A 114,911-nucleotide genomic window follows, 5' to 3' on the forward strand; every position below is an offset into this window, starting at 1 on the left:
AAGAGCTGAGGATGGCAAAGTTCAGCTAAAGTTACTTATTCTACTGGTGTTACTTGGAATGTCAAGTAGACTAAAAAGACAAGGAGGTAGAAAATAAAGCAGGATTGTGTGAATGGGTTTGGGCATCATTTATTAATCTCAGCCAAGAATTTTATTTAACAAACACCACAGTAAAAAATGCAGAATGCTTCAAGACACAGACAAATTTAAAAAATACACACTTTCAAATTACAAAGGAATATGTGAGGGAGCAGCATCTATATTTAAATATTCAAGCATCACCGCTGAAAGGGATTCACCTGTGTTACCAACAGCGGTTAGAATGTACAAGCTTCATTTTCAACCTTTTTAAAACCTAACCCCAGTCTAAAAATAGGAAAAGGTTTCAGGCCCCCCAATCTAGCCATCAAAAGAAAGAGGTTGGGCGTGACACCCTAAGATCTGATTATGACCCCTAAGTTGTGAGTCCATCATGATCAGTGCTCAGTACAACAGGACCCTACCTGAGGCCTCCAAGGCAGAACCAAGATATAAAATTTTAGGTGGCTCAAAAGAAGAGCTGCTCCCGGCCTCTGCATCCCCCACAACTTCTCTTTGTGCTGAGGGGGCTGTGCATCTCCTGAGTAGTTCATACCCCATGAAGTACCATTCTGGCTAGGGCCTGGGAACCCCATGAGGGCTTCTTCCTCTCAGCTCCTAGAGCAACTGCCAAGATTTCCACAAGTGATTTTGGGTGCCTGGTTTGTATGAAAAGGGCTGGACTTGCAGGGGTTGGGGAGGGATGTTGAGCCCTTGCTTTAACAACAGGCCCCTTGCAGGGGGTGTCACATTGGGGCTCCAAAACTGAGGCATCATAACTCACTCATCACTGCTGAAGGCCTTGGCCACTTGCTCTAGGTTCACTGAGGCTGGAGCAGTCACCTTCCCCTCCTGTTATTCTGGGTCTCTGCCTTCCCAACCAATTCATCCACCCCCAACATCATTTTCACCTTGCAGCGCCCTGACCTAGGCTGGGAGTCAGGAGATGGGGTGCTCCTGCATTGCCTGGATAGGCTACAGGCTGTGGCTGCTGCTGGGCTCAAGGAGCTGCCCTCGCCCCCTTGGAGCCCGGTCTAGGCTACTGCTGTCTGGCTCCAGTCTGGCCTCACCTCTCCCACTTGCTGGTCCACAGCTGCTGTGGCCAGCTTGGCCATACAACGTACTAGTGACCATGAAGCAACACTGTTGTGCAGCTGCAGCCACACAGAACACATGGGCTGGGCAGGATAGGACAGGAGCAACTAGCCCAGCAGGGCAGAGGAGAAGTGAATGATCAAAATTAATCTCACTTGTTATGGCTCAGACTAGATTTTTGACTGTTTCAATAGGTTTCTGTAGTTACAGCTCTCGAGATGGGGGGGTGAGTAATACTGTCCAAGGAGGGCAGTTTGGCATTTGCTTTCAAGTAGAGGGCCCTTAGTTCAGGCTGTGGTCAGTTATGCCCAAGTAATGCCCCACTGTTGGGGACTGTTGGTTAAATAGTTATTAGACAGCAGACTGTAGGGTTTTCTGAGCCCCAAAACTTTATTTTTTAATAGCCCTAACACTAAACAAACAAGCCTCAGGTGAATGCAGTAGCAGGGGAAGTGCATGTAACTTCCAATTTGTGTCAGTATACCTAATGTTCCAATTAACTAAGTAGCAATGCTTCAGCAGTGATAAAAAGGTCCAGCAAAAGACTCATGGCACCTCTGAAAAGCCCTGTAGGAAAAGAAGGCACATTGCTGCAGCTGAGTAGTCAGTATGCTAGAAATGTTATTTCTAGTGCAGTATATAACAGTTCCCCCTGCTTTATCTTTCTTCAAAGCCCATCACAGATATGTCTGTCAATTACCTCAGGCACTTGCTGGAAGCACATGTAATAAAATAAGATTATATACCTACCTTAGGTGATCAGTCACTGTGACACTAAATGTTTTTAGTAAGCCGTGTCAATCAAAGCCTGTCTACAGATACATGTAAGGCAACTTGTTTAGACAGAAGCTGTTTTGTTTCTAAACAAAACTATTTTTGACATTGAAATGGCACAAGCAAGTTCAATCCACACTACTGAAAGAGCTACATTTTAGAGTATACAAACCCAGCATGTTGCAGTTTAGTAGATATGACTTGTCTTTTGCATATCTATTTCTCTGGAAGGATAATCTTTTCAGTTCCAAAGCATATTTCTAGCAGATTTCATTATAACAAAAAACAGTACAACAGCATGGTGGCAAAGCCTCCATCACCATATTAAAATTCTAAATCAGATGTGGTGCTCTTCCTTGCAGTCTTTAAAACAAAGAGATGAACATCTGAAGGGACAGAGAGAATCATTTGCAAGTGGCAACATACTATCTAGCAAGTTGTGTTTGGAAAGTATTCCCATTACCATTTACGGACTGCGTTTCAAAACACCAATTTGAAAGGAAATAACTGTATAATGAAAACAAAAGAGCACTGTTGATCAAAGTGTGGAAAATAACCGTATCAAGATGGCTCTGGAGAAGTAATTAGTTCTGCGTTTTGCATATTTAATCAAAATCAACAAAATGATCTTGCCCCATGTTGTCACGGATGAAGGTCAAGCCTAGTTTTCATCATGTTTTTATACAAATGCAATAGTGTCTTCATGGCAAATAGATGGCTCATAATTTCAAGGATTAAAGGCAAACAGTTCAACTACCAATTTCACACAACCAAAAGAGCACTTCTGATCTTTCAGCATATTAGACATATTAGTGTTATGTTGGGAACTAGATTGCTTTTTGGGAAGCAACGGGGGGGGCGGGGGAGCAGCTTTTATTCTGTTTCATAAACAGGAAATATTTCATAGTATTAATGCTTTGTTAGTGACTGTAATACATCAGCCTCTATGAGACACGCCCAGCTTCTCACAGTGTACTCAGTTTCTTTTCCCTGAGCCAAAAAGCAAATCATCAGATTACAGGTGCTTAAGTACTATACTGGGGATGAATTTTGTGAAGCCATCAGCGTGATCTTTTCTAGGTAATAAATCCTCCAAAAGATCCTTCTGCACATTTACATCTTTGAAATGTAGCATGTTTTTATCTAGTGATTTAAAAACAAAACAAAAAACCCCACATCATCCTGCTGCTTAGAGCCATATTCTATCTCAGGCTTTGAAGCTCTAGAAGTATTGCTGACTTTTTCAAAGAATAATTTTAAACCAAGCGCAGTTTTCAGCCTAAATTTAGCAAAAAGTATTTTTTCAACCAATTATAATTTTGAGTCACAGCAACATGAATGGCTTTTGGGGGTTGATGTGAGTTTACAGACCCTTTAAGGTGTTGGCTTAATAATCCATTTGCCACACAAGAGGTTCACAGTTGGGCAACATTCCCTGCACTGTCCATTGAATACCTGATCGTAGTAACCTCCATGGAAGTGAGGCAATAGTTTAGTCTCCATGAACAGTCACACTTTTCTATATATTCAGTGGCTAGTAGCTTTTGTGATGGGAACGCCTATCTCTACCGGGAACTCGACAGAGCAAAGAGCTATCTGATAATTTACTTTTAGCACCCTGAATAGGATTTGAAATGCAACTTGCAGGTGAAATGCTCCATATTAGTTACAAATAATCAGCAATTCTAATGAGAAAAACTGCCAGAAATAATTGGTATGCATCTTATTTACAGTGGGTATCAATAAAATTAAGTGCACAATTTAGATTTACAATTCTGAAATCCATTAACTGTCCAGACAGATGACACTTGTATTTAAATGAAGTGGGTTCCGTTTTTTCTTTAAATGATGAGGAACACTTAGAGTCGGTCAGATTTTTCGATCCCATTTTCTCCCCCAATCCTATCTATTCTATGTATTTCACACTATTTTGAACAAACACTGAATTTCATACTAGTCTACATCATATGTACTGGCAAATGTCCTTTTAAAATGCAGAGATGCCAGCATTAAATAACACCAGACTATTGAAGGCATTTCATTAATGTGGCGCAGCGTTTTACCAAAGTCTATAAATAACACATCAAAAATACTTGCATTACAGAGATTTACAATTATAATATGCATAATTTCTAACTTTCCAGCTGCATATTTTAGCATTTTTTCATATTCCTTTCATCATTCCTAGGGTGTGCACCAAATAATGCTAAATATTTTATGTACATCTTTTTCTCAAGAATGTCACCTGATTTTCATGAAGTCTAGCTCAAAATCAATAGGCCTAAAAATTCATGTCCAACTGTGCACCACGTCTGTTTGCGCTGTTACCATGATTGCCTGGAGAAAGAGGACGTTGGTTGGATTTCAGGCACACTTAGAGTGCAAGAAATTAAACCAAAAGCATTTGTAGGATTTATAAATTTTATTTACACATGGGCCAAGGCTTTTAGGGCCCCCATACGGCAGGACCCATGGATTGGTACGCAACCTTTATCCTCCACAAACAGCCTACCAGCATGCAGATCACACCCTGAGTGTCTGCGTATAGCTGCAGCCTGCCAGCCACACATCGGTCACACTGTGGTTTCCCCCAGCCTTAGTCACCACTTGCAGGGTGACCCCAACACATTCCCAGTCCTGGATTTCCCCCACAAATGTGTGTTCTGCACTGTCCACCCCTCTCCTGGGCAGTCCAGATATATTAGGTCTATTGTCCCTCTAAGGGGATCAATATACAACAGTCTGCTACCCCAAATGGAGTTACCCACACACAGTTCACAACACTGGATTACTTCTGATTAAAGAATAAAACAATTGAACTACAAGAAGATCATTTTTTCTCCTGACTTTCTCAAGCTGGCTTGTTTTTTAAAAGGGAGAGAAAAAACACTTGAGACATACACTATAAATGAGTAACATTAAAAAGATGATGAAACCTCAGGTTAAGATTTTGTAGCCAATTTATTTTACTTAAAGGTGCCAGCTTATAGCTTATCTTGTTTTAGGAGTCCAACAACAGCTTATTATTTTTTATTTAACCCTGTTTTCCTCTCAAATGTAAGTATTGTTTGCACTATGGCAACCCTAGAAACATCAGTTATAGTCCACTAAATCTAGGGTTTCTCAAACAGGGGTCGCCGCTTCTGTAGGAAAAGCCCCCGGTGGGCCGGGCCGGTGTGTTTACCTGCCCCATCCGCAGGTCCGGTTGATCACGGCTCCCACTGGCCGCGGATCGCTGCTCCGGGCCAATAGGAGTTGCTGGAAGCAGCGGCCAGTACGTCCCTCGGCCCGCGCCGCTTCCAACAACTCCCATTGGCCAGTGGGAGCTGTGATTGGCCAGACCTGTGGACGGGGCAGGTAAACACACTGGCCCGGCCCGCCAGGGGCTTTCCCTACAGAAGCAGTGACCCCTGTTTGAGAAACCCTGACTAAATCTCTCGCCAAACAATTAAAGTATCTTGTCAGCAATAAGTGTAAACTTCAGAAATTTTTATTACAAACATTAGCAGCTGAGTAAATAGCATTTTATATCCAAGTGCATAGAAGACAAAACAAGAGATGTTCCTTCAGCTTTCAGCCAAATGTCCATATGATGTATAGCTGTCCAGCTGCAACATAGCTCAGCTCTCAGAGTGTTTTGAAGCATTAATGAGCCTCTGACGCATCTCTTCAGCATGTGCCCGGCTCTTGGCTCGGTTTTCTTGGTACTGGAAGACAAGGAAATAAATGAATAATAGATAAATTATGTCACTAAATTTAAAATGCAGCACAGGTTTATCACTTGGGAAGAAAACAAGTGTTTTTGCTTGACAAATTATTAAGTTTGTCAAGCGATTAAAAAAATTGAGTGATTAATCGCACTGTTAAACAATAATAGAATACCATTTATTTAAATATTTTTGGGTGTTTTCTACATTTTCAAATATATTTATTTCAATTACAACACAATACAAAGTGTAAAGTGCTCGCTTTATATTTATTTTTGATTGCAAGTATTTGCACTGTAAAAAAAGAAATAGTATTTTTCAATTCATCTAAAACAAGTACTGTAGTGCAATCTCTTTATCATGAAAGTTGAACAAATGTAGAATTATGTACAAAAAACTGCATTCAAAAATAAAACAATGTGAAATTTTAGAGCCTGCAAGTCCACTTAGACCAACTTCTTGTTCAGCCAATTGCTCAAACAAGTTGCAGCAGATAATGTTGTCCGCTTTTTGTTTACAACGTCACCTGCAAGTGAGAACAGACTTTCGCATGGCACTGTTGTAGCCAGCGTTGCAAGATATTTACATGCCAGATGCAGTAAAGAGAGTCATATGTCCCATCACACTTCAAGCACCATTCCAGGGGGGACATGCGTCCATGCTGATGACAGGTTCTGATCAATAACCATCCAAAGCAGTGCAGACTGACGCACATTCATTTCATTATCTGAGTCAGATGTCACCAGCTGAAGGTTGATTTTCTTTTTTGGTGGTTCAGGTTCTGTAGTTTCTGCATCTGAGTGTTGCTTTTTTAAAACTTCTGAAAGCATGCGCCACATCTCGTCCCTCTCAGATTTTGGAAGGCACTTCAGATGCTTAAACCTTGAGTTGAGTGCTGTAGCTATCTTTAGAAATCTCACATTGGTACCTTCTTTGCATTTTGTAAAATCAGCAGGGAATGTTCTTAAAATGAACAACATGTGCTGGGTCACTATCTGAGACTGCAAAACATTAAATATATGACAGAATGCGGGTAAAACAGAACAGGGGACATATTATTCTCCTCCAAGGAATTCAGTCACAAATTTAATTAATTTTTGTTTTGTTTTGTTTTGTTTTTAAACAAAGTCATCAACATGGAAGCATGTCCTCTGGAATGGTGGCTGAAGCATGAAGGGGCATACGAATGTTTAGCATATCTGGTACATAAATACCTTGCAATGCCAGCTACAAAACTGCCATATAAAAATGCCTGTTCTCACTTTCTGGTGACGTAAATAGGAAGAGGGCAGCATTATCTCCAGTAAGTGCAAACAAACTTGTTTGTCTTAGCGATTGGCTTAACAAGAAGTAGGACAGTGGACTTGTAGGCTCTGAAGTTTTACGTCGTTTTGTTCTTTTAGTGCAGTTATGGAACAAAAAAATCTACATCTGCAAGCTGCACTTTCACAACAAAGATTGCACTACAGTACTTGTATAAGTTGAATTGAAAAATACTATTTCTTTTGTTCATCATTTTTACAGTGCAAATATTTGTAATAAAAATATACTTTGATTTCAATTGCAACACAGAATACAATATATATGAAAATGTAGAAAACATCCAAAATATTTAATACATTTCAATTGGTATTCTACTGTTTAATAGTGCGGTTAAAACTGCGATTGAGATTATTTTTAATTGCGATCAATTTTTTTTAGTTAATTGCGTGAGTTAATTGCGATTAATCGAAAGCCCTACAAATTATGCTTGCACTGACAATGTTATTTTCTTTATTTCATGTTTGTATTGACTCAGTTTACTTTAAAATTAACAAAGGGTCTGTTTCATAATAAAGAGCATTTTTCTCAGTCTGAAATGAGTACAAAAACTGAATAACAATTCTAGTAAGAGTACAGCATACATGCTTATGGAGGAAACTTATCTACCAAGCCATCTCACGGATGAGAAATATAGCTATCTTTGGATCACGAAGATACTTAAAGAGGTGCACTTGTGTAGAATGTAAGCACCATGCCAAGGCACTGCTCCAGACAATTCCTCCCTAATGATAAGATGTAGATGCAGAAAGTAGAGGAGCCATCCTGGACATGAAGTTGTCCTCCTTGTAACTTAAGTATCTGTGATCCACACATATGCATTTCTAAGCCAAAAAGATAAGACAGCTTTATGCTCCTGCTGGTATATTTTGTCAGGCAGATGATGGTTATAAATTAGGCTTTGAAGGATTAGATTTTATTGGTAAGTGTCGGGAAACATCGATTTCACCACACACATGGGTTGACGAAAAAATTATTTTCATTGATGACTGAAATTTTCAGATAGGCAAGGTAACAAAAATACTGTTGGAGCACTTAGTCTGATTTTAAAATATTTACTTTGTATATCTGGACATGTGATGATGACAATTTGTGTTCTGTTATAAAGCTTTAACTTGTTTAATCTCAAAGAATATTGTCATTAAATAATTACTGTCTGACCCTACCCTCAATTTCCTGCAACTGTGAAAATTTAAGTCGAATAGAAAAAAATGCTTAAAAACAAACATCGCTATTATCTGCCAAAATTATAAAAAAACAATCTAATTCTGCCTAGCCTAGTTATAATATTCCTTTAGCAGCCCAATGGCTGAGCAACACATTCCCTCACAGCATTCTGGACGTTAAGAGGAGCCAGCCTGCTAAGACACGCCATATTAACAGAACCTCCCTGCAATGACATCTAAAGCCTTGTTTTCAGCTTAAAGGATCCAATGATCATGACCGGATGCCTGACCATGTCCCATTCCAAAAATTCATCTCTCAAGTGTTACTGTTGATCTCAGCTGAGCCAGAAACAAATTGGAATAACCCCATGAAGTTCATGCAGTCTGGAACAAATGCACAAGAGATTTGGCCATCTTCAGTGTCTTGGATAACCACAACAGACAGTCTTGGTGACTAACAACAGAACTGGCAAGAGCTCAGTAAGCTCATGTAGGAAATTGTAGCCTACACAATTCAATTCTCAAATTCATTTTATTCCAGGACATTCATTCATATTTAAATAAATTCCAGACATGTCTGATGATATGGCACAAGTAAGACCCCACCTAGAACACTGTGTACATTTCTGGGTACCCCAGTGCACAAAGACTTGATACATTTCAGGAAAGAAGAACAACAACAAAATCAAAAGACTGGGGGGTTGGGGCAGGAGTGGCAAGGCATTAGATATAATTTCTCCATAAATCAAAACAGCATGATTTAGCACAATTACAAAACCAAGTAAAGTGATAGTTCTCTGAATATCTGAAAAGTATGAAGACCAAAAAGGGGGAAATCGATTAGGATGACTAAAGGAGCATAGTGGAAAGAAAGTGAACAAAGGAAACTTTCCCTTATTCAGCCCTCACTTTCCTAATAAGTCCTCAAAGGTCTCAATAGAGAAAGACTCAACTGTGCAATAGTCTGCCAAAGAAGTGATGAAAATCCTTTCACTTGAGGAATTTCATACTAGACTAGACAATGTACTTACAAGAATACTTTTGGGGATAATCTTTAGCATTAACAGGAGTCTGGACAACTTGAGTTAGGTCTTTTCCATCACTGTTTTCTACAATTGGGCCCAAACTATTTTTATTTTCGTGTTAAAATTTAGAAAAATGCAGTCTGTGTTAAGCAATTGCCTGCATCTGCAATGTTTTTCTAAACTTTCAAAGAGCAACAAACTGTTTACTGCTACAATAGACTTACAGCTGTATGGAAGCTAAGTATTGCCAGTTTAGTGATATACATTTTAAAAGCAGATCCACAGACTACCAATACCTAATTAGAAAGTGCTTAGAGGCAAATATTTTTTATATTTCTTAAACTCAGTCCTGGTCTACACTAGACAATTAGGTCATTCTAGCAACATTGGTCATGGCTGTGAAAAATCCACACCTTCCTGAGCAGTGTATTTAAGCTGACCTACAGCCTGGTCTACACTGGGGGGGGGTTGTGAGGGGGCGTCGATGTAAGATATGCAACTTCAGCTATGGGAATAGCATAGCTGAAGCCGACGTATCTTATTTCGACTTACCTCCTGTCCTCACGGCGCGGGATCAACAGCCGCGGCTCCCCCATCGACTCCGCTTCCACCTCTCGCCCTGGTGGAGTTCCGGAGTTGACGGGAGCGTGTTCAGGGATCGATTTATCGCATCTTCCAATATAAACACACAATGGGTTTCAAGGGTGTATTCAAGGCCAATAAAAAATATCCAGATTTTCTTTGGATGCTGTCCTCAGGAAGAAGGATCCTCCCAGAATTTGCCTCCACAACTAGTACTGCGGCAATAGGTCTTAACAACAAAAGCATTTTGGTTTGCCCCAAAATAAGATTTTGATTGAAGTGAAGTGCATTTATAACCACGCAAAACGTCACACTGACTGAGATAATATTACATGCAAGTGATATTTGAACAGTTTCAAACCACTTTGTACATGATTTCTCCTTGTGTAAGATGTATATTTCCACTCACAAACATCAAGGGACTAACACAGCTTCCTAAATGAACAAAGACTCGTACTAGAAGAGTTACATTTTAAAAAGCCAACACCGTTTGAGTAAATTTCAAAGATTTTGAAAATAGAAAACTGGGCCTACTTTATGACAGAACATTGCTCACATTTACACCTGGCTACCACCTAAGAAATCATGGACCCGGACCTCATTTGAAATCAACAAAACTCCAACCCTGAAGTAAACTATGGCAAATAGTATTCCCCCACCTCAAGTACATATTTCTTTATAGCATATGGTTTATATTTAGCTTCCCATCATTGTATGCTATTTGTATTTTTGCTTAAGAAGAGAAGCTTTGTTCCTGATACTATATGCTTATCATTCATGTTGATAAGACACAAGAAAAAAAAGTAGTATTTTCTGGTGTGGTACTTAGTTTCTGCTGTTTCTAAAGTACATACTAATTCACAGATGGGCTTTTTTCTGTTTTTTTCCACCCATGTATATTCATTACAGTAATTTCAAATAAGATATTTTGAAATTGCTAACTAATTACACCAACAAGCTTTTGACCCTTTCAGGAAGTTGCAGTTACACTATTATATCACTGTAGCCATAATTTAAGGGAGCAGATACTTCACAGCCTTTTTTCTTTCAATGGAAAAAAATTAGAATTGTACTGGAAGATTGGTAAATTATATATCTCAGTTCACCTGTGTGTAACCTTTACATTGCAATGCCTCTTGACATGCCTTTACTGATGTTGATAAGAAATCAAGGAAAATATTGTTTGCATGTTTACATCTGTCTATATCCTATACTCAATTAGCCTTAAGGTCAAAGATGTGTATACACTGCATGGAACGAATCAATATTTCCTGTATTATCCTCACTTATCTGTCCATGTTTTGATGAATGGCCAGCAATTGCCTAATGTAAATCGGTGTAACTGAACTATTTGTGTATGCATGAGAAGTCGGTAGTTAACTTCAAAGCAAAGGTTGTTGGTTTAACAATGGAGATTCACAAACTGTCTGCATTACCTATTCTTCGTCAGGGAAAAACCCATGCTGTGATAGTAACCCTCATTGAGTTACTTTCAACTACAAATACTGGACCATGGGAACAATCCTGCTATCTCTGATTCATTTCTGGACTGCTTGAACTCCGGCAGGGAGAGTTCTAAGCATATGGATTCCTAGAATTGATTTTTGGGAAGCCCTCAGGACTTATGAAAAGGATTCTAACAGACTCTGAATCTGTTTTAATCTCTTTAATAACTCATATCTTTTCTTAGTCAATTAATCTTTGGTTAGTTTACTAAGGAGTGGCTAACAGCTGTTTTTGGTGAGACTTGGGGTGAGTGACTGGTCCTTTAGGACTAGAAGAACCTAATGTGTGGTGTTTTTTGCATTTAATAACCTTACATCATACAATCCAGGTTGTCTGGGTGATTATAAGGGACTGAAATGCTAAGGAGGCTGTATGTGACTCCTTGGTAAAACTAATATAGTGATCCAGGGGTACACTTTTGTTACTGGCTTGGTAAAATCTAACTGCAGAATATACCACCAGTTTGGGTGTGTCTGTCCTGTTTTCTGACAGCTTGTCCTGAGTTTGGCATTCTTAGCTGTGACCCACTCTAGGCACCATGACAATATCTATTCTTATTTTTTCATAGTTTTATTTCGCTGAGTTTGTATTATAGTTTGAGAAGGTTTTTAAGGCATGCCATTAGAGTTCAAGCAGATGAAGTGGCATTCTCACAGATTGATAATGCAGGGCAAGCTATTCTGGCTGTTCAGTATTTGGCTTTTCAAAGCCACATTTTCAGAACATGGCCACTAACTTAGCACATATAACTCTGCATATGCACAATTCTGCATTCTATCATTTGACACACACAAATTCTGAATATACCAGTTCTCTCATCCAGGCATGATATTACAAGTGTAAAGATCAAAGTGGATCCTGTTGTCAGGGGTGGCTCCAGGCCCCAGCACGCCAAGCACGTGCTTGGGGGGGCATGCCGCGGGGGCGCTCTGCCGGTCGCCAGGAGGGCGGCAGGTGGCTCCGGTGGACCTCCCACAGACGTGCCTGCGGATGCTCCACCGGAGCCGCGGGACCATCCGAAGGCACGTCTGCAGGAGGTCTACCGGAGCCGCGGGACCAGCGACCAGCAGAGCGCCCCCCCCGTGGCATGCCGCCGTGCTTGGGGCGGCGAAATGGCTAGAGCCGCCCCTGCCTGTTGTGATAACTGGGCCTACAAATTTACCCTAATTCTAACCTCAACTGTAAACTGTAAATGTTACAATAACTTATAACAACAAATGTTAATAGAAAGTAAATCAAGTAGCTTTCAATAATGAATGTTATAAACAGATGCAAGGGAACCAGACAAAGACTAAATTAATCTAAACAAAAAAATGACCCCAAATTTGGATCATAAGCCTACCCTGCATCTCCATGAGGTATGCCAAGTTTCAAAGCTAGCCGAGTAACCATGCAGATTTTGGAGCACTTAGACTCATCCTTGAAACACAAAGGGCTTCTCAACCCTAGCTACAGGAGAGTTGGTGCTCCACTATGATTATTAACTAAACTTTTTCATTTTTCTTTTATCTGCAGTACAGTATTGTAATGAGCAGAGTCCTGAGCAGGAATGTTATATCTATAGGAATCACTTAAGGCCCAATTCTGCGACTCACTGAATAGTTCACTGAAGCCAATAACTCAAGTAGTGCTCGACAGACAGAACTTAGTCATTCTGTTTCATGTTGTATAATGCACACATAGGTATCCTATGAAAAGCAAATACCAAGGAAATTTGCTTTATTTTTTTAAGCAGGAACAATCTGTGAAATGTTAATCAGTTTCTGTTTGGAAGCATTTTATTTTGTTAGAGATGCATGGGGGGTGGATTAAATATCTGCCTACTTTTGGATCTCTAGAAAAGGCTCCTGCCTTTGGTATAAAAAATAAACAACACTGGAGTGGAAGAGGCACTATTTCTTTTGAACATGATGTCACAATGAGTTCTGTTTTCATGTGCACTAGAGCTGAATTAATATTTCTGCTGAAGAGGGACCAATACATTGTCAAGCTTAAAAACACTTACAAAGCAAGCAACTAACAGTGTAATTGCCAAACAAGAGTGTTAATGAAAGAGACCTTTCTGGGTGATATACAGAATGGAAAAAATACTATAATTATTTGTGAATCAAAAAGTACATAATGTACTTCTGAGCTATTTAACAGTGCTGCTAACCCAAAGTAAGGGTAGCAAGATAGAAAACAGATAATTACTGATTCAATTTTATGGAAGAATGAGTAATATTCTAAACTTTACTCAATGGTTATTTAACTAGTGCTTTATACAATATCAGAGTCTACATTTAACTGAAAAAGTATCAAAAAGTTAGGCCACTATCCTGCAACTGGATCCACAAAGGAGGACATCTATGCCCTTATGGCACTCTGTTGGCGTTAGCAGTGTTCTGCGCGAGCTCAGAGGTCTGTCCACAGGGATCCATTTTCAGGATTGAAGCCTACTACTGATTACAGAAATAAGACTGCTGACAGAGGGCTTTGATTCTGTATCCTTGCAAAGATGGGTCACAACCTGGTCTTTCATTTTGCACATACAATTTTCCATGCACAGACCTTTTTCACAACAAATACTAGATAAAAGACACAACTGCATTGTTGCTGTCCACTTTAAGTGTTTCAGTTACATTTGAAGTTAGAACCTTACCTCCTTCTTTAAGCATTTCCGCATCTCACGGTCAAGGTCATTGCAGTGGCCAAAAAATCTCAAAAAGGTGTGCTAAATAGTTATGGGAGAGAAAACACAATTTGCCACGTTATATAATTCAAAGTTTCTGCTTGAAAAGCATTACAGCATCTTAGAAATTTATTTGTAGCATATATTGTGTTCTATTCTTCCTTTCACTTCCTGTCTTGTAGAAGTGTGCTGAGTTTCAAGAGAATTTATTCTATCTAAAAATCAGAGCTACTTCTATGGAAGCGTTGTTACTCAGTTACGGCCCAAACTTTGATGGTGCTTACCCTTCTGTTTACTTTACTGGGAGTTGTTCAACATGTGTTAGGAGGCACTCAACAGATTGCAGGATCAGACTCTTAAATAAGATATACAAACTGAAGTCAAACGCGTGGCTTATTGACAACATATTTAAAGCATGTACTTATTAACTTTAAGGCCAATTCTGTAACCTTTACTCACCAAACAGTATAGCTAGTTTCAGTGGAACTGCTCGTGTGTGTAAAAGTCTCTGGAACAGATTCTTCCGACTAGAGAGCTTTGCAACCATTGTGGAGGGGATGTGCTCAATCCCCAGGATAAGGCATAGTGTACACTGCTTTTCCTTCACAGCTCTAAGAGGTAAATCCAGAACTACAGTTTCAGATTAAACTGCATACCATCCCAGCCACATAAGAGTGTGCTGCTTGTCCAAAATATTTGAAGCTGCTATACAGAGGGAGACTGGTACTACAGAAGTGGACATAGCCCAAAATAGAAGAGAAGGTAAGCCCCTCCAACCTACCGTTCAGATCAGCCCTAATTTCCCATTTCACCAAGCCCATGACTTGAGACTGCATTCACTCTGGTTAAGAGTCAAATCATGGCAATTTCTGGGGCTTCATATATATTTAAATCTTATCCTATTTTTAAGATACTGATGGGGAAACTATGGCCATTGTTCTGATTGATTCTCTATAGCTATCTTCCCCAAATAAGTCAAGTGTCTGCCATGAAAGTATAGCATCTAAAGTAAAAACTTTTTGAAGCAATGTCACATCAGCCAAAGTACATTGTCCAAAAATATGCCTGCACCCCCTAAAAGTATCATTTTCACAGAATGATAATCAAGATGACAGTACCAAGTGGTTTGGCAGTAGAATGCTATACAAGGCCTTGGCTACACTTGCAAGTTACAGCGCAATAAAGCAGCCCCGGGCGCCCTAGCTCACTCCCCATCCACACTGGCAAGGCACGTAGAGCACTCTGACTCCGCAGCCACAGCGCTGCTGGTACTCCATCTTGGCGAGCGGAATAACATTTGCGGCGCTCCCACTGGAGCGCCGTGGGGGCAGTGTGAATGAGGTGTTGCATTACTGCGCTGTGATCAGCCTCCATAATCCCCTTAAGTCAAGTGGCCATTCTTGTCATTGTTGTGAAATCGGCTGCAGGAATGAGGAAATGCCCTTTCAAGCTCCATTTCGGAGAAGTCAGCTGCTTATCAGCTCGGAGAAAAAGCAAACATTTACTGTTTGCTTTGAGTGTGTGTGTGTGGGGGGGGGGGGTCTGAACTTACAAGACAGCATGCTGACACACTCTCAGCACCCCAAAAACCCACTCTCTCTCCCGCCACATACACACAACACACTCCCTGTCACACTCCACCCCACCCGAAAAGTACGTTGCAGTCACTTTCATGCTGGGATAGCTTCCCATAATGCATCGCTCCCAATGCTGCTGCAAGTGCCACAAATGTGGCCACACCAGTGCGCTTGAAGCTGTCAGTGTGGGCAGACTGCAGCGCTTTCCCTACTGCGCTCTACGAAGGTGGGTTTAACTCACAGCGTTCTACATCTGCAAGTGTAGCCATGCCCTAAGACACCCAAATTACTCAAAAACCTACAAAAACTCAGATTCAGTAATACTTGCAACTATAGGCTAGACTGAGTCTGCTTAGTCCACCTTGTGCAGAACACATCCGTAGCAAAATAGAATGTGAAACAAAAAACAGTACAAAGAGGGTTTGGTACACAGAGATGGCTCTAAAAAAGACTGGCCTTTAGTGTAAATCCCTTTATACCACAACTTGCTTATCCACGCCATTCAATATGGAGGTGCCATAAGGAGCACAGAAACTGAAAAAGTATGGTGACGTCCACAGTATTTTAATGAAGAGCAATACATCTCTGCTGAAGTATGCATATATTAGCCTGTATGTGTGGTATACAGAGACCATGTTAAATGTTGTTTTCAATAAATCAGGCTAGTAATTAGTTTTACAAAAATCAACTTCTATGAAGAAAAAGTGTTGACTGTTGAACTCTAAGCTATTTACAATAGAAACCAGACACTTACTTCTCATTTAAATTGTAGTAAATACTTTTATTTGCATTCCTGTGACTTATAAGCAAACATATGATTTACACATATGTGGGGTGGGATACCATTAATGTGTGTGTGAAATTTCAGCCAAAGTTACAAATTTCAGAGTTACAGACTCCTGGGAATAGGAAGGGGTTAATGAAGATGCTGACAGACACTTCACTGTAGCAGTGCTATAATTAATTAGTTTATACCTCTCTGTACTTAATAGGAGGACATCAGATGGCACCACACACAGCAATTGCATGTGATAAGCCCTCACTCTCCCCAGTTTGTACTCTACTACAAGCAAATTCTGTTTAAAAAGAACATTTTCATTTTAACTAGTACAGACTTTGTTTAATTCTTAACAGAACATACCCTATATCTGCACTTCAATTTTTGTGTGAGCTCTCATGCTAGCCTTACTCCATTCTTCCCAAGGTGCAATGCTGCAAGCTATCTACTCAACATGAATATTCTGCAGAGCATTTAAGATGCTGTAGTTTACTCACACCATCACCTAAAGTCTCTTCCTTACATATAAACATATGGTTCATGGGGTTTCTAACTAAGAAATTTAGTTGACAGACAGAACTAATTCAATAAATTTGGAATGGTAGGCTTTCCACAGAGCCCTATTTAGGAGGAGGGAAGAAATTTGAAAATAAGTGTGTTATGCTACAATACCCCCCACCCCATATAGCCATAACATAATCCCTTTAGCAAAATGAGTTATCTTTATTGTGAATCACGTGAACATACCAATAGCCAACCCTCCCTGACTCCGTCCTGCAGATTAAGTAAAATATGAATGAGGACTGACTATCACAAGTGAACACTTCCACACACACATGGTAAGAAAATTCATAGGTCATGACTGCAATTGTTACCCTTAACTCAGCCCCTTTATGTTTAGAACTGGACATTACAGCTTACCTCACCATTATAAAATACCACAACAGCAAACAACTCATCACACAGTATAAAAGGGCCAATATTTAGCACATAAATTAAGCCTTCACAGGGATGTAAATTTGTTTTTGCGTGGTAGTGCATTATTATAGCACTAGATAGTTGTTTACAGTATTTCAAAATATACAATATTTTACAAGTACAAAAATGTTATAGATTTACAATTATATTTAGATACAGTGCATCATCCAAGTGCAAATGTGCTTACTGTATATATGTACATACATGGACACTGATTATCTTCCAGAGGCTTTAGTCTTCCTGAATTAGAAGAATTCAAAATTCATTTTTTAAAAGTAAATATTACACTCCTCTTGCTAAAGTCTTTTAGTGTTAGCAACCATTTTTTCCAGTATGAGAAAGAGCTAAATTACTTCTAATGAAGTAGCACAGAAATATTGCCATGCAGACACACTGATTGTCAAAGTTTCAGCCCAAATGTTTTACAACTTCTGTACAACCATACCTGCCCATTTAGAAATCCAAGCATTATTTTGCAGTTAGTACATTTTAAGTATGAAACAAAAGAAGGCTTTGAAAAAAACAAAACAAATACACCACTACCCTGATATAACACAAATTCGGCTATAACACAGTAAAGCAGTGCTCCGGGGGGGGGGGGCTGCGCACTCCGGCAGACCAAAGCAAGTTCGATATAACATGGTTTCACCTAGAACACAATAAAAAATTTTGGCTCCCGAGGACAGCGTTATATCGGGACAGAGGTTCAACTATTAACCAATGTAGATTTTTTGACATGGTACAAAACATATTACAAAACTTCAGCACAGATTCATATTTTTGTATGTCTGTATATATTTTTGATTGAAACACATTAATACAGTAACTCCTCACTTAAAGTCATCCCGGTTAACGTTGTTTCATTGTTACGTCGCTGATCAATTAGAGAACACGATCGTTTAAAGTTGCGCAATGCTCCCTTACGTTGTTTGGCAGCCACCTGCTTTGTCCCCTGCTTGCAGAAAGAGCAGCCTGTTGCAGCTAGCTGGTGGGGGCCTGGAACCAGGGTGGACCGGCAGCCTCCCATCAGCTCCCCTAAGTTCCCTGTGCGGCAGCTGCCCAGCAGGCTATCAATTGCCAGGAAGTTCAGGTGTCCCTCCCCCAAACTGTCATGTGCTGCTCCTGCCCTCTGCCTTGGAGCTGCTTCCAGGAGCCTCCTGTTTGTTCTGCAGGAGGAGGGGGCGGGGCGGGAGAAGAAGGGTGCTAATGTCAGAGTGTCCCCACCTGGCTCTTGTACCTCATCTCCACAGAGCCGGGGGCGGGAAGGAGGGGGACACGACAGGGCTCAGGATGGAGGGAGCTTGCTGGCAACAGCTGCTGTCTCAACTTGATGATCTACTTAAAAAGGCAGTGTACTTAGAGTGGGGTCAAAGTACTTAAAGGGGCAATACACGCCACTCTCTCACACACATAGTGTGTATCTCTGCCTCTCTCTGCCATGCTGTCTCCCCTCCCTCCATTCCTGCTGCCTTGTAGAGCATGAGGCTACATTAACAACAATGTGTTAACCCTCGAGGGCTCAGCCGAGTGCTAGTTCATCATTTAGCAGCAAGGCATTCCCTGGGAAATATCCCACCCTCTTCCACCCTCTCAATCAAGCTTCAGAATCATCATTGCTGGTACAGTATTAAATTGTTTTTTTAAAACTTATACTGTGTGTGTATATATATATATATATATATGATGTCTTCTGTCTGGTGAAAAAAATTTCCCTGGAACCTAATCCCCCATATTTACATTAATGCGTATGGGGAAACTGGATTTGCTTAACATCATCTCGCTTAAAGTAGCATATTTCAGGAACATAACTACAACGTTAAGCGAGGAGTTACTGTATTAAAGGTAATCTCAGAATGTAGTAGTAGCACTATATATTCTCAGCCTTATTTAATTAAAGCATGTAAGTGTGTGCTAGATGCCTCACAACATAGATAAAGATTGCATGATCCCTGCCCGAAGGTGCTTACTAATTTCAGACCCAGTGCAACAAGGGGAGTTACAAGGCAGAGAAAAAAGAACAGGGGTAACATCAATAAGATGATGTGCTTACTCAGTGAAGGCTAGTGTATAGCATGAAGGAATAACAAAGCGATTTTTAAACATATAACTAAGATACGGGATTTATTTTATTTCTTGTAGGCATCATACAAGGATTGAGTCTTCAGGAGGGATTTTGTGGAAAAAGGGTAACGGCCTCATGGACTGGCTTGGAAAGGTCATTCTATTTGTGACTCCTGGGGGAATTCAAGTCAAACAAAATTAAAATTGTGCAAAATTCTACATATTTTATTTGTCAAAACAGCACAATATAATCACTCCAGTTTCAATTTTGGTAATTTATTTCAAAATACCTGTCAGCAAGTATGTCAACAATACAGACAACAGCAAAAAAGATTCCCCCAGAAGTAGAGAGTTAAAGAAACACCTACAACAAGTCATTTCTAGTGGTGGGGTGCTGGAGAGGGCTGTGTGGGGCCCCCAGACCCCTGCACTCCCATCCCCCTAGAGCCCAGCTGCAGGGCACCCCCTGGCCCAGACACCCACAGCCCCTTCCCCCGGAGCCGAGCCACGTGGCACCCTCCAGCCCAGAAACCACCACCTCCCCTCCACAGAGCCCAACTATGGGGCAGCCCCCAGCCCAGACACCAGCACTCCCAGAGCCTTTACTCCCCCCAACTTCTTTACCATCTCTCCAGGGGACATGGTATGCTGCAGCCCTGCCCTTCCTCACCCTTTGCCAGAGCTGGCTGGGTCTCCCAGGCCCTCTCCCATCCCAGGAGAATGAGGATCAAAGAGCTCAAAGAGCATACAGCCCCCAGCACCACCATGCTGGGTGCTCCATTCACTGCAAGCTGCGTTCTGCAGAATCCAGCAGTCCCTAGTGGCGGCCAGAAATTCTGCGGGGAAAACAGGGAATTCTGCAACATTCTGCAGTGGTGCGGAATACTACCAGGAGTAAAAATTTGTGTAGAAGAGCTTCAAGAAAGTATGGAGACAGCTGTGTGAGAGAAGTGGACAAAATGGGCCCCAAAGCTGGCAACACTGGCAGAACAGAGTGACAGCAGTACGTGAAGGCTGCAGTAGCTGAATCTAGTGCCTATCTAGATAAAGGCAGAGCAACATGGGGGGAAATATTCAGAAAGAAAGGGATAAACCAAAGAACCTAAGAAAGAAAGAAAGCCATCTCAGCAAAAATATATTATTTTAATGGGAAAAATAAATAAAGCCAAAAAAAGATTAGAGGATGACTATTGTCAGTCCTCTATGGGGAACACAATGAAAAAGTGACCAGAAAAAGTGAAACCAGTGAAGAAGAAACTGCATGCCACAAGATGTCTGGACATGTTCTCTCCTCAACAAACTTCATGCTCTTTCAGATTCATCTCCCCTAGTATGAAATATCAATGGGGAGCAGGACATTGATAGGAAATTATACTCTGTCTGCTTCTGGATACTGCAAATAAAGAGGGGGGGAAATGAGTAACATGAAGCTAGGATAAGAAAAATGTTTCATATGGAACGTCACAGTTTCTCTTTAAGACTGCTTGCCTAAATTATTCTTGTTTCACAAGTGAACCTTTTCAGGTAATGTGCACCTCACTTCAGTTTGAAAGATGCTATTGTACACCCACAGTATTATTTTATAATATATGTTCGCTATATGCTCTGGAAACTTAGGAGTGAGAGCAAGCTAAAAAAACAGAATTATTCTTTCCCCTCTCTTCCACAAGCAATCAAATTTACTTGTCAAATAAGACTGATCATAGAACATATCTTGTTAACTTCTAAATGTGTAACATTTCAGCTTCACTGTAATATGAAAAGGCTGTAGTCATAAATGACTAACTGTTAATTCAAAGAAAAGGAACGGTTCTATTAGAGCTGCAAGAAAGAGCTGGATGTAAGTGTGTATGTATTCTACCAAATTAAAGCCAAGTTTGTTAGCCATCTGCAGCATAATTAGAAGGAAGTGTCATGCTTCTTGCTGCAAAGGCAAAAAGAGATCAAACAGTTGCCCAAAGGGTGCAAGAGAGGCAACACCTCAGCTCTCAAAAGTGAGACTATGCCTGCTGTATGTGTGCACTTGAGATATTTCTTTTCTGGTTCAGCATCCTGCCAGGGACTTCATTTGGACAAACAGTAATGAATCCTGCTCTTAAGACTTATAAGAATACCATCCGCATGCCCAGCTGAGACACAGAAAAGCAAAGGAAAGCTACAAAAATAGCAAGAGTGACAGGATGACGGACCTGAAGTTAATGTAAAGAAACTCCCCTCAAAGTATATTATTTCACTTGGAGCCAACCCTTTATGGAAAGTTAGAGGAGAATTTAGAAGGTCTCAGACGACATGAAATTGATGAGAACAGATGAGGTAACTAGGAAGACATCAGATTTAGTCAGCAAGTATAAAGATTTTGAAATCAACTTGTTTTTATAGATTCAGAGAATGATTGAGGTAAATCTGAAATCCTGGCTTCATAGCATGGAGTTAAACAGCTTATCGGACCAAGCATATATCACCAAATTAATGGATATTGCTGACGAAGACGTGCAATAGAAAAGTAGGGTATATTCTTTAGTCATAGCTTGGCATGGAATTTGACTTACACCTGTTTGAGACTTTCGTCTTGGTCTCTCTTACAATTATTTATCAAATTTCAAGAAACATTCAGAAGAAATGCATTGTTATGATAAGCTGAGATGGCTCTCAACTAGACCTTTACATGATCTTCTTTCATATCCCATGGAGTCTTGTATTCGCACTAGAGACTGATTACGTTCATGACAACTTCTTGAATTCTGAGATTTTCCTTACATTTTAAAGTATACTTTGTTGAGATGTTTTGGGATCCACTATCTATATAATATCAGTGGATTTCAAGTTTAGTGAGAGCTATTATATTTAAACTCCTTGAAGCTAAAGCACAGCAATGGACATTGTGTCAGTGAAATTAAATTCCAGCTTGAAAAGAAATGTTACTGCTTTAAATCTAGTTAACATGGAGTCTGCAAAGAGAGTAAAATGTCAGCTTTTTTATGGGTCAACTTATGGAAATTCAGTTTTTCCAGGATGGGTGTCACTCACTCTCCTAATAGTGAAGTGCTTGTAAAACCATATGTTCTATAGCTGACAGCTGCAAGAAATACAGGCCTTTTTAAAACTCTCACTTGGCACAACAATAGTTTACCTTTCAAAAGTGTCTAAGGTAACACTGTACAAATAGCATGCTTGACAGCTTCTATTCAATAAATATGAACTTAGTACAGTAGACATGTTTCAGGTCAGCAATGAAATGCATTTAAGTGAGTTCTGTGCAGATGTTTTCCCACACTGCCCAATTCAAGTTATCACTTTTAAGAGTATTGAATTCAGCTACATAGAAGCTTACACTCATGGCGATTTAGTTAAGTATTGGCCAGAGTTTTCAGTGACTCAGTCACTGAGGGTAAAGTCAGTGAAATCTGACATTCCAAAGTAAGATATTTCAATGAATTATTTTAAAGTTTAGATAAAAAACATCATTTCCTTATGACTGAACTGTCTGTGATAGACATTTTCTCTTCATAGCGGAAACTCTAGAGTGTGCAAACACCTCTCTTTTCATAGTTATGCACAAAGCTGAATGAACCAATTAAGTCCTCCTTCACCCAAGGAGAAATTTCAGAGAGGTAGCCGTGTTAGTCTGGTTCTGTAAAAGCAGCAATTTCCACTCTTGCATCCGACGAAGTGGGCATTCACCCACGAAAGCTCATGCTGCAAAACGTCTGTTAGTCTATAAGGTGCCACAGGATTCTTTGCTGCTTTTTCAAGGAGAAATTGTTTTTCAATCAAACCAAGAACACATTCTGAAAAAAATATAATCCTTTGCATCAATTTATTACCATTACTCTTAGTCCTTTAGTAGCTTAAATAGGCAATGAACCCATTCAAATCACTGTTGCCAAGGAGTTCAAGTAGAAGAGCATATTCAAATCAAGTCCTTTCTAAAGTTCATGGACAGTTTTATTAGGCATACTGTGCCAACCTATACAACGTAAAATTATAAGAGGAAAGCAGGTTAACAATAATTCCAACAATGAAAGGAATACAACAGGATTCTCTGGTCAAAGCTTATTAGCCAAATCAGTTTACACACCACTAGGCAGAACAAACCAAACTCATTTTCTTCTCCCTCACCCCTTTCACCTGCATGCTATTTACAGTATTTTATTTAGGTGATTACAAAATCCAGACATTAGGATTCTGCAGTGTCTAAATAAAAATGTGTTTTGGTTTTACTTCTACTTTCCTATTAAATGTGAGCAGCTATCATTTTATTGGCACCCTCCTTTGATATTGCTGACGCTGATATGGAGAGGAACTCCCTACCCTGGTTTTAGTTATTAGGAACCTGGTTAGAATCCTACTTGCTTTTAATTAACTTGGATGAGGAAAACTGTATGCCCATGTACTACCCCTAGATCATTTAAACTGCACAGACAAATGAGGCTGCAGAATTTGGAGGAAATGCAGAGAAGATACCCTGGACATTCCATTCCAATTTAAGAACTTGCAGCTATTCTAGGCAATGCTCCCTCATGATAATTCAAGAGTTTAGAGAGAGCACAGGAACAGAAGATTTAAAGAGAGCATACTGTGGTCAAATAGTACTATGTGAGAACTTGAGTAACAGATTCCAGTGGACTAGGGCTTTAAATTGATGAGCAGGGACACAAATGAAATGAAGTTGGGGCATCTTACATACAGTATAAAGGTAAAACTTGTATGGATATTAATGAAGTGTGCCCTTTAGTACTGGAAGTTATCCTCTAAAGGGCTGCTAGAGAAATTTGGCTGACTATCTAGATTGTGAATGAAAACTAATCTCTTGTGTTTAATGAGCTAAATTATGGCGGACATGAGTCACATTACTTAATACGTAGTTTGGGATGACATTGCCCATGGCATTGTTCATGTTCCCATGAGGGCAGAGTTAGAATTATGATAGTGTCAAAGAGTTTACTATACAATCCCCACTCATCATATGAAACAGCACAGTGCACATTTGGGCACCAACAGAAAGTTTTCAGCACAAGTAAATTTCAGATTATCTCTATTTTAAAACGCAGATTGAAGCAATAATCCAAAAAAGGAAAAGTTACCAATTTTTGTAGTTTTAGAGTGTATAGTTGCCACAACATTGTTTACAGAGACTCTACAGCCTGTTAACCTATTCCCAAAGGTGAAGATTCTGATCTCATTCATGGTGAGTAATACCTTTATTATCATGTGAGCAGTCCCACTGAACGCAAAGAAGCTATTTGTGAGGTAAAATACCCTGAATACGGCTATTATCAGAAGGAATTTATCAGAATCTGGCCCAAAATGCTTGAGTCAGACGTCCGTGTCATCACAAAGAAGGCCATTCCTTAGTTTATTTTCATAGTGGAGAGATATGACAATCTTATCTGTCCTCATTTTGGTGCAATTAAAACATGTGCAAATTATGTACAGTGTATTAATCTGTAAAATATTCCTGTCCATTTTGCTTAATCTTTGTGTGATTGATTTATAGGTAAACCAAGACACACCACCAAACAGGAGAATGGTTGCACAAACCTACAAAAAAAAATCCCTATATACACTATATCCCAAAATACATTAAAACAAAATTGCTTGCATTGGACAGTATGTATTGTTTACTGCAAACAAGGCCAAAGAACCTGCCTGGAGTAGCTGTTGTCCCCTCACTAAACCTCTGACAGCAAGGAAGGAGGAAATCCACATACGGATGAGTCCAGATCTCACCAGATTTCCTAGCTCAAACTCATTTTCAGGAGGAGATCACACTTTTTTATTAGCTTTAATTAAAATATGTACTTATAAACTAAAAGTTTGAAGTACTGGTGCCTTTATTGTGAACTAGTGTCTTACTATTTTAAAACATGAGAATGAAATTAAATGAGCAGGGTTTTTAAGGTAACCACAAATTATATATGGTATGTACAGCTGAAACAGAGTAACCAAAAGTTCTTTCTATATTTTAAACTTTCAGTACTATTGTAATGATTTCACATAATTTATAGCATCTTAAAGACATATGAAGCCAAAAAAATGTCAATGGAATAGTCCCACACTCATCTATTGACAATGTATCATGAATTAAAACTATTCCACTAATACTTCATATCTGAAGGACTTCAAGACCCAATAGGATTGTTATATAAAGGCTCAGATCTTTCATTCTCAATTACAGGTCTACCAACACCACTTTACAGAAGTGGCCCTTGACCATTTAAATACAAATGGCTATTTATCAGTTCTTAAATGGGAGTGCCTATTATGCCTCTTCACATCTTAATACAAGTGCTGACATGATGCAAACATTATTTTTTGTCCATCAGAACATCAAGTTCTGACATGGCATTATACTCACACTGCTAGTAAAAAACACTTAAAACTAAGTCTGTACTTAAGATATTTTGTTGTGATTTATAAATCACAGCCATTTAAAAAAAATTCTGTTGATTAAATGATCAAATTGAAAATCAGATTTATCCAAATATTTTGCACGTACTAGAAATATAAGTAACATCTAGGGATTACAACTAAAACTAGTTGAACAACAACAAAAAAAGCTAGCAGTTTGCTTTCCATACTCGATTAATTGCTTAGTCAATTTCACCATTTCCCTTCAGTGTTCTTTCAGAGTAGATTAAGGTTCTTATCAGCCTTAACTGTGATCCCAATACCTTCTATGTTACTAGTCCAATTCAAGTTTATGCAGTTTTAAATTTAACATTTTTATTTCTGAAGCTATTTAAAAATTCTAGTAGAAACATTAAAGGAAAGGAGATGAATGAATTTAGTAGTTTCAATAAATTCTAAAGCAACAGATTCCATGAAACATCACATTTGAATCTTTGCAACAACCCGAGATGAAGATATTTCATTCAATGTGTAATAGGGCAAGCCAATGTTTTGCTCATTAAGATTCAATATTTAAAATTACTCTTTGTCTTGTGAAAACAACTGAAATTAAATTGACTTTTTATGTCTTGATATAGAAATACTTCTGCATGCAACACTGATTTAGAGTAAAAACCAACAACTGGGAAAATAATTTAGCAATGATATACCATACAGACGACACATTATTTAGTTTTTGAATATAGATAACCCTTCTACATTTAAGATTTACAGCACAGCCAATGAAAATGTAAAGAGTTTTTTCCAAGTAGGTGATCTCAACTTTCTACTTGCTTGAAAAAATGAAAGACCTCTGAGCCACTTCACAGAAATGTGCTAGATTATATATTTAGATGGTGCTGGTTGATCCATATTAAAAATATAGAAGTCTAACAGCAGGTCTCATTGAAATCCCAGAAACTGTTTAAATTTTCAACTCTCCACACAGTGGGTGTCAGGCACTCTGCATTTTCTTATCACTTTCAATACGCCTAGAGCACCTACTTTCAAACAGACTGAACCATCTGCCTCCTGGATGGCCGGAATATGGTAGGTTTAGTGCATGTGTGACAGATGGGAGGAAGAACAGCTCGTGGTTGTTCTGCCTGAAGGGGAGATGTCACTCTATGACGAAATAATATTCTCACTAATATACTGACACTCAATTCCCACACACAACTTGTTTTACTTTTCAAAACTCTTACCTCTTTGTGACACTCTTTGAGCAGATTGATAACTAGGTTACATTCTTCACTGTGCAGGTGAGGAGACAAGTCTGGATGCATCTTGAGTTAAGGGTAGCTTGTGCAGTTCATGGACTACAATTTGAAAAATGTTCCACCTGCAAATATTAACACATGAAAGTTCATCTTAAAGTCTAACACATCTCCACTTAGGAAGTCCTTGCAGTTCACTAATAGAAATAACTTAATTTTAATCAAAACCAGAACATAGTGACAGCCCAATTTGTTTATTTAGGTTATAATTTGATTTAACAAAGTAGGTAGTTAAAAATGAAAATGCAGCATATGCCTCTGCCTTTCTGTTATTCATTTACGGACTGCCTACATGATTAAAGTTAAGCACACACTTAAGAGCTTTGTGGGATCAAGACCCCCTATGTGTTGCATGGCATTTGGGAGTTGAAGATGAAATAATCTTTCTCCTTGCTGCTGTCCGTTCCTCCTCCATTTTCTAGCTTCTTTAGTAGAAGGTAAAAAATAAAACTATGGTCTATTTTCACTACACGTCCACTACCCATGTGGGTATAAGGCAGTATACGTCACCTGGTATTCTGGTATTTCTATAGTACTTGGAATCACTGGCTTTTTTATTTGTGCCTACGTATCTGAGTTAAAATGCAAAATTTAATTAACTGATCTTGACTGACTGGAGATGGTGGTGGCAAAAAGGGTCAAATTTCGAGTAGCTAAATTACACTGATATGCTTTGGAAGCATGTTCCTGTACTTCACTCAGAATTTTGGCTATGCAACACCCACTGCTTTAACAGGAATCACAAAATAAAGCCTTTTGCAATACTTTTAAAATTTATCCCAAGGGGTTAACAAACACACAACAGCAGAAAAATTAAGGCCGAACAGTCATCTTTAATAACTATTGTATCTGGAAGTTTTGCAGTGCATATGGTATTTCAGACAGTAGTGTCCTTCAGAAAGCAACATCGTCTTTGTTTTGATCCAGCAGGGAAGTCCATAATCCCCTGTTTCGATTACACTGGGTCCAGTCCTACATTGTGCTGAGCACCTTCAACTTCAATGAAATCACTGGATGTTAACCAAGTAAAAATACTATCCCTTTAGAGATATTAGAGGAAGAGAGTGGTGGGATATATTGGGGTGCAGGAGGAAATCACTGCATAATACTAGAGAATGGCACACAGCAAGACTGGGGGGGTGGGCATAAATGGGAGAAGAAAAGATAAAGAAACTGAAGAAGAGGTAGAGAACATAACATGAGAAAAGAGAAAAAGCCAGTTATGGTGGTATCAATCCAGCACCTTTTAATCATTTCATAGATAGACTTTTATCTATTTTATTCAAAGATTTAAAAGTATCTGAAGAAAAATTAGTGAGCAAAACCACACACATCCAGAAGGGTGCTAGCATATCAAAATAGAAATGAGCTTTACCCTTTGGTGGACACAGACACATTCTGATTTTGTTTAGCAACTACAGTACTACAAAAATGTACTTGGTGATTAAGAAAAAAAAAATCACATCAAAAATAAAATACTGTGTATTCAATTTAAAATTTCTTGTTAATTATAAAATAGTTAAAGGAATCTTATTAAGGCCTTTAGGTTTTGTTAAAGTGCTGTAACAAAATCTAATATTAATACACGTGCTCAGTGATTAAATTAATGTAATGAACAGTTTTGGGAAGGGGATTTAAATATTACCTCAAACTGCTTGCAATCCAAATGAACAGTGTCATGCTAACAAAAATAACAGTAACAATCAGCTTTTTTGTCTAGAGTGCAAACTAAATAGCAAAATTATTAACACAAGTTGTATTTGTAAGCTTTTCAGCTCTAACCATTCCCGTTAACATAGCTACCGCCTCTCACACTAACTATGTCAGCGTAGCAATGTCTTCTCTAAAGCGCTACAATAGCACATCGTTTTAAGTATAGACCTGTCCTAATAAAAGGGTTGCTCTAAAATATTTATCATATCTTAGCTAAAAGTGTCTTCTCTATTAGTTACTAAAATTACAGAGAGAGTTAATATATTACATTTGACTACAGTTATGTTTATAACTTGGCACTTAGCAGCACTTTTTTACTTACATCAAAAAACTTCAATTTTTAGAGGCTAAAGTTTGCAGCAAGTAGTAAATATCAAGATCATATTTGCTACATAAATGTGTATAATAGGAAAAAAGATAAGACTTCTAGAGAGGTTACATGAAAGGATACTAGCTCCACTCCAAGACATGTAATCATCTGAGTTCATCTTTGACAAATCCCCCAAACAACAGGGAAACTAAAAATAGAAACACATAGTGAATTAGCAGGTAGCAAGTGTTATTCAAGTGGTAACTAAGGGCTTGTCTACACCACGCAGCTTTTAACGACAAGGCTGTGTCACACAGCCTTGTCACTAGAAGTCAGTATGTGTAAACGTTCTTTGTCAGCACTTCGTCGGCAGGAGCATTCCGCGTTCACACTGCCACTTGCATCGGCAAAACTTTTGTCTTTCGCCGGGGGGGGGGGGGGGCTTTTTTAAGTACCTGTGAAAGACAAAAGTTTTGTCAACAATTTTGCAGTGTAGACATATCCTAAGCCTCATTATCATCTACCGTATTTGCACAACACACTTTGATTAAAGGTGATCTAAACAGTTGACATACTGAATTCAAACACATAATCCACTGACTGAAGTTCTCTATTTAAAAAAATAGTTCATTGCTTATTAGAACGATCTGGCCCGCAGAATGCTACAAGGAAATACAAATTAGATCATCCCCATTCTAGAAAGAGGCTTTCATGTCACTTCACACCTTAAGAAATAAATGTTGATAACTGCTGTTCCTACTGCACACTATTCAACAGCCAGAAATTTGGCAAAGCACATGAAGTTAAACTAAACTTATGTCTACACTACAAACATCTGCTGGCATAGTTACATTGATTGGGGATGTGAAGAGGTTTTGATCCCTGACATAGCTGTGCTGGCAGAAGCCCCTAGTGTAGACACAGTTATACTGGCAAAACTATACTTGTACTGGTATAGCTTCTTTTGTTTGGGGATAACAATATAAACTATGCCAGTGAAAGTGCAGCTTTGCAAATACAATTGCGTCTACACTAGGAGGGCTGTGCTATATAGCATATCAGTATAGCTACACCACTGACCTGCTCCATGAAGAGACATGACCTAACACCGAAGATAAATAATCTGTTATGAGAGGGGCCCTCTGTGACCCTAAGAGCAACCCAATGCCACAGGGCAAGGGGCTTCCTGGTATGTAGCAATGTGTCTCAACTGGCCTGCCCACCTTTGTGTGCACCCCACACACTGCTGTCATGATATTATTTAGAAGGTGTCTTGTATCAAAAACTAGTAACTCACTAATCATTAGTATTCTCGCATGCTGGAAAATATGCCCCTCAAATGTATTTGGTAGACAGTGCCTAATCCCAGTGGGTCCTAGACAAAGCAATGTTGTTTTGCAGGCTTGACTACAGTCTCCAATGTAAATGAAGGTATGACCTCAGACAATGAAAAGCACATTCATATGCAAGGTAAAAAAAAGCCATCAGGCAAGCAAGTGTGGGAAGATGATCACTTAATCTCAATGGGGTTGGTGACTGCACTCACAAGAAGCCTTCCTGCCTTGTGGAACAGGGTCAGTAAACTCTGGGAAGATATAACCAACGCAAAAGTCATTTTAGCCTTCACCTTTCAGACAAAGTAACCAAGTGCTTTGGTCTCTGCGTTGGATCCTGGCTAAAGACTGGTCAGCCATGCTAGAAGAATGAATGCTACCACGAGAGGGAGCTGAGCACAACAGAGAAATGCTTTTGGGGACAATTCTGAGATCCCTCTGCAAAGAGTAATTGAGCAGTGGAAGCCAGAGTGAGACTTTCTTGCTTTTATGGTGGCTGTTGGTGACATGGCTGTGAGCTGTCAGCCACAGCTGTATAGCATTTAAGGCACCCAGAGCTGCAAGACTGAACCCCTTACTGGCCTGGGTGAATCCCAAAGCATCACACCTTCCACATCATGGTTAGATTTGCTGAGTAAGTGCCTGACCCCGCAATCAGTTCTTCGAAGAACTCCACATAGGAATAAACATATATACAAGAGTAACCGTTGACAACAGTTGGGATTGAAGGGAATATTGCAAGCTATCAGGGCTTGACTACACTTGCAAGTTGCAGCGCTGGTAGAGGCTTTCCAGCGCTGCAATTAGTAACCATCCACACCTGCAAGACACATCCAGCGCTGCAACTCCCTGGCTGCAGCGCTAGCTGTACACCTGGCCAGGTTGGGGTGTAGCGATTGCAGCGCTGGTGATCCAGCGCTGCTCATCAAGTGTGGACACACACCAGCGCTTTTATTGGCCTCCAGGGAATAAGGAGATATCCCAGAAAGCTTTTAACTAAATTACTCTCTTTGTTTTGTTATGCAGCCTCTCTTTGTTTTGTTGTGAACTCCCATCGGAGCTCCGTTGAACTGCTTATCTAAAAAACAAACACTGATCACAGCAAACAGGAGCTATCTGTACCTGGCTGTGAACGATCAAATGAGAGGCAGGGAGTGAATGTTTGCTTGACAGAGAAACAGCGTTGGATGCAGGCTGTTTGCAATTAAGACCAAGGGTTTGTGAACATTTTGTGATTTTTCAATCCAGGAAGCTAAACTGTTGGCTCCAAAAATCCACTCTCTCTCTCTTCCCCGCTCCCTGTCACAGTACACCACCCTCCACCCCCCTCTTTTGAAAAGCACGTTGTTGCCACTTGAATGCTGGGATAGCTGCCCATAATGCAGCACTCCCAACAGCGCTGCAAATGTTGCAAATGTGGCCACACACCAGCGCTGGTAGCTGTGAGTGTGGCCACACACCAGCGCTGCTCCTACACAGCTGGATGACCAGCGCTGCAAACTACCAGCGCTGCAAACCGTAAGTGTAGCCAAGCCCTGGCAACGCTAAAGTGCTGCCGTGGCAGCGCTTTAACGTGGCTTCTGTAGTCGCGACAGAGTGCTGGGAGAGAGGTCTCCCAGCACTCTAAAAAAGCCACCTCCACAAGGGGCTTAGCTACCAGCGCTAATGCACTGACTACACTGGTGCTTTACAGGGCTGAAACTTGCTACGCTCAGAGGGGTGTTTTTTCACAACCCTGAGCGCTGTAAATTGCCAGTGTAGACAAGCTCTCAGTGTAGTTAGAATAGCTACTTCAGTGTTACCTCAGAGCTTTGGCATCTGATGCTGTTACTAACCTTCCCTTCACAAGCAATTACTCAGAACAAAAACTTGTTAACTTGTCTTTAATGCAAGAGGCTGTGCTTAACTAAGGAGGCAACTTCATTGGGACATCTCCCAGAGAAACAGTACTGCCTAATGAAATAAATAGCAATGACTTCTGCCAGAAGCAAAATCTCTACTTAATAAGGAGTTAATATCTGGTGAACCACCCTTTAATAGAAATCCTAAAATCCAGTCCCTATTAGAAATTGTCATAAAAATGGAGGGACATGAGGTCAAAAGTCATTTTTCAACATCTCCATCCTTAGCTATGTCACTACCATTGCCTTTGATTAAAACTAAAAGGATCTTCAAATATCAAATACTGTTAATCATATGTGTTTTGTTTATTTTTGGTAATTCACTCCCTTGGACATTGAAAACAGAATAGCACTGCCACATTTGGGGCACAAACAACTCATTTTTATGTTTAAAGCCAACCCCTTCCGTCACTATAAAACAAAACATTTATATTGAAGTTCTCTTCATTCAAGTTTTTGAAATTTTCTTTTTGAAAGCCACACAGAAAAGCTGAATGTTGGTCCCAAAAGTATCTAGCAGTGTCCCTTTAAGGAGGAAGGAAAGAGTCAGTATTTTATACAATGTGGTATTTTATTTAATTTTTAGTTGTCATTTTAAGAAATAATCTCTCCTCTCACAGAGGCCAGTCACTTAGACCTTGTTTAAACTAAGCTCTCCCCCGCCGCCCCCAAGGAATGGCAGAGAATTCTACAACTTTTCAGCCCCAGTAGGTATCCTGAGTGAGAATGCTAGTCTAAACCATGCTCCAGGCAACCACTGCTGTTCTAACCACTGTATCATCAGAGCTGACATTTTAAGCATCATTAGATGAGAGTTAGAGTTTCAGGTTAAACAACAGTGCTTAAAATGATTATGTTCAGCTAAAGTCTTGTCTGCACTAGCGCTTCCACTATTTCTACCAACTGTGCAACTGAACTAGTGATGGGAAGTTTGGGGCCAGAAAGATTAGACACTCTCAATCAAGCAAATACACTGCCCAGCAGGGACTCTAAGCTTTAAGGGCGTGTCTACACCGCAAAGAAAAATCCACCAGCTGACTCAGGATCCAGCGACTCAGGCTGCAGCACTGTTTCACTGCTGTGTAAACTTCCAAGCTGGAGCGGGAGCTTGGGCCTTTCACTCCGCAGGGTCCTAGAGCCCAGAAGTTTGTGCAGCAATAAAACTGCCCCACACAGCCCAACCCTCAGGAGCCCGAGTCAGCTAGCATGGGTCAGCCATGGGTGTCTCATTGGTGTGTAGACATACCCTAATAGTCTATAATGCTCACAAAATAAATTTACACAAATCCAAGCAACATGGAAGCCTCTTAATTTTCCAGCCTCTGAAATAGTCTCCCTCTTGCCACAATGAGAAAAAAACCCTGTTACCTACCTTTCTTAACTGTCCATTCCATGTTAGGCGTGTGCACGCTGCATGTACCACTGATGGAAATTTTTCCCCTAGTGCAGGGGTTGGCAACCTTTCAGAAGTGGTGTGCCGAGTCTTCATTTATTCACTCTAATTTAAGGTTTTGCGTGCCAGTAATACATTTTAACGTTTTTAGAAGGTCTCTTTCTATAAGTCTATAATATATAACTAAACTATTGTTGTATGTAAAGTAAATAAGGTTTTTAAAATGTTTAAGAAGCTTCATTTAAAATTAAATTAAATTAAAATGCAGAGCCCCTCGGACTAGTGGCCAGGACCCAGGCAGTATGAGTGCCACTGAAAATCAGCTCGCATGCCGCCTTCGGCACCCGTGCCATAGGTTGCCTACCCCTGCCCTAGTGGTATCCATAGGGTCGGCTCTGGTGCCCTCTGGAGTGCTGTGCTCATGCGCCAATATATGAAGCGCCACCAGCCCTACACCCTCTCAGTTCCTTCTTGCTGTCAGCTCCAATGACAGGTAGGAGGGTGGATCATGGAATGGACATGAGCAACATATCTCAAAGAACAACAGTTACAAAAAGTAGGTAACCACTTTTTCCTCTTCGAGCGCTTGCTCATGTCGATTCCATGTTAGGTGACTCACAAGTGGTTTCCCTGGAGGTGGGCTTGGAGTTCATGGTCTTGCAGCACTTCTCTATCGAAGCTTGAGTCATCCTGTGCCTGCTGGGTAATGGCATAATGGGACGCAAATGGACGTGGTGCACACACACCTAACATGGAATCAACATGAGCAAGCACTTGAAGAATATTTACATTCTTTGCAGTGTTTTAAACAGTCCTCCACATTAATATAATTGTTGTGGTATTTTCTTTCAAGCCCCTCCTCCACACTACTATGTGGAAGTCTACTACTACACTATACTCTTAACACAGCAAAATTTGAACTGCACAAATTGCTAAATGTTCTTTTCAGCAAATTAACAAGTGAACCTAAAACTGCAGATGACAGACCCAGTACTGCATCCAACTAAGGCCAGGTCTACACTATAAACTTACAATGGTATCACTACAGTATAACAGTATGAAAAATCCACACCCTGGAGTGTCGTAGTTATACCAACCTAACCCCCTGTGTAGACAACTGAGTTGACAGGATGGCTTCTCCCACTGACATAGCTACCACCTCTCGTGGAAGTGGAGTACCTACACCAAAGAGAGAAGTCCTCCTGTCAGTGTAGGTATCATCTTCACTGAAACGCTGCACCCATGCAGCTGTTCCACTGCAGCCTTTACGCGTAGACATGCGCTAAGTGATTCAAGTAAGAACTCTGCCGTGCCACTACCAATTTTTGGTTGCACACCATAGTAAGTCAGTGTTTCTAATTTGTAGAGCCCTGTGTGGATATATATAGAGTGGATATTTGTGGATTTGCAAGGCTCTACTAACTTGTCCACAGAATTTCCTAATAGCATTAGCTAACATTTCTGAGTGCTCATCAGTGATTTTGTATTACTGTAATAGGTGTAAGATTGACTGGTGGTGTGTGTCAGCGATTTGATAATCAGCTTGCAGTCTCAGTCAGTCTTCTGCCAGTGGGGTCATCTTGATCAGTTCTCTCAGGTCTTGTCTACACTACGAAGTTTTGTCATGAGGTGTACACACTACAAAGCTATTTTTGGTGGAAAAATCCTGCTGTTTTGCCGACAAACTAAAACCACCTCAACCAGAGACATAAAGCCTTTTGCAGCAAAGTTAAGGCAACAAAGCGTCGTTGTAGACACTGGTTGGTTGACAGAACTGGCTTCCGCCAGTATCCCACAATGCTGTGACCGCTCTGCTCACTGTTTTGATCTCTGCTGCCCTGCAGGAATGCACCCCACCCCTTTCAAAGTTCCAGGAAGCATCTGACAGCTGAGCGTGCTGCTCCCTTTGTGGAACAAAGAACAAATCATTGGAATGCTCTTGTTCTGCCCAGCCCTAGGAACACAGTGGCAGGCATACTGCTGCTAGGGGGGCGGAAAGGAACTGCTGTGCTGCTTTGACATTCCTCAGCAGGGAGAGCTCGCAGGGCTCCGGCAGCTGAGGCGGCTGCGGGGAGGGAATCACAGAACCATAGGCAGGCAGGCAGAGCGACTGCTTCGGGAGAGACTGCTGTGTGGAACAGAGCCGGGGACTGATGTTGGGGGGGTGTCCCCCTCCTCCTTCCTCAGAATAGGTCGGTCAGCCTGCTGTCTCCCTCAACCTAGACACACCACTCTCCTCTCCCCACCACCCCACCCCACTTCAGTTGAAAAAGCAGCTGATAATCTACTAGGATGCCCCTGGAAGAATGAGATTGAGAAACCTGCATCATGTGACACTGTTCCTGCCTCACCAAGGCATTACAAACCCTTCCCAAGCGCCCTGTGGCCAGTTGCATAGTGGGATAGCTACCACAGCGCACTGCTCTCTGTGTCGATGCAAGAGCTGTTAGTGTGGATGCACTCTGTCAACACAAGGAGCTAGTGTGGACATGCAACAGCGGTTTAATTAAAGCACTTTTATTAAAGCAGCATAACTTTTGCTGACAAAACTTTGTAGTGCAGACAAGGCCTCAGAAATAGAAAGCACTGACTAACACTCCAATGAAGTAAACAGAACAACGGAAGGGAGGGAAGCATGACAATAGAAAGGTCAGTCCCATTCTTCATTTAGAATGGATTAGTGGTGTAATTCATATAAAGAAACTATTTTCATATGAAGTGAGAAAAGGCACTGATAGCATAAACAGATGTCTGTTTAAAGCTACATTTCCCAAGTAAGTCTTTTAGTGGCCAGATCTTATTCACAAGTTGCTCCATTTGACTTCACCTAGGATTTACAGAATACATAATCACTCAGCTTTGTAACATTAGTCCTATTTAAATTATATCTGATCAGATAATGTTCAGTCATTAACTTACCAAATAAAGTCGTGTTCAGCCAAAGTAAGAAAACTTTAGATTAGATTAATCATTCCTGAAAAACATTTTGATAGCCCTGACACAATGAACTCTTTGGAGGAGACTAACCAGATACCCTCATTGTAACATATTTCATGATAGGCCACAACATGAGTACGCTTGCAGTTCATCATTACATTCTTCAAAGCTTAGTCAGCAATCTCAAATTGCATTGTTGAGTATGTGTACCAAGTTAACATATTTATAAAATGGGTAAAATAAGCCACCTCAAATGATGGATGGAAGATTTAATTAGCATCTGTTAAATGCTTTGAGATCCTTGAATGAGTGGTGCTTTAAATGCTAAGTATTATTTATGTTCACGAGTAAGCCTAAATAGTTGTCAGTAGTGAACAAATCAATGTAGGTAGAATTTTAACACAGGTGAAAACTTACTAAGATATTAAGAATAGAGTGATGCTGAACGAAATTTTAGCAGTAAATGTTTGGAAAGAACTTTTTTTATATGTATAAATTGCTCTGAGAGATCTATTAACAGAAATGATGGATAAAGAATATCAAGGGAAACAAGCAATTGCTCTGAAAGAAATATTAGCAGAAAAGCACACGGATAATATTAGGAAAGTAGAGCAATTGCTCTGGGAGAAAAATGGGCTTTAGAATGCTAGGCAAACACCATTAAGATCTGAAGTGATTATTTGGAGAGATGTATAAAAGATGAAGTCTGTGCATTTATTTAGAGATGTTAGTATATTTCATCATGGGGCAGCACTAGCTGCTGAGACAGGACACAAATTGGTAAGCTCCTAGGATTTCTCTTTACGAATCTTGCTAATCTTGTTAATTTTCCATATTTCTCTCTCCATATCTGGCAATCACAATACAGATAATAGTTGTGTAATAAGTTTGGTGGAGAATGCCAAAGGAGCTAAAGATAAACACTGACAGGTCAGTTTCCTCCCAACTTTCTGAACAAGCTTTTAATGGAACAGACAATCAAAAATGACCATGCAGGTATCAGTGCTTTTTACTATATGCTCGCTTAGATAACATGAGGGAGATGGGAAAAGAAGAGGTCATATTTGGGAATCTGAAAGCTAAGGCGGGTACTCTGAGAAGCTATCATTCTTGATGGATGACTATACTATCTGGCCTCAAAGATATAGCCCATGGTCAAAAAATCTGAATCACTCTTAAGGTCCACAATTTTCTTTGCCATAATTTAGCAATGCTGGGTATTATTTGCTCTAAGTAAATTGTCCCTACATAGGCCTACCAGAGGGAACCAAGTGGAAGGCTATAACCTGCTTTATGGAAATATGTTTTGTTAAAATTTAATATCTCAGATACCCACATTATCCAATATGTCCAGGAGGTATTCAAAATCCCAATGAGAAGCAAGCAGGGAGGGGGGGAGGTAAAATAAGGACATCTTTGGGTACGTCCAGACTACCCACCGTATCGGCGGGTAGCGATCGATTTATCGGGGATCAATATATCGTGTCTCGTTTAGTTTTAAACTAGACAGAAAACTACTAGAAATAGACTATTTACAGAGAAAGACTGAGATGTATTAATTTTTAAAAATTAGTTGTACTGTAGTAGCACCGAGGAATCCCAAACAAGCGTCTCGGTGCCATTGTGCTAGATACAAAGGCACATCCTGCCTTCAATGGCTTTTAAATCTTGAAATCAAGGGGACACGACAGTTGAACTAAACAGAAACAGGGTGGGAATAGGAGGATGAGATAACAAAATTAACAGTTTAGAAAACTGGAACTTTCAGTTTGCCACTTGCCCAACCAATGCGAAACAGCAGTGATTTGCAGGCATCACGGCAGAGGTAGACTTAAAGTAAGGGTTTAGAAAAAGGTGATAACTTAATTAGTTTTGAATGGAAGTTCTTCCCATGCATAGAGATCTGCAGGGGAGAAAAACAGGTGGGCAATCAAAAATGCCTTTGCTGGCAAAGCAAAAATGGAGGCTAATGGCACAATAAATTAGTAATCTGGTAGATAGGGCCGGGGTAAATGGTGAAGGGCCTTATATGAAAAGACCAGGAGCTATTCTTTGATGCAATGGAGAGAAGGCAATGGTTAGAACAACAAGTTAGAAAGATGATCCTAGCAGTATTCTGAAGGGAGTTCAGTGAAGCCAGTATTAAAGCCAGCTGGACAGAGAGAAAATGCCAAGTCTTTTAAATGCTGTATAATTACAAGTAGCAAGACATAGTCACACTAAATTGTTTCCTTCTTGGAAGTTTCCAAACAAGATAGCAATCTTTAATTAAGAGCAAGAAGCTATTTGAAACTTGATTCAAAACACAGTGCATGGACAGTAAGCATAGCTTATTAACAGTTCTAACAGGGAATTTCTCGTTCTTCAATGGATTATATTTTAATTATTAATTGTCAAATTACGATGGCATGAGTGTCAGTGCTTTTGCCTTTTTTCAAGCTGTAAATTGTTAGGGTTTGGAATTAAATGATGAGGTAGTAATACTGACAAAACATGTGAGATAATAAAAATTAAAGAAACCTGTGTATAACTGAACACTAAGAGAAAAAATGCATAGTGTTCTTCCCTAGTTGGCATATCCTAGAGAGTGATTAAGTAGTCAGAGATGGAGAAAGATGCCAAATAAATAATAAATAATAATAATAATCTATTTAGGTTTCTATAAAGCACCCATCACTATAGTGTTTGAGAGCCTTGGAGCTTAATGCACTAGGGCCTTTTCTGAGGGAAAATAGGATTCCATTAATGTATTTACTCGGGGGATAGCAGGGTGCCACTCCCCTTCCAGTCTTGGTGTGCCACCATGCCTCAGTTTCCCATCCTTCTGGGCTCTAGAAATATTCATATCCCAACCACAGGTGATTCATTTAACATTGTTCCCCTTTTCAATGTTTGTTTTATTAAGCTACAACAAGAAAACAGTTTGCTTGACTCACCTACATCATAATCAGTTCCTACCCTTGTCAGCTTGGTTTCACAAGTCAGTCCATTTATCTTGCCCAGACACCCCACAGTCCTTCCACCCCTATCGGTAAGATTTCCCTGAGCTGAAGAATCTTACAGCCCTCTCCTTGAGGCTTCACTAGACATTGGAGAACTTGCCAAGAGAGTAACTCCTTCCTCTCTGCTGTCTTCCAGCAACTGACATCTTATATGAAGTGAGAAAGGAAACCTTCCTTTTCTCTAAACTGTTTCCACCCTCCTCCCAAGTGCCTTTGCAATCACTGCAAACACCTATGTCCCTTCTTAAACAGTCCTTCCCTGCTAGCCCAGAGAGGAGGTCTATATATTCGGTCACTAGAAGTTAACCATGACCAGCTAAACATTTCAGGACTTGTCCCTGCCATCACTAGGTACTAAAGATATGTGTAACATCATATTAGTTGAAATTGGTTAGTTAACATTTTCTAACAATGTATTTTCACCGTATAGACTTGGTCTCAGAGTATAAGGATGCAACAGGAGAGAGTATGCAATAAGGGGAAGATAGCCTAATTGCAATTCTGTTGTGGGAGGGCTTTCACCTATCACAGCTCTCTATCTACCATAGCCAGAAAGAATGGCTATTTTGTTTTTTTCTGGGCCTGCTGTGCTGCTATATGCAATACTGACAGTATACCTACAGCTAACTAACTATCCCCCTCTGATGTACATTTATAGCATCCATACCACGCAACCAATGGTGGACATTAGTCAATATTAACTGAAGAGAAGGAGAAAGACTGGATGGCTTAGGGAACTACTAAGACACAAGACAGTCTTTCACCTGAAAGTCACAGGATCAAATATAGTAGCAACCAAAAGTCATTAACATATGGCATCTCTTCATTTCCCCCACAAAGAGGTTAACAATTGAAGCATATTGACTTCTAGACAATGTGGGGAAGTTGCTGCTGATGCCTATGCTGTACCTGTTCTTTTGATAGTTTCATATATTCAATTATCTCAGTTTGGCACCCCTAATGAGCACAAACATTTATTTTAAAATAACTGCAGAGGGACAGGAGAATTCCACCCTCTATTTTTACACACTGTTAAGACAAATAGATATGATAAGGGAAACTGTTTTATTCGCTGATATGCAGCTGGGACTAGATGAAATCTTTCCAGGAATCCCCTATATGTTAAAAATAGAAGAGACCTACTAAATTATCTCGCACTGGCAGAGAGGGTAGACAATGCATACTCTGTGGATCAGACTGGACCAAGTACTTGTTCTTATTTCTAATGCATTACAAAAGCAAAAAGCTGGAAAATGTTTATGTTCCAACACGACAGCAATTAAATAACTTTAGAAATTCTTTTTGCCCATAAATCTGCATGAAAGATGAAAACCTGTACATCAAGATGCAGCCCAATGTGAATTAGAAAAAATAAGATTTATCTTCTCACTACCTCCCCATGCACAAAAAACCCCACTGAGTTGAAAGTGAAACACCAATAGAGAAGTTTACCTAGATTAGTGCTGCAATACATCACTCCAAGCAATTTCTCACCGCTCCATAGCTGTTGGAATCTGATTTGTTCTAAGTTAACGATCAGCAGTCAATATGAGTAACTGGAGTCTAGTCCAGTCCCCTGAACTCATGGCAGGGATAAGTATTATCTAGACCATCCCTGACCGGTGTTTGTCTAACTCGCTCTTAAAAATCTCCAAGGATGGAGATTCCACAATCTCCCTGAGCAATTTATTCCAGTGCTTAACCACCCTGCGAGGAAGTTTTTCCTAATGTCCAACTTTAACCACCCTTGCTGCAATTTAAGCCCATTGCTTCTTGGCCTATCCACAGAGACTAAGGAGAACAATTTTTCTCCCTCCTCTTTGTAACAACCTTTTATGTACTTGAAAATTGTTACCATGTCCCCTCTCATTCTTCTCTTCTCCAGACTAAACAAACCCAATGTTTTCAATCTTCCCTCACAGGTCATGTTCTCTAGAACTTTAATCACTTTTGTTGCTCTTCTCTGGACTTTCTCCAATTTGTCCAGCTCTTTTCTAAAATGTGGCACCCATAACTGGATACAATACTCCAGTTGAGGCCTAATCAGCACAGAGTACAGCAGAATAATTGCTTCTTGTATTTTGCTTACAACACTCCTGCTAATGCATCCAAGAATGATACCTAAAAACTCGCTCTCATTAGCACTGACCAGAAAACTCTACCTCTCCTCTGACAGAAAAATTCAATAAGAGTACAACTCTACCAATTTTGCTGATACTGTACTTCACTCACTCAACCCAGAGTGGAGCTTTTTCTTTTAGTTACTGTTTTATTCGCCTCCACTTATATGTCCACAGAGAACTTGAGCAAGACTGTTCCCTGACCTTCAAGAGGAGATTTAAAATGGTGTCAAGCTTGTATCTTCAACTTCAAGATATTCAAGAACACTACATAAATTTTACTCCTGACTTACTTGAGAAAGGGAAAAGTTTTATAATACAGCATTATTATTAAATTTGTCTTTACCGCCTTACAGGAAAAATTGAGTAGTCTTCAGCTCCTCTGGGACTGTCCATTAACCCTTTTTTGCCAAAGAAAAATCTAATTCAGAAATCCCTCTGAATATTTTTTTTTCAAAATTCCAATTATTAATGTCTTCATTTAAAGTTGTAAGAGAAAAATAGAGACAATCCCCTATAGCAACAATCTTGAAACATAGTTATATTAAGCTCATAAAGACCTCCCCATAAAAAGTTTTCTTGATTCTCCCAGGTTGCCAAGAAATGAATATCTATTCTTTGTATTCAGTTAAAAAAAACCCACACAAATATTGAAACGATGTTGTGTTAATAAGAAACCTGCGAGTGTAAGGAAGTTCATGATAAGATACTAAATGTCCAAAAAATAGACAAAAAACATAACATAAATAGGCAGATTTGTAGTCCCCAAATACTGGACCAAGTAACTGAGCATGCTGCCATCTGCTACACTCTCCCTGCTAGGGCAGAGGGCAAGAAACCAGGAACTACGTTGAATCAGAATTTCCATCTGGTCCCCACCTAGACCCCAACCACGAGCCAGAAGCAATCCGAGCCAGGTGTTAGGGGGGAGAAGACCAGGAGATCTGGTTCCTTCACTTTCCAGACCCAAGCATGGGTTTGAGGAAGAACAGGAATGTAGAGAACTCCTTCCCTCCCTCCCCAAACACCTTCATAAGACCAGACACAGCTACATAGGATGAAAGCAGAGGCTCCAACTTTCTAATTTCCCCAGGGATGCTGGACCTCTACTCTAAACCAGGCCCTGTCCCCACTCCATCCCTTCTCCCAAGGCCCCACCCCCACCTTGCCTCTTCCCACCTCCACTCCACCCCCACCCCACCTCTTCCTGCCCCCACTCGTCCCCCTCCTCCCCGCAGTGCCTCCTGCACACCACTGAACAGCTGATCACAGCAAGCGAGAGATGCTAGGAGGGGGGAGGAAGAGCTGACTGGCAGGACTACCGGTGCGTGCTGAGCACCCACTATTTTTTTCCTGAGGCTGCTCCAGCCCTGGAGTTCTCACAGAGTCAGCGCCTATGGATGGAAGTTCCTTAATCACAGAGATTCTTCTGCAGTTCTCAACAAGCAGCTTAGAAATTAGCAGGTCTTATTTCAGTACTGCCGCTGTTAGGCAGACATGCACCCAGAGGGAGATGACCACAAGTATGCTTGATATTGCTGCTCATGGGCCACCTATCTGCCCTTGCTGACCCTTATAACATCAGCAGGGAAACAGAAAAAAACCCTATGTGAATTGTTAAAAAAAAATCAATTGAGGACATGCTGTTTAAAAGGATACCCTAAAAAACTTGCATTTAAAAAAAAATCAATTTTGAAAATTCAGGTTGACAGTGTCCTTTAACCTTTAATCAAAGGGATAAAAAATGCCCTATGACACCTAAATAAAATGTTTACTATTCCTGCATAATAGGTAATTCCCATTAATATTTAAAGGGAAGCTCTCAGGTTAAAATATATTTTTTAAAAGCATTACTGTTAAAAACACTTACATTTTAAGTAGTATTTTTAGTATCGCTGACACTGTTTGTTCAGCTATTTTCCATTGACTAATCTATTTTGATTGTCCAACCTCAGCAAGTTTCACTTTGTTCTAATGCATGAGAAACATGTTTCCATATTTGGATGGAAGGCACTGAAGAAGAATGTTCAAATCCAGATAAAACTGCTTTCCTTGATTCCCCTGCCACCCACACACACTTCATGAAAATATTTGTTAATAGTAGGCATTGTGATGCCTTTTTCACTAAACTTTCTGACACAGTCTGTATAAATATGTTGCACACACATATTAAGGAAACAAAGGGCCCTTATGATATTCCTCAGTTTTGGAGATAGAGGAAAGCTAGGGGGTTTAATTCTACACCTGATTTATTTTCACCTCAGGGAAACCCTTGCATTTATATAGATTCTACCTTAAACCCTGCCTCCATGTTTTTCATCCACCATAACACAAAAACCAGCAACAAGTTTAAACATCTCAGCTGACCCATAGTATGTTTTTATTATATTTGAGCTCCATGTGTTATTAGACTATTTGATCATCAATCCTGCTTTTAAAGCATTTGCAAAATATTTTACAAAAAGGATAAGGATGTCCACATGGTGGTGTAGTAGCCATGAAAAGTAAGAACTAATGACGACTCTAGAAAGAGTGTAGCTAACCAAATTGCCTATGGTAATTTATTTTTCACCACTGATAGTTTATTTTATCATTGTTCAATAGAAGAGCAAAACAGATTGGTCAGGGTTTGTTTTTTGAGTTTTCACTAATTATACTGTTTGGCTTTCTAGCACTGTTTTTATTAACTTGAATTAATATGTTCATTATGTTATACACAACTTTAAAGACAAAAAAAATATTTTTTGGACTTAAACTACTTGTTAGTTACTTTAAAACACCTATCATGTCAAGGATGCAAAGTTGTAGATGATATTAACTGTTAATTTTCATACAAATTACTAAAAAAAATATAAAGGATATGTGCTTGAAAACTTCATAAAAGCAGCTAGTAATTAAGTTTCAATTCAAGTAACATTAACTCATTTCCCAGGGAACTCAAAGTTAAGGACAATCTGCCCTTAATTTTCAGCGATATGGGCATGCTCTGCTATGTCAGAATATATAAACATCACACTATTCTATTATACCTAGACACCATATTAGGCAACTTAAAAATAACCCCTACGTTTTCCAGTAAATGCACTATATTACAGTTAATTTGTGTGTTGTATTGGGATATATCTGTGAAAGCTGGGATGCATACATCTTATACAGTAGGCTAGGGCAGGGGTGGGCAAACCCCTGGGATCCGGCCCGTGGGATTGCCACCCCGTGGGGCTAAGGCAGGCTCCCTGGCCCCACACCACTCCCAGAATTGGCCACCACCATGCCCCTGCGGCCCCTGGGAGGGTGGGGAACAGAGGGCTCCACGCACAGCCCTCGCTTGCGGGTACCTCTTCCGCAGCTCCCATTGGCCGGGAACAGGGAACCAGGGCCAATGGGAGCTTCAGGGGAGGAACCCACAGGCAAGGGCTGCACACAGAGCCCTCTGCTCCCGCCCACACACTCTCCCCCAGAGGCCACAGGGGCATGGTGGTGGCCGCTTCCAGGAGCCCGCACCCCGACCTCTCCTGCACCTCAAGCCCCTGCCCCACCCCTCCTGCACCCCAAACCCTTGCTCTGAGCCCTCCTGCACCCCAACCCCCTGTCCTGAGCCCCCATGTACACCTCACACCCCTCCTGTGCCCCAACCCCCTTCCTGCACACCACACCCCTTCCCACACCCCCTACTACCTCCTGCATCCCAACTGATGGCCCCAACCCTAGATTCATGGCCCTGGATGCAATTTCCCCACCCAGATGTGGCCCTTGGACCAAAAAGTTTGCCCACCCCTGCACTAGGACATCCTAAGGACTTACTGTTTCTACTGAACACTGTAAGTTTTAAACAAACCAACAAATGTTCGCTGCTTTATTTACTACGATAGTAGATTATCAAATTAAACTGCAAGGGTGTATTTTCATCAATTCTGCTGACAGGTGTTTTGCCAGGCCATTCTCTACTTGTCAAGATGCATTCATTAGATAAGAACCACAGAAAGATGACAGTTCATGTAATGGATTTTTTTTTCCTTGAATGCTTTCAACATTTTATTGCCACATACAGTGAATCATGCTTTGGAAATCAATGTTGTATAACAAAAGTTTATTGCAGCTAGCTCTCACTCTCTCTTTGCAGTCACTCTTATAGACATTCTTTTATAAGACTATTTTTTCCTCTAATTGTTAAGTAATCCTTAGAGACAGACAATGGTTTGTTAAATTTGTTGACACCCATATTGGTGACATACCATGCCCCAATAGGAATGCAAGCCACTCTAGAATGAAGAGACCCCAGGGGTGGGCTCCGCACAGGAACATAAACAGAAGAAAAGGTACACAGAGGAGGGGGCTGGACAGTTTGGATAACCTGCTCCCATATTTTAAGGCTTAAGCTGTACGGTGGTAAACCAGGGTAGACAACAGGTGGACAGTGAGCCAAAGCCGAGCCACCAGATGCTTTTGAACAGTCTGCAACATCTTTTTTATTTACTTATTATCATTATTGGTATTGCTGTGTGAAAAATGTTTCTCTTGGAGTCTGGACCTTGCCTATATCTTGACCAAGAAATTCGGACAGTGACAAAAAAGAGTTGATTATTCCTAATCTATACTGTGCTTCACCTCACTGCCATGTCACTCGTTCCAGCGTGCGGCAGATAAACCTGCAGCCTGACTGTACCCATAGCTACAGAAGAAAGGATGGTTTGTTTGTTTTGCGGCAGGGGCCGGCCCCCTTTTCTCCTGTGGTAGGGGCCTGGGGAGAGTCATTCTCCCCTCTTCGGGGGAATCAACCCTCTTTTCTTGCGTGTGCCTGGGAACATGGGGGCGTCTATCCCGCTCAGATGGGGGCGTGAGGCCCTTCTCCTCCCTGTGAGAGGATGGAAGGGGTTAGTCCCCCTCCAAGCCCCCCATGCTCTGACCGGTGCGCATGCAGAGGGGAGGGGCCACCCACTTCTCCCGTGTCTGTGAAAGTCGAACTGGAGAGGGGTGAACACCTGGGGGCGGGGGAGAAGAGGAGTCAGAGGGGAAGGGGAGTTAACAGGCGGGAGTCAGGGCGGCTGGCCCCTCCCCGCTCAGCCGCCTTTCACTTACTCCAATCCCGGGGAGAAGAAAACTCCGTCAAGAGAAAAAGCCGGGCCCCGGCGGCAGCCGCGCCTCACCTCAGGACTGACAAGTGCAACCCAGCTAGGGCAGAGGCAGAGCGGTCATGACCCGGAAATAGATAGGACCTCGGCAGTGAAGGCCCTTCGACGTAGCGGTCACAGGGGGCGGAGCCTACGGCCGGACGCAACTCTCACAACGCGCATGTCCCAACCGGGGGAGGAGGAAAGAGCGCTCGTGATTGGGCCATTCAAATGCAGGAAGCTGGATGATTGGGTGCGTCGAAGGCGTGGGCGTGGCCGGCGGGAAATAGCGGGCAGTTTGGTGAGCCCGAAAAACGCTGCTCTGTCGACATGTCCGCGAGCGGCCGTCGCCGTCGCGGTGCCCTTGACAGGTAAGCGGGGTGGTGCCCGGGCCCTGAGGAAATGCTCTTGGGGCGTCACGTGCCCTGCCCGGGTCTGTGACTGACCCCCGTTTCCCGCGGGAGGGGCTTCCCCGCCCCCGGGCCTGCAGCACCTCCCCGCCCGCGTAGCTGGAAGGGGCCCCAGCGGCGGGTATTCACGGGGCCTTCCCACTACGGCTCTGCCGTGGGAGTCGCCTTCCCTCGTGTGGAGCGAGCGCCTTCGGGGGCCCAGCTCCCCCACACCTCGGCCTTCGCCGCTCCGAGGCAGGCGCGCCTCCCTCCCCCCGCTGACGGACACCCCGCAGCCTGTCCGTGTCACACACACACACCGCTTCCCTAGAGCCAGCCCCAGGGCGGAAATTGCTGCGGGGACTCAGGCGTGTCCTTCGCCCAGTCTCGGAGCAGCGTGGGCGGTGACTCCCCGAGGCTAGAACAGGGGCATTTTCTCTCTGCCAGGGTAGGGTTCAGGTGCCGCTGATGTGCAGTGCCAACTTTTCCCAACCTAGCGCTAAAAGTTTCCCAAATCTGGTGAAAAATTCCCAACGTTTTTTACGGTGCTTCTGTATTCTAGGAAATTTTCCCCAAACCTGGAAGTGTGTGAGTAAAATGTTTCAACTTGGGAAATTGGGAATTTTCATTCAAAACGATTTACTCAAAAATTCCCAGATTTTGGGAAATTTCACAGGCTATAGAAGCACTGCTGATGTGATACTCCCTCAAAGGAGCAGGTGTCCTAAGCCTCGGAAACGCGCCGATTCTTTGCAGTGTGTACATTAGAACTGCCAATCAGACCAATGATCTGTCTCCAGCAGTGGCCAGTACCAGAGCTTCAGCGCGGGAGTGTACAGCACAGACCAGTCGGAGTAATCCACACCCCACCTTCCCTTGTCATTGGCTTATATCTCTTTAATATTGCTTTTTAAAGTGGCTTCACAATGGATGAGACAGTTGCTGAGTATATCAGAAGGACTGTGCTGAAAATCCCACGCCATGAAATCATGGAAATGCTAACGATGTGGGAATTCCTCTCCAAGACGCAGCTGCAAACCATTAACGTGCATCAGATAAAGGAAAGAATTTCCCAAGAAGTGGTGGAGCTTTGTGAGGTGATAACATCCATTGTGAATGGTCTGTCTGTCTGTTTGAAACATTTTCATTATACTTGCATAATGGCAGGATGGTATACTAGAAACATGTGTCTTTGTAATGTGTGACAGCATTTAAGAAGGAAAATGTTCTCATTCTCAAATTAACTGTATTTTCCTTAATCCAGGCACAGGTTAATAGTTTCCAATCTGAGAAATATAGTGTATGAATACTGAGTTGGTCTAACTAATTTCAGTGGGTACACAACTAGCCTATAGGAAGGCACAGTTGGACTCCATTCTTCCTTGCTCTTTAATCGAATCATAGATTAGAGCCTGCTATTGTTAACAGTTACTCAAAGATTTATGTATTGGCACTAGGTAGATTCCAGCCATTCAGTAGGGATGGAGCTTTCTGAAGTTCTGTATTTGTGAATCGGAATGTTAAACATATTCTATCTGGACATCTAGAAGGCTAAGACATACCTATGTTACTCCTAAAATGCTGTCTCTCTCTTAAGGAGTAGAATGCCTATAGTTTTTTATTCTTCTGGAATTCTGTAGTGTGGTTTCTGAGGTTTGCGGTTTCTGTTTTGACAAACAAGCACATTAGATGGAATAATTTCCTCTGCAAGATTTGTTTTCACTTTACCTGGTGTAAAACAAAATTTCCTCATATGACACTGCTTGTGATAATATTCCACAGTTGAGGCCTAATCCTACAATTGCGTTTGCATGGGGAGACCCCTGGGCTGGCCTCTGGAGTCTCAGTTATCACAAATAAATTTGTTAGTCTCTAAGGTGCCACACGTACTCCTGTTCTTTTTGCGGATACAGACTAACACAGCTGCTACACTGAAATCAGTTATCATATATTCCCTTAAATTCTACTTTTTGTTACACAGTTTTAAAGGCATTGGAATCTCGTGATTCCACAGATCTCTTATCTATAGTATTAATATGCAAGCTTCAGGTGCAAGCCAAAAAGACTTGCTAAACACCATAAATAGTATTGTTAAACTACTTTTAGTGGGATAACAAATGCCAGGTTAAAAATAGTGAGGGTGTTTGTAGAAACTTCTTTACTCTATTATCCTAAGAGTATCTGAGATTATTCAGATGGCATGAATTTTTAAAAACTAAATAAAATTGATGAGAAGAAAATGATAGTTCACCTTTTACTTGTTTTGCATAATGAAATGCTAGTCATTTTCTCTTCTGTTTATAATCAAGTTTAGTTAATTTCACTTACTGGGTCTTGTGTATTGGTTCAGAACAGCAATGTTTAAATTGCAGCCTCTGCAGAGGGAGTGCATAAGTCCTCAAATATTATGATTATTTTTTTTGTTTGTTTGTTTAAGAAAACTATGACTAATTTTGGGTTGGCAAAAGCTTTTTCTGACTGTATGCTCTTTGTGACAGGGAGTTTGTTGTCTTGTGTTTAGAAACTGCCTAGCATTCTGTGGCCATTAATGCAATCTAAGTAATTTTAACAGTATCTGCATTCTGGGGCTAAAATTCCAGACAGTGTTTTTTTTAAGCTGCAATTTTAATGAAGTGCTATAAAGAATTCTGGCTCTATGGTTCACCATACACTCTGAATATTTTCTTGCAGGAAAACTCTGCAAGTATCAAGCAAGCAGCCATCCTAGACATGATTTGTAAGTTAAAAATACCTTTTTCTTTATATTTTGTCTGACATTATCAAATAACTTCTAATTCAGAGAATTGCCCTTATGAGATATTGGTATGTTAACAATGGTCTGACACAGTATGCCCAATAGTCCATCTAGCCCAGGATCCTGTCTTCTGACAGTGGCCCGTGCCAGATGCTTCAGAGGAAATGAACAGAACAGACAACTTAGTAGGTGATTCATCCCCTGTTGTCCAGTCCCAGCTTCTGGCAGGTAGAGGTTTAGGGGACACCTAGATCATGGGGTTGCATCCCAGACATTCTTGGCTGATAGCCACTGATGGACCTATCCTTCACGAAGTTATCTAATTCTTTTTTGAATTTAAAAAAAGGGGCTGCCCTGTGGCTGGGCTCGGGGACCAGGGGGCCACCCCATAGCTGGGTTTGGGGAGGCTGGAGGGTGCCCCATGGCTCAGCTCTGGGTTTGGGGTATCTGGGCTGGGGGGTGCCTTGCAGCTTAGCTCTAGGGGGATGGGAGTCCGGGGGAATGGGCTCTGGGGGCCACACAGCGCACTCTACTCCTGGGGGAATCTTTTTTTGCTGTTGTCTGTATTGTTGACATCCTTGTTGACAGGTATTTTGAAATAAATTACCAAAATAATTGAAACTGGAGTGATTTATATTGTGTTATTTTGACAAAATATGCAGAATTTTGCAAAATTTTTAATTTTTTGGTGCAGAATTCCCCCAGGAGTAATATGAGTGTTAGGCCTGGTCTACACTAAGGGGGGGGAGGGGTCGAACTAGGGTACGCAAGTTCAGCTACGCTATTCGCGTAGCTGAACTCGAAGTACCCTAGTTCGACTGACTTACCCGTCCAGACGCGGCGGGGTCGAACTCCGCCACCGCCATTCGCGGTGGTGGAGTTCCGGAGTCGACCAGAGCACGCGGGGAGTTCGAACTATCGCATCTTGATTAGACGCGATAGTTCGAACTCCAAGAAGTCGAACTCACCGCGTCGACCCAGACGGTGAGTATAGACCTACCCTTAGTTTAATTCAGCGTATGGCACATCAGCTTCTAATAATCAAGGTGGATCTCTAAATTCAACATAATTATAAATATATTTAAAAAATATAACTTTTGTTTATGTGGAAAACTGAAGTATAAGTGATTCCAAAATTGCTATCTTGTTATTTTTTTTGTTGCATGTTGCTCTAGCTGTTTCTTATACATTGATAACTATGTACTTACAGGTTTTCTCCAACTTGTAAGTACATAGTTATCAATGTAAGTCCTTTTTTTCCCTCTAATTGCCCTAAACAGTTTTAAAGAGTGAATTGGGAGGAGGTTACCTCTTCATTAATTAATTAACCAAAATACAACAAATTTTAATGTCTCCCGTATAAAGATGCCTATTTTACTTGTAGACTAGAAGCTACCTGCAGCTTAGGACAATCTTGATCACTAGGACTTTTTTTGAATATGAGGACAGTTGTTTGAAAGTGATCTGATCACAAATAATGTATGTCAGTAGTTTACTCAAAACAGTTATGTTCCATGTTGACTGCATCATTGGACAACTCTTATCTCCACAGACAACCACACCTATCGGAACAAGAAAGTTTGGACTGTTTACCAAATGACCAAAGCAGCGGGTAGGTAAACATCTTTCTCTAAAGAGACCACCTCTACAGGATTCTCACTTATAGGAAAGGTCTTTCATTTTTGGTTTTTACATACCCCACCCCTACCCAACCCCAGGAAAATTCCTCAGTTTTATAAATTCCATTATTCGGTTTGTACAGATTTCTCCTACGCCCTCAATTTTGGACTACTCAGGTGTATGAAAATACTGATTGTTAGGAAAATCCAATGCATTATATTAAGTAGATGTATTTGTTATTAATAAATTAGTCTATTTGTTAAGGTGAGACAGTATAAGGGAAGAGACATGTGTGCGTGTGTGGTATGTCAGTGCTCACAATCTAAAAAAAGAAGTGCCGAAACTCCCCGGAGAGATTAAACTGACACTATTTTATATATTTAATGGTTACAATAAATGTTTAAATTCTTGGGTTGATGCTACATCACTGTAATACCATTTTGCTGTAACAGACCAAATTATGTCTAACAGTCATAATTTTGTGTTTACAATAAGTGGTATCTTTTCTTGTATAACAGGTGAAGAAACTGACTCTTTTAACTTGGCAGATTTCAAATATAAATTTAAGAGAAGTCTTCGGTCAGCTCTGAAAAATGTAAGAATAAAACCATTCTAAATGAGTTGCAACTCTGCAATATAAAGGGTGGTTATTATATCGTCTTTAGGAAGATAATTATTGATTTGTCCCTGCTTTTTAACCAAAACTTGAAGTAAATCTGTAAATTGCTGGAGTCGTGGGGGATTGTATTTGAAATACCAAGGAGAAACTATATATACTGCCCCAGTAGTGGTGTTTACCTTCAGATTTGCTTTATTCTGGTTGAGGGAAGTGAAAAGTGGCAGAGTTCTGTCTTAAAATGTAGCGTTATCTGTTTCAGGCTCCAGAGAAATACAGTTGTATTTCCAATTTTGTATGTTTTCAGTACACCTCTACCCCGATATAACGCTGTCCGTGGGAGCCAAAAAATCTTACCACGTTGTAGGTGAAATCGCGTTATATCGAACTTGCTTTGATCTGTCAGAGTGCGCAGCTCCGCCCCCCCCTCCCCCCCCCGGAGCGCTGCTTTACCGCGTAATATCGGGTCGTGTTGTATCGGGGTAGAGGTGTACTAAGTAACACTCTATCTACTGGCAAATAATGGAAAACAAGTTTGAGCCTGTACTTCAGAAAATACACAAACTAGATAAATATAGCTTCAAAAAGCATTGCTAGATACAAAAATGGAATGTTGCTCATTATAGTCCAGAAGAGTGCAGTGTTTTGGGACAGATACATCTGAGACTTTAAAGCTAGTGTGTTCATGTAGCCTAGATATAATTGATACTGTTCTAATCTGTCAATCAATAAAACAACTCTGTTAACTAATATATAAATAAACATCTCTCGCCAAACAATCTGAGTGGAATTTGAAGTAGCCATGTAATTTAATTTTTTTATCAATAAGCAGAAAACAGAGGTGGAAGTGGGGAGGGTGTATACATGATTCTGAAGTTAGCACCAGTAGTAAAAATGGAGTCAGAATAGTAAACTGCTCTTGCATATGGTCTCTAGCTTATTCTTCAATTTATTATCCCTAGTGAGCATATTTTCTTTGTCTTGGAGTTTTGGCCCTGATATTGTTATATTTTGGAAAAATTTTACATTGTCTAGTAGACGGTGGTGTTCTTGGGTCACATACTTTATGAAGTAATGTCCAACATATGACCTAGGGAGCTACTCATGGCTATCAAGAGTGAATGTGTATGAACATTTTGTTTGATCTGATTATCAGTTTAATGTGTTTCTTTCATCAGTATATGAAACACTTGTCACTATTGGAGGGGGACACTGCTTCCTTAGCAGACTCTGGAGCATTGTCAGCAGCTGTTTTCTTTCTTGATTCAACTGCTGAGCAGTTTGCCTGCATTGCAAGGGAAGGAGAAAAAAATGACTGTGACTGACCAATTGCCTCCTTCCCTCCCCCATTAGAAGCAGTATAGGAGCTTTACTGGCTCTGCCTGAACCTACGAGAGCACCTAGCAAAGGGTGGCTTCCCTTCCCCGCACAGTCACTCAGGGTAACTTGGTATGGGTGGGTGAAGCTGAAAACCAATAACCAGTTGAACTGCGACCCGAGTGGTAAAAGGAAATGGAACAGGGCAGAGAAACTACCCCAAAGCATTGACTGTGGACATTGACCTCTTTGAAATATATTCAGTCCTAAGGCTGAAAAGCTACTACTGTAATGTAACCTCACACCTGTAAAATGGGTAGTGAAATAGGCTCATTAGAATGGAAGCACTTGGGTTACTGTCACTAGTGCTCCACATACACTACAAATGTATTGCTGCTATCTACCTTTGCTTCCAATAAGGGTGCTTGCATTTATTTAAAAAAAAAATGACTTCTTCTAACGTAAAGATATTTTCTAAATACTACAGGCTAAATTCCATCTGTTGAAAGAATGCCGTGGAAGTCAATGGGATATGTTTCTTTTTCATCAGCAGTGGCATATCACATGTTCACATATAGTACCTAAATGTAATGCATAAACACAGGGGAACAGTTAATCCACACAACCTTAATTTTGGTGTCTCCTGATCTGAGTGCCTAACTAAATTGTAGCTTTTGATTTTTCTAATCAGGTGACTATCAACTTCAGAGAATATGAGGATAATGCAATATGGATCCGAATTGCTTGGGGAACACAGTATACAAAACCAAACCAGTACAAAGCTACTTATGTCGTGTATCACTCGCAAACTCCCTATGTCTTCATTTCCAGTCTTAGGAGCAGCCTACCTCTGCTTTGTCAGGTATAGAGAAAACTTGACTGTTATAGATCTCCATAATGTTGTTTCTAGTTATCAAAAGAGGGTTGTTGAAAGTGTGAGGAAACATCGCACTAGAAAATCTGTAATGTAGTTGTTTGGTCTGGAAACATAACACAATCTTTAGATTAGATCCCTAAATGGAGTTCACTAGGGGCGTTCAGAGGCACAAGTGCATATGTGTATTCAGAGATACCTTCTCAGTATTAGTGCCCTCTCATATACCACTTTAAAGACCGTACCAAAACTCCTTAAATACAAACCACGTAGAATAACTGCCTTTAAGATTTTTCTCTTTATAGAAATTTTATTTAATAACGTGAGTTTGTGCTTTTACTAGACTATAATTTTAAATCTCTGAACCGGATGTGCTTGTGTTGAGGACCTGTTACCTTGCAAGGTATCTTTACGTCATATCCTCTTGGGTGATGGTGACAGAACCTACAACTTAATAGCTGAATAAAAATGTTGCATTAGCCAGGAATGTGTTACATTTTATTGTAAACATAAGGGTGACTTAAGAAGTAATGATAAAAATAATTTCAATTTTTATTTAAAGGCACTGGTTCATGCTTCCAATTACCATGACATCCATGAAATGGAGCTCCGAAGCCGTTGTATAGACTCCCTTAAAGATATTGTGTTCAAGAGGTATAGCCAGGTAAGTCACTTTTCAAGTTTATTCTAAGATAAGTCTTGGTTTTTTGTTTCAGGCCTGGCTCTAGACTTCCTAGCAGGTGGGGGAAACCTCTTCCAAGAATTCATCATGTTACAGTAATACTGAACTACTGAGGTGGACAGCTTTTCAGTGAGGTAACATAAAATGGTGATCTAAAACCTAGTTTCCCACCTACTGCTTTTTAGAGGCATTCCTGAATTACCAATTAAACTAAGACATAGAATTGGATAAAATTATTTAATCTTAAGGGTTTGTATTATTACTGCCTCATTGGTCTTAATAAAGTACTGACTTGGCAACTATTAGAATAGGTATTTACTCTGCTTGTCTAAAGAACACTTCCAAATAGAGAAATGTTTTCTGAGTATAGTCAGGGAAAACATCACTTTCCAAAACTAGGATTTTGGATACTTAACTTCCCATAATTGGTAAAAGCAAGGAGAGCACTCTGTTTCAGAAGGTTTTTTAAGGAAATCTGGAAACTATTTATAGCGAGAGCTCCTAGAACTGGAAATAAACTGATTGTAAAGACCTTATTGTTCCTCCTCCCTCCCACACTTTTGTATTTTGTTTTTAGACTTTCCAAACATATCACCCAAGACCTCTACAAGAAAGAAATGTTCTTCCAGAAAAGGGTATATGCTTTTTTTTTTTAAATATATGGCCTTTTAAAATAAGCTGTGTTCTGAAATATCATTACTTTTCAGGCTTGCGTTCTCAGGTCTTTCTAAATGTTTCTTGTTATAAAGTGCCAAGTAATTCTTATATAACATTCATAGTATAGTACATACACTGTAGTGATTGCTGCTTGCCAGACTACACCTCCACTCTTTCCAAGCCAGGCTGAGTTCTGTTTATTAAGTCACCGAACATCATTTGAATGCTCATGTTGTGGTTCTGATTCTTGTACTAGCTTGGCGGGTCAGATAGACTCCACTATCTTACAATAACTGTTTTCTTTGAAATGTTTTGTCCACCTGGCTCCTCTGACCTGCCCTCTATTCCCACTCAATCTCAGCACAGATTGATTCTGAAGACAAATTAGCAAATGGTTGGGGTCACACTGTCCTAATTGTCCTTGTGTGGGAGAACATGTAGAGCACAAGCACAGCCCCAGTGAATGCTACTGGTCAAGAGTTTGGTGTTCATGATAAGTAGAATCCATGCGAACAAAACATTCAAGGTAGACCTTTTATACAGCTGCTGTAAAGTTTCTTCCCTTTGAGATAACATGCTTGTTTGATTTCTGGCTGGCTTCTGCAGGGTTGCCTTAACTAAGAAATCCAACATGCAGTTCTGAAGCTGTTACCTTTGCTTAGTGAGAACTTTTGTCGAATTATAACTTTTTTGTCAAGAAATAACTTATTTTTCCTAAGCTTGTTTTTTAGGTCAGGAAATAATATCTTCACTTATTTATGACTTACCTAGCACTCTTTTGGCTGTTTGAAAAACAGCTGATGAAATCTAGGTAATTCTTAGAAAGGAATCTTAATAGACGAATTACTTTTTAAATGTCAAACTTCTAAAAGCCTGGATGGATTGATGCTCCTAAAATTAAGCTGCTTATAGCATTTGCTTAGAGTTAGGCCAAGGGTAGGCAACCTGCAGCACGCAAGCTGATTTTCAGTGGCACTCTCACTGCCTGGGTCCTGGCCACCAGTCTGGGGAGCTCTGCATTTTAATTTAATTTTAAATGAAGCTTCTTAAACATTTTAAAAACCTTATTTACTTTACATACAACAATAGTTTAGTTATATGTTCTAGACTTATGGAAAGAGACCTTTTAAAAACCTTACAATGTACTACTGGCATGCGAAACCTTAAATTAGAGTGAATATATGAAGACTCGGCACACCACTTCTGAAAGGTTGCCGACCCCCGAGTTAGGCACATTGTTAGTGTGTGACTTTACTCCCCCACCCACAAAGTACACAATGCTAAACTTTTTTTCCCTTTTTGGTCTGGCTGTTTTATTAGTTTGGAGTTGGTTTAAGTGATGAATCATTTTGTGCATTCTCTAAAAATTTGTATTCTATTCTGGGTGTGTCACATCTAAAAATAATTCGCAAAGAAATGGTATGTGTACATAATAGCTAAACAATGACATATGAGAGTTAACAATGTGTGTTGGTTTTTTCCCCTCCAGTGGATCCGAGAATAATTCAAGAAAATAAAAGGGAAAAAGAGAGAATTCAGAGTGTGAATCAGGAGGTCTTTGGTGAGGGTCTCCAACCAAAAATAGAATTTGCACAATATAAGGTGATAAACACATTTAATTCTTCTAATTTGGTTAAAACGACTAATTGGTAGATGTGTTAAAGCACAATTGGAAGAAAAACTAGAGAATTTTTTTTTTACAACTTTTTGCAGAAAACGTTACTAGGTTTTTTTCATAAACTAATTGCATTAGAAATCTATAATTGTAGAGCTCTTGCTGCATTCGTGGGATCTAGTGCCCAAAGAAGCTACATTTAAAATTCTGGATCATATCTCGGTCTTGCACGATCCATACTAATTGAGTAATAGTTACTTTAATTTGATCATACTCTTGGGACCAAAGTATTTTGGATGTCGTACTAAAATAAAATGAGATTTTTAGGTACTGGTGAAATAGAAGTCCAGATTATACAGAGTACAGGTAACACTCAATAGATATGTTAAAAAATATCTGTTCATAACTACGGGTATGTTTTAGTCGTGTATTTTTAGTAAAAGTCATGGACAGGTCACAAGCAGTAAATAAAAATTCACAGCCTCATGAACAATCCATGACTTATACTATATACCCCGGACTAAATTTGGGAGTGGGGAGGGGGTGGAGGCTGCAGGCAGAGCTGGGACAGAGGGACATATCACCACTTTTGGGGAGCAACCTGAGGTAAGCGCCACCCAGGGCCTTCACCTGCTCCTATGCCCCAACCCCCTGCCCTTAACCCCCCTCCCACACCCAAACTCCTGGTGCTGAGGGAGGGGGACGCGGTGCCCTGAGACTGCCCTAGCAGCAGCTGGTGCAGCTGGCCCAGGGTCTGCCTGAGCTGCTCAGGTGGCCCCTAGGCCAGCCACACCGATGGCTGCAGAGATCACAGAATCCATGACCTCTGTGACAAACTCGCAGTCGTCTTCATAACAAAACTATGAGTGTATCATTAGGGATTCCAAGAGTTGACCCTTAATTTTTTACTATATACAGTGGACATAATTGCAGTTTTTTTTTAGTGGGGAATTGTTTGTCACATCGGGGCACCCCCAATTTCATTAAGAAGGTATTCTTCCCAAAAATGTGCTTACACTAACAAACAAGTTGTTGAATGCATAAATAAAATAATTGTAATAGGCCCCGTAAACCAACTTTAAAAATGTATGCCCAAAACATGAAGTCAGAAGTTAATCAAAGCAGCGTGTTGGTGCAGCTGCTCTTTTAAAACACTAACTATAGCTCTTGTTAGGAACTGGCTTGAAGTGGCTTGAGCCATGCTTGAGAGAAGAATCCAGACTGGAAATATCAGGCAAGGAAAGGAGCAAGGGAAGACACAGAGGCAGCCAAAATGCCTGATGGAGGAAAAAGGCCAAAAATTTTTGGAGTGGCAATGTGAAGTGAGGCACTAGAGTGAAAGCCTCAGAGGATAGGGAAGTCTGTCCCAATCTGGACCAGAATTGGATTTTCCAGAGCAGCAGTTCTCAAACTGTGGGTTGGGACCCCAAAGTCGGTCAGGGCCCGTTTTAATGGAGTTGCCAGAGCTGGCATTAGACTTGCTGGGTCCCGGGGCCAAAGTCGAAGCACAGGGGCTTCAGCCCTGGGTGGTGGGGCTCAGGTTACAGGCTCCCCACTTGGGGCTGAAACCCATGGGCCTTGGTCCCCCTGCCTGGAGCGGTGGGGCTCAGGCTTTGCCCCCCACCCCCACCCCCACCCAGGGCAGGAGGGCCTGGGCAGGCTCAGGCTTCAGTCCCCCATCCTGGAGTCGTGTGGTAACTTTTTTTTTTTTTTTTAGGAGGTGGTGGTGAAATGAAGTTTGAGAACCCCTTACTAAAGACTATAGCATAAATAATTTTGGGACATTAAGTCTGAAAAGTATACCTTGAACAGCTTATTCTTCTGATACTTATGGTCCCTACCTAATGTATTCTCTAGCATATCTAACAATCTCACAGGAGGCGGTGGTAGATTTTTCTTAGCTAAAACTTGTGATTGGAATGTCTTCTCCCACAACTAGTTAATGAGAATATTAATCATTTCTGTGTTTAACTCAAAAGGGGTTAAAAGGACTCTAAACTTAAATCATGCTTATGTCTGAAAATGTTTACCTATTACAGTTCCAAGCAACTCTTAAGATGATTATAACTGAAAGAGATTAGAGAATTTAATTTTTGTTTTACGCACTAGTCAGTTTTCTGTTTTCATGAGTCCTTTTCATTCAGCAAATGGGGAGAATATTTGTTTTAAATAAGAAATTGATTATGAAACAACAAAAGCCGACCGTCTAAGGGCAAGTATGGTAATTGAAATCTCTTTTAAATTGGGTGTTGATTAATCTCAGTTAACTCATGCGATTAACTCAAAAAAAATTAATCACGATTTTAATCGCACTGTTAAACAATAGAACACCAATTGAAATTTATTAAAAATTTGTGGGTATTTTTCTAATATATTGATTTTTAATTACAACACAGAATACGAAGTGTACCAGTGAGATGTACCTATCTCATAGAACTGGAAGGGGACCTTGAAAGGTCATCGAGTCCAGCCCCCTGCCTTCACTAGCAGGACCAAGTACGGATTTTGCCCCAGATCTCTAAGTGGCCCCTTCAAGGATTGAACTCACAACCCTGAGTTTAGCAGGCCAATGCTCAAAACACTGAGCTATTCCCGCCGCAGCCTCCCGCGTGCTCACTTTATATTTTTGATTGCAAATATTTGCACTGTAAAAATGATCAAAGAAATAGAATTTTTCAATTCACCTCATACAAGTACTATAGTGCAGTCTCTTCATCGTGCAAGTGTAACTTACAAATGTAGATTTTTTTTTTTGTTACATAACTTCACTCAAAAACAAAACAATGTAAAACTTTAGAGCCTACAAATCCACTCAGTCCTACTTCTTGTTCAGCCAATCGCTCAGACAAACAAGTTTGTTTACATTTACGGGAGATAATGGTGCCCACTTCTTATTTACAGTATTGCATGGCACTTTTGTAGCCGGCATTGGAAGATATTTACATGCCGGATATGCTAAACATTCATATGCCCCTTCATGCTTCGGCCACCGTTCCAGAGGACATGCTTCTATGCTGACAGTGCTCATTTTAAAAAAAAAAATGCATTAATTATATTTGCGTCTGGGGGAGAATAATATGTCTACTGCTCTGTTTTACCCGCATTCTGACACATACTTCATGTTATAGCAGTCACAGATGATAACACAGCACATGTTGTTGTACAGATTTGACAAAATGCTAAAAAGGCACCAATGTGAGATTTTTAGATATAGCTACAGCACTTGACCCAAGGTTTAAAAATCTGAAGTGCCTTCCAAAATCTGAGAGGGATGAGTTCTGGAAAGCATGCTCCACACGTCTTAAAAGCAACACTCCGATGTGGAAACTACAGAACCCAAAGCACCAAAAAAGAAAATCAGCCTTCTGCTGGTGGCATCTGACTCAGATGATGAAAATGAACATCCTTTGGTCCACACTGCTTTGGATCGTTATTGAGCAAATCCCATCATCAGCGTGGACATGTCCTCTGGAATGGTGCTCGAAGCATGAAGGAACATATGAATCTTTAGCGCATATGGCATGTAACTATATTGTGACACTGGATACCAACAGTGTCATGCCAATGTCTGTTCTCACTTTCAGGTGAAATTGTAAATAAGAAGTGGGCAACATTATCTCATGCAAATATAAACAAACTTGTTTGTCTGAGCAATTGGCTAAACAAGAAGTAGGACTGAGTGGACTTGTATGCGCTAAAGTTTTACATTGTTTTATTTTTGAATGCTTTTTTTAAAAATTCTACATTTGTAAATTCAGCTTTCATGATAAAGAGATTACACTACAGTACTTGTATTAGGTGAATTGAAAAATGCTATTTTGTGTTTTACAGTGCAAATATTTGTAATAGAAAAATATAAAGTGAGGACTGTACACTTTGTATTCTGTGTTGTAATTGAAATCAATATATTCAACAATGTAGAAAACATCCAAAAATATTGCTTAACGGTATGCTTAATCGTGATTAATTTTTTTAATCTCTTGAGAGCCCTACTTTTAAATTAAGAATTTAATGTTTTTAACCTTTCTATAGTTTCCTTTAATACTTAAAAATAAATAAAATAAAGAACACTAACTGGCCTATTTTCAATTTTAAAAAGGGTCAACTGGATATCTGGTTAGAAGGGATGGTGCCCATAGGAAGTCACCACTTAGCACCAGGAAATGCTTGACTTATGGTTTAGCACAACAGTTATGACAGCCAAGTTTTAAATAGTCATTGCCCATTTTTGTATTGTGTTAAACTGAAGGGCATGTTGCCATAAATTGGTTACAGGTCTCTTCCCAGGTGAGAGAAGAGAAGACACATCCAACAAAAAAGCAGGGCTTTAGTTTTAATATTGCCTTGTTTTTTAATAGTATGTACATAAAGGTATATCCTTGCTGATGACACCTGAATGCTTTGTATTCACAGCTTGAAACAATGTTTAAAGGTGACCCTGAAATGGACATTCTGACTGAAAAAGAACCATTCAGATGTGTAGTCAAATTTTCCAGTCCCCATCTTTTAGAAGCATTGAAATCCTTAGCACCAGCAGGTGAGTGCTACAATATTAATAGGTGAACTATTTTACTATGTTGTCTTCCATTTAGCTTGCATATCTTTCATAAGGGATATTTGAGTGGTTAATCTGATTGTGTACATATAAATAGAAATTTAGTGAACTACAAGAATTATTTTATAGATAACCTTAGCAGATGAGGCCAGATTTGCACAAAAGCATGAGTTTGTGTCTAATTTGCTTACAGCATTACGGTGATTGAACATGGATACTCAGTTTATACCTTTTAATCTAAATCATATGTGAAAGATAAAATGGTGGATGAGTTAAGCTATGATTCTTTCTTTTTTTTTCCTTTCCCTCCAGGTATGGCTGATGCACCTCTTTCACCATTACTTACATGCATACCACAAAAAGCCAGGAACTATTTTAAAATTAAAGAGCGAAAAGGCATACTTTCAGCAAGCTGTCTAGGCCCCTGACTTTTTTTTTTACTGCAAAGAATCATTCGCAAAGAATTGTGTATATATAATATATTTAACTACTGTGTTTAATCAAGATAAATTTCAGAACCATTTTTAAAGCTAATTTATTCTTTGGTAATTCCGTGTATCATTTTAAATGATAGTTTACATTTAAGGTAGTACTTTTTCCCTACTGTTCATTTTTAACAAATGAGTTAGCCAATGAGATTGACTAATGGCCTGTCATCTAGCAGATCATTGAAGTTCTTCTGTGGATCATAATGTATTTGGTGGATGCACACAATAAACTAGGGCACAGATCTAATCAGAATGCAATAAGTCAAGTAATGTGGCAGATTAGCATTCTTTCACTGTACTAGCACCACTTAACAAAACAGTTAAATCTGCCGTCTGTCATCTAGCATCAAAGACATTAATTCTGAGTGAGAATGTCAGGAGACCAATATACACTACTTGGAAAACTAATATTCTAGCCTTACCTTGATGTTTTCATTTTCAACAGAAGACTTCCTTCCTATGACAATATTCTATTGTCATAACTTCATTGATAGTGAGATGCATTTTTAATGAGGTTTTTTTTAATGAAGTTTTGGGTTTCTGATTCACTAGCAAAAGCTGGTATCAGACATTTGGTGCATATTTTTCATATCCTTAAAATGGTGCTAAATGTTTAACAAACAGATGTGATACTTAATGTACAATCGGTTTTTAATTATTTATTTTATCAAAAGACTGAGTAACTAGGTAGCTAAACAATTAAAGATAGTTACTTAAGTTTCCCCATAAGAGTAAAAGACACTGAACCTTTCTGTTGAAGCAAATTACATTTTAAGAGTAAATTATAAAGAAGTAACACTCTTGAGATTAAGGGCCTACAAAATGCATCATTAGGGCTGTGCACATATGCCTAGTTTTTACAAAATCTTTAATCTAGTTGATAAGGGAAAAAAATTCTGACCACTAAATGTGAGTTGCTGTTCATGATGTGTGTGAAATAAGTTAGACATGAGAGATGCAAAACCCAAGTTATATACACTTAGACAAATCTCTGGGCACTTACCTGACAACAAATACTAACTGTAATAAACTATAAATGACTGAGGTAATCTGCTAAATAGTCTCATTTGGGCCCCAGTTTAGCAATGTATCAAAGTGCATGCCCAACTTTGAACATGTCAGTAGTCCCATAGACTTCAGTAGAACTATTCATGTGCATACAGTTAGACGTGTTTTGTACCTCACTGAAAGGTAGTCCTTTCAAGATAAGACCATCTGCTACTAATGAAGTCCAATAGCAAAATTTTCCATCTGACCTTAATGGATGTAATATCAGACCCAAAGTTTGTAATCACTAAGAGCAACAGCCGGTAACAAAATTGTCTATTTTTAATTATACTTGTGTCTTTTTCTTTGACTATCTTGAGATTTCATCATAGGTCTTATTGTATAACATAATGCAGTTGGTATAACTTTTATTTTGGGAAGTAGTGTTTCTGAATGCATATCTTTCTAGGGTCTGATCCTGCCACACTCCTTGCACATTAAAACTTTTGACTTTGTGTACATAAAGATTGCAGAACCAAGTTAATGTAGTGTTAAAGCAGAAATAGGGTTTGCAGCAAAGTTCTAAGTGTTAATAATTAAACAGACATTTTGAATTTCACCCATTTAATATTTTAAGCTACAGATGTAATTGACTTGGTTTGAAGATCACTTGTATTGTTCAAAATGTCTCTCTTAGATTCTGTGTTGGTTAGCAATTTATTGTTGATGTATTCTGTGTATTCACATTTTATTCGCTTAGATAATGTCCATATGCAGAGAGAATTTTTCAGAAGGGTTGTGGTATAGCATACCAAACTATTTTGTTATGTTTTGTGTGGTTTTTTTGTTACATTTGAAAGGACCAATAAAAATTTAAAGTAGAACTTCTTGGTAGAAGTTTTGTTTGGCTTGAGATACTTCATTATGACCCATTTATACTGAATATTTTTTGTAATGATTATAAACTGAATCCTCTGTATTGTACACTATTGGACCTATGCTGCTATTTTATAAGTATGTGTCTTTTAACTAAAATTCAGCAGAATTGAAAGTGTTTCAGTGTAATATTGTGCTATTACTATTCTTACGAGAGTGTTTTAATTCGTGATCCAAACTAAGGCCTCGCCACAATCCCCATAAGAAGGGAAAGACTACTTATAAAAGCATAATCCACAAATGATGAATGAAAGTTCCCTATCTAAAGTATTTATCTTCTGATTATCTTCAGCAATTCTCAGCAGATTTAATGTCCCTAAATATACGTTCATTCTACAATGAATTAACATGCAAAAACATGTTAAAACAGTAAGGTTGAAAAGTCAAGCGCTCAAAAGTTAGGAAATGAACATAAGAATGGCCGTACCGGGTCAGACCAAAGGTCCATCTAGCCCAGTATCTGTCTACCGACAGTGGCCAATGCCAGGTGCCCCAGGGGGAGTGAACCTAACAGGCAATGATCAAGTGATCTTTCTCCTGCCATCCATCTCCATCCTCTGCCGAACAGAGGCTAGGGACACCATTCTTTACCCATCCTGGCTAATAGCCATTTATGGACTTAGCCACCATGAATTTATCCAGTTCCCTTTTAAACATTGTTATAGTCCTAGCCTTCACAACCTCCTCAGGTAAGGAGTTCCACAAGTTGACTGTGCGCTGCGTGAAGAAGAACTTCCTTTTATTTGTTTTAAACCTGCTGCCTACTAATTTCATTTGGTGACCCCTAGTTCTTGTATTATGGGAATAAGTAAATAACTTTTCCTTATCCACTTTCTCAACATCACTCATGATTTTATATACCTCTATCATATCCCCCCTTAGTCTCCTCTTTTCCAAGATGAAGAGTCCTAGCCTCTTTAATCTTTCCTCATATGGGACCCTCTCCAAACCCCTAATCATTTTAGTTGCCCTTTTCTAGTGCTAGACTATCTTTTTTGAGGTGAGGAGACCACATCTGTACACAGTTTTCGAGATGTGTGCGTACCATGAAGTTAAATAAGAGCAATAATATATTCTCAGTCTTATTCTCTATCCCCTTTTTAATGATTCCCAACATCCTGTTTGCTTTTTTGACCGCCTCTGCACAGTGCGTGGACATCTTCAGAGAACTATCCACGATGACTCCAAGATCTTTCCTGACTTGTTGTAGCTAAATTAGCCCCCATCATATTGTATGTATAGTTGGGGTTATTTTTTCCAATGTGCATTACTTTATATTTATCCACATTAAATTTCATTTGCCATTTTGTTGCCCAATCACTTAGTTTTGTGAGATCTTTTTGAAGTTCTTCACAATCTGCTTTGGTCTTAACTACCTTGAGTAGTTTAGTATCATCTGCAAACTTTGCCACCTCACTGTTTACCCCTTTCTCCAGATCATTTATGAATAAATTGAATAGGATTGGTCCTAGGACTGACCCTTGGGGAGCACCACTAGTTACCCCTCTCCATTCTGAGAATTTATCATTTATTCCTACCCTTTGTTCCCTGTCTTTTAACCAGTTCTCAATCCATGAAAGGACCTTCCCTTTTATCCCATGACAGCTTAATTTACGTAAGAGCCTTTGGGGAGGGACCTTGTCAAAGGCTTTCTGGAAATCGAAGTACACTATGTCCACCGGATCCCCCTTGTCCACATGTTTGTTGACCCCTTCAAAGAACTCTAATAGATTAGTAAGACACGATTTCCCTTTACAGAAACCATGTTGACTATTGCTCAACAGTTTGTGTTTTCCTGTGTGTCTGAATTTTATTTTTAACTATTGTTTCGACTAATTTGCCCGGTACCGACGTTAGACTTACCGGTCTGTAATTGTCGGGATCACCTCTAGAGCCCTTTTTAAATATTGGCGTTACATTAGCTAACTTCCAGTCATTGGGTACTGAAGCCTATTTAAAGGACAAGTTACAAACCTTAGTTAATAGTTCCGCAACTTCACATTTGAGTTCTTTCAGAACTCTTGGGTGAATGCCATCTGGTCCCAGTGACTTGTTAATGTTGAGTTTATCAATTAATTCCAAAGCCTCCTCTAGTGACACTTCAATCTGTGACAGTTCCTCAGATTTGTCACCTACAAAAGCCAGAATTAAGGTTACCTGTGCAACTTTAATTTGCTCCCTGGTGTGCATACGTTGATATCTTTAATTAGTTGAAAACATACTATTTTGTGACAGGACCCCTGCCTCATTCAGTGTGCAGGATCGATGTTACTCTCTTAAGGAGGAACTATTTGATATTTTGTTTCCTCCTCGTTCAGTGAGTGAGCCCATTCCTTATTTACTGCACAGTGACAAGCTGTGGGCTTTTTTTTTTGTTGACTGTGAGTGAGGAATGCACTTAGTCTTCTGACCTCCAACCATCATACAGAATGGCCACTTGCTTTGAAATCAGCATTTTCTGTTAAAGTCCTTAACTTGTACAATGCTAATGAAGGACTTTTTTTTCTTTGGGTTATTTAGTTACAGGGGTGTATATACAATGTATACACAGTGCATCTGAAGCATCTGGCACTGGCCACTGTAGGGAGACAGGATACTGGGCTAGGTGGACCAATGGTCTGACTCAAGTATGGCTGTTCTTATGTAAATATTTACCATTACATTATAACAGGAATAGATAAGTGAAAACAATGCAAATAACAGCCCATTCGTTTTCATGAAGTTTAAACACCACCCCCCCATTACATTTAACCATTACTTTGATCTATACTAATACACAAGTGAATTGACCTGAATACTCTCCAGCATGACCTGGTCTGCCACCATCACAATAGTCTTCCAGATTCAATGCCTGTTTTGGTTGGTATGTCCTACAGTCATTGTTTAAGTGGGACTCTTAGTACCCACCTCCAAGCAAACAAAGAACTACTTGTTAGTCTCTCTCTCTCTCTCCCCCGCAACTCTACTGTGGGATTCTAATTTGGCAAAAGAACTGAGGGATGGTTGCGGTTGCTCTGCCCTTTATGTTCTCTGGTGTGGGTGCAGCACAAGGACACTTGGGCACAAATGCGACCTCAAGAATGTAATCTCACACACAATGCCCATGTTCATCAAGAGTGGAATCCATGTGACTAACATATCTTGAAGAACCACAGTTACTGTAGAAAAAATATTTATGTATCCAAACTCAGTTTTCACACCCAGATCTGATTTTCATGTAACATTTATTTTTAACCACAAGGAGAGAAGGTGAAGAATAAAATTAGTAGTTTTAATACTTTCCTCCTTTCATTTAGAGAAGTCTATTTTCCTGTTTTGATATAATGGGAGGACATATGTTCAAAGTATAAGATTTATAGGGTAATGTACATATAATTTATTAGCCATACATTAAGTGGATTCAAATAATTTTTTGAAATGCAGTATTTCTGTTAATGCCTGAAGGAAAAACCTTGCTGTCAACTTCTAAATTTTTATAACCCTCAGGAATGTTCTGAGCCTGGATAATTATGTAGTTAATTAAAAGGATTTCACTAATCATATGAGATAAAAATGAACATATATTCAGTGTATTCCTTCATAGACTTAAGGACTTTTTTTAAAAGGTTGGTTTTGCTGTGCAAATGCATAATCGGAAGAGGAAAATAAAAAGGTCCTTAATCTGAATCTACAGATCCTTATATTTGCATAAAGATTACCTTGTAAATCTGTATAATCCAGAGTTATGGATATGACAAGGCCAATGAAAAATGTGAGAGTTGGAAAGAATAACTTATTTTGTATTTGCAGCATTTATACAGTCTTCCAATAATTCTCTACTTTAGTTTATCATCCATTTACATCAAATATACTATCTAGGTTTTTTTAAATGTCTTATGTAAGCTATACTTTAAATATATGTGAGAATTAGGTATTTTTTAATTTTCTTACCAGTAATATGCTTGGGAGTTAGATCATAGGAGAAGAGTCAAAGCTGAATCTGGCACAAAAGCATAGGCGTGGGTCTGGATTGATGAAGGGATGTGATAACGGATTAAGAATCCTGAAGACAACTATGCTGTGTGCTTGTAAGTTGATCAAACCGACAGCTGATTTTTTATATATCTATATCTATGATATTTCAAAATGTGATTACTGCTAGAAAGAGAGATGGCCTACCTTAGTTTAATCAACCCGAATTGGTGCATAGGAGGTAAGAGGCAAAGAGATGTGAATGGTGATCTCAGTGAGAGAAAATGAAGGTTTAGGAAGTGAGTATGGGGATGTAGTGGGAGACAAATTATAGATTGTTTTAAAGTTGTAGTGTGGTTTAAATCCAGCCATGTCATTAGTCTTAATGCTGTGTAATTTGTCAGGGCATTCACCCTTTGCCATACAATAGCATTCACAATCTCAATTTTAAGTGCTTTTCAATTTGAGTTTCTCACCCTTATGGCTGTTGAGATATATTTGAAATGGAGTGTTGTCTTCCTGAGTCTGTAAAGAGCCAAGAAAAGTAATCTAACCCAACTCCTTCCACTGAGGCAGAGCTAACTAGAATGGACCATTCCTAACAGCTGTTTGTATAACCTGTTCTTAAACACCTCCAATGACTGGTATTGCAGATGGGCAGCCATTGGGGGGAGGAGGGTTGGTATTGCAGATGGGTAGCTGATGGTGATTAACTGGCTTAATGGGGGAGCCCTAGCTGCTACTGCCAAGGGGCCACTTCAGGGCTCCTGCTTCCCTCCATTCCCTTCCTTCTCTTCCCCACTCCCCCATCTCATCCCCTTTCCTTTCTTCACTTCCCCTACTCCTACATCTTCCCCTACTACATTCCTCTTGTAGTGATATTAAAGAAGGTTTATATTAAACATGGTTTATATGAGAAATGATTTATTGATTTATTGTTAATTAATACTTTAACTTAAGGTTTATGTTAGAAGTAAATTTGTGATTCCCAACATTTAGCTTCTAACCTGCAAGCCACCAGCTGTGTCTGTGTAAAGCCTGCTCAAAGAGATACTTGGTATAAAACTTGTTAAGCTCAAAGAAATACTTTGTATAAAACTTGTTAAACATTAATTATCTCTAAGTAAGCCAAAACAGTAGCTGTTATAGTGTATAGATAGAGACCCCCACCCTCTGTAAGTTTTCATCTCACTTTATCTTTGCTTGTTAAAAGACAGGGAGTCTCACCTAAATTGATAACACCCCAAAAGGTAATGAGACAGTGAAATAGATGTGATTAAGATAGAGAATGTATGTGAATGCATGCCTAGTTTAAACAATAAATGAATGGTTAGGGAGTTACCAGTCTGAAGAATTCAGTGTTGGCTGAAGAAGGTGTCAAGTGGGATCAACCAGATGACCCACCACACCTCAAAGGAAGGAAAAACAAAACACCTATTAACATGGAGCCAGCCATCTGCTGATTGATTTAGCAACAGCAAAATGAAGCAACTCTCATGAACTGACATAGGAATAAATTCCTATAAAACTGGACTCTAAAGAATAAGGACTTTGAGTCTATGGTTCTGATACCAACCTCCAGGAGCATCAGCTGCATCTGACACAGACTCGGCTCCATCCTCATGACCAAGATACCTGGCCAGTAACTTGGCATGAGCAACATCTAGGCTGGTAACTATAACATCTATACAGAACCTGAATGAATGATTGTGTGAATGAATGTGTGTGTGTGTGTGTGTGTAAGGAATAAGTAGTAATAGAAACAAGTAGAAAAACATTGTTCTTTGTTTTGTTATGGTATTTACAATAAATGTGGCATCTTTGCCTTATCCCTCTTAATAAGATCCTGCTGGTTTTTATTATATTGGTATAACACTCTATCCTTTTCCCCCTGCCCTATCCCATCCCCTTTCCTTCCCTCCAGCCTCCTCCCCCCCCCCCCACTCTCCTTACCTTGTATCCCCCACACCCCTTACCCTGTCCCATTGTACAGAAAACAGGATAGTGGCCATATAGGGTGCCCAGCACACATAGAAGGGGAAGGGGACTGGCCCTAGGGCCCAGGAGGCAGCGTCTAGCTGCAGAGGCAGTGACCACCCAGCAGAAGCAGCTCTGGACCACCACCTCTGCTCCTGCAATGCCCCTCTCCAAACTAGACCCCTGGACTTTGGTCTAGATCTTGTGCTGCCCTATTTTTGTGCCCCCAGCAGTTCTTGCCCCACCCTAGTTATGGCTTTGGTTTTGATGTCACACTGTGCCATCCCTTCATGCTGCAACCACTGGCTGATGCTACCGAGTTAGTCCATGTCACAATCTATTACTCATTGCCTTCATGGTGTCATGGCTTCTTAACCCTACCTCATTAATCACCTCTCATTAGCCTGCACTCTCGTTAACCTGCTGCCTTGCCGTGTGGTGATGTTTTAATCTTGCCTCAAGCTGGGGCCTGATGATGTTAGGGTGCCATACTGGGTCAATGACCCACACAGCAAGGATTAGGGCTGCCAGGTGTCTGTTTTTTTACCGGAATGCCTGGTCAAAAAGGGCCCCTGGTGGCTCTGGTCAGTACTGCTGACCAAGTGGTTAAAAGTCCAGTTGATGGCACAGAGGGGATAAGGCAGGCTCCCTGCCTGCTGTAGCTGCAGGAAGCAGTGGCATGTCCCCACGCTGGCAACTACATGTAGGGGCACCATGCACTGCCTCCGCCCCAAGTGCCAAATCTGCAGTTACCACTGCTGGGAACTGCAGCCAATAGGAGCTGTGGGGGTGGTGCTGCGGACGGGACAGTGCGTGGAGCTGCCTGACTGCACCTCTGCATAGGAGCTGGAGGGGGGGGGAAACGTGCTGCTGCTTCCAGGAGCTGCCAGCCCCAGCCCTGATCTCCTCCTGCCCTCTGAACCCCTTGCTCCCAGAGCCCGCACCCTGAACTGGAGCCCTCACTCCCCCCCGCGAGAAGAGAGTGACGGTTAGTCGGGAACGAGGCGGCCCGGCCCGGCCGAAGGAAAACTGAAGGCTGGACGATGCCGGGCGGAGCGAAGGAGTATTTGTGGGCGGAGCCAGGGCCAAGGGGCGTGACCATCGCCGAGCCCCGCCACGCCCCTTATGAATATTCAAGTGACAAGATGACTAACGATGAGCTGCCTCCGTCGCCCACCCGGAAGTGCTGCTGCTGCTGCTAGGCCGGTTTGTTTGTAAGCGGCCGAAAACAACATGGCGGCGCCAGGTGCTGCGGCAGCCGAGCCCGGAGCGGGGCCGGGGTGGCCCCGGGCTTCGGCCCGTGACGCGGAGCGCCCTGCCCCGCGGGAGCTCGTGCGGCCGTCGGTGACGGAGCTGTCCCGGGCCGTGCGGACCAACATTCTGTGCACGGTGCCCGGCTGCGGCAAGGTCCTGCCCAACAGCCCGGCCCTCAGCATGCACCTGAGCAAGGCCCACCGGGTCCAGGTACTGCCCCTCCCCGGCCCGCCGGGCCTGGCTACAACCCTCCCCTGCCTTGGGCATGTCCCCGCGCGTCCGGGTACCCACCCGCCCCTGCCCTGAGCGTGCCCCTGGGCAAGACCCACCTCCCTTGGCCCGCTGGGACCAGGTACCGAAACCCCCATATTCCCCACTCCCAGCTCTGAGCAAGACTCAGCTGGTCTGGATACCTAACCCCTTTTATCCCACCCCGAAGCACCTGAACAAGGTACAGATCCAGAGATCAACACATCTCTGGCTCACTGGGTCCAAGTACCAAACCTTCCCTATTCTGATCAGGTACCTGAGCCCATGTACACTAAACCCTTCATATTGTCTACCCCCAGCCCTGAGTGTGCATCTGAACAAGCCCAACCAGGTCCAGGTACTAACCCCCAGTCCACTGGGTCCAGATACCGAATCCCCCTTGCCATGAGCATCTTCCTGAGCAAGATTCTCCAGGTCCAGGTGCTGAACCCTGTATTTTGTTTGTTCCTGAACATACACCTGAGCAAGTCTAACCAGGCCCTCCCATCCACCCCTCAAAAATCCCCTAACCCAAGGAAGGCCCACATGTTGAACTTCCCTCCTACAAATGCATGTCCAAAAAACCTTCCTGGCCTTTAGCATACACCTGAGCAAGGCCATGGAATCAAACTCTCCAGCACTATGCATGATGTAAGCAAGTGTAGAGCCAGATACCCCTGCTTGTCCCCATTATTCCTCACCCCTTGAGATCTTCTGAGCACGCACCATGTCTAGTTGTTCAGAGGCACCAACTTTCCACTTTCTGTGGGGGTGTTTGACCCCTGCTCCACCCTGGGCCCTGCCCCCACTCCACCCCTTCCCCCAAGGCCCTGCCCCATCTCTTCACACACCTACCCATTCCCTGAGTACGCCCTGCCACCACTCCTCTTCCCCTCCTCCCTACCCGTAGTTCCAGCTGATTGTGGTGGGCGGGAGGCACTGACCGGTGGGGCCTGCCAGGGGGCGGCAGGCTCTGGAGGAGAGGGAGAGGAGCTGAGCACCCACTATTTTTTTCCCTGTGGGTGCTTCAGCCCTGGAGCACCCACATTGTCGGCGCCTATGGAGCTCTTGGTATGCACCTAAGACCATCGGTTCCAAGTACCAAAGTCCGTGAGTCTGCACTTAAGCTAGATCCACTTGGTCCTGATATTGACTGCCACCTCTTGTGCCCACAGCCCTGAGCATGCCCGAAAGTAATACACACCAGGTCTACATACTGACCCATGCTCCCAACCTGACCCCAAGTGTGTACTTGAGCATTGACTGCCTACCATTTGACCAGCACTACATCTGCATCCCCTGGGTCCTTCTTGCCTTCTGATTTATCTAACATCTAGATGGGGAGCTCCCATTCTCAGTTTTGAGGCCCTCTGCAAGGGTTAGCATTCTTTAGAAACTCAGTAAACTGTCCAATTGTTTCTAAAGCCACTGTTGTTCAAAGAGTACTGTAAAGATTTATATAGGTGTTGATGGGCTGTTCTAGATTAGTGTGTCATGTTTATTCTATTACAATGGGGAGAATGATGCATTTTCTAGCAACAGCTTTTTTGTTTAAAACACCCTTCAGTGTGAAATATATAAAGTTGTTTAACAGTATATGCGTACTTAATGTTTGGTTTGTCTCTGTGGTATTTGTGTGTGGTATATTTTAAAAAAGATTCAAGAATAACAGATACTGTTAAGAGTAGCTTGGGTTTTTTCTTTCTAAAGATCATTCATCATTTTATTCATTATTTGTATTGCTGTGGTGCCTGGAGGCCCTGGCCACATTGTGCTACAGGAATACAAACATATGGTTCCCTGGGCACCAAAACCTCATATTTTCTTAGGGCTTGGCTACACTTGAAAGTTGCAGCGCTGGGAGTGTAGGGACAGTGCTGGTGTGTGGCCACACTCACAGCTACCAGCGCTGGTGTGTGGCCACATCTGCAGCGCTGTTGGGAGTGATGCATTATGGGCAGCTATCCCAGCGTTCAAGTGGCAGCAACGTGCTTTTCAAAAGAGGGGGGTGGGAGGGGGGTGACAGGGAGTGGGGGGAGAGAGAGAGAGTGGATTTTTGGAGCCAACACTATGTGTTTAGCTTCCTGCCTTGAAAAATCAGAAAATGTTCGCGAACCCTTAGTCTTAACTCTTAATTGCAAACAGCCTGCATCCAAACGGACTCCCCGCTGTTTCTCTGTCAAGCAAACACTCACTCCCTGCCTGCCTCATTATCTCATTTGATGGTTCACAGCCAGTGCAGATTGATCAAAGCAAACAGGAGCTGTGTTATAAGCAGCTCCGGACCGAGTTCACAACAAAACAAAGAGAGGCTGCATAACAAAACAAAGAGTAATTTATAAAAGCATTCTGGGATATCTGCTAATACCCTGGAGGCCAATAACAGCGCTGGTGTGTGTCCACACTTGAGGAGCAGTGCTGGATCACCAGCGCTGCAATCGTTATACCCCAACCAGACCAGGTGTACAGCCAGCGCTGCAGCCAGGGAGTTGCAGTGCTGGATGTGCCTTGCAGGTGTGGACGGTTACTAATTGCAGCGCTGGAAAGCCTCCACCAGCGCTGCAACTTTCAAGTGTAGCCAAGCCCTTAGTGAAATAGCCAGTTAGATTTGTTGATTATTGGTCGAGTTGGCCTATGTGGATCTTGTCTCAAAAGCAGTTAGAAGGAATTGAGTGGCATTGGCTGATGCGTCCTGGGGTTGAGGGACACAATGGATACATAGGGTTTGTGCGCAGTTTCAGCAGACATTGTTCTTCTAAACATTCCGAGCTTGTGCTTTGCAGTGCATGCAGCACTCCTGGATACATGCGGGCCATCATTTTGAACCACAGTTACTGCAGTATTTAACTGTTGTGTTCCAAGTTTGCTATCAGGGAAGAAAATACACTGTGTTCTTTCTCCACATAAACTGCTGTAATAGCTCTCAGAATGTTATCACAGTGCCGGGTACACTCATGAGATTCCTTGTACTCAACTTTCCGTTTGGTAATAGCTCAGGCTAGTATTGGAACACTGGTGTGGCTCAGACACATAGTGTCTATGGAGATTAGATTTTTGGAGATACAGATTCTAATGACACTTTATCTGGTCATGACTGACTGAATGATACTTTAGTTTAGAGCTACATACACATAGTCCCAGCTAAGGAAACTTTTTACCAATATATGTAGAGTTGCCTCTTCCATATTCAGCATTGTTTTACAGCTTACCTCTCTTACTAAACCCTTTCAGCAGTTAAGTCCAACTTGCTAACTAAGTGCCTATAAAAGCAGATGGTCACCTAGTGGAATTATCAAAAGCACCTTAGAGAGTCTAGGCACTTTTGAGAATTCTGCTAGGTGACTATCTGCTTCTTTAGGCACCTACCATACCAGGGGTTCTCAAATGTTATTGCATCACAACCCCCTTCTGACAACAAAATTTACTACATGGCCCCAGGAGTGGGGGACCGAAGCCTGAGCCCACCTAAGACCCACTGCCCTGGCTGGGGAGATCAAAGCCAAAGCCCCCACTCGGTAGGGGCGGTCAAAGATAAATCCCAAGCCCCACATTTAATTGACAAAGTTCAAGAATCTGTCAGGTTTTCTTTTGGTGAAATGAGAGAGTTGACTATCGCATTCATTGGATTCTTTGAACTTCATTGTATGGACTTGTAGCATTAGTAAAACTATCTTGCAACAAAATGTCTTTTACTAGAAACCAGGTTTGAATGCATAGAAACATAAGTTGCTTGACAAACTTGTATAGCATTGATTATGTTCCATTCATTGAAGACATAACTTATCTTGGTTTGGCAGCCGTTAAAGCTTCACTTTGACAAAAATGAGCTCATTAATGTGGCATCTGTTTATTCCTGTTTGTGGGATTCGCCTCATGCTATGCTGTGGGAACTTTCTGGAAAACGATGTCTGTTAGAGCTGCATGAGCACCCTTCTCACTTAAGATGTTTGAAGCAGATGTTATGAAAATGTTGTGCGGTCCCAAACTACCTCAGTTTATGCATTTCTGTGGTCAGATGCAGAGACCTTCTCTCTCTGTTCCCAGGGTGATTTCTTGGGGTCTTTTAATCCAAAACTCAACTTCTGGTGTTGCCCTGTTGTACTGGTAGGTTTTTATTTTGGCCCTAAGGTTCTCTGGCTCTTACTAATATGTCTATCAGGGCTCTGAGGTCTCCGGTAAGAAGGGTGTATTTAAGCAGTGTTGTGATGTGTCTGTCTATGTTCTGGAGACAGATGTGGGTACCTGCTATTCTGCCTGGGATGGTAAACCATTACTTGGATTGCTGCTCTGTTATAGGGCCTTCACACTTTGAGCTTGCATTGATAAGCAGCAGAGGCTCTGTGCCTTCATCAGGGAGGCCTTATGCGGCTGATCCCTGGATCCAACATCAGATTAGCAGTCTGCCCCTGTGAAAAGAGGCATCAGATCAAGTTAAATCTAATTTCACACTGCAGAAATTGGTACCAGAGAGAGATCTCCAGGGTTGTAGTGCCTGGAGTTTGGCTCCCCAGCCAGCTCCAGGATCTGGAGGGACAGAAGAGGTGCTACTTTTGTCTTTATGCTTCCCAGCAGCACTGTGTTTTGCTCAAGTGCAGCTGAATATTGTAGTCCAAAATTCATTCTTAGCTAGTAACCTGCTACTATCCCTAAGTGTCCAGGCACAGGTGGCTGAAATATGTGGAAAGCAGAATAATGTGGTTGAGACTGAGGGAATCTTCCTTGGTAAGGGAGATGTCTCTTCCAGAGACAACTAAGCAGAATCTGTCCCTATTGGTATTCTGGTTCTGTAGTATAGTTCCGTGAACATCTAGACTGTGTACAAGCACACACAAAAAGTTTATTAAGTGGCACATGGAACTCTTGTTCTTTAATTTTACTTGCTTCAGCAACTTTGATGGAGTGTGATTGTTTCAGGCAAATATAAATTGTAAAGTAGAAACCTTACCGGTTGGAAACACCAAGCATAAGACAGTTCTGAAAAATTAAAACTACAGTGTATTGGAACACTGTAAATATTTAGTGAAATGCAGTGTAGAGCTCCATTTATTTTGGACTCTAAAAAGTTAAGAAATAGCATGTGTAAATTGTTTAGATTCTGAAAGTATTTCCTCTATGGTGGGGAGAATTTAATATTTGGAAGTAAAATAATAGTATACTGCTCTCGGATCATCAGTTGTGATTCCTGAAGAGTTCTGCTGGTATAGTCACAAAATAGTATCTGAACAGATAAGCAATTCCATTTGAGCTGAATAATCTACCAATTCACTTAGCAAAGAGTTTTCAGCTTGAATGTCAAGGCTGGTAAACTAAATGTTGAGCAAAGTTTAATCTGTATTCTGAACACTGTATTAATAGTACAGACCCATTTGCCAACTTTTAATAAAAATGTGCTTTTTCAGGATGGAAAAATAAATGCATCAATAAGGAAGGGTTTGAAAACTACACAGAAATTCTACTGCTGTCCTATTGAAGGCTGCCCTAGAGGACCAAACAGACCATTTTCCCAATTTTCACTTGTAAAACAGGTATTTTTTTTTCTGGACTACTTTTCCTTGAGTAATAGTATAAGAGGAATCTGGGGACAACATGGGCCAAATCTTCAAGAGTGCATATACCTTCCTGTATCCAAACACACGTGCCAGACACCCCAATGTGTATACTCAAGTTGCAGAACAAGTGTGTGGAGAAACCCCAGTTTGTGTGCAGATGGCAGTTTGCACATCCACTTTGGAAGACTTGGGCCTTTGTGTCTAACAGGCACTGGCATGTTCTCATTTAAAAAAAAAACAACTGATTAAAAAATGAGCTACTTAGAAAAGGTCATTCAGATACAAATTTTCCAAAGAGTTGACGTGTGGTTAACATTTTTCCATAAATGTCCAGTTATAACAAAAAGTCCAAGGGCAATAAGCTGGTTTAAAATTATTAGCCATCTTAAATGGATAAGAAATAAGACTAACTCCTGTACTTTTGTCTCAAGAGTTGACGTCTGTACACAGATGACTTTCTGTTGCATGTTAATCAGGATTATCTCTTGTTAAGAAAGTCACTTATGCATTCTTTATGAAAAGTATTAAATTCTGTTGAAAATCCAACTGCCAACATTTGTGACTCATTTTCAGTGTCAGTCAGCTGCATGATCCAGGATGGTAGTGATGTGGTTTAGTGGCTAGCACACAGGGCCATAAATAAAGGGTTCTGTTTACTTGCTCTGGGAACTTTGGACAACTCACTTAACCTCTCCTCTTTGTTCTAGTCCTTTTTTTTTGGGAAAGAGAGAGAGAGAGTGCCTCTCTCAGGGTGGGAATTTTGATTATTTAAATAATGTTAATAAACAGCAAGATCCTTGAATGAGAAGCACTGTGGGCTTGATCCTGTGCCCACTGAAGTCAATGGCAAATCTCCCATTGATGTCAGTGGTACAGGAGGAGGCCCTGTAAGTGTTAAGTGGCAGTATTTAATCTATAACTAAAAGCTGTGGGAATTGATGATGTAAAATTAATGACCAGGTGTATGAGATTGCCAACAAGTTCATTCTCTGGTATTGTATGAAGACTTATTCCCAAGTAAAACAATGGAAATCAATTAGAAGGTTGGTGATGGTGTAAAATCATATTTAAACTACTCTTTTTTTGTACAAATAACTAATTAAAACTATTAAAATTAATTTAAGCAACTTTTCATAGTTTACTTTTTGCCCTCACCTTAACTTGGACAATGAAACTAGACTTCTCTTCATTCTGTAGTTCTCACTGCTTTAGAATAGTATTGTATTGTTTGTGCCTCGAGCAGTGCAAGAAAATATTTAAATTTTTAAATCTTTTTTCAGTGAAATGCCTAAATATTTCTATTGAATTCTTAAAACTGTTTCTAATTAGATAGTTTTTTCACTCTTCTCCAAGACTAGCATATCTCCTAAGTTGTTTGCATGTGCTAACACTGTATCTGTCTGGTAAAGAAATGACCTCTTAACCAATTCCTTTGTATTGTTAACTTGTCTACCTTTCACTGTGAATTTTAGCACTTTATGAAAATGCATGCTGAAAAGAAGCACAAATGTGATAAATGTAGCAACTCATATGGCACGGAATGGGACTTGAAACGACATATAGAAGACTGTGGCAAGACTTTCCAGTGTACTTGTGGGTGCCCTTATGCCAGCAGAACAGCATTACTGTCTCATGTTTACAGAACTGGCCATGAGATCCCTGCAGAGCACAGGTAACAGTGAAGTTATTATTGATTAAGTGATTTAATTTATTTTATATTAAGTATTATGACATCTTCCTACATGTGCCTCATAATTAACTCCTTTTGGTTGATCTCCTACCTATATGCAGTTAACTCCCACTAACACTAATGCAGTTTGCTGCTGCTTCCTTCCATTACTTGCAGCAGTCCTAGCTTCATTGATGGCAATGGGAATTGCATGTCCAGTACTATGTAAGATCAAGCTTCTAGCGTCTAGCACAAGAAGTGCTGCCAGCTGTGGTCCTCTTATTGCTGGTGACATTTATTGCATTTGTTGTTAGAACTACAACTGATTCTTGTTGAAACTGTGCGACCTGCAGTGCTATGAAAGTAGAAAGGGAATGCTCTTGGATGGGGAATGTGCACACCCAGTATAGTTCTGTAGCCTGAAGTAAGCAATGTTAATTAAATATTTTTACTCTTAACACTTATACAGCACCATATGTGTCAGTTGCTTTCATTAGTAAGACAATGGTTGGCAGTTAATAAAAAGATAAGTATGAAAAATTGCCATCTATAAAAGGTGCATAAATCTTCCTAATAGTGTGCATGCATGAAGCAATCTATTTACTGAATCCTACTATGTATTTTGCAGAGTGAGATGCTACAAGATTAGAATACTTGTGCATTCATATTATGCAAGGGTTAGAAAACCTAGGCTCCAATTTTCTATAAGACTGTAACTACCTCTTTGAACGTTTTCTTAAACACCATAACCCAAAATACTGAGGTTACTCTTTTAGCATTTTCCTCATTCTCTCTCTCTCTCTCTCTCTTTTTTTTTTTTTTTTTAACTTTAATAAGGAAAAGCTCATGATCAGGATTAGTTTTTCTGCCAATTCAGACCTGCGGAAGGATTTAACTTATACCTCCACTCCCACAAGGTCTAGTGCCATGATTGAAAGAGTTGGGAGGGAGGATTTTGTTGTTGGTCTCTAAACTGTGAGATAAATTCTTAATGTATCATGTTTACAGGGATCCACCTAGTAAGAAAAGGAAAATGTGCACTGAGGTTTCCAATCAGCACTTGGCAGAGAAAGCGAGTGAAGCATTCATCAATGCACGCACCAGTAGTACTTGCTCTCGGGACTTGGAATCGTCTGAAATGAAACTAATGGCCTCCTTTGAAGGCTCCTGCAGTTCTAATGTCAGTAAGCAAACGCTCTCACAGCCTAAGTGTACACCGAAGATGCTTTTGCCAAAGCCCAAAGTAGCTTTGGTTAAACTTCCAGTAATGCAGTTTGCTCACTTGCCTATTTTTGTGTCAGCAACAGATTCCTCTGTCAAACCTGTTGTAGTGGCTGTTGATAATCAAGGCTCTGTTATGAGTACTGTTCACTTATTACCTCAGTCTATAGGAATTCTGATACCAGCACTGGAGGCTGAAGCACTTGTATTTAAAGACACAGTGCCTGTTTCAAAAACAGCAAATTCTGGTGATGTTGAACCAATTAGCACCAGTGTCCAAGTCAATTTGGGTAAGATAACATCAAATAATGCAGTACAAGAGCTGGGAAGCATGTGTCAAAAGAATAAAATCTCTTCAATAAATGTACAAACTGACTTATCTTACATTTCACAAAACTTTATGCCAGCTTCAGCCTGGACTCCTGATTCTTCTGTATCCTCTTGCTCTCAGACAGACCTGACATTCAGTTCACAGGTTTCGCTACCGGTTAGTGTTCAGACTCAGACACTGTTGCCCAGTTCTAAACTGACTTCATCCATAGCTGCCCAGACTGATGCTTTTGCTCAGGCTTGTTTCCAGTCAGGTGGTGTGTCTAGAGAGACTCAAACCAATAGAACACAAAACTCTATTGATGGGAGAATACAAATGGACCAGGCTGTAATGTGCAATGACATTTTTGACAGTGTTCATTCAGCTTACAATGTTTCAACCCAGATTGGGCTCCCAGAAAACAATTTAATGGCTGCAAACGTGGATCAAAGATTACTACAAAGAAGTAACTGCAAGACCCTGAGTCAGGATACAATAAAATCTGAACCCATTATCAACTTCAATACACAGACTAATATACTCCCACAGCAAAATATGACAGATAATCAAACCCAGACAATGGACTTACTAAGTGATCTGGAAAACATCTTTTCAGGTAACATGTCTGGCCAGACATTGGATAATCGTGGTCTTTTGTCTGATACTAGCTCTGGGGCTGATACGCATCTGCCATCTGGCCCTACACAGAGCACGGGAATAGACTTTGACATTGAAGAGTTCTTTTCAGCTTCCAATATTCAAACACAAACTGAGGAGAGTGAACTTGGTAACCTGAACTCTGAGCCGGTCTTGGAATCTCTGGACATTGAAACACAGACTGACTTATTTTTTTTGGACAGTGCCACTCAATCCTATAGCTGCAGAGGAAATTCCAGCTTCTTAGGTTTGGAAATGTTTGATACCCAGACACAGACAGACTTAAATTCCTTCTTAGACAGTAGCACCCATTTGCCTTTGGGAAGTATTTTGAAGCAGTCCAGCTTCTCCATGAGCACTGACTCATCTGATACCGAAACCCAGACAGAAATACCCTCTGCTGCTAAAAATATACCTAGTCAAAATCTAGAAAATAAAGTCCAGCTGAATAGTGCTGAAACACAGACTATGGATAGCTGCTTTGAGACCCTTGGAAGCCTATTTCTTACCAGCAATGAGACACAGACAGCTATGGATGACTTTCTTCTGGCTGACTTGGCCTGGAATACAATGGAGTCACAGTTCAGTTCAGTAGAAACACAGACCTGTGCGGAATTGTGTTCCTTGGTTTGTCAGAAGTTTGGAACAAGCCATTGAGTGCTACTTAATAAAATTGTTTTCCTTGTGGTTTGAAACTAAGTTATTGGGGTGGGGAGCGGGAGAAGGGACTGACCAAGTTACCTACGATGAATGTAGTTGCCCATATGCAGTTGGTCTAAAACAACCTTTTCATGCATAAGGTACTTAAGCTGTTGTATATGTAACTTAAACATAGAGTATGTATACATGTTTGTAACCTGTTAATGTAAGTTTGAACTTTTAAAGTGAATGTTCTCGTGGTGCCTACCGTTGTTGATCTGTGTTACAAAGCTATATCAACATGTCCATTGAACCTCAGTTCAGGCTTTTATATTTGTCTATACCTATATACTTCTGGCTCAGACCTAGGTTTACTGTCTTGATGCAAAAGTAGGCCTATCTAATTCTGACACATCTTGCTCACCAAAAAAGCCCTTATTGGCATAAGCTGCTTTTTGTTTTTTAAAGTCTTAGATTTGACAAGATTATAATATGGCAAGGTTTACCTGTCCTGTACAAAAATGGATGTTGAGGAATTTATTAGTAGATGTAGTTTCCAAGCAGTTGTCCCAAAAATGAACCTGGAACACAAATTTGCTGATTATTGCGTATATAATTTAAAGTGCGACTAATGTGAGTAGCAACACTTGTTTTTACTTCTCTTTGAATTGGTATAATCAGCGTTGTGTTAAGGGGGTATAAAAACTTTTTGAGATACTTAACTCTTAAAGTTATCATGCAGTAACTTCACTGCACATACTGTAATAAAACAGCTTACAGGTCTAAAGTATTTTTGGACTTTTCAAGGAGGGATTTGTGTTCCGAAACTGTGATTTGCAAAAAACCCTGGTTCTGATGCAAACAAAATCAAGAAAATTCTAAATATTAGAATGTCTGAGTGAAAGATCAGAACAAATCATCAGGTTACACTGTAATTCACCTACCAATAGCACAGTTATTTGCTAATTTGAGGAATAGTATATTGGTTATACTATAACTACGAACCTTTCCAAAGACCATAGAAACTGTTAGACTTGTAACGACTGAATTCTCTGATAGCCTGTTGACTAAATTACTACTCTTAAATCTTACTCTTCCAGAACAAGACTAGGTAGAACTCCCAAAGCTCAGAGTGTTTGAGGCTGCTGACTTCCCTGTATAGCAGCAGGTACATTGTTCCTCTGCACAGTGGGCTCAGCAGCCACTCCTGCCCCTGGCTTCGCTGTAAAGCATTCCCCTTCAGCAGTTATCTGTTAAAAGCTGATGATACTCGAAGTATGGAGATTTCTACTGTCTTCTCCTAACTGATCAGTTACAACAGTCATGTATTTCAATGGAGGGGCAGTTATTCTGATGTGAATTTTTGCTGTGAGCTCCAGTCTTCAGCCTTGCATCACTTTTTTTTTTTTCTTTCTTTTAGCATTTCTGAGGTGTTGCTAACTTTTGTATTTTCCTGTAACTTTATTTCAGAAGCATCCAGTTTTGCCTTGAAGGTCAGTCTGGAAGGCTGGTAGCAGCTGTGCCTTGCCTTAGAGCACCTGTGTGTGCCATCCAGAAATATTTGGATCTGATTCCATGCTCCCCTGTCTCCAGTTTATGGAAAGGGCACAGCTCTGAAGATCAGCGTGTAAAAGGCGCAATCCTCTATCTGTGTTGGTAGGAGACTCAAAGTGCGATTTGGTTTGGTGCAGCCTGAGTAGTAGTGGCAATTGCAGTGCAATTCCAGGATTCAGATGGTTGCGGTTCCATTGGTGTTTGTAGTACTGCAGTGGGGTCAGAATACCTGCACACACGAGTAAGATCTGTTGTCTTAGTGTGTTGTCAGAGCTCGGCACACCAGAGGAATTTGTAATTTTGGGGCCTAGATTGCCTTCCCATTTCATCAGAGTATGGTGAACTTGCAGGGCACTGACAGCACCATTGATCGATCAGGGCTTGCTGTGCCGTTGGAGCTTGATGCAGTAGCAGATAATCTTGGATCACAGCAGAGCTGGGCCCTACCGTGATACTCTCCCAACACAGGCACATCTTGGAGCCCTAGAGCTCGTTTGCTGTTCCTACTTCCAATATGCTGGGTCAGCACTACATGGTGGTACCTCGGAACAGAGGCTTGGTGTATTTCTGACTAGTGTGCCAGTTGATATCTTTGAGGGGACTTGGAGCATTGGTCTGTTTGTGTACAAAGAGGTCACCCTTAGCATACCTGGCACCAACACTATGGAGTAATTCACACTATGTACGGGTGCATTGCCCAGATGTCCCCCTGATGCACTAGGCAGGTGTTCACCCACAGCACTAGTGCCGAGGAAGTGAATTTGAGATGCTGATGGCTTCTCTGTGGGGGAGTTCTTCATGGCTTGAATTGCTTTGCCTCGGAGCATTTCAGACTGCCTTTACCCAACACCAACTGCTGCATGATCACTTGTCTTAGTACTCCAAAACTTTGCTGTGATGGGGGTAGCTTAGTGTGATGTGCAGTGGATGGATTGCATACCTGAGCTCCCAGGCACACCAATTTCTATGGCTCTGCAGTGCACTCTTCAGGCCAGTGTTTCAGAGTTGCATTTTGGGGCACTGCTGTAGTGTGCCAATCAGTAAGGCATTGTCTGTAGGTATCTTGGGGCTTTGGACATCATGATTCCTCCAGATGAGGAAGTCAGATACATAGACAACAGTGTATCATGGAGCCATTCCCAGGCACAAGAACAACTTGTTGGAGAGGTTTGCCTGTCTGTGTCTGCCTTGGAGAAGATAAGGTTTGTGCGTTGCACCAGAGTACCCAATTTGAGCTGTCCAGAGACCTTGAGTCCTGCAGTCTTCATAAACTGAGAGAAACGTCAGACACTTTGTTCTGTTTGCCAGAAGGTGGCAGGTACCAGCTCAGACCATAGTGAAACTTGAATTTTGATTTTTGCAATAGTGTTCTGGTACTTGTGGTTGGATGTACTATAAGACATGATTCCAGTAGGCCTGAAGTTCAAAGAACAAAATACATAGTTCATATAGACAAATGATAAAGCCTGAGCCTCTCTCCCTTAACTGTGGTCACCAGACCTTCATTCAAATTCTATTAAGTCAAATTATGCAGCTTCCTGTGCTGTCCAATTGGTAATTGCCTTTAGGTAGACACATTCTCTACTTGTAGATGTATTTGGGATGTGTGTTGGCTACTTGAGCTCAGTGCAGTCTCTGGTCTATTCTTTGGTAGCCTTGGGGCATGTTTACTAATCTAGGGTCAATTATTGAGCTCTAGATTTTTGACTTCTCTCTCTCAAACTTGAGTATCTTATCCTCAATTTGTGTTGCCTCTCACTAAGCTGGTGTATGTCCAGTTACTTTATTGACTAAAGGAGTAACCCTTTTGGCTGCAGCAGAAAGGAGGCGGCTGGATTAAGCACTCGGCATATCGCTTCAAGTATATCCTTAGTTGGTCATTTTAAAAATCATGCATAGATCCCAGAGCAACTCCTTAGCATATTTTGTTCACTAGTAATAATAAGGACCCAAGATCCTGCTTTTAGTTTTGCAAAGGCAAAGGATCACTTGCTTACCCACAGGAAGAGGGGAGGTATTGGGTATATGTTTGACACTAACCAGTCACTCATCTGTGTAGAAGTTTTTGTTTCTGGAGACCTGATGGAAGTGATCTATAGCCCGTCCTTTCTGGTCACAGCTCCCAGCACAAAACTGAGAATGTTTCCCTCTTTACTATGTAGGACTTAACCAATATGCTAGATGAAGGTGACTGTTCTGTTGCAGGATATTCCTTTGTCAAAGCAGTCTTTTCTTGGGGAAGCTTTTGGCTTTTCCTGCTTTCTTAAATGTGCTATAATCAAGCCAACAGGCTTAGCTGGTGGTCATCTGTACCCCTGCTTGAAATTGTGTAATGCAAACAACAAATCCTTCTGCATGCCTGCCTGGCAATGCATGCCCTATGCTCCTTGTCCCCTATTTAATATATATCCCTGACGTTCTCAGATGGGGGAGTGTCCTGAGTGTACAAAACTGCCTTTTGCCATTCTAGTTCTCCATGGATTTGGTGAGTCTGCTGCTTTGTGGAAACTCCCCTCAAGTTTCTTGGTCTCTAGAAGGAGGAACCCAGAAGGGAAAATTACTTGCATGTAATTCTGATTCTCTGAAGATGTATGACTGGATTCCTTCTCACTCATCCAATTCTTGTGAGAGGCAGATAAAGTATGGCTGGATGAATCCATCTAATTTGTTACTATTTGTAGCAATGTTTATGCTTTGGTTTTAAAAGTATTTTCCCACTGTTTTATTGTAGAACCAGAGAATGCATTTCTTAGTGCATAGATGGCTGTGGCCATCCAACTGATGCAGTGATTATACTGACATCTCAAAGTGAAGCGGTTAGATACATAAGTTCTCATAGGTAATTGCTTCAACCTCTTGCTCAAAAAGAACCAGCAACTGGGAGCAAGCGTGTTGTACAGAGGTGGAACATACCACCTTCTGTGGAAGAGAAGATGTTGTGGGGACTCAGCGGCCCTGCACAACTTCACATTTTGGAAATTCAGGTTTTGTTCCAGCAGCCCAAAACTCAGAAGAGTGCGGATCAATTTCTGTGATGCGTTCAGAGAGTGGAATTACAGCAGGTAAGTTTCCCACTACTAGCCACCCAAGTAAAATAGCTAGCAACCCCACAGGCTCATGATGCTGAGCCGCAGGTTATCCTTTCTTTGGTTTACGCCTAAAACTCTTTTTACAAAGGAGTGAATTGTGGATGCACTGTTACCGGTGACTATGGCTTAAAGGAAACCAGCAGCATTTTTTCAATAGAAATGAGTTTACACTGCTGGTTCCCGTGAACAGTTGTCTTATTTCAGTTCTCTAAAATATGCCGTTACAGAGCACAGTAATACAATAGGGCTTTGATGCTGAATTTGGCCCCATTCCTCCCAGCCCCCACAGGATTAACATTTGATACTGGGGTATTACCTTAAGTGAGTATGGTATTACCACAATTTGAAACTGTTAAATAAAATCCAGTGGCATGAAAACAATTTAACAGTAAATATACCTTGTTTTGATGGACATGGGTCACTTGAGTCCCAAAGTTACCTACAGTCTAAACAAATGTGATGTGTTCATTCTGATTATAGAAAATTATTTACATTGGAAATCCGGAAAATGCTTACACTAAAGGAAGTTATCCCTAGTTCTGGATTTATTAATTAACACTTGTACTAGACAAGAGAGGTCGCCACCAAATTTGGCCATATTGTGCTAGGCACTGAACAAATGCATTAAAACTTGATTTGAAATCTTCAGTTAATATTTAACTCTTCCAAACTATTTTTTTTCTTTGTTCAGTTTCAATTTTTCTTGCACTGCCCTTCCAAAATAATTTGAACTACCTTAAGTGTGTCAGTCTGCAAAATTGATTTTAGGCAGGAAATTTCCAGTATTGTTAACAATGACTTAGACATTTCTCTACCCTTTTGTTGGCTGTAATGGGCAGCTGGCTGGTGAATAAAGGGAGACTTTGTTTTTGGCACCTATGGTTTCCCCATAGCCTCTCCATACAAACTTGTTTCCAAATAGTCATACTTGCACTATTTTCTTGCATTTCCTGCTTTATCCAAATTCTCATCCTTGCAACTATTGGATCTCTTACGCCTGTGTTAGACCATTCTGAACTCCACTTCCATTCTAGACTCACATGTGCTGTGATTGGTCACCTAATCATGCATCTCATGACCCGTTTGTTGGGGGAGGGGAAACTTGAATGTAGGATTTGCCATTATGAATCAGCCAACTGGTTAATCAAATCCAGTACTCTGTTGCTGGCAATGCTCATTACCTGATCCTTCAAAGGAAAATGAAAAACCCTAAAATGCTCTAGGATCTGATCCAAAGTCACTGGAGTAGATAGTATCTCTGTTGCTCTCAGTGGGCTTTTGGAGCGGACCTTTAGACAACCATACAATATTTTCTCTCAGCCAGAGATTAATTCTTCCCTGGTCTGTCACAATCATTTTACTGTGCTCTGAAGATGAGTTAAGATGAAGGTGCTCTACTTTCCTTGGCTGGCTGTAAATAAAGTTGCATGTTACCTTGTCTGTCTAAAGCATCCAGTTTTTCAAAGGATAGTAAAAGCAATCCAGAGATTAGTCTATGTTGTCTCTTGGATACATCCACATAACCGTCATGGCATGCAGATTTACTGAGAAACACCAAGGACAAAACATTTAAATGGAGAAGTAATGCAATTGTAGACACTTCTAACTTATATACATAGGGATTTGGGTGCTTTTATTGTAAATAGGGTATTTTGCATGCACCTGGGCAGAGAAGTGGCATATGCACATACGTAGTTATTTGGACATGAACATATGCATACATCAACTTCAAAAAACTGGCTTTAGCTTCTGAAAGAATACTGACACTTGTATGCAAATTAAACATATTGCACTTTCATTCATTAATCCAAAGGAGACATAAACAAGTTCAGGATGCAGCCCCTTTCTTATATACTGGAAAATATAAGCAAAAAGACAGCTGAAAAACTAGATATGTCAAATTTAACAATGAGTTGCCTTGCATTTTTATTGGTGTCATTATATATTGGTAAAAGTTTACGTTAAGCCCTGATAACAGAGAGGAGGCATGTTTGTTTATACTGTGGAGATATGCAGGCATCCATTTATGTGTATACACTTGTAAATACTTATTTGAGCTATTATTTGATTGTTTAAATTGCAGGGAAGTTTTTGTTTCTTCAGCCTGACAGAAATTGGCAGTCTAGGATAATAAATCTAACTCTCTTAAATATACATGTACGCTTTTATGTACACAAAGTGAAGTAGCTGGTGTGTAAAAACTCTTCTCTTCGATGTTATCTGAAATCCTAAAGCAGCATAAAGCATTTATATTCAGCTAAGAGTTAAACAGATTAAAGAAACTAAGATTGTAAAACTGGTCTCGCTGAACTTGTTCAAGCTATAAACCACTCCAGATCCACATCTGTTTTTTCCCAAATTACTTTTTCATAAATTTCCCTTGAAAATGTTACCTCCAAGTACACACATGCCATGCCTTTTTTAAGTCTAAATTCTGCTGTTACTCGTGTACATCTAGATTATTACCTGTAGTTACTCTGAAATAGCATAAAAAGGTAATAGAGTATGTTTCTAACTTAACAAAATGACTGTTTTTTGCTATTTTAGGTCCTGGTCCTGACAATATTCTGGTACATTTTTAACATTAAGCACGTGAATAATGTAATGTATTTCAGTGGTACTGCTCACATTCTTAACTTTAGGTGCATATGTGTTGGGCGGGTTGAGGCTTTAAATTAAAAGGTTATCTAATATAAAATTACGGGTGTAGAACGTACTTGAATAAAGCACGGATGTGGATAATATTGGTATGCTTTGTTCAGTCAATGTAAATCATTCTTAATTTACTAAAGGAATATCTGGTGCTGAAATTACAACACTGACGTCAACCAAATTATGTTTAAATGATCTTTTATCATGAAAGTTGTGCAGAGTAATTCTCTATAGTTTCCTTTGCTTTAATCTAATTTGGGGATGCTCTTTGTCATTTTGACAACACAATCGTCACGTGAAGATTTCTGTTGTTCCAAATAAACGTACATCAAAATGTCTTTTTTGAGGTGGGCCTTTGTAGTCTCACTTTGATTTGCTTAAAAATGCTGCTGTGCTTGTGTTTCAACAAACCTACTGCAAACAGGCTTCCATTCATAACGCTCTCTGTAAACACTAGGTGATAAATATGTGGGGGCAGGGGGTATGTTAGTGACCATGCTTTTTCTGAATGCATGGTGCAAATTTGCAGGAATTTCAGTGGTTCTCTAAACCTCTGAAGCTTTTTTAAAGTACACCTCTACCCCGATATAACGCTGTCTTCGGGAGCCAAAAAATCTTGCCGTGTTATAGGTGAAACCGTGTTATATCGAACTTGCTTTGATCCGCCGGAGCGTGCAGCCCAGCGCCCCCCCCCCCCCACCGGAGTGCTGCTTTACTGCGTTATATCCAAATTTGTGTTATATTGGGTCGCGTTACATCGAGGTAGAGGTATAGTTGATGTGAATTAAAGTCTACGTGCTTGAATGGCAAACAAGTCAGTGGAAGGATTTGCCAGCCTACAGCTAGTGTGTGTACTCTTATTAAAATTCCTTTGCTATGCAATTAATAGACTCAAAGGGCCAGATTGTTCAACTCTGTATTGACTTGCAGTCAGGTTGATGCAAAGTTTGTCTGTTTTGTGTGTGTATAACTCTTCCAGTTCACTAAAAACTGGAGTAGTGGAAATCCCCAAATGAGTTTTCTGCTACTTAAAAATATCAGCAATCTGCTGAGCTGCTTCTGACCTATACAGTCCCATAAATCATCCTTTATACTGCCTTTAGGTGGAAAACATTAGATAACTTCAGAAGCTACTGATACAATACATCAAGTGGATTAATAAGTTTCAAGCAGTGGCCTCCATTTTGGAATGTGCGGTTTTGCCAATGCATGTTTCAAGCACTCACTTGGCTGCAGAGCAGACAGTACTCTACATATATTTGCAAGAGCACATATGGAAGAGGTGGGCTATGAGCCATGTTTTCAAGCAGGCCTTATTTTCATTTTAACCACTTACTATAAGTTAGCACCTGATTGTTTCACTTGAATTTTAAGTTATTTGGAATGGGTAAGTACAGAACTCCATGGATGAGTCTGTTCCAAAGCATATTGAAGCAGCTAGATTTGTCAACCGCATTTGAAATATCAGAAGTCTGTTTCATCCCCTCACCGTATGGAGTTTGAGCTTCTAGTAGGGTGACGAGATAGCAAGTGTGAAAAATCAGGACGGGAGGATGGGAGGGAATAGGTATCTATATAAGAAAAAGCCCCAAATATCAGGACTGTCCCTATAAAATGGGGACATCTGGTCACCTTAGCGTCTAGTGGACAAACTTTAGTTTCAGAAGGATGTTCCTATTTGACTTTTGCCATTTTAGCCAATTAACAGCCAGAAGCAAGTGGGTTTTTTGTTTTATATAAAATTTACAAGTGGCAATCCCAAAGAAGAAACGTTGTCTTAATAGTTGTGAAACTGTTTAGTATAATGCATGCAAAAAAACTCTGTGCCAAAAGTTTTTTTTGCATTTGTCTCATGTTCTAAAGTTGTACTGTTACATACATAAAGCTACAAGTAAGTTATTCATAAGTGTTACAGTGCTTTTCACCAATGAAGAATTTAAGTAATCTTGTAAATGATGCATAATATGTTGAAGTAAAGTTAATTTCAATCTGATTTTTGTCCTGTATTTATTGTATGACTGTGCCTAAACTGGCACCGGAAAGTACCTGCTCTTCGGGAAAGCAGTAGAGCATCACTTATAAGAGCTAGAAAAGAAAATGATGGTTATTTTTGAAAAGACAATTCTATATGGTATTCCACATTCTTCAGCCTCTGGTGAAGAAGACACTGTTATGAAGGGTAAAAACCCCATTAATCCTGAAAACAGTCAAATGTTTCTAGTTCCCTAGAGTTTAGTGCGTTACCTGTATAGGAAGTGTGGAGAGCTATGAAAAAAAAAATAGCCCGACAAGGAGCTAAATTTCGTAACTTTTTTTTAAAGGGTTATCTGTGACAGATTTACTCGTCAATATTCAGAACATTAATTCTGTAGCCAAAAAGTAAAACCTGTAATTTTGGAAAGGGTAGACTGTATTCAGTGTAGCAAATAGTTGTTTTCAGATCAAAAGTCAACTTTACTTATGGAACTGTGATAGGCACTCCTAAAACTATTGTCACATCATGAAGTGTAGCCAGGCAACCAGCTGCTGGCCATAGTTGTCACTCTTGCCTGTGAATCGGTACTGACCTAATACCCCAGGAGCACAATGCTCTTGGCAGGGCTGTGTTTCAGAAGAGATGTTTAACAGCGGCTCTGACCATTTGTCATTAAGAGCCTGTGGAACTTCTCGTCATTAAGTCCAAAATGGGTGACTCTTCTGCCTCCTTATTTCCCCATCCAGTTTCAATTGGATACAGTATTTTCTTGCCTTGAACTATTGTGTAGTGTTGCTGCATTGAAGTCCAGTGTGTCTCATCCTGAAGATATTGTACAGTCACAGTGCAAACATTTATGTATACTTAGCTTCCCAGGTACTAAGAAGATTGGACTTTGCCATGGCTACATGGAACCTCAAAGTCTAATATTCATTGGAAATTCGTGTCTCAAAATATCATAGGAGAAAGTCAGGATTTAATATATTAAATGGGCAGAAGTAGAAACAAAATTGTAAACAACTAAAACCTATAATTTTGCCTTTGTGGATGATATTCTGCATACAAATCAAGCTGGGCTGGAATAATTGGATGCTGGTTTGAACCACTTATCTCTTTTCTCTCACATGCCCAATGCAGTTTTTCCACCAACTTAGTACTTTTTTGGGGGTAAAACAGTTAATTTCTACTCTTGCCCCAATATTCTGTACCAATATCCTGCCTAAGTCCCCACTTAGTCAGAGCACTAAGAACAAATGAAAGTAAATGTTCAACTGTTTTGCTTTAGTGCAGATGCTGTACGCAGGGCTGTGAGGCATGTATGTGAAACTTCTGTCTACATGCACTGGGCCATAATGGGCCCTGACATAGTTGTGGTGCAGAGGTGTAAGTTAAGACAGTGCTCAACCCCTGAAGTGTTAGCACTGCATTTGCCCAGCTCAGCTGCACTTTGCCTATATCAAATTATCTGTTTAAAGGGATGCTGTGCCTGGAAATACACATTAAAAAAAAAAAAACATTTGTTCTCATACCCTAATAGGTGGATGCAGTATTTTGGTTGTAAGCATCTGCAGGGAAATGTAAAGTGCGTAGTGATGCCTTTCAGTTACTTCAGTAAATTGAATTGTATTGAGTGTTTTCATGAAACACAATATGGGTCTGGTCAACCTTTTTAAAGTGTGTTATTTTGGAGCCCTCTACCTGTCAGCTTCTCTTTGTTCTAGAGATGGTGTTGGAACTTTTCTCTGAAATCATCATGTATATTCTGGTGAAGAAGTCACTGCTCAATCATTAGCTAGAAATTAAATCCTCGTTTAAAATACTTCAACTATTTTACATAATTACATGTGCCCACGTCTGCTGCTAATGACCACAATATGTCTTGTGGGCTCAAATTCTGTTCAATTAGACTAGTGGAGTTACTCCAGATTTGGGGGGAGGGATAGCTCAGTGGTTTGAGCATTGGCCTGCTAAACCCAGGGTTGTGAGTTCAATCCTTGAGGGGGCCACTTAGGGATCTGGGGCAAAAATTGGTCCTGCTAGTGAAGGCAGGGGGCTGGACTCAATGACCTTTCAAGGTCCTTTCCAGTTCTAGGAGATTGGTATATCTCCAATTATTACCTTTTATATCCACTAAACTGAATAGATTTGGTCCAGTGAGCTCAAATCAGTTTATTGCTGTGAAGTTACGTTGTCCCAAAGGGGGGGGGTAGACTGTTTAAAAGGCAACATAGGGATTGTGCGTTTGCTGACTATTAAGGAAGGCAATAGCTGTTCTGAGACAAGTGGACCTGTAATTTCTGACCTAACTTGCTTGGCCTCACTGAGAGTCTGGTCTTTTCTGTTATTGTTAATGAAAGCAGCCCTAGCCACATTGTGTTCAGTGTTCTGCACGCCCCTTCTTTGCAGAAATTGCATGTTGGTAAGTTGAATGTTCTCTCCCAAGGCGGCAACAGCATTAGAACTAGTTGCAGTGTTTCTGTCTCAGACAGAACACAATGCCAGTGATGCTGCTTGGGGTCATCTTGTAGGAAAAAAGTTACTAACCTGTCTGTAACTATTGTTCTTCAAGGTGCTTTGCACATGTCTATTCCACTGTATGTGTCTGGGGGCTCCAGTGCACAGTTGTCAAGTTTTTACTCTTAGCAATACTCATCAGGAGGGCCAAGCGCCTACTGTTGTGTCTTGCACACCATGCAGGCATAAAAGGCCAAGCTGCCCCAAACCCCCCTCAGTTCCTTACTGCTGGAATGACTCCTTCCCCTCTCTATCAGAAGTAGAGGTGGTTGTGGAATGGACATGTGCAACACATTTAGAACAACCTTATGGAAAGGTTAGAAACCATTTTTATTTCTTTGATTGCACATGTCCAGTCCCTTGCAGGTGACTCACAAGCTGTCCTATCTGGAGGTGGGTTTAGAGTTAATTTGAACAGGGACTGGAGGACCATTTATCCAAATTTAACAATCTACAGACTGCTGAGAGATTGCATAGTGGGAGGCAAATGTGTGACTTGCTGACTAGGTTGCTACTCTGCAAAGTACAGGTGCACAAGCCAGAAATGCCACACAGTCTGCTTTGGATCTAGTTGAATGATGCAATTCTGTATCCTGAGGGTTCTTATTAGCCAACTGATAACATAGGCAAATGCAACTAGAGATCTACAACAAAAATCCTTTGCATGGAAACCTTCATTCTGTCTGCAAATTCAACAATAATTTGAGACCAAGACCTGAAAGGCTTTTTAGTCTGTTCCAATAGAATGCTAACACTCTTCCAACATTTAGTGTTTGGACTGACTCCTCTCCCTTATTACAACAAAGCTTTGGGAAGAAGGTTAAGAAAATTGGTTGGTTTATATGGAAAGAGGAGACCACTTTTTTTCTGTAACTGACTATCTTGATTATCACTACAAAAGTTTTTTTTCCTGCTGATAACAGGTCATCTTAATTAATTAGCTTCTTAGAGCTGGTATGGCATCTTCTGTGTGTGTGTGTGTGTGTGTGTGTGTAAAACACCTTGGATGTGGACAAAGGTAGACTTTATCTGCATAAAAAAATATATGGCAGATATGATACTAATGCCCTAAACTCCCCTATTCTCCTGGCCAATGGAATGGCTATTAAAAATGCCACTTCCTTTGAAAGGTGTAACAGGTCGCTAGAGACTCGAAGGTGGGACCCATCAGCTTCCTTAAGGCTAAATTCAGTCTCCGTGCTGGAATAGGACGCTAAATGTGGAAACAGCCTATCCAAACCCTTTTAAAATCTCTCAAAATCAGGTTGGAAAAAAAGGAGTGGCTATCCAACAAGGGTGAAATGCTGATATACCTGCTAGGTGTACCCTAATGGAGATAACTACTAATCTTTGATGTTTCAGATAGAAAAGATAGTTCAGCACTTGCTGAATAGAAGTAAGAATGGGGGAGACCCCTTTTCGCCTTGACCAAGTGGAAAAACTCTCACTTAGCCAGGTAAGTTGTCCTCGTTAATTGTTTTGTACTATTCAGTACTTCCTGCACCTCTCTGGAGCAGGAACCTCTCTGCTGGTGCTAGCCATGAAGTCTCCAGGCTGTCAGGTGAAGAGCATGAAGGTTGGAATGGAAGAGGTGGCTGTGATTCTGCAAAACTAAGTCTGTGTGAAGCAGGAGTAACAGTCAGGGACTGATGGAGAGGTCCGAGAGCTGTTTAAACCAGCACTGATGGGGCCAAGCCAGGGCCATTAGTATAAGACTGGCCTTGTCCTTGTGTAGAACTCTTGTCAGAAGAGGGATGGGAGAACAGCATGTCCTGCTCTGGAGCAGAACTGGTGACATTATGTTGTCCCTTGTTATAAATAGATCTACTCTCCATTGGTATGGCCCAGTCCCCAAACATGAATAATCCCAAGGTCCCTTCTATAAGCTCCCAGCTGATACTGATGCAGAAATCAGGGCCCCCCTCAGGATGGGACTGACTAGGTTGGGATACGCAGGATCTCACTTCAAAATCTGGTGAGGAAGAAGCTGCTTCTTGAGACCAAGCTGATGCGATGCTGATTGGTGCCAGTGAAGAAGCTCAGACTCTAAAGACAGGGGTTCCTGGGAGATCATCTGTGGTTTTCCCCTTGATGGTACTAGACTAACTGGCATCCTGGAGCTGCTCAGTGAGGAAGTGAAGGTGCTGGAAGGCGTCTTAGCCGCTGGTGTCAGGTGAGTCTCTTGAACCGGTGATGATGGCACCAAGAGTTTTAACAACTCTTTCACGGCATCAAACACCTCAGGAGTAGATGGTACTGGGAAGACACATGGCACAAGGAGATGCCAATGAAGGTGCTCAAGGAGCTGGTCTCAACAGGCCTGCACTGGGCTTTGGAGTCAATGAACTCTCCTGTTTAGAGGTGCTTCCTCAGTCTTTAGAAGAGCTTATCGTATTTGAATCTTTTGAGGACCCTGGTACTAAGTGCAATTTCCAATGTCCCTTTGTTGGCACGTGTGATGCCGATCTGCCTCTCAGTATCAGTAAACTGGAGATGCACTACTGACTGATGCCGGTGTGATGAGTACCCAGACAGTGGTAGAGGGGTGAGATGGAGGCCACAGTGCCAATTCAATGAGCAGATATTTTTGAATGGGGTTTGAAGACCTTACAAATGCCACACTTGTCACTCACAAGAGCTTCCCACAAGCATTCAAGGCAGTTGGGGTGAGGGTCTCTATTAGGCATTCTTACCGCAAGAGTGGCAGAGCTTGAAATCTGGAGAACATGGCATATCACCAATACTGTGGCCAGCACCCAAACTAGTTGCCAGAACCACAAACATTTTTAAAACTCACGACACTATCTACAGGTACTATTTACAGCTATCAAGTACAGACTTGCAGAAGCAAGGACCGGGAGCTCTATCAACCTTCACGGATGGTAGGAAGGAACTGAAGAGGGTCTCTGGCAGCTTGGCTCTTTATGCCTGTATGGTGTGTGTGAGAAAGCAGAGGGTGCTCAGGCTGACCTGATGGGTTGTGCTCAGGGTAAAATCTCCAACTGTGCACCGGAGCACCCAAACATCTACTGTGGAAAGGAGACATGCAATCTCTCAAAGAATGAAACATTTGGAAGTGAGGGACCAAAAAATGGTAAGTGTATTGATTTTATTTGATCCATCTCTGCATTGTTCATGCTGTCAACAAGTCACTTTTCACCGTCTTGCTTTGTTTTAGTACTAAGATACAGGAAACAGTTTCAGTTGCAGCAGTATTGAGATTTTTCTCATTTCCCTGGATGGAAATTGCTTTACTCGTCTTTAAAAAAGGCTCTAGATGCAAACAGGGAGCTGTTTTTTTCAGTTGAAGCAGAACCACTAATGTCTTTAAGGTCGTACATCTCAGGTTTTCATGGAGATTACCATGGCTTACATGTGGCAGGCTCATATATTTACATTTCAGGACTTTGTTTATGAGCTTTTCCAGTTGCCTTTTGTTGTACTTGTTTCCTGGCAAGTTCTTGGTACTCTTTTCACCTTGAAAAGCCTGAGTAGCATGCAATTTGTCATTACTCCTTTCTCCTTTTATGCTATTGGTCATAGGGGCACAATTGAGAGATTGTTTGCAACACATTGGAACCTTTTCTTTTCCTGAAACTGTCTCTCTTACAGCATGTGTGGTTAATTTGCAATTAGGTTTTGATCGATCTTTTGTAGACTTGGTTGCCTGGGCCAATTCTTTTTTGGTAGATGGTGCTATATATATATGTGAGGTAAATGAGTGACTGTTTCCTTTGTCTTTGGTTTTTTAGACTTATTTTGTACTTGGTAGCAGGTGAAGGGAGCATCTTTACCCCAGCCTTTTACCTGGAGGTACAAAAGCATGTAAAATGTACATTAATATAAGTGGATTTTGAAACAGTAAAAATAAAAAAACTAATCATTAATGCAATAGCTAGGTGCATTTGTGGTGTTGATATTGATTATAATTCTTCAAATCCTCTTTAGAGCCAAAGCACCTGAAATTTACAAAGGACTTTTTTCTTCTTGACCTTCCTTATGAAAGTTCTTTTCAGCTCTTCCTGCAAGTCGTAAATCTGCAGGAGAGACTGTGCAGGCCTTTTCACTCTTTTTGTGGTCATATTAAGAGATGACTGCTGTGCAAGTTTTGGGGCAGTTATGTAGGCACATGACTTTCACAGATTTCCATGACTTTTCAACATCTCATATAATCCTGCCAAAGAAAAACTTTTCCTTCCAACCCAAATTAACCTGAGAAGGTTAATTTGCAAAGTCTCACTTGAATTTTTCGGATCTGCCATGAAATCCTCACCTGTAACTGCAATTGTGTAGAATGCTGAAACTTACTCAGAGGAACTCTTGTGGTGTTCTGCTCCTTAGCACAGTCTCCAAGTTCACCCATGTAGCTACAATTGCATTCTACTCTCTGAGACAAATTCTGATCTCAGCCTTGCCAACCTAAATCCAGAACAACTCCACAGAAGTCAGTGGAGGGAAGGAAGGGTGGTTCTATGGTTGGAGAACTATGGGTTTTAGTCTTGGTTCCATCACAGGCTTACAGCGTGCAATACTTCTAATGTAAAAAATTCTTGATTTTTTTCAGTTAGGGGTAATTGACATCAGAATCTGGCCTACTACGGTAAATGAGGGCTATAAAGTAGCTGTAACAATTCTTAACATCTTAGTGCCAAATTTTGCTGTTTATAATGATATAAATAAGTAACTGAGTGTTTGTTTTTTGGCCTCTACACAGTTTGATGTTATCCCGAGGTTTGGTTGGCACATTTATGACCCCCTTTTCTCCCGGTCTCAATTCTCTGACCAAAATTACTAGTCAAACTCTCTAACTGTAGGGAAATATGTCCTTTTGCCTTTCTGATCTTTACTTTGCTAGTGTTTGGAGTTTTTAAATATTTGTATTTGTTACTATTACTTGTAGTTTACCAAAGCTGCCATTAAAATACCTAATAAATTTATAAAATGTAAATTAGATCTACAAGAATGGGGAGGGGGTATGAATGTAAAACTAATTATCACAAATACAATAAGTACTCTTACTGAAAGTGAAATACAAAGGCTAAGAAAAAAAATCAAGGTGATTAAAAATATCTGTACATTCATTTTTAAAGTCATTCTTTATCTAGTACACCCATAAAACTTAGATATTGCAGCAGCAAGGCTCATAACTTTCTGCTGTAACCACAGTCTTTTTCCTATCATCTGTCAAGTTATTTACTATCAGTTGTGCTGACATCCAGTTAATGCAAGTTTATTTAATTACTATATTGAACATGGATATTGTGACTTTTTCCTTCTAGTAGATCATTTTTCTATTTTCTCTTTGAAGCATAAGTGTTTTCAATTGTCTGATAGACACCATCTTCCCTCTTTTCAGGCCATGGAAATGTCAGTAATTTCACAGGTGCTTATATAATGTTTATATAGCACTATCTAGTACTGTCTGAGGACAGGAAAGCAGATGTTTGGACTGATTTGCTCTTTCTACATGTTTTGATTTATTTGTGAAGGCTCTCATTTGGTCTTAATGGTTTTCTGATGTTTCTCTTACAGCGTATTTTTTAAATTAAGTACAATGTTGGGGACTAGGAGAGAGACACCAGCTTTCTACTTGTAGTGCTTATTCAAATATATCTTAAATAGTCCTGCTCATATAAATGTCAGTTTATTTCTACAGAAAAGGATATTTTACATTTCAATTAGTGTTATAGTATAAATCAGTAGAGAATTTACTACCACTGCTACTTTTAATTAAGACCATAGAAATAAGGCAGATTGCATCTGTTGTCCTGGCTAGGGTGTTTCCACCTAAAAGCCCAAGACAAGTGGAGATACAGAACAACAGGGCATATTTTGAAAAGAGAGTTAGACTATTAAAATGGATGTTGAAGAGAGAGAGAGAGAACTGACCTACCGAATGATGTCTCTATTCTGACAGATATTATCGGACATGTGCAACTGTAGTACTGTGATCAAATTGCATCGATAAGACAGACCCCTGGACTTTCTATTGCCTTGATTCTTGTAAACAAAATACAATAGATATTTCCTCTACAAAATAATGAGTGGAAATCATTAGGACTACTTACAGCCAGTTCTGTTTTTGAATAAATAATCGCGTATTCCCATTCCTGTTTTAAAAGCATGAGAGCACCACGTGGAAAAACGAACTATCTTGCTACAGTATTTATGAACCAAAGTTATAATACAAAGCACTCAATTCTTCTATTATGCCATATGTACCATGAAATCCATTACTTCACAGAAAGGAATGTAGGTAAGAAGAATTCATTTTCATTGTCCTGGCAGGATTTCTACATAAATGTATCTTTCTTGTGGTAGTTCACATATGTCCACAACTTCTACCAGTAAATATGCACAACAGCATATCAGATGTCTTCAAAACTAGCCACTATAAAAATAACTTTTCTAAATGTTTAAGGAAAGGTAAGGTGAGGAAGGACGGAATCTTACACTGGAAATACAGGGACAAATCCTACAGTCATTAGTCAGGCTGAAGCCTCGTTGAAATAAAACACCAGGTCTTGTAAGGGATAATGGCTCAGTAATTTTGCCCCAGTACACTCTGCAAAAGCTGGGCTATCAAACTGATGATTTTGTTCCCCTTTGAGGATGACCCCACTAGTCTGACCCAAACTCATATAAATAATAATCTTAGAACTATGTATTCTCTAAATGTATTGCAAGGTATGGAATTTGCCACCAGTGACTGCTGTCAAAGGGGCTTATTTTCCATAATCACTCTTCAGGAAAAGGAAGTAAAATAAGGGAAGTTTTTTTTAAAAAGGCAGTAATTCATCTCAACGTAGAGTTGAATGCCTAGCACCTAGTGTGGTATGGGTTCCCCTCTCACCCCAACAAGCTGAACATTTGGTAGGTGGCACTCTTCCCTCCACGCTAGTACCACTATATTGTATTTCAAGTGATCTCTTGCACCTGTTAAAGCTCAAACAGAAGGCCTGACCACTTCATAAAAGAACAGTGGTGGCATGAGCCATTGCACTCTGCTTTAATTCCCACAATAATTTCTATTGGAAAACAATATTATTCACATCTGCCCTAAACTATTATGCCACAGTGATGTGTGTTACTGAAGGGCTGCTGTATTTCTCCCCTAGAGGTTATTGCACATCAATAGTGGGTGATTTCTTCATGTAGCTTTTTAAAATAAAAAAGTCCTTTCATTACTTAGCCTTTGCTTCTAGTTGCTGCCTAGAAAGCGCTTACTCTCTCTCTCTTTGGATCTCAAGCATTGCATACATAAGAGTGAGTAAACAGTTAATATGTAGAAGTCTATAAACTGCTTAGAAACTAATGTACTATAAAGTTAAATCCAGACTTCATATTTTTAATCTCCTATGACTGATTCTCTGAATCTTAAATCAGCTAGATGGTGAGCTTAGAGCTCTGGTGTAAGAGTGGAACGTGATATTTGGGAATTTTTAACTGGTATTATCTTTCCTGTTACTGTCAAATGCATCAAAAAGGGGGAGAGAATAAATAAGTGGCTGCCAGTCACAGAAAATCTTTGACTACTGAGAAACATGCAGTCATAGTGGATGTGGATAATTTTTATTTAAACTATCCTAAGTTGTGAATGCAAATTTAACCTGTACTTTATGGAGGAAACTGTGATAGCTAATTAGTCAAAATGAAATGTACATTTAATACAAACAAAACTTTTTATCAAAGTCCCTCTGTTTAATAATAGATGAGTCTGGCCTCTGTTAATCAAACATGAAAACAAAACATGGAAACATACACAAAAAAATACTAATAGTACTTAAGCCAATCAGGACAAATGTAACTGAACATTTAACCGTGCCACTGTGAAAGAGCGGCTGTTCCTGTGGCTACTTGACTAGTTCTGCTGCTCTTTTAAGTCCCAGTTCTGCAAAGCATCTAAGCAAATATTCAGCCCAATGGATCTCAATGAAACTGAAGCACATACTTAAAATAAAGAACATTCTTAAATGGCTTGCTGAATAGGGATGAACTCAAGATTGTGCTAAAATGCATTGTTGAGCCAGGTACCCTATGACCATACTTAGGCCTTGTCCGCATGAAGAATTAGACGCTGGCAAGCTGGGATGTGAATCTACCCTACACTAGCCTGTCATGCTCTTAACTGTCTGTGCATTAATGGTTGCTAAAGTGCTTTGAGCTAAGGAGGACTAACCCAAAGCACTCTAACAAACTTAACGTACAGCAGCAGGGTGTACATGGACAGTTAGAGCAGGGCAGACTGGTGTGGGATAGATTCACACCCCAGCTTGCCCCACAGTCTAATTGTTCATGAGGGCTGCACCTGAATGAGGTGAATGCACTTAGTTCCAGTAGAACCTTAAATAAATTAATACGGGGCAATGGGGAATTAGCATACTGTATACCCTAGACAGAGATAGTTAATCTATAAACTGGAAATTAAATTATTTGGAAGGAATGCATAGTAGTATAAACTGATGCATATAAGTAGCACCTACAGAAATTAACAAATGGCAAGTCTGCTCACAGGAGCACAAGTACAATGTATCTTCAATCCTTTTTTCATCATATAATGAGTTCAAACAAATAGAAGAAAATGACATGAAGTTACAGTATAAAAATGTTAGGTCAGTCTAGAAGACATTGCAGTTATTGCAACATGGCTGACCGTTAAGGAAGGGAATAGTCCAGGAAGCAGTTGCACCGCCTGTGTGTTTGATTCATTTCCTTGCTTGGCCTCCGAGAGACTTCTGTTTTTAATACTGTTGGTGAAAGGACCTCTGATCTCATCATGTTTGGTGTACTGTATTCCTTTTGTATGCAGAAACTGCATGTTAGCAACATGACTGTTCTTTCTCAAAGAAACAGAATTAGAAGTGGTTGTAATTTTTCTGTCTGGCCAAAGAGCACAGGGCCAGTGTAACTGCTCAGGGCCTCCTTGCAGGAATGCTTTTGGAAGCCTTGAGACAAAGGATGATGGTTCGTGAATTTGTTTCTCCTTCAATGTATCATGAATGATACAGTCAGTTTCTTTTCCCGCCTTTTGTTCTATTGTTTTAGTACCCTTACTAACGGAAGCAGTCTCATCTGAAGTAGCATTGAGCATTTTCTGATTTGCCTGGGAAATAGCTGCTATACTCTTCTTAAAAGAAAGCTCTGCGCTATCTTTTGGAGTTGCATCTTTCACTGGTGGCAATACCAGCAAAGACTTTAAGTTTGAAGATTCAGAGCTATCTGGAGCACGCACGGTAGGCTCAGGGGTCTTTACAGCTTTACTTTTTAGAGTTTCTGGGTTTTTCATTTTTTCTGATTGCCATACGCTGTATTCCTTTACTGGCAAACTTTTCTTTTCACCTTGAAATGTCTGAATAGAGCGTAACTTGCCATTAAAATTTTCTCTCTTAGTTCCATCTGTTGTAGAACAATTGGAAGACTCATTAGAATGGATTGGAACCGCTTTCTTTTCTGAAATGGTATCATCTATAGCACATGTGCTTAATTTGCAATCAGATTTTGATTGATCTCTTGTAGTCTTGGTTTCTTGGCTCACACTTTTGTCATTATTTTGCCTCATATCTAAGCAAAACAGGCAACTGTTGATGGTTTCATTTGCCCTTGATTTCTTGGCTTGCTTTTGCAACTGAAGGCAGGCAAATGGAGCAGCTTTACCCCAGCCTTGCACCTGGGAACAGAGAAATATGTTAATACCAATTGCTTCTTCACAAGAGAAAAAAATTAACTATGTACAAATGTAGCAGTAATGTTTAACTAATAGCACTCACGATGCTACTTAATTTGGCCCAAACAGTAAACCTAACAAGTAGTTTTTTATTCTTAGCCAGGCCCACTTGAAAAAAAACAAAACAGTATTCGAAGAAGTTTTTTATTAACAAAAACTAGTGGACTCCATAGATTTTCATGCCTGTTTTAGTTTTATGCTTGCAGTGCTGTTCTACAGAGCCCTACACTGCAAGCCTCAGAGGCGATATCCAAGACCATGAAAAATCCAATTTCTGTTGCATTATATTATCTTTGAAAGAAAAACATGTTCTCTTCCCCAAAAAGTCTTGGATCTGAGATTATTATAGCTTTCCTTAGTTCCCACTACTAAACTGAGTACAGAATAGAATTGTGATGTTTCTTTTATGATCCATGTACAAAACAAATGCATTTCTAGTGCCATTTCAATCAAGCAAAACAACATACATTCCACTGCTGACTAGGAGTGGATTTTACTTCGCCTTTGATTCACTAATATTAATCTCTTGCAGGCTTCAACAGGACAAACTTCCAGCTGAGAGGAGAAAACCACATCACCTGCTACTGACTGCTTAAAATTAAGAGCTCAAAAACTGAAATTCCCTTTTACAAGATCCCTTTTCAGAGCTCTACACTAGCAGCCTATCTCTGCACAATTTAATGTGAAAAATTAAGGCAGACTCTTACCAAATATAGAAGTAGTGACCATAAACTAGAGGTGGAAACAGGACACACAAAGCACAGCACCTACACAGAGAAGTGATTTCACAACGAATCTGGGAGAAGAGAAAAGCTTCTTTTTGCGCCACAGTCCAAAGTACAAGGAAATAGGAAAGACTTACTCATATATTATGAAAAAACCATTTACATTAAAAAGCAATGAGTGGAAAGAGACATAAATTTGAATGGGACCTGATCTGGGAGTCATGCTCAAAGGCCACCTAGCTGCTTAGGCCCCATATGTGATTTATGCAGCCAAATGCCTACCTTCTCCTGGCTTGTGAATCACTTTGGGGCCAAGGTGGGGGATAAGTCTCTGGATGCCTACAGTGGATCACCAGGGCACATACCCCAGAGTTTTAAAAACTTAAGCACCTGGGGAATTTTTACAGTGGAAAGTTAGGCAGAGTGAGTTTAAGCATCTACACCAGTGGTTTTCAACCTTTTCTCATCTATGGACCCCTACAAGTTTTCAAATGGAGGTGCGGACCCTTTTGGAAATTTCATCTGTGGTCCATGGACCCCTACCATAGAAGTCTTAGACTGAAAACTGACTGAACAGAATTCAATTATAAATGTTGCACATCCTTAGCACAGCATTTGATGCAGCGTGAGAAAGGGCGCTGAACTGTGAGCTCCTATGGTAATGATAACACTTCCAGGTTTTGTCCTGTAGGCGGGGTATTCACATACTTTTGATCAGAAAAACAGAAAGCCTTTCCTGGGATCTGAAATTTAATTTTCATAGTTACCTATTGCAGACGCCTCAGACATAGTCTGTGGACCCCCAGTTGAAAACCACTAGTCTCCAGGGTTAGGTGGCAGCCAAGCAGGAATTTCACGGAGTGCAGCGGTACTGCATACAGGACTTAGGCACCTAAACTGCTTTGTAAATCACACCTTTAAAGTTTAGAAAGACTTAGTTTTCAGTTATATCAGCAGGTACCGGAGAACTTAGACCTAGAAATATCTACTCAAATTAAGAGTTACAACAAAATAGTCAGACTATCCAATGCTATCCTCACTCCACTAACTGTATTCCTAACCACAACAACAGCTTTTCTATACAGATAGGTCTGCCCTAAATATAGGTTTCAAGAAACCAGTCTAGAAGACTGCATCGCTGGGGGAGGGAGGGCAGAGGGGAAAGACAACTTTAACACCAGAATGTCTTTGGTGTATGTCCACACCTAACACTGGATAGCAAACAGTTGTTTATCTGAGTTATTTTTAACCACCTAAACCTCCCTAGAATAGGGTTACCATATTTCAGGTTCCCCAAAAGAGGACATTGGGAGGGGAAACTGGAAAGAGGTACAGTTGGGGGAGCTGCAGGGGATACCTGCGGCAGTGGTACTCACTGGAGGTGGGAGGCAGTGTCGCGCCCTGTCATGGTGGCAGGACAGCTGGCACAAGCCCAGGACGCAGCAACAGCTCTCAGTCAGTGCATCCCTAGGCCTGTGTGGGCAGGACCCAGCAGCTTTGGCTGCAGGGGAATGGACCAAACAGTTGCTGATGCAGGGGAGTACCAATCAGGAAGCAGTCCAATCAGAGTTCTTTCTGAGCTGCAGCCTCTGCTCCGAAAAAATCCCAGACATTTCCTGTTTGAAAAATCCACCCAGACATAGGAAAAGAGGAAATATCTAGGAAAACCTGGACATATGGTAACCGTACCCTAGAATGACAAGATTTGAACCTATTGTACTCACACAATCATTCTGAAAAATTCATAATCTTAAAACTACAGAAAACCAGAAGCCTCCAAAGCCATTTCCCTCTGTGATACAAGTGATCTGTCCCCACAGCTGAACTATTTGTTACTACTCTGATATAATGGATAATGTACACCAAATTCTTAAGCTAACTAAACCACCACAACCCTACTTGCCTTTTCTTCAAGAATCTCATCTGTTTTGTAAGTAAAAAGGTGAGAAACAGCTTTAATCAGGATTACTTCAAAGATGTGAGTACCATTTATACTAACTACTATTAATATTCCTTCTAACCAACTTCATTGTAGCTACAGGAGAGGAACTTGAAGGTTTAGTGAGGTTTTTAGGTATTCCACATGTCTGTTACAAGACAGCGACAGACATAAAAATGGCAATTGTATGTCCACTTTACAGAGGTTGAAGGAACTAGAGGAAGATGATCAGTCCTTTATACTAAACTAAAAATAAAGATGGCAAGTGTCTGATTTCCCCAAAGCTCATCTTATTTTTAAGTGGTTCAAAGGATCATTTACAGCTTAGTTTATAGATTAATTAATGATTACGTTTATTTTGTTTTTCACATGTAATGATCTTGCTTCTTCATTCTACCACATATGCTAAATGAGGAACAGAATACTTCATTTTCTTCTTGTTTTTCTGTACCTAGAGCAAAGCATTTTATCCTAATTTTCCCTCCATACGCAGGTATTGTTCATTGATTAGCACCATGATGCTTTTTAGTTTGTGTGGAGGTTGCAGCTGTTGGTCCTTTCTGTATATTCCATTTCATGCTGATTGAGCTGCAGCTGTAACAAACTAGATCTCTATTAGTTTAAAAATAAAACCCTAAACAATGTTTTCAGTATGTTCTTAAAGTTCCTCCATACCTACCTCTGCTTTTTAAGCAGCTGCCTGCAACTATTTTGAAGCTTCTAGCTTTGGTTTTTTTTAAACATTTGTAGTGTTAAATATCTTGTTTAAAACAATCAACTGTTGCTTTGTCATGATTTCCCCCCATTCTCAATTTTGACTCTGGTTTAGAGGCTTTAAGGCAGGGATGGCCAGCCTGTGGCTCCACAGCCACATGCAGCTCTTCAGAGGTTAATATGTGGCTCCTTGCATAGGTGCCAACTCCGGGACTGGAGCTACAGGCGCCAACTTTCCAATGTGCTACAGGGTGCTCACTGCTCAAACCCTGGCTCGGCCCCGGCCTCACTCCCACTCCACTTCTTCCCCCAAGACCCCCGCCTCTTCCCCTGAGTCTATTGCACCTTCCCCTTGCACCTCCTCCTTTCCTCACCCCCGAGCTTCCTGCACACCGCAAACAGCTGATTGCGGTGGGTGTGTGGTGCAGGGATGGAGGGTTTGGTGCTGATCAGCAGTGCTGCTGGCAGGTGGGAGACACTAGGGGCAAGGGGGAACTGCTGATGTGTTACTGTGGGTCTTTGCCAATGCACATTGGTAAATTCTGGCTCCTTCTCAGGCTCAGGTTGGCCACCCCGCTTTAAGATATCCAAAGCAGTATCTGTTGACTTTTCAAACTAAGTTGTACCAAAACAAAAGAATTTTTAAACAGCCATTGTTAGCAAATGTTCCAAAACTGCATTTGAGATTTTTTTTCAGCTACTAAGTCATTTTTCAAGATATAAAATGTAACTTACAGCTTCTTCCCATCCTGTCCTGATGACATATTCCAAGGATCTTTCATCTTGTTCAAATACATTCTCACTGATGTCAAGAAGAGTATAAACGTGATTCCTCTCTCTCCTCTCATTTGGGTAGATACATTGCCACTTGCTTTCTTCTGCTTTCTTATTGGTAATGCTTTTTTCTAAATCTAGTTCATTCTTCTTGGAGGAGTTCATCATGATCCCAGTGCCCCAAGGTTCTACCCTTTAAAGCTGCAATAACATCTGTGTCTTAAATACTAAATCTGGCAATTATTGTTCAGATATCCTAATTTTAATGCAAGGAGTTTAGACCTGCTGCACCCTTGCACTCCCTGAGGACCCAACCCCCAAAGGAGTTTTTTAACTGAAGAACCAGAATTGGGTATTTTATACCAGTCCCCTAGCTTAGGCTGCTCTTTGAGCCACTTCCTCCAGCCCCTGTCCACCTACATCCCCTCCTCGCAGGCTCTCCCCCGCACTCCCCTCCCACCAGACTCCCCTCTCATTCCCCGCATTCCCAGGCTCTCCCCTGCCCTCTACACTCCCCCCACCAGGCTCCTTCCGCATCCCCCCATTTCTGGGCTCTCCCCTACCCCCTCGCACTCCCCACACCAGGCTCCCTCTCTTCACCCCATCCCCTGGCTCTCCCCTGCCTCCCCCCCGCACTCCCTGCCCCACCAGGTTCCTCCCTCGTCCCCCATTCTCAGGCTCCCCCCGCCCCTCCCCCAGGCTCCCCTCTCGTCCCCCTATTCCCAGGCTCCCCCCGCCCCTCCCCCAGGCTCCCCTCTCGTCCCCCCATTCCCGGGCTCTCCCCTGCCCCTCGTGCTGCCCTCGCGCCTCACCTGTCGGTCCCGGGGGGCGGAGAGATGGAGCTGCACAGGCCGCTCCGCTGCTGCGGTTGTTCGCAGCCCCCTTCCCACCCCAAAGCCGTTACCCTGGGCGACAGGGATAGCGGGGGGGAGGGGGCGGAGCGCGGAAGTGAGCGCATGAGCAATGGGGTGCGAGGTGCGACACAAACAGCCTGAGGGGAGGGGCTATGGGGGGAGGCTTCAGGGAGCGGGTGGAGGAATGAGGGAGCAGGAGAAGGGGGGAAGACGGGAGGGGCGGTGGCAGGAGGGGTAGGGAGTGGAGGAATGAGGGAGCAGGAGAAGGGGGGAAGGCAGTGGGGGGAAGGCTGGAGGGGCTGGCAGGGTTGAAGGAGGTGGCAGGAGGATTAGGGGATAGAAGAATGAGGAAGCAGGAGAAGAGGAAGGGCAGTGTGAGGAGTGGGAGAGAGGCTGGCAGGGCCGAGGGAAGGGGCAGTGGCAGGAGGGATGAGGAAGCAGGAGAAGGGGGAGGGCAGTGTGAGGAGTGGGAGAGGGGCTGGCAGGGCTGAGGGAAGGGCAGTGGCAGGGGGATATGGGGATGGAGGGATGAAGAAGCAAGAGAACAGAGGAGGAGGAGGCAGAGGGGGGTGACAGTGTGGAAGCTTGGAACTAGCCTGGTCTGCTTGCGCTTTCCCAACCACCACAGAAAGGGCCAAAAGGCCTAGCTGAGAGATGCTTGCATGGCCTGTCAAAGCTAGCATTGTACCTCTAGCCCACCGTGCTCCAGGTCACAGTCCTGGGCCATCCCGCTGGCCATTGTTCCTTGTTTGTGCTGCAGGATGGGCAGCTGCACAGATACCCCCATAGGGTGATGTGTTACCTCAGCCCAGCACAGGGCTGACTCAGGCTGTGACTATGTGAGTAAAGATTTCAGCAAATCACAATGCCATGTAAATGCTGCACTGAAACACACTCAGCAAAATCCCACATTGCAGAAGAAGGATGCTTTGAAAGCTCCTTGGAATGACTGTCCAGGAATTAAGTCTCCACTTCCCAATAAGCAAGACTTGGCAGACTGCTGCCAAGGACTCCTTGTGGGATCGATTTTTTTCTGAGCAGCTTTTTCCAGTCCCGTTCCTTCATTGTGGACACTTGGGCCTTCCACCTCTGAAGAGCTAGGTTCAAAACTTGCTGTAGGGCGGAAGTGAAAAAGTACTTGGTGGCCTAATCCTTGTCCCTAGTAAACATTTTCAGCTGCAGTTGGCCTATACGAAGGGTGATAGCCTTTACCTCTCTGTCATTCACACAGCCAGCAGAAAATTTCGAGTGGTGCCTCTTTGGCCAGAAATGAGATGAAAAATATTGGGCGCAGAAAGGTCTATGGCAGTTCAGATTTAGACATCTAGGAGAGGCAGCTGGAACTGGGCAATTGTGGGCGCAGAGGATTTGGACCAAACAGTTGGAATCTGACATTTGGATTAAAGAATGTGGAGAATGTTCAGATCAGTATCCATTCACACTGGTCAATGAGGTGGTGCCATTGGGAATGGGAAGTCAAGAATGGCAGTTGAGATGTTGGAACAGGGCATTTAGGAATGGCATCTGTAACTGAGCAGTTTGAGAGGAGGAGAAAATAAGGTAGTGTAGAGAACCCCTTAAGGAGAAGAGTGACAAGGAATAATGAGAGAGAAAAGGTTAATAGAAAACCAGAGTAATGTTTGGGGAAAAGAGCGCCTGACAAGAAGACATGAGGAAAATAGAGAGCAGAAGAAAAGAACAGAGGACAAAAATGAGACGATAAAGAGACTAAGAAATTAATTTGAAAAGGTAAATGATCTCCTGCATTTTGTTGCACCACACTGAGGTGTAGGAAAGTTTTGAATTGGTGCCTGACCTGTCTTGTTAAAATATGAAAGTGAAAACTATACTTGATTCCAAAATGAGTACATTTTTATTTCTAAGATGATTAATTTGTTCTAGTGAGGGATTCAGAGCTGCTGCATCATGTGGATGTTTGATAAATATGGCTTGGAGTTTTGGAGTCAGAGGCACTATTACCAGAGGATGTGCCCATCCTTGGTTACAAAATCATCACACAATTTGCTGTGATGGTCAGCCTCAGTTTGAGGGATGCCCTGGACTGTTATGTCAGGAATGGAAAGATCAAGGTGCAGTTGTTCAGGCCTGGATGTGGAAAATCTGTACAGCAGCTGTCCTTAGTAAGGGACTGCACCCTGCCAAACTCTTGCTCATATAAGTTAGTCCTCACTCAAGCAAGCAGTCCTTTTAAAATCAGTGGAACTGCTCGTATAAATACTTACAAAATCAGGCTCTGTATGATCTTTTCTCCAGAATTAGTATCCTCAGTTTTTAATCCTTTCCCCATTGATCTTATTTATTAAATCTTACAATTTTTGTTTCTCGCCTCTGAACTCTTAGGCCAGTCACTTAGAAGCAACGTAGAGGGTTAATGCCTAGCCAGTAAAATTGTTCAGGGTGCATTAAGCAAAACAGTGTGGTAGATTTACAATGGTATAAGCTAAGCTTAACTCTAATAAGAAAAGACAATTTTAAACTCCTTGGTTTATTTGGATGCTGACTTAAAAAAATCTGCTACATTTCTCTTTAGATTACAGTAGCCCTCTAGGAAAAACTATTCACTAGTCTACATTTGGGGTCACACGTTTTCACTAGAGCACAATGTTTCACACAACTTTCATCTTCTGATAGAGCTGCATAACCTGGTAAGAGCTTAGGCAGTTCTCCTATTTAACAGTGCTCTGTTGATTCTCTGAACAACACAGAACCTGACCAAATCTTCAGAATGAAATAATCTAGTGCAATTTTCCAAATCTACAATTTATTAATGTAAATATCAACATTAAACCTATATAAAATGAGAGACACTGATCAGCTTCTGCTTATTAAAATCTTTGACCAAATACTAATCTTTTATACCCGTTGACATCATTAGGGTTGCACAGATGTAAGTGAGAGCAGAATCTCACCTCTTGGTTTCACATATTGAGAGCCATGACTGTAACTCAAAAGCCGATATAATCACAATATACTTTACATCTGTAGCAGGGATGTGACATCTCAGAGCTGTATGGAATTTGTACATTAATCCAGTTTATCTTCTTACAATTCTAATTGCAAAAATTAAATCTATTCTAAATATTGAAAATGGGCACGCCCATGAAGCAGTGACCACTTCAGTTATGTCCTGGCACATCCCTGTTGTTAAGGCACACCTCTCTCACCCACTATAGCGTCATCCTGCAGCCATCCCCTCCCATTCCCTAGTGCTGACACCCGATGCCTCCTGCAGTGTCTGGAATCAAGGAGACTGAAGAACATAATGGAGGAATACAACCAGATCATCACCTCCAGACCAGTAGAAGTTCTCTTTGTGGCTTGAAAGCTTATCTCTCTCACCAAAAGACATTGGTCCGATAAAAGATATTAACTCACCCTCTTTGTCCTTAGGGTGACCAGATGTCCCGATTTTATAGGGACAGTCCCGATTTTTGGGTCTTTTTCTTATATAGGCTCCTATTACCCCCCGTCTCGATTTTTCACATTTGCTGTCTGGTCACCCTATTTGTCATACCATTGACAATCATTTCAGTATTTTGAATGGCCTGTTCCATTCAAAACTTTTTAAAATGGCTTTTTCCACAAAGATACTATTTTCATATAAAAACATACTGTATTAGTCCCTATGAAGCATTCCTTCAAGGGGGCCAGGATAGGACAAAATGACTGAATAATTAGTCTGTTGATGGCATTATCCTTTAGAAAAGTACCCTGGCTCATGTCCTAAATACATCACTATAAAAGGTGCTTGTTCAGCAGTTGACTTTTACAGTAACACAGACCACTTGTTATCCATGTAATGTTACACTTGAACCCCTGACTGCTCAAATCTTCAATAGTTGTGAACAAGTCAGGATTTGCACAGATGTGTGGATTTGTGCCCACAAACCCTAAATGGCATGTACACAACTGATTGTATATATGCGGTTTTTGTACGTGCCATAGTACATGCATTTTTCTAAGAATTTGAGTCTTGATGTGTATCTATTCACAGAACTGGTAGCACTTCCTATTATTAAGGTTGCTCAACACTTCCCATTGTACAATCCTGGCTTCTGTTGCTTTTAACTTTGTCAAACTTCAACTGTTTGGATTGAAATTTTCCATGCCAGGTGTCTGTCTTGGGCTGAAGTTTTCTGGAAAAATTCAGCCAAAAGGTTCAACTGTTTCTGAGAACAAGGTTAGGGGAAAATATGTTGTTCTGCCCACTTTCAAAAATTCTGGTGACCTTTTCTTTGGAAAGCTCCAGTACCACTAAGCATTGGAGCAGGGACTTGAAATGTAGCAGAGGGGTGTCAGGAATATTTTAATTTGTTGGTCCTGTGAAGATCTTCCCAAATTTGTCTTAGATATAAGCCTTGGGAAATTGCAGTTTGCACATGCTCAGTAGAGTGCTTTAGTCATTACATTCCCAGAAGAATCTGTCTGCACTGAGCATGTTGCAGCAACTGAAACTGTGGGCTGTGCAGGGTGTATGTCTGGCCCCAGAACTGAAAGCAGGGAGACTGTTTTTCCTGTGCTATCAATGAGCCTCTCCTCCCCGCTACCTTAATTTTGGCATTTCAAAACTTTGACTGCTTGACTTTGCAACTTTAATGTTCTTTTAACAGATTTTTGTTAATGCTGTATTTATAGTATAGCTAATTAAATGTTGTTGACCAAATTGTTGGTAGTCATAATAGTAATATCTTACTTTAAAATGGCACTTGTCATCCAGAAGAATTTACCATAGGATGCTACAGATTGTGTATATATAAGGATGAAAACCATTTTTGCAGGATTCTTAGTGCGAGACAGAAAGACCTCATTAAGTTATAAACTTTAAGGTCCCCGAGGACTTCAATTCTGGGTCAGGGCATAAGCCAAGCCTCCTGTTAAGGTGACTGTACCACTCAAGACTAAAACCACCACTCTTGAAACCAGTCTGCATTTTCTTGACAGGTCAGTAAAAGAGCTCTCCACAGGGTATGTGCTTTGCGTCTTTTCTTTATCTTGTCTGTTATTGACAGCATCATGAATGGACAAGATAAAGGGGCTCTCCCACCATCTGGTCAGATCTGGTTCTTTTTTTATTGTTAGTATTTTTTTTTATGTGGCGCTTTCATTGCCACTGGTCTGGGAGTGCCAATCTCTGGAAAGCTCAGGAACTTAGGTCTTGTGGCCTGATTTTTACTTTCAGACTTACATCAGGTCTGGCACACTCATTACCCCAACGTTGTCATAATATATATCTCAAAGGTGTCATATAAGGCAGTGGGTCTCAACTTTTTTTTCACGGACCACTTGAAAATTGCTGAGGGTCTCAGTGGACCTAATTATCTTTCTAAATGTTGTTTGTACCATTAGCTAACTATTGTAAAGCACTTTGGATAAAAGCACTATATAAAAATATGTAATAATAATTAGTGGTGTTTTTATTCTATAAATAAAAGCACCCAACTCATATTTTAATATCAGTAGTCTTACCTTTCTAATGTGATGGATATGCCCTCTCTCCCCTGCCGTGGCAGCCACCGGGCTGGGAAGGAGGGGGGTCTCTCCCTGGCAGCCGCAGCCCTGGAGCTGGGGAAAGTCGCCTCTTCCTCTGGCTGCCACAGCCATGCATGTCCCAAATCCACCCCCCCTTCTCATCCCACTGCCCCCTCCCACCTACCCCCTATTCTCCCCAAGGCCACCACCTCAGCTTACATGTGCATCTTCTCCAGGGGCCAGGCACCTAATTAGTGGAGCCACGCCTGCACAGCTACTAATTAGGTTGGTGGCCCTTCATTCTCTTGTGTACAGCCGCCCAGGCACGCACTTTTGAGGGAACTATCCGGGGACCATCTGAATGGAGCTTGCAGGCCACTGGTGGTCCATGGACCACAGTTTGAGAACCTCTGATATAAAGTATCATATTTTAAACTGGTGATACGCTGGTCCTGGAAATCTTTGTGTGATGTATATATGGGTCGAGTACAAAGAGTTATAAATGTATGATGGAAATATGTTCTTAAAATGTGTTTGGGAGGCAAAGCATAAAATCCACCCAGCCCTAGACAAAGGAATGTATATTTACCTGTCTGACCAGGTTACAGGCAGAGTAAAGCAGAAATACATTTACATGTAAGGTAAACAAAGCTATCAAGCTAACAAGTGTGGGAGAAGACTATTTAATAATCAGGCTGGGGGACAGAAATGGCACCCTGAAACCCTTTCTGGCTCTTCAGGAGGAGAACATGGACTTTGAGTAATATAAGGGGAGCAAAATGGCTAGTTTACTGATCCATCACTGAAGGGGGAGAGAGGACATAGCACTTTTTAAACCTGTGAAAGCTGGATCCTTCATCTGATTTGCTAAATCCTGGTTTGAAGCAGTTTATCATTTCCTTTCCCCTAAGGCTTTCCTTTCTTATCTCCTCCCCCATCCTTTGTTAACCAGCAGACAGTGGAAAGGTTTGTGCTTGTTTCTTTTAAGACATTTTTATTTTGTCTTGTTACTGCCACCCTTTATTTTATTAGTTATTTTTTGAACTATACATCCCTCCCACACTACATTGTAATTTTATAATTTCTTATTCTCATGGTCTTTATTAGCGAATTAGGGCCTTTTCTTTCTTACTAATA

At 40.9% G+C, this 114,911-nt stretch overlaps 4 protein-coding genes and 1 long non-coding RNA gene across 10 annotated transcripts; 3 read left to right on the plus strand and 2 right to left on the minus strand.

The window, feature by feature from the left end:
• Window positions 1-5,421: 5,421 nt before the first annotated feature.
• Window positions 5,422-47,081, minus strand: CMC2 (C-X9-C motif containing 2). 2 transcript variants are annotated; one of them, XM_039502687.1, is made up of 5 exons: window positions 46,772-47,081; window positions 29,150-29,216; window positions 26,914-26,984; window positions 13,895-13,966; window positions 5,422-5,654 (listed from the first exon to the last, which is right to left on the minus strand). In XM_039502687.1, exons 2-5 carry the CDS (start codon window positions 29,184-29,186, stop codon window positions 5,568-5,570), a joined length of 267 nt encoding a protein of 88 aa, XP_039358621.1. In that variant the 5' UTR covers window positions 29,187-29,216; window positions 46,772-47,081; the 3' UTR covers window positions 5,422-5,567. The 2 variants fall into 2 exon arrangements, with proteins under 2 accessions (XP_039358621.1, XP_039358623.1); XM_039502689.1 differs by lacking the exon at window positions 29,150-29,216 and having other exon boundaries at window positions 26,914-27,050; window positions 46,772-46,997.
• Window positions 47,027-69,100, plus strand: CENPN (centromere protein N). Of its 2 annotated transcripts, none has more exons than XM_039502684.1 (11): window positions 47,027-47,174; window positions 48,109-48,289; window positions 49,884-49,929; window positions 51,500-51,559; window positions 52,086-52,162; window positions 54,192-54,362; window positions 54,937-55,038; window positions 55,634-55,691; window positions 57,203-57,315; window positions 61,742-61,865; window positions 68,228-69,100. In XM_039502684.1, exons 1-11 carry the CDS (start codon window positions 47,134-47,136, stop codon window positions 68,251-68,253), a joined length of 999 nt encoding a protein of 332 aa, XP_039358618.1. In that variant the 5' UTR covers window positions 47,027-47,133; the 3' UTR covers window positions 68,254-69,100. The 2 variants fall into 2 exon arrangements, with proteins under 2 accessions (XP_039358618.1, XP_039358617.1); XM_039502683.1 differs by lacking the exon at window positions 68,228-69,100 and adding an exon at window positions 62,196-64,252.
• Window positions 69,101-71,233: 2,133 nt separating this feature from the next.
• Window positions 71,234-89,403, plus strand: ATMIN (ATM interactor). Its single transcript, XM_039502664.1, has 4 exons — window positions 71,234-71,686; window positions 77,125-77,250; window positions 78,747-78,946; window positions 79,952-89,403. Exons 1-4 carry the CDS (start codon window positions 71,456-71,458, stop codon window positions 81,786-81,788), a joined length of 2,394 nt encoding a protein of 797 aa, XP_039358598.1. The 5' UTR covers window positions 71,234-71,455; the 3' UTR covers window positions 81,789-89,403.
• Window positions 89,404-94,913: 5,510 nt separating this feature from the next.
• On the plus strand, window positions 94,914-106,716 carry LOC120384264. The gene is made up of 2 exons (XR_005588719.1): window positions 94,914-95,010; window positions 103,811-106,716. It is a non-coding gene; the product is annotated as an uncharacterized LOC120384264 (long non-coding RNA).
• Window positions 96,506-109,088, minus strand: C16H16orf46 (chromosome 16 C16orf46 homolog). Of its 4 annotated transcripts, none has more exons than XM_039502680.1 (4): window positions 108,973-109,088; window positions 107,392-107,631; window positions 102,208-103,221; window positions 96,523-97,361 (listed from the first exon to the last, which is right to left on the minus strand). In XM_039502680.1, the coding sequence occupies exons 2-4, from the start codon at window positions 107,596-107,598 to the stop codon at window positions 97,251-97,253; spliced, it is 1,332 nt and encodes a 443-aa protein (XP_039358614.1). In that variant the 5' UTR covers window positions 107,599-107,631; window positions 108,973-109,088; the 3' UTR covers window positions 96,523-97,250. The 4 variants fall into 4 exon arrangements, with proteins under 4 accessions (XP_039358616.1, XP_039358614.1, XP_039358612.1 ...); XM_039502678.1 differs by lacking the exon at window positions 108,973-109,088 and adding an exon at window positions 108,243-108,389 and having other exon boundaries at window positions 96,529-97,361; XM_039502682.1 differs by lacking the exons at window positions 107,392-107,631; window positions 108,973-109,088 and adding an exon at window positions 103,986-104,079 and having other exon boundaries at window positions 96,506-97,361.
• Window positions 109,089-114,911: the final 5,823 nt, after the last annotated feature.

The sequence above is a fragment of the Mauremys reevesii genome, linkage group 16 (genome assembly GCF_016161935.1).
Source record: "Mauremys reevesii isolate NIE-2019 linkage group 16, ASM1616193v1, whole genome shotgun sequence".
NCBI lineage: Eukaryota > Metazoa > Chordata > Testudines > Geoemydidae > Mauremys > Mauremys reevesii.

Bases quoted from the DNA above. Each gene is read 5' to 3' on its own strand.
- C16H16orf46 (XM_039502680.1), bottom strand. From the start codon at position 107,598: ATGATGAACTCCTCCAAGAAGAATGAACTAGATTTAGAAAAAAGCATT. The intron at 103,222-107,391 runs GTAAGTTACATT...CTCTGTTCCCAG, and splicing joins GGACAGGATGGGAAGAAGCT to GTGCAAGGCTGGGGTAAAGC. The intron at 97,362-102,207 runs GTCAGCCATGTT...TTGTACCTCCAG, and splicing joins GACTATTCCCTTCCTTAACG to GTAAAAGGCTGGGGTAAAGA.
- CMC2 (XM_039502687.1), bottom strand. From the start codon at position 29,186: ATGAACTCAGATGATTACATGTCTTGGAGTGGAGCTA. The intron at 26,985-29,149 runs GTATCCTTTCAT...AGATGCATCCAG, and splicing joins CATGTCTTGGAGTGGAGCTA to ACTTGTCTCCTCACCTGCAC. The intron at 5,655-13,894 runs GTAAGGTTCTAA...CTTGTCTTCCAG, and splicing joins GGAAATGCTTAAAGAAGGAG to TACCAAGAAAACCGAGCCAA.
- ATMIN (XM_039502664.1), top strand. From the start codon at position 71,456: ATGGCGGCGCCAGGTGCTGCGGCAGCCGAGCCCGGAGCGGGGCCGGGG. The intron at 71,687-77,124 runs GTACTGCCCCTC...GTGCTTTTTCAG, and splicing joins GCAAGGCCCACCGGGTCCAG to GATGGAAAAATAAATGCATC. The intron at 77,251-78,746 runs GTATTTTTTTTT...TGTGAATTTTAG, and splicing joins AATTTTCACTTGTAAAACAG to CACTTTATGAAAATGCATGC.
- CENPN (XM_039502683.1), top strand. From the start codon at position 47,134: ATGTCCGCGAGCGGCCGTCGCCGTCGCGGTGCCCTTGACAG. The intron at 47,175-48,108 runs GTAAGCGGGGTG...TGCTTTTTAAAG, and splicing joins CGTCGCGGTGCCCTTGACAG to TGGCTTCACAATGGATGAGA. The intron at 61,866-62,195 runs GTGAGTGCTACA...CTTTCCCTCCAG, and splicing joins GAAATCCTTAGCACCAGCAG to GTATGGCTGATGCACCTCTT.